General features: G+C 32.8%; 11 protein-coding genes across 19 annotated transcripts; 7 read left to right on the forward strand and 4 right to left on the reverse strand.

Moving 5' to 3' along the window:
• Positions 1-1,893: 1,893 nt before the first annotated feature.
• LOC110992521 lies at positions 1,894-23,521 on the forward strand. The gene is made up of 19 exons (XM_045633290.1): positions 1,894-1,986; positions 3,487-9,094; positions 10,217-10,226; positions 11,348-11,508; positions 11,697-11,972; positions 14,094-14,127; positions 14,338-14,484; positions 15,310-15,411; positions 16,119-16,258; positions 16,694-16,745; positions 17,192-17,349; positions 17,447-17,805; positions 18,404-18,554; positions 20,272-20,364; positions 20,605-20,716; positions 21,513-21,685; positions 21,850-22,005; positions 22,162-22,265; positions 22,573-23,521. Exons 1-19 carry the CDS (start codon positions 1,970-1,972, stop codon positions 22,745-22,747), a joined length of 8,028 nt encoding a protein of 2,675 aa, XP_045489246.1. The 5' UTR covers positions 1,894-1,969; the 3' UTR covers positions 22,748-23,521.
• A 508-nt stretch (positions 23,522-24,029) lies between these two features.
• LOC110992524 (zinc finger protein 724) lies at positions 24,030-28,820 on the reverse strand. The gene is made up of 9 exons (XM_045633189.1): positions 28,566-28,820; positions 28,257-28,370; positions 27,951-28,093; positions 27,352-27,535; positions 26,787-26,995; positions 25,865-25,978; positions 25,592-25,789; positions 24,683-24,788; positions 24,030-24,167 (listed from the first exon to the last, which is right to left on the reverse strand). Exons 1-9 carry the CDS (start codon positions 28,662-28,664, stop codon positions 24,111-24,113), a joined length of 1,224 nt encoding a protein of 407 aa, XP_045489145.1. The 5' UTR covers positions 28,665-28,820; the 3' UTR covers positions 24,030-24,110.
• Positions 28,821-28,901: 81 nt separating this feature from the next.
• LOC110992527 lies at positions 28,902-34,565 on the forward strand. Of its 2 annotated transcripts, none has more exons than XM_022258393.2 (5): positions 28,902-28,997; positions 29,770-29,839; positions 33,068-33,248; positions 33,779-33,981; positions 34,326-34,565. In XM_022258393.2, exons 2-5 carry the CDS (start codon positions 29,775-29,777, stop codon positions 34,522-34,524), a joined length of 648 nt encoding a protein of 215 aa, XP_022114085.2. In that variant the 5' UTR covers positions 28,902-28,997; positions 29,770-29,774; the 3' UTR covers positions 34,525-34,565. The 2 variants fall into 2 exon arrangements, with proteins under 2 accessions (XP_022114085.2, XP_022114084.2); XM_022258392.2 differs by lacking the exon at positions 28,902-28,997 and adding an exon at positions 29,022-29,083.
• Positions 34,566-35,089: 524 nt separating this feature from the next.
• On the reverse strand, positions 35,090-52,633 carry LOC110992552 (dynamin-1-like protein). 8 transcript variants are annotated; one of them, XM_045633059.1, is made up of 16 exons: positions 52,367-52,632; positions 51,951-52,095; positions 51,194-51,265; positions 50,759-50,967; positions 50,317-50,527; positions 49,860-49,969; positions 49,353-49,490; positions 48,350-48,590; positions 47,180-47,325; positions 45,996-46,139; positions 44,717-44,866; positions 42,235-42,306; positions 41,209-41,332; positions 39,970-40,056; positions 37,010-37,221; positions 35,090-36,447 (listed from the first exon to the last, which is right to left on the reverse strand). In XM_045633059.1, the coding sequence occupies exons 1-16, from the start codon at positions 52,466-52,468 to the stop codon at positions 36,391-36,393; spliced, it is 2,220 nt and encodes a 739-aa protein (XP_045489015.1). In that variant the 5' UTR covers positions 52,469-52,632; the 3' UTR covers positions 35,090-36,390. The 8 variants fall into 8 exon arrangements, with proteins under 8 accessions (XP_045489015.1, XP_045489014.1, XP_045489019.1 ...); XM_045633058.1 differs by having other exon boundaries at positions 44,699-44,866; XM_045633063.1 differs by lacking the exon at positions 42,235-42,306 and having other exon boundaries at positions 52,367-52,633.
• Positions 52,634-55,049: 2,416 nt separating this feature from the next.
• Positions 55,050-58,011, forward strand: LOC110992536 (TIP41-like protein). The gene is made up of 6 exons (XM_022258403.2): positions 55,050-55,239; positions 55,321-55,478; positions 55,584-55,763; positions 56,276-56,489; positions 57,026-57,184; positions 57,365-58,011. Exons 1-6 carry the CDS (start codon positions 55,207-55,209, stop codon positions 57,461-57,463), a joined length of 843 nt encoding a protein of 280 aa, XP_022114095.2. The 5' UTR covers positions 55,050-55,206; the 3' UTR covers positions 57,464-58,011.
• Positions 58,012-59,850: 1,839 nt separating this feature from the next.
• Positions 59,851-72,345, forward strand: LOC110992528. Its single transcript, XM_022258394.2, has 10 exons — positions 59,851-59,945; positions 60,202-60,412; positions 62,165-62,295; positions 63,254-63,508; positions 64,278-64,437; positions 64,764-64,936; positions 66,652-66,823; positions 67,871-68,179; positions 71,072-71,244; positions 71,948-72,345. The coding sequence occupies exons 1-10, from the start codon at positions 59,918-59,920 to the stop codon at positions 72,187-72,189; spliced, it is 1,854 nt and encodes a 617-aa protein (XP_022114086.2). The 5' UTR covers positions 59,851-59,917; the 3' UTR covers positions 72,190-72,345.
• A 633-nt stretch (positions 72,346-72,978) lies between these two features.
• On the reverse strand, positions 72,979-86,649 carry LOC110992529 (circadian clock-controlled protein daywake). The gene is made up of 5 exons (XM_022258395.2): positions 86,472-86,649; positions 77,485-77,713; positions 76,191-76,327; positions 75,497-75,646; positions 72,979-73,780 (listed from the first exon to the last, which is right to left on the reverse strand). Exons 1-5 carry the CDS (start codon positions 86,533-86,535, stop codon positions 73,620-73,622), a joined length of 741 nt encoding a protein of 246 aa, XP_022114087.1. The 5' UTR covers positions 86,536-86,649; the 3' UTR covers positions 72,979-73,619.
• Positions 86,650-104,157: 17,508 nt separating this feature from the next.
• On the forward strand, positions 104,158-125,216 carry LOC110992557 (TWiK family of potassium channels protein 9). The gene is made up of 8 exons (XM_022258428.2): positions 104,158-104,291; positions 106,194-106,386; positions 113,628-113,801; positions 115,508-115,631; positions 116,124-116,282; positions 117,521-117,721; positions 119,008-119,225; positions 124,909-125,216. Exons 2-8 carry the CDS (start codon positions 106,240-106,242, stop codon positions 125,071-125,073), a joined length of 1,188 nt encoding a protein of 395 aa, XP_022114120.2. The 5' UTR covers positions 104,158-104,291; positions 106,194-106,239; the 3' UTR covers positions 125,074-125,216.
• LOC110992558 (cAMP-dependent protein kinase catalytic subunit alpha-like) lies at positions 108,601-109,920 on the reverse strand. Its single transcript, XM_022258429.2, has one exon. The coding sequence runs from the start codon at positions 109,802-109,804 to the stop codon at positions 108,722-108,724; it is 1,083 nt and encodes a 360-aa protein (XP_022114121.1). The 5' UTR covers positions 109,805-109,920; the 3' UTR covers positions 108,601-108,721.
• Positions 110,166-111,339, forward strand: LOC110992559 (cAMP-dependent protein kinase catalytic subunit 1-like). The gene has a single exon (XM_022258431.2). It carries the CDS (start codon positions 110,263-110,265, stop codon positions 111,325-111,327), a length of 1,065 nt encoding a protein of 354 aa, XP_022114123.1. The 5' UTR covers positions 110,166-110,262; the 3' UTR covers positions 111,328-111,339.
• LOC110992560 (cAMP-dependent protein kinase catalytic subunit beta-like) lies at positions 111,514-112,663 on the forward strand. Its single transcript, XM_022258432.2, has one exon. It carries the CDS (start codon positions 111,602-111,604, stop codon positions 112,661-112,663), a length of 1,062 nt encoding a protein of 353 aa, XP_022114124.2. The 5' UTR covers positions 111,514-111,601.
• Positions 125,217-144,179: the final 18,963 nt, after the last annotated feature.

Genomic DNA, 144,179 nt, shown 5'->3' on the forward strand with positions numbered 1-144,179 from the left:
TGAGCTGGTTCGGAAGTATTTCAGTTCCATCGGTGAGCACCAGGCCAGCAGCAGCCAGCTGAAGCAAAAGCTGCCTTCAATCCTGTGAATACGTGTTGTCGTCAATGTTCGTGAAATCGTGTAATCTCTTTGCTCTTTACACTCATATTTGATAATAAATATAAACCAAATAAAGTAAATAAAACCGTACAAATAATTTAAAAATGTACATATACATGTAAATAAAAATATACATGTCTATGTTAAAAACATAATAGGATAATAGCACCGTTGAATTGTCATTTTCATACAAAGGTCTATCCACATACACCGATATCGACAGATGGCTATTTCAATCCGTCGATTGGTCATTGACACACCCTTATCAATATTTGGATTAATATGTCTTTCTCAGATGGATTGAGTATTGGGTTTGGGCGTGATACGAATCGTCATAATTGACCCATAATTGTTGTACCGCTATTAAATTAAACAAACAAATCAACTATTATTTAAATAAGATTTTTTCTAAGTTAGCTGCGAACTTTTCAGACCACCTAATTAGGTAATATTCATTATTACTATTGTGAGACTTCCTTCAAACAAGTATTAATAAACCAAAAGTTATGGTGAAAGAATCTTATAATCTCAGGAGAATCAAATAGGTATATTTCGATTATAAATAGATGTATATAATTGTATTTAGTTCAATGTAAATGTCGTGACAGTGAGGTGAGTTAACAAGACAGTGAGTGCCAATATAAAATAATTGATCGATGCACTGCCAATATTGTACGGCTAAGTGTGAAACGTTAGATAAACTATTTGGTTTCGTTTTGTGTTTAACGTGAAACGCGCGTTTTGTAGATTATATATTATATGTTTATTACTTAATATTAAGAAAAAAGACAAAAATATATCAGTTGTCCTCATGAGCGGTTTCGTTGGTAATGTTTCTTTCAAAGTTACCTGGATGGCCAGCTGCAGTATATGTCGATGTTTGGATTACTGACATGCCAGGTCCCAGTATGGAAAGAACATTGGAGCACGGACTGGTTTTAAACTGCGCTTGGTAATGAAAATTATCTTAACCACTATCCATTTTCACCTCCGGCCTAGGACGTCATAAAACATACGTTTTATGATTCATAAATCACAATCATTTATTCATAGGTATGTATGTACACTTATGAACGTCAAAAATAAATTAGAGGCATTTAATTTTATAATATATAATATAATATAAATTTTACATGTCAGGTCCCAAATCTAAGACACAGATCGGAAGGGAAGAACTAGCAATTAACTCTCCGTCATTATTTTTAAGTAGAGTCCTACCCAAGGCGAGAACAAATATCCAATTGGGACTTGTACCCCTAATAATGTACACATATGATCAAGCAATAGACGAATTGCTGTGTTTGTAAACTATAAAGTTTTGAGCGTTTTAGGCAGTTTTTGGCGCGTACCATTATAAGTACCTGGATGGCCGAGCTTTGCTCGGTATTTTTATTTTTTTATAAATTGTGTTTTTGAAAATTATATATATATAAGTACGAATTACATACTAATAAAATTATGAAATATGAACAATATAGATTATATATGCTGGAATAGCTTTAGTGTTGTTTTGTCGTTAAAGCAATTTGAAAAAAATATTATTATTATAATACCGCGTACAACGTCTTAAAATACTATAAACTTACGTACCTTCTGTCAGTATGTGTCCATGGGCATTTAATACCTGTTCTATAAAGAAAAGTGTTAGTGCCATGAGAGCCATTACAACTTTTAATGCAAATAAATTATTGAGCGTTTTTATTACTTGTGGCGATGAAAACATAACTCGAGAAACAGTCGAGTTGAAGTGAAACTCCCAAAGTGGATCCCTAAAACTGATTCATCCCGGAAATTTTCCAATAAATCACACTGCCTCCCACTACAATTAAATATCATTCCCTCATAGTTTGCCCGGTGAAAAAAACGTACCATGAAATTTCAACCTGTGTATGTATTTGTGATTTTTTGTAATATTTCATTTGTGTGTTGTGTCAAACAGGAGCTGCTATGTGTGTGTGTTCAGTGGATTTATGAGTATGATTGGGTTGTACATGAAAGAGTGGTGATAATTAATCCATGTTATTTATTGAACATCTCATATATTTTAATTGAAATTTGAATTGTATGTTCCCAAAGCAATCGTAATAAGTGAACATTTTATAGCTTTTGCGGATTAAATTAATTGATTTAACACAATTTAACAATTGTGGATGCTAGCTAGTGCATTTAACGCCCAAACCCAATGACCTATCTTAATCATTTTTTATTCAATCTGAGATAGTCATCTCAATCCAAATATTGAAAAAACTGTCCCAATAACCAATCGATGGGTTGTAATAGCCATCTACCGATACAAGCTATCCATGGTAGGTCGAATCTGTGTATGTGGATAGACCTTTGTATGAAATTGACAGAACAGCTGTGGCAATATCCTATCTTAAGATTTTAACTTACACTTTTTACACTTACAGTTTTTTAAAATAATTAAAAAGCTATTTGATATGTTTTAAATACAGACATCTTAATATATATATTTCTTGTGTGCGTGTGTATGTGACTGAACTCCTCCTAAACGACTGGACCGATTTAGACGAAATTTTTTGTGTGTGTTCAAGGGGATCTGGGAATGGTTTAGATTCACAATTTTGTCCGCTGAACAATGTTTTTTTAATTAATTTTCAATTTATTAGTTGTTGTTGATTTTGGAATGTTTTACATTGGATCCGACAGACGGCGCTACCATCGCAGTGTCAAATTTTAAATAATATTCGAATTTTAATTTTAGTCTGTCCCGAAATTTAAAAAAAGTTTTGTTATCATTGTGTTATATCGTGTGTGACCATGTGCTGGATCGTTAGATATTGTCATAACATTTGAATAATAATTTTCATTAAAATGGCTTATTAAAAATTGAAATTTTGAAATTAAAGACGTGTAGACAGGACAACGTCTGTCGGATCCGCTAGTATTTATATATATTCGAATATTAATTGAACGATATTATTTACTTTATTTGCTTTATATTGATTATAAAATATTAGTGTAAAGAGCGAAGAGATTGCATGCTATCCGTCACCAAAAATGGATAGTCTTTCTAGGGTTTGGTTATTGGGATGCAGATTGAAAACAATCTGAGATTGTAGATTAATTATTGGGTTCGGGCGTAAGACAGATATTGCAAATTGTTATTATTATGAAACTTATTTTTATGCGTTATTTGACATTAAATTATCATATCTCAAATAAAACTAAATAAAACTTTTTAAAATATTTTTTGATATGATTACCGGTCGCTATAAGACTTCTCATCATTTTTGTTTTGTCGTTATTTTTGTACTAGGACGATATCTTGTTAGTATACATATTATTAACACAGCCTGGAAGGAACTGGTTGATAATAAAGTTAAATATTGTTAATTCTGATTTATACTTTAAATGTTTTTCCAGAATTCCTGTCCCGGGAAACTACGAGGGAATCTATACTCGTAGAATCGATGAAACTTCAAGTCGAGTATCAAGAGATGTTCAAAATTTATTTACACATCAAACAGTATTTGCCATCCCGAATAAAACTTATAAACCGTTCAGTAATACTTTTAAAGTTCCGCCTATTGAGAACCCAATAATTTTAAATCCAAATTACAAAGGTATATTACCGAATAGTAAAATAAACCAAGATGATTCAGAATTAAGAAGAAAAGAACATGCAGTAAGAATTATCGTTGAAAGACTTAAATATGTACAATCACTTACAAAAGATAATAAGAATGATTTTGTACAAAGCAATTTTACACACGAAAATGAAACAAAAGGGCATAAAATGCAAAATGTAGAAAATAATGGAACCCGGGAGAACAATATTTTTAAATGGGAGAATAACAGAGACAGTAAAAGGGATTTGCAGTCTATAAAAATGACAGCGTTTAATATTATTGATGAAAATATTAAAAAAGCTGTCTCAGTAGCTGAACAGATTAAGCAAGAAATAGACGTTGAGATGGCAGGAAAACATCACGAAGGAAGAGAAATAAAAGAAAAAAATGATTCCTATAAGAAAATTAGCAATACTAAAGAATATATTCTAAAATCAGTGAAAAAACTTGCTTTTTATTTAGGTTTACAAACAATACCTTACATGAAAACTTACATGCAATCCAATAATTTTAATCGTGTGCTTATTAAGAGGATTTTTTCACAACTAACGAACTTAACGGTCTGTTTATCTAGACATTTTTCGAGGACTTCAAATATATCGCGGAACAGTCAGAAGTTAAACAATTTTAACTCTTCATTTAATAGTAAACTAGAAGACTTTGTTAACGAAGGTGAATACTACGAAGAGATGATTTTGTCGGGTGCTGAAATGTCGAGAAAGTTTGGAAAGACTCCGCTAGAATTTACTAAAAGGATGGATACAGTTATAACGGAGTTTGAAAAAAGGAGTGGTATTGAACGAACAACGACTAGGAGAAGCAGATCAAGAAGTCGTAGTGCTGCAAAAGAAAAATTAATAAACGGTGATTACATGAATAATATCAGTTCAGACGTTGAAGGCAAAAATATTTACAGAGCATTCGTAACAGAAGAATGGAGTGAATATTATGATATCGGACAACCTGCCATCAGTAAAAGTCTAAAATCAGAAAAATATATGGAGTCTAAAACAATTAAAAAAGAAACAATAGAAAAGCTAGTTGAAGAAAGAATTCATAAGGAATGTCCTCTCACCTACATAGCAATTGTACAATCTCATGTTTTCACAAACCAAGACGCAATATTTCGGGATACCCAAGAAGAAAAATATGAGGAAAAAAAAGAAATGTACGGGGAATTCGATTCTAAAAGGCAAAGTATAATGGAAGCAAAAGAGCAGCTTGCTGTTTGTACTCAGCTTGAACACCAAACAATAAGAATAAATAAAGAAAAACCTATAGAAAAAGTTGTTGTGGTTGAATCAATAGAGGATATAACGCCAGTGGAAGAATACAAAAGTTTTCCAGCAATAGAACAAGTGAAAACTGGTATTGCTGTTCAAAAGACAACAGAAGTATTAGAGCCCGTAATTGAGATGCAAGTAGATAAGCTAACGGCTGCTAAGCTGGCTTGTCATGCAACACATCCATCGAGTATTTCAATAGCTAGTATTAAACCTGTAGTGCTTCAAGAAGAAAAAGAAGATTCCTTTATATTACCTGAAATTAAGTACAGGAAAACAGTAACTTTAATTGAACCACCTTTAAAATCAATTGCTGAAACAACTAAAATTGATACAGGGGAGCCAAGAATAGAAATATTAGATATGACCGAAAAAGCACTCAGCAAACCAGTTCCTTTAATTGAGGAACCAGTTAAATCAATCGCTCAAGTGTCACAAGTAGAAGTAAATGAACCCCAATCAAAGCCTTTAGAGTTAGAAATACCCATTGAAGTAAGATCCAAAGAATTAATACAAACTCCTGTGCAATCTGTTGCCGTAAATATGAAAACTTTCACTGATGATTCAAACATAGAGTTTATTGATACATCACAAATTAAACAAGAAACATCCCAACTAAAACTGGAACCTTTTTCAACTACAGTTGCTAAGAAAAGTGAAGTTTTTATTGATGAAACAACCGTAACCTTCGAGAAAAAGGAGCTGGATCTAGAACACCTAAAACAAAGTATCGAATCTCCTTTGCAATTAGTAGCACAAAAATCCGAAACGAATTATGATGAATCATGTGCTGACGTATCAACAGCAAACATTCAAACCGAGTTTATCCGAGAATCATTTGAACAACCTATTAAAGCTGTAGCACAAACTTTTGAAACTTCTACTGATGTAGCAAATCTTAGTATATTTGAAAGGGATGCTCTGCTTAACGAAAATATAAAAACTTGTGTTGAAGCACCATATCAAACTGTGGCTCAGGTCGGAGAGGTATATTCCGAAACGGTTGAGGGTTTGTATAAAACGCAAAAAATAAATGAAGAAAAAATTAAAATGACTATAGAAATACCGCACAAAACTATAGCACAGAAGATTGAGACGTGTGCAGAAGAAACAACAAATATAAATAATGATTTAATGCAAGCTAGGAGCCAAACCCACATTTCAACTATGGAATCAGCTACAAAAGCTGTTGCTGAAATAAATCAGACAATTCTCAGTGAAAAAAGTATAGACTTTAAATCCATTTTAGAAAGTAAAGGAAATATTAAAGAATCCTTGGAACCTATGAAAAGTGTGGCCGAAAATTTTGAAATGTACGTGAATGATATTGGTGAAGAATTTAACAAATTTAAGGTCAAAGGCACCGAACCCGAAATTGCAGTAGAGCTACCATTTAGAGTTACAGCTGAAACTAACGAAACCTTAACAGATGAAGCTATTGGGTTTGTTGATAAAACAAAATTGCCTACAGAAATAATACACCCGCTCTTAGTACCGGAATCTAAACGAGTAGCAGAAGTGTCTATAACTTTAATTGATGAACCCAAGCCAGATAATTTGGAAAATGACACCTTCAATATAATAGCACCTAAAGTACTAATGGAAGATTCATTAAGATTTATACCTGAGACAGTAGTTTCAATACCAGAAGGGCCTAAATTGGAGTTATTTGACTTACCAACAGTTCACAAAGTAGAAGCGAAAACATCTGTTGATAAAATAGAACCAACTGTTATTACACAAGTGCTCTTAGCTGAACCCCATCAGATACCCTTCGACGTACCACAAGTTAAAGTAAAGGAACCGCGATCTTTATTAGAAGAACCACTACTGATAGTGCCTGACACTTCGATACCATTACTAGAGGGACCAAAAGATGGCGTTCTCGTCGTCTCAAACAGTTCAAAAAAATATGCAAACTTGAATTTGAAAACCTCTGACGCAACTAGTGTCACTGAAATAGCTATTTTAGAACCTCAATGCGAATTACTTAAAATTCCTGAAATTAAAGAGCGGAAACATCATACATTAATGGAGGACATAAATATGAGTGTCTCCCATATTCAACAAAATGTTATATTAGGTCCTAAAGACGACAATCTCTTTACACCTTTAATAGTTAAGGCAAATGCGTCTTTGAAAGTCAACGAACAAAGAGCTGTAGAAGGATCACTTCTTATTTCAGAAGAAGCAATTCAGAATTCTGATCAACCTAAAATTGAAGTTAGACAACCCAAAAGTTTGTTAGAAGAAAGTACTAAAGTAGTAGCTGAAAACGTGCAAATAAGATTAGCAGAATCAGAAAAATCGTTTTCTGTTTTAAATGAAGCTATTGGAAAAGTGGCTAACCTTGCTGTACAACCAATGGCATCTCTTTCCCAAACTGCAACTATACCCCTTGAAGAAGTGAGCATAGGAGCAAAATCCTCCGAAATATTAAAGAACCAAGCTAAAGTTCTTGTGCAAGAGTTATCAGCAGCAAATATTGGTCACACAATCGCTTTATCTTCAGTTAAAGATGAAAACTTTCATACGTTTAAAGATATTAAGAAAATGTATGGCAAAGCTGAATCTGTTGAAATATTAAAAGCAACGATCAATGAAGTTGATGTAAAAAAGTCAAAAGTAGAAATAACTGAAGTGCTGGATGATCAAAGTGAACAAGAAGCTACGGATTACAAAGTAGAATTTGCTAAAGACGATACAAAGAAAATATTAACAGTAAAAAATAAAAAAGCTGAAGAAATACTGGAGTTAGATACAGAGTTCATTAAAAAAGATATGGAGTACATGGAAAATGGTATGGCTTCTATTATTCAGTCCGTAGATGCAGATCTCAAGTCTAAGTCCCATAAATCTATAGTAGCCATTTCGGAAGTAAAGTTTAGCGAGAGTGACAGTAGCAAGAGCCCATCTCCCACATCGCCGGTAAATGATGTTTATTTGTTTAGTGTTGCAACTCCGTACGCAAGAAATGAACCTGAAGCTGAAACTCCTATAGTAGAATTGGACTACCGGTCTACTAGAAAAAGGCGATATACACAAGCCGAAATTTCTGTTGCACAGTCGATTGGCATTGAATATCAAATATCTGATTCCGAAGATGAAGTAGAATCGATTGAAGTTGAATATGAATATGAAAAGCGACAATATGAGTCCGACATCAACATGGGCGTAACTCAGCGTATGATCGAAACTCGAATGGAAGAACAGGTTTCGGAATATGCCATGGATAAAACGGAACAAGTACACAGTCAACTTAATAAAGCCTTACATTTGAACAATCAGTCAGATACAATCGGCACAGGGAGTCTAATAGAAATGACCTCAAAATCAGAGACGTCACAACTTGACACGAGACAAGGCGTTCTGGGGGTTATTGAGCAAGAAATAGATATATCATCAAGCAAACGAAAATCAACAAAATTATCCAAATCAAAGAAGCAGACTTCAAAATCTTTCCAACACACAGAAGGAACTATACAGACAGAAAGACAAGGAGAAAGCAAAGAAAACAGTGGGTTTTATCAAAGTCAAGTTGTTTCTCAATCTGAAATCCAATCTTTGGAACTGAATAGACAAGCCATACAACAAGATATCAAAGTTGTTGAAAAAGATATTGAATCAAGGCATGCGTTATTATCTGAGCACGATGACACTTGCAAAACAATAGTAAGTAATGAAATGGCTGTGTCACAAGCCAAAATATTGTCAAAGAAGATTGAAATTACGGAAAAACAAATGGAAGGTGCATTTACCGAAAAAACTAGTGCTTACAGCCAAGGATTAAAAAGTCCGCCTGAAGAACCTGCAACACCTTTAACAGATGAATACGTATTCCGCCTCACGGCACCATTACCAAGTAGAGAAGGTACTCCAGTACCTCGAGATTGTACTTCTAGCTCCAGTTCTGAGTCAGAAGAAGAAATAAGAAAGAAACTTATTCCCCACATAGAATTATCAATCGAACAGAGAATATTCGATCCGCCATTAGCGACCCCACCTACTTCACCGCCCGTGACGTCACCTGCTATTTCTATGTCATCATCCTCAAGAACTAAACCATTTTATTCAAAGCCAGGATTGAGAGGAGGTGGTGACACATTCGATTTAACCAAGGTACATAGTATTTGTTAAATTATTTCAGTAGAAAAAGACTCAAGTTAATTAACATCGCTAGATAATTCAAATTTCTGTATAACCAAGTATATTATAGGCCAAGTATCTTTTTCTCTCCATAGAAATCCTTTCGCAGGGTTTAAGGATTAAATAAAAAAAATAAAGGAATTAATTAAACAGTTTTCGAGTTTTGCGCTTAGCAACATTTTTGGGATTTAATTCTGTTTATATAGATTAATTTTTTTTTGTTAATTGCAGTACTACCTACTCTACCGCAGTACTATATACTCTACCCTCTGTTGGTGTTTCTTTTTCTTTGTTTCACATTAGGGTTGCCTGGAAGAAATCGCTTGTAAGCGATAAGGCCGCCCGTTGCCTAATAACTTTTGTAACATGTTTTTTTTGTTATGTGTATGTTTTTGAATGAGGTAATAAAGTATAAATAAATAAATATAAACAAACAAGCAAAGCCGCAACCAATCTCTAGTACATACATATGAAATACGTCTATAAATATATCTGGCGTCTTTGAAAGTCATGCGCAGTTATAAAAGGTGTTTTAAAACACAAAGCGAGGTACTGAGTTTTTCTGTATTGAAGGCAGCTTTTTTAATATTTACCCATTTTAAACAAACTTTAGACAAATACACTGCTTAAAGACTTATCGCCCGTGTGGTACAAATGGATTTAGGCATAAAGGAAGTTTTTATTTAATTTAAACTACGTTAGATTACAAATAAAAACAAGTAACATAGAGTTTGTTTAGGAATGCAATGCCAGCTAACAATAACTTATCGCTAACTTTGCTTCTTAGCTTTTTTTTATAAAACAGACTACCTAAAAATATGATATCGACACTTACATTGCTGAATGCTCGCAGGTGCATTGACCGCCGAGTTGGTACTCTCTTTTCTTGACCCTAGTCGAATTAGTACTTCATGGTTCATAGTAGTGGTGCCCGGCAAAAACTACCTTAAAACAACTGCCTTATCATGCCTAAAAATGTTTAAAATATTATTTAATTTCTAATTAGTAGTTATTTGATCCATACTGTATATTTAAACTATAGGTTATTATCTAACACTACATCTATTCATTGACAACATTTATTGACCGGCGATCTTTGGCAGAGGTAAGTTCTTTCTGTGCAGCCATTATTTCTTTACATATACACATAACATTCCTTTACAGTTTGCTACATACATTCTATTATACCTCTGACTTTAAAATTGTTTTTAATCAAATTAAAAAAATGAGGTTGATAGCTTGTGTTTTTATCGTAATAAGAAAAGACAGTAAAAAAAGCCGCGATTCCCATAATAAGCGTTGACAAAATGGTTATTGAATTATTTATGTCCCTCATCATTTAATTTATAAATTTATTTATATAAGGCGCATAACAGTGTTTTATAAATCGCTGCCAAAGCCATCCAAAACTAAACCTTATATACCAACTAAATTATTGTCGTACCACTTCATCAAGTTATGTATAAAAAATGAATTATTCATTTATATTAAGCCTTATATACAAAGGAAAGGAGCATCAGATCGTTGGATCATATTTCGAACTTACCGAAATGGGTGAACGCTGGAGTTCCATGAGTGATGAGGCCCGTTTTCGATTCTTTTTCTTCTGCATATTAATTATATATTGCAAGTTAGCCAGTGGACGACAAATTCCCTAGTGCTGTTGTCCACTGGCCGTGTAGGTGTTTCTCGGGAAGTTGTCGATCAGTACGAGAACAAACTTGTGTCGGAAGTCGAAACTCTGCGACCTGGAGTCTCGAATTGGGGTCGACTAAATCTAGTCCAATTGAAGAAAACACAAGATTGCGAGTTTTCCGTCACTCCCTTTGTCACTCCTATTTTCGAAGACACCCTCTTTAAAGCCTCTGAAGATTGAACGTTGACATATCGTATGATATTCAGTATCGCGATCATTTGGAAGGGAAGACTAAGTTGGCTTCTGTACTCCAGTCCACCACTTGCAACTCTATAAAGCGCAAATTCAGCTCCACATGGAGTGCTGTTCCCGTCTATGGGTGGGAGCTGTACCAGCTCCTTCTGCTGCCATTCCAGTCGTTCAGAGTTGTTTGGTTGAACCTGCAGTTGAGTTTCATTATCGGACGTCAAGGAAAATACAAAATAACATCCGTATCACCTTGACGTCCGACGTTCCATAATTAAGCGAATCTGAAGGCAGTTTTTGCCGCGCACCAGCACCATGTGAAACCTTCTCCTTACTTCTTCAAGTGCCTCTTCATTACTGGAGGTTGGCCGTCAGTTTCCTGAAACGCGTCTCGTCTTGCGCCAGTAGCTATGTGGAACCAGCTACACTTGCTGAGGCTGGCAACGCACTCGCGAGTCCTCTGCCATTGAGAGTATCCATGAGCGGTTGTGTCTCTTATTATCCGGTGAGCTTCCTGCACGTTTTCCGCCTGTTATATAATAAAAAGGCTTAAAAGGATTTAAAAATTGTAATGAGTATAAAGTACTCATAACAAACACAGTAATCTGTCTATATTTATTAAGTCAAAAAAGATAAAACTTACAGTTATTATGAATAAAACAGTTAATTTTAAAGATTTTACTTCTCTTTAAGGAAGAAGTATTAGAAATCGGGAGACAGTCAAACCTCCTCGCATCAGCAATAGACAAGACAATAAAAAAGATAGAGGAATACAAATCCAAAGCAGGCATAATGGAATTCTCCAGTTCTGAAGTATCTAGTTCGGAATCCAGAACAGTCAACGAATACCGAAGTGAGGATAATAAGGTTGAAGTTTTAATAGACAAAATGGTTAAAACCTCAAGACGGTTCTCGGATGAGGGTGAGGAGTGCGGAAATAGCAGGGAGTTTGTCGTTCCCATTGTTCAGGTAAGTACAACGGAATAAGACATTAATTATGGTTATTTTATAGTGATAATGATTTGTCAATTGCCAATGACAGCTCAAAAGCAACAATTTTCCTTACAGTTTCTGTAGTTTGCTCGAGTCTGTGCGGATAGAATAAACATCTATTAACACGAACAGTAATTATCACATTTAAAAATGTATGTTTAATTCATTTGGCCTCACTCAGTACGGGGATACTTGGGCAAGCCTTGTGGCCAAAACATTCATTTTCATTAGGGCATGGAGGATATATGGATAGGAAAGTTTAAGGAATATGCAAATAAAGCAATATTCACTAATATAATATATGCTTTCTGGCCAATTTGTCTTCATATCATTACTGTCTAACACGTGTAAGTTTTATCAACTTAGAAAGGATAATTTCACAGTGCAGCTACAAAACCAACGACGTTCTTATTTCCGCACACAGTGTACATTCTCAGAGATAGTCTTCTGAGGCTCTACTTTATTTCTTGCTTATATGCGTCTATTGACTAAGGGTCATTATAGACTAGCATATTTTTAAGCTCGCTTGGAAAGACGAGCTTATATGCGCGTAAAACACGCTAGTCTGTAACCGCCGTAACACACATCGTCAAAATTGGGCATTGCACATATTTTCATCATTCATTCATTTCATATTTTGTCTATAGAAGAAATTATGGGTACCCAACCGAGGTGTGATTCGAGGGACACGTGTTAAACCTATCGTAACCAATATTAAAACAAATTAAAAACCAATTAATTTCTATTGACTTGTATTCTTTGGCGTAGAGTCAATTCACCGTTTTGGCACGACTTTGATAATTCAGTTTTAAATATATTGAAGTGTTGAGAGGTGTTGTGGACAATACAATCGAGGTATTTTGCTATTTATAATGTTAACTAAAGATCCATTGCAGTTTTGCTTGCAATCGTTACACAGTATTTCGAAAAAAATACAATTATTTTTCTTGGCACGTTAAGTCAAGAATATAAATATAGTTACATTTAATTAGTCTCAGTCTGGTTTTAATTACACCCACATGGCCCGGTAATTCTGAGTTCAATTCCTGACGAAAGTTATTTTATGGTGAAATATAGTAAATTATAGAAAAACCAAGCAGCGTCCTTCTGACGGTAGCTAAATTATATCGAAACTACATGTTTCCTGTTTTATACAAACATACAAATATTAAGGAAACACATATAAACAGTGCCATACTTTTACTGTGATCTGTCTCATGTATGTTTGCCTAGACGCGGTTTTAGCTATAAAAGGCATCCTTGCAGCATTTCATCGTGCTTGCATCGTGTTAGGTATAGCACCAAAATGATAGCTAGAATATGTTCATCGCATAGAACACGCAAATCTTTCATCGCTGGTGGTCCATTCCCCAATATAGAAGTCTTTTAGTTTTGTGAACTAACCGATACTAACAAAGCAAAACCAATTTCTTACCATTATATTATTATATAATAGTGAGTTGTACCAATGCTTTTTTTATTATTAATAAAAGCTTGCCAACTTTCGGCACACTGATACTTTGATAAAAGAACGACAATATGTTATATTTTTTAATATAGCAAACATGATATACACGAAGAGTTCATACAAATATTATTTTTAATTTTATGTAACATTAAAATGTGTTGTAAGGTTTAATAGTCATAAGATTTATAGAGGTCGCTCTTCGGTAATGTTTATTATAGAATATATTAAAATGGATTGAACATTAATTTGGCACCTTTTTGTGCCGCGTGATTAAATAATCAAGTAGTGTCAACAACGCGACGTCATGGGTTTTCGTAGAAAGTTCCACGAATGTTCTAAGTTTATTTAATAACATATCTAAGAATGTATTTAATTCTGTATAGAAAAATAAGGCCTGATCGATCGCTTCGCATTGGAGGCGATTCCTAATTAAATAAACATTAAAAAATGACAATCTGTATGTAATATTAAAGAAAATTGAGACTATTTCAACTGATTTTTTTTTATGTCAACATGAATCCTATCTTCATGTTGACTTCTTCTCCTTCTTCAGATAGGAAGAATTTTATATTCTATCTCGCTATTCGATATCATACACACATTAAAACGTAATTGTTTGTTAATTACAGGAGTACACGACGGAAGAAATACACAAAACACCTGGTAAGTATATATCTAGTTTAAAATAGACAATAAAAGTTAATAAATACTAAAATTAACTCTAATAGAATGTTACCAGTTAAATCTATAAGTAACACAAACGTTAATTAGTATTTTCAAGCTTTAATTAAAATTTATTTCTCGGCCTACAAACATAAATGGATATTTACAATAATGTTAACATTCTTGGCAAAGTAACGTATTTTCAATAAGAAAATTTAAAATTACTTTCGATTTCGTTTAGTCTGAAAACAAACGTCGGTGAAGAGAGAATTTTTTGTATCTGTGTCTTAAATACCATGAGTTTATTTTCTTCGTATATAATATCTCAGCACTACCCATACTGTCATGGGTTGACAGGTAAACTTTCCCGCCAATTTATTTTCTACATCTATGTCGTATGATATAGTCATTTTTCTTTTGGAAATTAAGTAAAATTATAACGTATTTTTAAATATTTAATATTTCAAAGTCGAATTAATTTTTTTTTAAATTATACTTCTTTTGCCGCGATGGAGAAAAATGATAAAAGTGAATTTTTACGACGCGCGCGCACGCCAACACCTCACTTCGACATCGTAAAGTTAGGTGGCAAGGAAATCGATAATTATGTTCACGTTGTACATTCTAGTATTTTTATATTTAGAACAAGTGTTTCGTACCAGTACAATTAAACAGTGTGAATAAATAAATATTATTTTGGTGTTTTTAAATCGATTTCATATACGACGGTGATAGTATTTACTAAGTAATAATTTATTTATTTAAGTATTTTCTATACGCCAAAGAAGTATAACTTCTAACGCGTGTACACACACTCTTTTATATTAAAATATATCAATAAATGAATTTCACAAGTCTTTTGGTCCAGACCCAATGAGGGATGGTCAGAGGCAAGATATAAGTTAAGAAAAAGTTATGTGGCCCATTTAAAGTCAAAGTTTAATACTTAGAAATACATATAGATAAATTCGCAGTGGCAGTATACCTTTCTCCTTGTATTATATGCTTATTCATTAAGTGGAAAAGCACTAACTCTGGCGTCACCTGCTGGTTAGTGTTACTTAATATCTGCATATGATTCATATCTGTCATCATGAATTCTACATAATGTACACAATTTTCAATACAACGTATATTATCGATTAATAATTATGTTTAATCTATAATTAAACGTTATTTCAGACTTGTCCACAAATTACTCGTCCATGGAGGTGAAGCAAGAAAGAAAAATGGAGTCAACAAAGCTGTCTGATCAAATACTTAATTGCGTCCAAAGTATGGTTGGTAAGTGAGGTCTTCGCAACTAGCGTAGCTTTCCATTATAACGCTTGAAACTGTACAATCCCAAAATTTATATGTCTGTAACTATTGAACGGTCAATAGTCCCAGCACTGGCACTATGTATCCGACTTTAATCTTGATTTTGAAGTAAAACTTCTTTAGGCGCATGAGGGTAAATTTTTTACAAATAATAATAATGATAAAAAAAGATGTGCAGCATTTTTGTCGAAGAAAAGGGAGAGAGCGATTGAGATTGATCAACTGTATAATAACACTCTAAACTGTCTCTAAACTGACGCTCGCACGGATCCGAGTGGGCGGCACCGCTACTAATCCCACACCACTTGGACCCGAGAAAAGAGCATTTAAAGTGTTAATCATCGCCTATTGACTTGAACCCCACGGGCCCATTACTCCAAAGGGAATAAAAACAAAGTTGGAGGAAAACTCCTATAAGTGTTTCAGTTGAGCCGTTTATTACATATTTTCCATTTCTGCGGCCGCGCTAGATGCTGTGAGGATGGAGTGTGGGTGCTTTTGTATACAAAAATAATATATTCAAATGAGAAATGCAACTTCCCAGTATCATTCAAATCGCCTTCATAATAATCTCAATCTCTCAATTCTCAATAGCTGCAGCTCTAGATTGGAACTCTTTTGACACCAATTCTTGTTTTATTACAAGAATTCTAAAGGATTTTCTCTTACAGACCCAAAGGCATCTCTAGAAGAGCGACTGACGCAGATGCAGGCCCAGATTGCTGAGTTATCAAAACTACCAGACTTCATTCGTCAAACCCTTGATGACGTCAAAGTACAGTTCGAACAGCTTAATTATGAAGTACAGCAGGTAACGAAAATAACTTTTAAAATTAAAAGTACTCTTTTGTCTCTTTTTATCACACTATGTAAAGGAAAGAGTCAGTAGAGTACGAAAAATCCTTAATAGGATTTAGTTACTTTTTTATGAATAAATAAACTACACCTGCTGGAAAAATAGGGTTTTAGATTTAGGTTAGGTTGGAAGAGTTTTACCTTTGCCAGTCACCAATCTGTCTTTTTATAAAGATATAAAAAAAAATATCTTTTTTTTGTTATTTTGTGTGTTTATTTGTGCGTGTTTTTGTTTGTAATATGAGTTGTCTATGTCTATTTATAGTTAAAATATATGATCTATTGTTTAAAACATGCCCATGATCAATATAATTCACTTTGAAACCAGGTACGAATGTTGCAAATTTTATATTTGTAAACCTCTATATTTACTACTATTCTCTTTTTGCAGAAATCAATTGAAATACAGACAAGTCAATATAAGAACAGCGAGCAAGTACAAAGTACGTATTTTAATACACTATACAAGATATGACTCGATCTACTAAACTGAATAAACAACATGTTTTACAAACGCAGCGGCTGAATATTTAAATTATTTCAGGCCGCTAACTAGCGGCCTGAAATAATTTAACGTTATAATAATTTAACGTTGAAGTAATTTAATGTTTTAACTAAACAATGCCGTTTAACTAAACGGCATTGTTTAGTTAAAAGGCTAGGCTCTTAATTGAACGGCTAATTAAGTTACTTGGCTACGACATACTGTATATAGCGCATTTTGATTTAATTTTCCACCTATGAATTTTGACGTTTCGTTAAAATTCTTAGGTGGAAAATTATATAAATAAACTTTTTACCGTGTCATATTTTTACTAGTAAAGTTACAACATTCGTGTATTCTTTGCATTTTTACAGAAAATAAACCATCATTATTTGGTTTTTTCAGTTTCAGAAAAGCCTATGGAAACACCTCAAGAACAACCAGCCATCGAAGTAACTGCGTCAGAAGATGTAAAGGAGATAGAAGTGATACCGGAACACGATATAGAAATACAGAGTATCATAGACAAGAGAAGATTGGAGGCTGAGAACAAAACAAACGATGTCAGTCATACTTATTCTTTTATAGACTTTTTAAAGTGAATATCAAAAATCAAAATGTCGAAGTAAAATTATATAATATATTATTAAATCTTTTTAGGAAATAATGAAAGAAAGACTTAGCCAAGAGCTCCGATTCGCGGCGGAGAGGTTATCACCTAAATTAGGTTTTGACGAAAGACCTAAAATGCCAGAGGACAGACCATTTATGGGCTTTTCTCCATTACCTAAAACGACGCCATCCGAAATAGGCGTATCTCCAGTATTATCGCTGCCAACGGGAGTTCCCCCAAAACCGAGCGTGCCTCAAGACTCAACAATGGCGGGCCCCGCATATGGAGAAACGATTAAACCGGGAAAACCTTGGAAGAAATTAGAATATGACGATGCTAATTTAGAACAAATGCTATCAGAGACAATGGCTGCTCAGGCGGAAGTTATTAAAGGAAATGCGATTGGGTAAGTGTAACCAGTTTTTCATATAATCAATATTTAATGAGTAATTAGTATTGATTAAGACTATTTTATCTACCTATTATATCTACATAATATAGTTAAGATTCGGTTATAAAATTACAAGTAGCTGATTAAAATCAATGTATTTAATCCTCATAATGTATTTGTCTAATTTTAATTCATTGATTTTACTGCGAAAAATTAATTTGAATGTTTGTTAATAATTTATTTAGACTATTCTTTTTACTATATATATTAACTAGAATAATTAAATAAAAATAAAAAATTGTATTGCATTCGCTTACGATTTGTCACGTGGTACTTATACAAATTCGTTTGGCTTTAGTGGGTCACGCCGGTTGCAATGAGAATTTGTCTAAAGCCCTTGTTTATTTTTAAAAACAAGGGCTTTAGACAAATTCTCGGCATAATAAAATAAAAATTTTATGCCTTATAAAGCGAGCCGCAACGTTTTTTAGACGGATTCGTCTCTTTTCATTACAGCATAAACACAATTTGACAAAAAGAGACGAAAGAACATCTTTCATTTTATTATTCATTATACCAACTATGTACTAGGTTAATTACTTTTTATCCATAGAGTAAACTTCATGAAGTACGAAAAACCACCACCACAATTGGACCACCTTCAGCACTCGGAGGTGTATAAAGCCATCCATGAGATGGACCAGAAGCCCTTAAAGAAGGTAGAGATGCTGAAGCCGGCTATTGCAGCATCAGATTATGTTGAGGTAGGCACAAGCACCTATCCATATGTTTTTTGGCTTCGAAATAATTTGAAAATTCGAACTCTATGAACGTACTTTATTAGTATCACTATAGGTATTTTTAATAATGGCTATGTTTTAGCTATAGAATGCACTATTTGAACAAATTATATTTTACAAGTCGAATTATGGCTTTTTATAGGGCAAGACAAGTCTTAAAAAACGACACCTGTGCATTACGATTCTTGATAAACTTGCTATAATTATAGGAACTATGCACGCGTCTGTTTATATATCGTTATTTTTTTTCATCCCATATTAAAACAGTTTTATTATTGACAAAATGTTGAGTATGTCCCCATTAAATGGAAACATACCCCCCCAACCTACAACAAACCCCCGTAGGAGACAAGCTGATTAATAATATAATAAACAGATAATTAAAAATGCTCATTTTTACAGAGGCTGCGTTCCGTGTCACCAACACCCGCCAAAACTTTAATCGAAGATTGTGAAGTTTGATATTAATTTAGATATTTAGTATATTTCGAATTTATTAATTTGTATACGTATTTAATAAATTATTTGTTAAAACTGCTTTTTTATTCAGAGGTAAAGCTTTAACTGTACAAACGTCCAACAAATCCAATGATATGATTGTCTATGATTTTCAATTTTGTATAAGAATTTTAATAGAAATATTTCCGACATGAATACACCAAAACAACAATGGCGAAGAGTTACATATACATATTTAATGCAATCAACGACTTAATCAATAGTCTGTGTTTTTGTTTTTGAAATAAGATATTTATTTATTGGTTATACATTATACATATAAGTATTATGTATTACCAATAAATAAAAATCCGCAAAAAGACATTAGAAAGGCGAAAAGTTTACAATCGCGATTAAATTGCATGAAATATGTTAATAACGCTAGAAGGCTATGTAAACATATTATACGTACATACACTATCTCAATACACAAAAACGGGAGGACTTTTTAGCGCTCTAATGTGGAAAACGGAAAAAAATGCTTTTTTGAATTGTGCAGCTTGTTGAGCTTTCTTGGAAGAGAGTTGGCAACACTGGTCAATGTCAAAACTTGAAATATAAACAAGAATCAAGAGTACAATTAGTGTGTTTTGAGTTTTCCTTAGTGATTTTAATAGAAGTGTAATATTTAATTTTAATGAGGAAATTGAAAAACAATTGATTGAAAAACTTTAAGATCGCTATAATATTAATATTTAGCCATTTCCTACAAAATTAACAATGCTAACTTCAAAAGTAAGTACAATTTAATACACATAAAATCATATTTTAATTTACAAGAACAGGTATTTATCATTTACGTAATTAATTTATTTAATTGACCTTCAAGAATGACGTAGCAATAATTTAGAATACCTACTTACCTATATTTTAAGTTAAAGGTTAAAAAACAACTGATTAAGTGTAATAATAAAATCTTAGCCTAAATTGAAATATTTATTCCAAAATATTATAACCAAGGTCTTTTTACACTGGCATGTTGCCTTTCTTCTACTAAAGAGTTTTATTCTTCTTGTAAATGTTTCTTAAAATAAGTTTTATATACTTTTTTATTTACTTAAGCTTGTCTCTAGACAAAATATTATTTAAATCTTGATGACTAAAATCTTTTTAATTAAGCTATTCTGATTAATATTTGCTTTATGATTTATTAACTTATTTGAAGTTCATATAATAATTTCAGCTGGAAGTGCTGCTAGAGTTAGGACCGAAGCCTGATGAAAAAGCTATAGAAAAAACTTTAAAAGAGCTAAAATCACTAGATGGCGTCCAAGAGGTAAGAACTTTAAAGAAGACTGATACAATACATTTTCATACAGGCTACATTAGTTGCCTTGTTTCTTGTATATCAAAGATTAATACACTGTGCCTTAATTACCAACTCTGCAACTAAGCTGGTAGATTCTTTTTATTTGTTTATATCCAGCTTAAAAAAATATACATGCGGTTGTGTCAAAATGTGCCCAAAGCTTGTTCTGTGGTACAGACATGTTAAATCATGAAATATAATTTTCAGGCGATTTTCAAAGATGGTGCCGTTATGGTAGAGACTGTGTTACCAAGTGCAATAATAGTTGATATTGTATCTAAGACATATGGCAAACGGGCTGTATTACAGGGCTTTGGAGGTATGTTAAGAATCAGTCATTAAATTTACAGATACCAACACAAATTTTTGCTATATCTATTCATATATTCATTGTGGCTTCACGAATATCAGTGCAATTAAAATTTTGTACAAAGCGCTAATGTGAAGTCACTTGGTGTGCAGAACAATGGTGTGGACCCCATATGACTAATTACAGTCTCATGTAAGAGTGAGTACAAAATAAATTCACTTGCTGCCTCTACAAGAGACTGTATGGAGTGTATCTCTTGTACCCGCATATGTACCCAACCCTGTTTGTTTTCGGTATGGTGAGTTACGACCAGCTACACCTCATAAGAAAGCTAGCTGTGTCAGTGTATTTATTAAAGATAGTTACGGGTCGGGTTTACAATCTGGATATAATGGAGAGACTGGGTCTACAGGTACCAAGTAGAAACGTGAGGCTTACGTCTAAACAGATGTACCGCGCGCACATTCAAACTTGGTTAGCAAAGCGCCACTCACACCACCAATGCAAATAATTTACGAAATTTTTGTTAAAGTAGACGTATTTGTTTGTACACTGGCTGAAGTCACAAGAGTTATAAGATTTAGTCATATAAATATAATTTTTTAATGATTTTTATGTAGATAATTGGTGTGGGTCGGCGTTCTATTGAATCAGGAGTAACTGTTTTTTTAATAATATTAAACTCAATAAATAAATAAATATAAAAATCATGCTGTTTTAGGTTAGTTCTTTAAAACATCTTAAATTTTCTAGAACTTCTTGTGTATTTACCTAATCTTAAACTAAGATAAAAAAAATCTTTTAGAAACTCAGTCAGCTGTTGCCATGGTATCAAATCAATGCGGGGGATCCAAAGTGATGGGTGTAGTAAGGTTTCAGCAGACAGACCAGGGACCTTTGGTAGCTGATGGAAGTATTGATGGTCTTTCACCTGGCCAACATGGTCTTCATGTTCATGATATGGGGGACCTCAGTGAGGTATATACTAGACTAATAGTCCTGAGACCCCAAATGGGGCATGACAATGCTACGTCAATTCCATTGATTATTATTCACTTAAACACTTAGTCTCTGTGGTAGGTTATTGAAAATAAAATACTTTATTATTAAAAATATTAAATTAATTGTTCTATTTTACACAGGGTTGCAAATCTATTGGGGTTCATTTTAATCCCCACAAAGCTAGTCATGGGAGTCCTTTAGACCCTCCGGATAGACGACATGCTGGTGATTTAGGAAATATAGTAGCCGATGAGAATGGCCGAGCAACTTTTAGGATATTGGATAATGTATTAAAGGTAAGAACTCGATATAATTACCTAGTGTTGAGAAATGTTTGTATTTGAGAAACAATAAAAAAAATTATTATTATTATAGTGTTATTTCATTAAATGAATAATAACTCTGAGATTGATTTATTATAATTATTTTATTAAATAATATTTTACTTGCAGGTATGGGATATAGTGGGTAGATCGATAGCTGTGACGTCACAGCCGGATGACTTGGGGCGTGGTTCCAGTCCGCTGTCAAAAGAGAACGGAAACAGTGGGGAACCGTAAGTTTAATTAGAGTTGCTTGCTATATTGTTAGTTATCCATAGATAGATTTAGGAATATAAGTTTAATTTTTTAATGTTTTTATCTAGAATAGTTTGTGTAGGAGTTATTTTGGTATTCTATCGTATTAGTAATTACTGTTTAGATAGAACAATGTAGTGAAAATAAATAAATAAAAAATTCTTATATTTTATAACGAAGGTATGAAAAGCATATGCAGAGTAGAAACCATACAAATTGTATGAATAAATGAATATTGAAAATCGTATTGATTTATATATATGTATTAATAATTTTAAATTTCAGAATAGCCTGTGGAATTATCGCGCGTTCAGCGGGAATATTCCAGAATCCAAAAAGGATATGCGCATGCGACGGTGTAGTCGTATGGGACGAGAGAGATAGACCACTCGCGGGAAAGGGAAGGCGATGTTGTGAGAATCACGAGAATAAACAAAAAAAACAATGCTGCAAAGTTTAATTAATGGCGTATTAACAAACATAGTCAGGCATTCTACCTAGGTCTTGGGTTTACGCGGCATAAAAAACATCGATAAATTTGACGAATCACGGTTTCAGCTTAAAACAGTCGCAATTTATTTTCTATTGTTCTTTACAATTTGTATGTAGTACCCCACTTCAAAAAAAAACAAAGTTATGTTAAGAAGGAAGGTTTTAGACCCCTTAAAAATATTATATATCTGATACTACATGCTTGATGTAAATGATATTGTCTCAGTTACCAGTGCGTCCCAGCGAATAAATTTAGGTTAAGGTTTTTTTTTAATGTTATTTTATTTAAGTGGCGTTGGTCAGGTTAGTTTAACGCCAAAATTAAACAAAAAACCTTTCATTAATTCCACATATCATGATTTAATTAATTTCTATGGCGTCAAATGTATGAATGCGTCCATACATTATTGCACACACATTTCCGAGTACATAATTAAAATATGTACGAAAAATATTTGCTGGTGTGTTAAGGTGAAGCCGTGGTTCGACAAATTTATCAAAAACTAAGAGAAACTCGCATTAATTATTTAGAAAATCCTTCGATTGCGAACGATTGGGAGAACTTAATTAAGTTAAGAAGTCTTATTTAATTGCGAAAATGTTTTGTCCTTATCACTCTCACGTAAATGAGACTAAATATTCTTAAGTTATTATTATTGAAAAGAGTGTGATAAAGCTTTAATTATACCAAATTTGTTTTTTGTTGTATCTTTTGGGAAATAAAGGTAGTTTTTTTATGTTATTTTTCTTTTTATTTCATAGTGGTGTAACAATGTAGTATGTGGACCACTAAACTTTTGGACTAAAAACTTCACAAACTCTTTGCGGGTATTAACAGAAAAAATGCGTTAAGTATTTAGTTATATATATTTATTAATATATATAACTCACCTCCACCGAGAGAAACCTTAATTAAAATATGAAATAGTATTTCTGGTTAACATGAAATTATATATAGTCAAGCGATATATTTTTTATTTTTATTAATATTTATAACCTAAATAATTTTAATTAAAGGTAGGTTCAGCCCCAGCTGTGTACTTAATAATAATGTACATTCTAAATTCGCATTTAATATTCGCTCGTACGTTTAAGGAAAATATAGTCACAAAAAGTCGACGGCGTGTGATATTTTCTGTTGTCTGATGTTTTTTATAATTTTTATCCATCTGCAATCAGCTTCTTGGCTTTTATCAGATTTAATTTAAGAACGAAGTAAAATGGAAAAAGAAAAAAAACGTTTCTGTAATAATATTTATTATATTATTATTATTTATTTATTTGGAAACAAAACATATATGACTTCAAATACATATATCCCTTCAGAACCATTATGTTTGGCAGTGAATCTTGAGATGTTTTTTCAAATTCGACTTGTTTGAGAATATCTGAAATTTTAAAACCTAATTAATGGCTTTATCATAAACATAAAAAATATTTTCTAAAAGGACAAAGTTCAAAAAGATATGTGTGCGTGTCTAGTGTACACACATAAGAAGTGAATCGTCTTTGACCTTATTTTCGAAAAATGATCTACTATATGCAACTTTACAGTAATTGGTTAAATAAAGTTATGTTAGATAAAGTTAAGATATGAATACAAATAAATTAATTATTTAATTTTAGCTTATTACTACAAAGATTATTACAGAATTTCATTAATTGCATAGAATTATTACTATCATTATCGTTATTATATTTTTTTGTTATTAATGGCTTATGTTAACTGAAATATGAAATATATTGTTTAAGATCGCGCATAACGGAAAAATGTGGCGGTAATTTTTTTTCCAATGGCGAAAAAGAAGTTTCACTTCAAAACTTAATAGTTGCATGGGTCACCTATACTTAACATACATTGGTCTAAATTATGATACAATTAAAAACATTTAAATAAAGTTACCTTATCGCATATAAAACATTTACTTGTGGATAAATGTGTGCTTCGCCTATGCGACGACAAAGACATAGCTGACGTAAATAATTTCATACAGTCTGCGCACGAGTACCTAAAATACAAATGAGACGTATATATCTGTCTCTTTCCTTAGGAGTCTCAAAATTTAAGAAACATTGAAGTATAGGAAATTTTTTTACAATTATTTTGCATCAATTTTATTAAATTGAAATGCGATTTCATAAAAGTTGAAACAAAAGAATTTCGATATTAATACTGTTAGCACACCACGGCGAAATCGCAAGAGTTCCGCTGTGCGTTATAAGTTATTTGGCGGCGGAACATGAGCGAAATACCGCACTCTGACATACTGACTCTGAAAACTGACTAAGATGTTGTCTCTTTCTACCGTGATTTCCCCCGCTACCGTTGACCGCCATTTTGTGGCGATTCTGCGTGTGGGTAGGACGCGTCTGTAGCAATCGACAGTTTATAGAGAAACAAGAAAAACGGACTTGGAATTTACTGAAAGACATAATATATATAACAAGCAGTCGGAGAACTTGCAAGAAAAACATTTTATTTATTAGCCAGACCAATTTGGATAAATTTAATTAAGTATATGTATTTAAAACTAGTATTAGTTTTTATTATCGTCGTAGATGAGAACAAAAGTTATTCAAAAATTCAGAATCTTGGGACACGTTAATTTCGAGAAATATTTTTATTGTTTAAATTTTTTCTAGAATTTTCTGACAAGAGGTCACCGGTCACCTGCCGTTATGTGATCCCGCCGCAAAGTGCTTGCGAGTGCGTTGCCGGCCTTTTAAGAATTAGTACGCTCTTATTTTTGAAGGACTCTAAGTCGACCTCGAATCTACCTTCCTACTTTTATGTGCCCCTTTTCTCACTTACATTTTCTCATCAACATGCTTAGACGTGGTTGCAAAGTGCCTCTTCAAACTTTTCTCAGATTTAAAACTCTTATTACACTCCACACAGTAGTACATCTTCTCATCAGAATGCACCACTTTGTGCGTCTTCAAATTGGAGTTAGTCGAGAAAGATTTATCGCACTTCGTACATTTGAAGGGCTTCACACCTGTATGCATCCTAAAAATTATAATATTTTGACAAATATAGGCTAATTGAGCAGTGTTGGCCTTGTGGCTTCAGTAGAATACGAACCTCAAATGAATGATGAGATGCTGTTTCGTTCCAAAACACTTGGCACATTCGTCGCAAATATATTTTTCTTTACGTGAATGTATTTTCTTATGAATGTCCAGAGCGTATTGATTGCTTAAACGAAATTTAATTTCCATTATGGAGGGCAACAGAAGTAGAATACAGGAGTGCCGTCCCCATAATAAAGTCTTTGCTGAATATTTATTAAAAGTATATTCATTAGCAAATTGTAAAGTTTTTAATTTATAAAAAAACTTATGTAGGTAGTTGAATGATTTTTGGAAGTACCCACACTTCCAAAATTTAAAAATCTATTTCTGAATTTGCAACTCCTCCTGCGAGGTATACGTAGAATGCTATCTTACAAATGCATTTACATTTACTTATAATTTCAGAAGTGTCCAAAATGAAAAAAAAATTAAGAATAAAATAAACAGAAATATTATTACATTTTTAAATGACAAAATAAATGATTTCAAATGCCAGTTGAAAGTAGTAAAATTATTAACATTAAAATAGTTTTATAGAAATTAAACATTCTAGTTATGGACCCTTTCAACTGATTGAAATTACTGGTTAAAGTATTTGATAGCAGGCAATCCTAGCATAGCTCGGTTGTATCAATGGCCAAATTAAGTGTAGACATCAAATAGCTTCACATTGTTGTTAAAATAAAAATTAAATACGTTTATTTTGGAACATAAGATCATCAAGGTATCACTTTTTCCACCTTATTAAATTCCAATCTGTAGGCTTCCCTACTCATCGGCAAAGACAGAGGCTGTAGGGCGAGAGAAAAAGCCGGCGTAAAAAACTCTCGGTACTCTTTTAAAAAAAGCAAATCATCAAACAATAATACAATATTTAACACAAATAGCCACTTATAAACTTATGAAATCAATTTACTAAAAACATCACTCACTCGAATATCTTCTGGCACTGATCACACTTTGTTAGACTAGGCTCACTCCCACAATGGAATCGGTGACCCACAGCATGGGCCCACCGCTTAAAAGTTACTCCACACAGCATACATTTAAATCGCCTCTTATGTGATAATTTGTGTTGGGACAGCACCAAGTGAGATTTGAAATGCAAGTGGCATATGGGACAAATGTGTATCGCTGTATCCTAGAAGCATTACAGAACATGTAACGACACCTGCAATGCAATAATTGCAACTGCAATGTTGAGTTGTTGTAGTGCCTTTGTAACCTTGTGATTGTGTGGCATAAAAACTTTAAGACCCTATCACTATAGGATTAGATCCAATGCAGAAGAATGAACAACTAATTTAATTTTAAAATAATTCTATACAACTAAAACAACAGGTTGGCCTAGTGGCTTAAATGACTCTCAAAAATGCAAGTAGCACACTGTAAGATCTGTATATGGTGAACATGGTTGTTGGCCCGACTTTTTATTTGATTCTGGATTTGAGATTAAAAAAATCGAGCAATAATATTTAAATGGTAAAATAAACTCACATTATCATGTCTCAAATTATGATCCTTGTATGCTTCATGTGACACAAAACCAATTCCGCATTTTTCACATTTATACAACATGTTTTTAAATTTGACTGATTTCTTTTTGAATAATATTTCATTTTTCTGGTCATCTAGTGACAGGTATGTTACCTCAAAGTTCATGTTGTATGCGTTAGTTTCACTAAAATAAAATAAATACTATAATTGTAATTTAACAATTTTAATTCATTTTTGTTATTCTTTCATAAGCAAGAATAACAAAAAAAAGGCAATTTATTTAACTAGAATTGTTCAAATGAATGTGACCATTAGGTATATCATTTGTACAAAAATTTAAGTTTTATTCAATAATAATATGGTTGGTTTATATAATGAGCTAAACAGCTAGTATGTTAGTATAGAAGCAATCAATACACTACTTGACTAAATGACAAAAGTTATAAGTGATGTACACTTCACACTAGAAAATTATTTACAATAATTTTATTAATTTGCAACAATATTTATATAGGCTAGATGGTAATTTTATTATACATATCTGATATTTGTAAAAAAATACAAAAACATCAACAGTAAAGATGATGTAGTATGCTTACCTTATATTCTCAACAACATTTTCTTCTGAATAGTCTAAATCATCAATTCCAATATTATCAACATTATTTTCATAAGTTTCTTCTTTAATGTATATTTCACTGATTGTAGGTGGTATATTAATGGAATCCAATTTCTGAATATTCTGGAAACAGTATTAAGTACTTCAATTTTAAATGTTTATGTAGTGGAAAGTACTGCGTAAGATAATATTTTTTAATAAAATATTTTATGTGGGGCACCTGATAATTGAAACTGCCATTCAAAGGATGACAAATGATCCTTTATAAGTAAAAAGTTTTACCTACCAATTCTGGATCCATATGTATCTCCCGCTCTTTGGGATGCAGCAAAAGCAATATAAACCTTTCCATCTTCAAAAGGGTATGATAACACCATTTACATAAAAATATATTGTTCTCCTAAAATTTAAATAATATGATACTGAATATTTGAGTAATTTTCAAAATAAAAATGGGAATATTATAAATAAAATCAGGATTAAAAAAAAAAAATAGAAGTCGGTAGTATTCTCGTTCTTTAATTAAGATACGTTTTTTATTATTTACGGTTTGTAAGTGAGCTCGTAGCAGTAAAAGAAATGAAGTAAAAATTACCTGAATACCAAATTTTTCCAAAAATTTCATCCATTTTAAACCCAATGGTGAACCCAGTCTTTGTAAACATATATTACAAGGCTGGTCTTCTTTATCCATATTTAAATGATTAATTAATGAAATATATGTTTAAAGTTTAAATACGTCTTTACAATAGAAAAATTAAAATAATATTTTTATTATCTCCGATATTCAAATATACACACAGGGCACAGACTAAAATAGCCGAATTCGAGTAGTGTGTTCACTGTTCAGTGTTGATTGTTCTGTCTGTGCTTCAAGCACATCAAAACGTAATGCCATTATCATACCTTACCTTCCTCGTGAGTCATGACTGCCTCGTATTTTAAATTTTAGGCTATGAGGCATGAGCTATCAAATAACAAATTGTCATCCATGAATATGATCCATTAATTTATCATATTTTTAGTGGTTGGTCTTTAATTGTTTCTATATATTTTTTTGTAATTGAATTCACATTATTTTACTAGTTTTATATTAAAACATTACGATTTAAGGTTAGTTCTGTATTTATACATGGTTACATTTTCAATAATCCAGTTTCAGCTTAATTTTCACTTACAAATTAAATTACTTTTACTATTTGCATTTTTATGTATGCGAAATATGATGCTAGCAGTTTTATAAACTTGGAAAGTTTTTATAGATATATTAAGTCTTAGTAATTATAGCGCTGTTAGCTGTATATTAACAGCCTATACCTAGTCCTGAAACTTTTTATGAGTTTATTGGTTAATAGGGAAATAATATATTGTCTATTTATATAGATAATTTATAACGTAAGTTTTCCTAACGATCTATGCTTTCTACTCCTGCGTTAGTCCAGTACATATGTATGGACCTAACCTATTACCTACTACATATTACCTATCATTAAAGTAAATAATACTGCTAGTGCAGATTTTTGCATATATTGCAGCCTTAACCATAATCTAAGGGACAACAGGAAGTTGGTACCCACGAAAATACCCAACAAAAAAACCTAATATATTTTTAATACATATTGAAAACAAAATAAACAAAAGCATTAAAACCTGTATGTATAAAAATGTGTATATTAAATACATATGCCCATTTTCACAATTTTTTGTGAGAGGCTACTATAATACTTGAAGAACACTCTAGTAACACAGGTAACTGTAGAAATGATTGCTGGATATTTTAAAAGATCCAATTATTTTAGGAACAATGGCTTTCTCCGTTAGTCCCATAACTGAAAACGATGTAGAGGCTGTGCTGAAATTCATGAAACGGTATAATTATATTACAGGGAAAACTTATGCTTTGCTTTATTTAAATCAAATAACCAAAGCGTACAATTCATTTTAAATATTCGTGTTATAGTTTTCATACGCCTCATATTGCTAGGGAGCTGGCGAGCATTTAGCTTGATTTGCTCGTATTTCCGATTATCCCAACTTTAATTCCTATCAATACGTTGAATTAGTCGTATGTTGTCAGTTGTTAAGTTACAATCGTTTACTCGTCTGCCTTTGGACTTGATGAAAATCTATAAAGGGCCTTTCAAGTATTACGTAAGCACTATAGAGGGAGGGGAGAGTCTATGGTTTTCTTATTTGGTGATTACGTCAACAGTAATTATTTACTTTTTTACACATATTGTCTATGCTTGAAAACGAAATGCATTTTCGAGGATTCCTACAAACAATTAATACTAGCCCAGTCATATTAGGTAAGAAAAGGGGTCAACCTCGGAATGAAAGATAATAAGCTGCAAATTGGTATGAACCTTTGTTTTGTCATTCTAAATGTTGTCTCAAAAGTCACAATCGTTATCGTGTCCGCGTCTTAAGATATTCAAGGTCAAAGGTCACAAAAATCGGTTTTTCGCGAATATCTGGCTTCCTATCGGTTAAATGAGATTTGCATTTTTAATAAAAGTTGTAGGCTATAAAATTCCCTACAACTTTTGTTTAAACTTTTTTTTCATACGACCAACCGTTTTGAAGGTAGAGCGCGAAGTGCACATCGTACAGTCATATACGGCCTAATGCAAGGTCAAGCGTAAGATATGGTTATCAGTACGTTATAAAGTCAATTATTTACTTGGAAATTATAATTATTAAACAATGCCTATTATTTATGTACTAACTATTAATTATTTATATTTAATTAAAGTAAGTAACTTGATTATTTATATATAATTATTCATATTTAACTATTTAAGTATAAAATATTATTAATTCTGGATTATATATTATTTTATGTTACTAGAGCATTGGAAAAAATTCCTGATTTAGATAAACTGGTGGAAGTATTTCAACAAGAAAACTGCCCAAAACAAACATTATTAGAAAATGGAGTGCGCATCTTGTTGGCATTATATAATGCTCCAAAATCTGAGGACAACATTGATCATTTCCGCTACACGCAATTCATCAAATTTACAAAACTAAATAAACCTGTACAACTGTCAACACTTCCACCAACAAGTGTAGCAGCTCATCAACACATAAAACGTGTCTACTACCAGATTCAAACGTGGTTAGGGAAGGACTTAGAACCTCAAGAATGGGGCTGGATGCTTGAAAATGAAATTCTGGAGCCCATACGAACGTTATTACCTCCAGCACCAGCCGAACTACTAAACGTAATATTTTGCAATTGCAAAAATGGTTGTGGTTCCCGCTGTGGATGCAGAAAATCAGGGCTACAATGTTCTTTAGCTTGCGGCCAGTGCAACGGACAAGCTTGCCTCAACGCTTCACTGTATCCAAGTAATCCCGATGAAGAAAATACATATGATCCCGATATTCTGGAAGGTTTGGAGATGAACATGACAGATAATGAGGATCATGACAATGAATCGAACATTTTTGAGCGACAAGAAGAAGAAGAAGACGAAGAAGAAGAAGATAATTAGCTTCCATTTCCAATTTCATTACAATTAAAATCAACAAAGATACTTTTGATATTTGAACTCACATTTTGATAAATGTATATTATGCCGTATTTAATAATAAATAAAAATATGTGTAAAATATATACTCTTACTATCATTTTAACTTAAAATAAAACTAAAATATATAATCCAGAATTATTAATATTTTATACTTAAATAGTTAAATATGAATAATTATATATAAATAATCAAGTTACTTACTTTAATTAAATATAAATAATTAATAGTTAGTACATAAATAATAGGCATTGTTTAATAATTATAATTTCCAAGTAAATAATTGACTTTATAACGTACTGATAACCATATCTTACGCTTGACCTTGCATTAGGCCGTATATGACTGTACGATGTGCACTTCGCGCTCTACCTTCAAAACGGTTGGTCGTATGAAAAAAAAGTTTAAACAAAAGTTGTAGGGAATTTTATAGCCTACAACTTTTATAAAAAATGCAAATCTCATTTAACCGATAGGAAGCCAGATATTCGCGAAAAACCGATTTTTGTGACCTTTGACCTTGAATATCTTAAGACGCGGACACGATAACGATTGTGACTTTTGAGACAACATTTAGAATGACAAAACAAAGGTTCATACCAATTTGCAGCTTATTATCTTTCATTCCGAGGTGAAAGCCCTAATATGACTGGGCTATACGTTTATTTAAAATTAACGAGTTTTGCTGACAAGGGGGGGGGGGGGGGGATAAATTGCAGTAGGTAAATCAGCCTACGTTATACTTGAAAGGACCCTAAGGCTAACATCAACGTCTCATTATCACAGGAGGTAGATGTAAAAATGCAACGCATTGCACGGAGCTGTAATATAAAATATATAGATATTTTGGTCGTCTATCAGCTCCCTACCTAAGAAGTCACAAGCCAACATATAAAAAAGTTCTGAAATTTGGTACATTTTGTCTTTTGCTCTCTGCGCTTACATCGTTCTACTACTACTACCCAACATAGCTACATAACATATAACTAACTATTTAAATCGCTTAAAAGCTTATACGTTAAAGAGTATTTTCATAGTGAATGTTTGTCTTAAATAATCCAGTGTTGTCTAGATATCATTGGCGTCACAAATTCCTTGTGAATGGGTCATTATTTCGCTACAGTTTATAGTCTGTCTTGTCTGCTTTTAATCAATAAATTCAGCGGTAAGGAAGGTTACAGGCATGCAGTTCGTCGTCATTACTTCTAGTAAATTAATGATTCGCTTTTGTTTTCTTTCTTATTGCAGCTAAAATATGTACTAATCTTCAAAGATATATTTAAACATCTTAGCTTTTAACAGTCCCAAGTAGTAGTTGAATATTTAACAGCAAAGATTTAACGTTTTATTAAGAAGGTAGGCTATTATTTAAAGACTAACTCAACATTTGAAAATCAAATTTTAAATTGTGGATTTGTGTCGGTATGACTAATTTCACTACAAATCGCTTAAATTCTAATCTTGCTCTCTAAAGTCCGCATTAAAAACCTAACCTTCTAATAAAGGCCTGATGAAATCATGAGAAGTTCTAGCTATTAGTTGAACTATATATGTATTTCAGGACATTCTATGTTGATGAGCCGATTTACAAGGCTGTAGGGTACTGCACGTCGGAGAACGATGACACATTTGATTCAGACGAATATTGCAGGCACATTTTACCAGGAGTGTCCTTTCAAGCAAAGGATAGCGATGGCAACATTATCGGTGCACTTTTATGCGACATTTGTCCGGTTGCAAATGTGAGTTGTATGAAATTGATTTATGTATTTGAAACAGTTCTTTTATATATTATAAAAATCAGCGTTACAGCCGTTTTTAAGTACTTCAGATGTCTGTATCTGTTTTAGGATCAGTTTTCAATTCAATAGTCAAGTCGGTGATCAGCCACACGCTGACACATGCTTGAATCTAAGGCATGTCGGTTTCCTTACGGTGTTCTCTATCATTAAAAATGTTAAATGTGGTGAGAAAGTCCATTGGTGCACAGGGGATCGAACCTACGATCTCAGAAATGAGATTCGCACGGTGAAGCTACAACGCTAACACTGCTCATATTATTATGTATTTGAAATATCAGTGCAAATTTTTAATAATATTGTATTTGTATTTAAATATATTTTAAACACAATAGATGTTGAGTTAACACAATAATCTCATATTCGTCAAAACACGAAATGTATTTTCATTTATTTATTTATTTAATAATAAGTACCTAATAATTTGTTTTCTCTCAGTATGCAATGACAATATAAACACATATATATTTCAGCCGACAATCTATACACACGCCCTAAGAGATTGCCGATCTCCAAGATATAAAACAATCATTCAAATGTGTATAGTTCGTGAAATGCTAACAGAAATATGGAGCAAGTTTCCAAATGACGTGAACTTGATTGAAGTCAAGATGGCGTCTACTGACGCACAATGGCGGAATAAAGGAGTCATGAATCGGTTAATGATTGAAGTTGAGTAAGTAATATATAATATTAAGCTTGTGATAATGTCCTCAAATATCCAATATTCCTTGTATATATATGTAAATATAAATAGAATGTTCGTTCCTATACTTCTCCGAAACGTTTTCGTTAACGGTAATTTTCACCCCTCTGCAATCAAACGCTATTTTTTGATTTGTTAGTTAAAATCTTACGTCTTCAACTATGAGGTTTATATACATACCTATGTAGAGAAAAATTCACAGAAAAACCTTAAAAACATTTATTACTTACATATTGCTGCATCGTTTGTTCCCACTTCAATAGCTTACCTATTAGACATTAAGTTTCTGCTAACTGAAGTATATTTCCTTGCAGGAATGCAGCAAAGGAAAATAATATCAGATTACTCCGGATGGAAACCTCCAGTGCGTACTCTGCCAAATCGGCAGAGAGGCGTGGATTTAAGTGTATTTTCAAACGGCTTTATACGGATTTCCAGCTAGACGGAAAACCATTCATTGTAACCGAACCACCACATCTTGACGACCGTGTATACGTTAAGGAAATGTATTAATTCCTTGTTGTAGTACTAAAGAAATAAATACTCGTTTTATAGAATTTTCTATTATTTAAAGCTATTAAATTAATACTTAAAGTATGTAGTTTTTGAAGTTTTATTTTGGCGTGTTAAAGAAAATGATGAGGGTAAATTTTGACGATACAACACGGCGAAGAAAAAAATCGACACAGAAGTTATAGTCAACATTTTAGTTTTTGAAGTGGCCCGTTAGGGAAAACGATGAGAGTTAATTTGTACGATGCGCGCGCACACCGTCACAAAAATCCGACACCCTGAAGTTAGGTATAGTCAACACTTTCGTTTTTAAAGTTACACTTTTAGCGCGCGTATGAGAGTAAGTACGTAGTTAGTGTCGTTTTTTTACAAAGGTAGAATAATTTTTTGAAAAAAAAAAAACTTGTTACACCAAAGAAGTATAAGTACACGTTATTAATTTGAAAGATCTGCCGTTGCCAAGTAAAAAATGACATCATTGAAATGTCCATAAATAAATCATTATTATTTAAAATAGCCATGTTATGGGGGGTTTACGTTTTTGAAGAAAATAAAAGTCAAAAAATGGTGATAATATTATATTAACAGACTTTTAAATACAATCTTATTGCGTAACATTCAATTGTTCATAAGCACACGGAACAACTTTGGAATACTTTACCAACACATGCAAAAGCTGATTTAGACAAACCACTATTCTATAGCCCTGTTAAATAAATTCAATGATTAACTAACTTTGGAAACACAAAATATCACTTTTCACTTCATATAGAAATGGTAACTGAAATAAAAGACTGATTTTATTCATTTGTGGTATTGTTAATATTACAAATTGCATTTGATTTTAGAGTTCTAGAAACCAATATATCGAAAAAAAATTTTTTTTTAAAGTTCGTTTAAAAAAAATTTAGGTTACTTTAATTAAACTAATCGTTTATATCTGTGAAGTTTGTCGAATTAAAAGAAAAAATACTATATGATAATTTTTTTATATGAAAAATGACCAAATCAATAATGCAATTATAATAGTAGTAATATATTTCATTAATAATCAGGCAGTGAGTATTCCCTAATTATCACACTATAAAAACATTCAACTAATAAGTGTTCATAATTAATAATTTAATCTACAAAAAAAATATGATCCTAATAACAGCCACCGCACTAGATGGCGCTACGCACCACATTTCAAATAATAAGCATAACATAAGTAGAAATTATCATGTATAGAAAGTATTTGAAACCTATTAGTAATACTAGCCATCGCAGTTTTTATTGACTTTACTGTTCGATGACCTTTAAGTAAGGTCTTTTAACAGCCTTTAAACTTAGTAAGCATTATAACTTAAATCCATTTCTAATTTGGTTTTCTTAACTAGTTTCCAATATACTAACTGTCATGTAGCAATAGACAATGCGCATACAAACTTACGACTTTATAATGGTCGATTTACGATGTCTTTCTTTGTGAACACAGCCGGGGTTCGAACACACGACCTAAAGGGTGATATTCGAGCGCGCTGAAACGACTCTAACACAAATTAGTTAATCTCTCTTTCATAAGTTAACATCCTTTGTCCATTCAAAATTATTTGGTTTTAATATAATACTAATAAATTTTCATGTTTGTATGCGCCATGAAATAGTAAGGGGGCACTCAAAATGCTAAAATAATTCATGGGCCTATGATCATTTTAATGCCATTTGTTATTAAATATTCAGCAAGAATTAATTTTTTATTGCTCTTGGAAAACTTTTCCAAAGATAACAGAGATGTTAAAATGACAGTAAGCCTAATTCAGTGCGCCCTTAGCTCAGTATGCTATGTACAGAACAAATTAACTAATTCACAGACTAGATGGCGCTTTACCACATGTGCGTTTCACGAATCTCGCTGATAATTTGACCAGCGCGTTGTAGAGCCTGAAAGAAAGTGCAGCGTATAGAATTCGTCAGGACTTGACAATTAAATGTCAAGTGTCAACTGTCATAATTGACATATAAAGATATAAAGTCTCTTTAATAGATAAATCAATTTATGGTATTATATATTTTTAAATATTAACTCAACATCTACCAACAATTACTGACAAAGAAATACTTATTATGATAATTTTCATATCTCTGTCAGCTGTGTTGTGTTGAATATTCTGTGCTTTGATCACAGAACACATTATTTTAGTGGGGTACAAAAATTAAATGGAAGGTATTTCCTTTATTGATATAGTTACTATTCTTCTTCAAGTATTAAGTAAGCACTATAGAGGAAGGGGAGGGTGTTTGATTTTGCTTATTTGGTGATTACGTCAACAGTAATTATTTACGTTTTTACACACATTGTCTATACTTGAAAACGTAATGCATTTTCGAGGATTCCTAAACTATTATTTACTTTTGCTGACTGGAGGGGGGGGGGGGGGGGTGTTTAATCGCAGTAAATCTGCTCACGTAATACCTGAACCCTTTAATAGTAAATATAACTTACCTTAAGCATGTCGGCAGCCTCCTTCCTCCTCTGAGCGATATGTTCAGACTCGTTGAGGAGGCTCTCGGCCTGGTCCGACTTGTAAAGGTGGGTCACCAACTCCGACTGTAGATTATCCTTCACGTAGTTAACCAAGAAATGCATCACCGCTTTGGGCACAGAGTCCTGAATCGACTTCCGAACGATGTAGAAATACGATTTAATGAGTCGTTCTGAAATATTAATATTTTTTTATATTTACCTATTTTATTTGTAAACGTACTATAAACTTCCAGTAGTTAGTAGTAGTAGTAGCTAGCTAGTAGCCTTTCGTGTCTCAATATAAACGAATATTAGTATTATATTAAAATTGTCAAAACCAAAAAGTCTATCATAATATGTTCAAATAAAATAAATCAGTGGCGCTACAGCATATATAGGTGTACCGGCAACGCACTCGCCCTCTGGCATTGAGTGTCCATGGGCGGCGGTATCACTGAACATCAGCCTCCTACCAGTTTACTCCCTGTTCTATAAAAAAAATGTAATTTGTCAATCTAATAGGCGTATGTAGCTGATCAAACACGCCCTCGAATTTCTTCGGTCTATGACAGTTTCCTGACGATGTTGTCCTTCAACGTTCGAGCGAATATTAAATCCACACACAGATAGTCTATGGGTGCAAGGCCGGGATTGAACCTAGAACCTTACACCTTCATCAGATGTAAGCCACAGGCCAACACTGATTTTTCTGCTCTCTTTCTGTTTATATATGAAATAAACGGGTCGTCACATTACGTAATATTATTTATATTATTACATTTATTAATTTTGCATACAATTAAGAAAATAAACTTTATGTGTGTATCTGATTATTTAACTACATATTTGAGGTTTAATATATGTTTATGAGTAGGCATTTTATACACTGTAAGCATGCAGACACAACATTCGTTAAACTATTGTATTTATCATTAAAGATCAAAACACCAACTTTAAAATTATTTCCAAATCAGTGATATTCTGCTAAATTTCTTAGACAATTTTATTTGAGTCCAGAATTGATTTGCAATATTTTTAAAGCCGGCGTCCCAGAATATTGTAACATGTCATACATATTTAGTGTGTGAGGGTGCAGGTGTGAAAATTCGCGTGATTGTAATGTGTGTAAGAATTCCTGCCTGCAAAGCGTGGACTAAATTTGGATCATGATTGAACATATTATTATCGTTAACATTATTCTAAATGCATGTAAATTTTGTGATTTGTGGGTATAGAACACGTACTAAAATATGGACAGAGTGTCCTTATCGGTAATTCGTTTAAATTTGGCTAGTAACGATTACAAAGTGTTAGGCAACAAAGACAAATAATAAATCGCAATCGCATAAAATTCCCTAAACTGTATGAAGTTGAATCACTGTGTTGTAATACAAAATTGTTTTCCAATATATCGTAATAATCATGTGCTATTCGTGCATGCATATGCATGGCGCTACAAACTACTGCGCTTCTAACACCATCTTTAATCTGTTTTATTTAAGTAGATCAGCCTTCTGTGTTTGACATGATGCAATTTTTCATACGATGTTTGCCTTCATCATAAAAATGAAATTCCATTAGTTCACAGCAATGATTCGATTGCACGAGCAAGCCAACACTGCTTTACACTCTAGAAATATAATTCTTAAATTTGTTTTTTTTTATTTTCTTATAAAATTAAGTGAAGTTTCTTAGGTTTTGTAATATGACAGCCGCTGTATTTTTACATAGGTAATAATAGCCTAGGTAACCCTAACAGACAGATTTGTGACTTAGAGGCTAGTAGGAATGTGTGAAATCACCCCACCCCTTTCCTAAAAATAACTTTTCTTAAACTCTTCCTGAGACTCTTCCTCTTCCTAAGACCTATGATGTGTGAAGATTAGATGTTGAATGAAAAAAATATTGGATATAAATTTGAATAATACATACACAAGACATCACAAGTACGAACACAATAACATCCAAAAACATAACATAACATTGAAATTATTAAATCGGTCTAAATACTAAACAAAACAAAGATTGAACACGCTAATCTATGCACGGTATGACACGAGTCTATGGTTCAATGTCAAAAAATATCTATGAACTCTAAGCAAGGTTTAATAGGCCAATATCAGAATTAATAAATGTTTTTTTATTCATAAGAATTATCTAAATTAAAGGCGAAAAGACGTCGTAGAATAGGATTGGACCAAGAGCGACACAAAATCGGCGCAAACGACCTATGATTATGGGCAGAAATTATTAACAGTCACACAAGAATTTATTTCCTGCTAGTGGTGTTTGTGACTGTATCTTTGTTCATGAAATTATTACTTATAACATAGTTTTAAAAACCTCTCAATAATTTCAACACTAATGATATGAAAATAATAGTTACATCCACGAAGATGTATTGCGTTTAAAGGCGCATTTTTCGCTCGCTTTTAAAACTTTGTATTATATACATATGAATACAAATCAAACAGTGGAAGTTGGTAATCATGACTATTACGTTTACAAAGACGGAAAACACCTATCAAATTCAAGATTATTGTTTATTACAAATTTTTAATATTACTATAGTAATTCGAAATCCTTGAATAGATTTGTAAAAACTTCATTGGTTGATTAACGAAAGTAAAAAAGGGAATTCTAACGAAATTATGTTTGCAATAGAGAAATTTGGATAAAAATATTTCTTGGTTTTCGCCAAGCAGCACAACTATGCGTACCACAAGCTACCCATTAAAGTATTCAAAGTCGATTTCTAGTTAAAAAGAAGCAAGCAGAACCTAATTCTATCATCATCGAGAAGTATCAAGAATATTTACACGAGGTGCAACCAAGCCATATATCTTCGTGAATGCAACTATAACCAGAAATAATTTGTACAAGCGACAAGCAGATGAGAGGTGGTCGGAAACCAAAAAAGCATTGCCTATAATCCTCACCGACTAAATCACCCATATGGTTCAAATGCATCATACTGATGCCGTCTACTGTCATACGATTTTGAGGGGATAACTCGCTCCGTCCACCTAACATTACAAAATTATTAAACGTCATGGAGTATTATTAGTAACAATGGTTAATGGAAAGAAACGGGCGAACATAAAACATCGTTTAAATCTAAAAATCAGAGATTTTGTGGTACCGACGCGAACTTTATTTGCTCGAATGTTCTTTACAAATGCGGAAACAGGTAAAAATAAATAGGTGATGTATCCTTTGTACCAGTTCGATGCAAAAATCAGCGCAAACATTAACTATAACGTGATTTTTGTATGTAGATTAAGGGCCTGTTTCACAATGTCCGTATAAGTTCCAAATAAGCTATTTATTACTCATTGGTAGGATAAACAGTATTTTTGCGTTTCACGAGTGTCAGATAGCGCTATTCGTCATGAAACGCGAAGTATCTTATTCGGAATTTTTATCTTTCGAATAATTTATGTGTTGCATAGCTATTTGGTACTTTATCCATACATTGTGAAAGGCCCTAAGTCAGATACTTTACGTTTAGTATGTGGAACTAGACAATTATCCGTGGTCACTACTAATTTTAAAAAACCAAAATCAATTCTTTTTTACAGCAGCCTGATAGCAAGCACTAATAAAATCAAATATTATTTGTATATGTATAAATCTGTTTGTATATCATGAATAAATACGTATACGAATACGTACCTACGTATAACGTATACCTGACCAAGAAGTTTGTAATAAGGAAAGGATTCACTGAAAATGATGATGACGCTTTTCACTATGTGAGTCGTAGAGATAAATCTTGACTCTCAAGGATTCAGTAACTGATAACTGACAAACTTGGAACTAAGTCTGACTCTGTTTTGAATCTGACATACTTTTTCTAAAACTGACTCATACAATAAGGGAGCGTTCTAGTATTATGTAACGAATTTTAGGGGGGGGGATTCAATTACGCGTTATTATTAATGTAATCTTAGATTTTCCGGTACTTTACCACTTAAGGGTAACTTTTAGGTACAAAGAGTCACTGGGTGATTAAGAAACGTTACCGCGCGTTAAATGGGGGGGGGATGTCAGGAATCTCCAAAAATTGCGTGACATAGTACTTGAACGCACCCTAAGTTACAAAGTTCGCGTCGTTACACCATTAAATTAAACCACTCTTACAATCTCAAAAATTTCAAGTATTTAAAAAACCTTACCAATAACATCACAGTCATGTTGTTCTCTATCCGAGAGCTTTCTCGATGTGTGACTCGGTACTTCCGGTAGAAGGTTCACAGGCTTTTGCGGAGTCATCGATCTATTTTCTGGACTGCCATTCATCTATAAAGATAAACATTTATTTCAACATTCAGCAAATTAAAAAAAAAAGTGTTATATTTAGAAATCACTTCCAGACCGCAAAAGAAAACAATGTTAGCGGGCGAAACCAATTTTATACTTATAAAAAACTAAGATCCATATCCAATCAGTATCTTAGGTCAAAATATATAATAATAGTGTCAAAAATGATACTGAACAAAATGGTTTGACAGCTTTTGAAACTAAATTATTTTTTTTTTATAGAACAGGGGCAAACGGGCAGGAGGCTCACCTGATGTTAAGTGATACCGCCGCCCATGGACACGAAGTCTAAATTATGACAATACTTAAGCGAGAATAGCGTGGGCGTCTCAAAATTGAGGTCATAGGTTCAAACCCCAGCTGAATACCAATGGGCCTTTCAGTCTTTGTGCGGATTTAGTATTCGCGTGAACGAATACGTCTTGAGGAATGCCTTAAACCCAAAAACTCCACGTCATTTGTCTTGCAGACAAGGATATCACTTACTTATTCAGAAAATGATTACAGATACACAGATCTGAGTCCAAGAACCACCAAAAACCACTAGTGGCCTGTATTATTTTTATTATTAATTAATTAATAATTATATTTTTTTTTAATTATTAAGCGGGGCACGTTATAAAATCCTGTACATTTTTCTCACACGGCATTCAAAAATTAAACAACTGTATTCCAATACAGCATGGCCATAGAACGAAAGATCATATTATTTCTCGAGCACAAATGATAAAAATAATGAATTTTCACACAAAAAGACCTAATTCGTTTTACAATTCCTTCCCTTAAATTTTATGGTTCAGATAGAATTATTTTACACCGTATATCGAAATCGAGATGCCGAATAGCAATTTTAATTTAATGAATGTGAATAAAGCTATTACCTGTGGAGTCTGTGGCGATTCGCTATTCTGTGAGGGCAATCTGTCATGTCCGTCAGTAATGGCCGGTACTTGCTGTAATATGCATTTATGAATGATTTTATAATGTCAAATACTATAGAACCTCCAAAAGTCGCCAAAGAATTTAATATATATTAATGTATTATTATTAAAAAATACTACCAAGACCGACTTCTACTAAGAAAATCAACATGAAACTCTTGCAGCGTATACGGTGGTATACGCAACCCTACGATATTTTACATACGCCGCCAACGTATTGTACGTATCATACTATACTTTTGACTCAAACCAACGATAGGCAAATTGTTGTTTGAAATCAAGAAACCTGAGTAATTTCACACCATAGTCAACTTAGAGGTTCTACGATATCTGTTACAAGCTAAATTAATATGAGGTGTTAGGATAACTAGCCGAGGTAAGAAAACTTATGTACACGCGTTAGAAATTATACTTATTTGGCGTAACAATATAAAAATATTTCCAAACATTTCTAGAGAAATTGTATTTAATGCATTGAAAGTTTTACTATAGCCCATTATCAAGATTTTGCTTAACGTTCATCTATTATTTTCGTTAATTGGCTAAGGAAAGGCATACTAGCTTACAATGGTTATGGCGCCTTTCAAGTATCACGTCAGCAGATTTACTGCAATATATCCCCCCCCCCTTCTTGTCAGCAAAAGTAAGCAAAGCTCCCAAAAATAATAGTATATTATATTGATTCCTACAAAAAAACACTACGATAACAGTATATATGATATTGATTTTATGTTGGAATCCTCGGAATTGCATATCATTTTTACGCATGCCTATGTGTGGGTAATATTTGTAATACTATAAAATAATTACTATTGACCTAATCACCAAATAAGAAAATCAAATCCCCCTCCCCTCTCTCCTATATTGCTTGCTTTGTGGAACCTGCCTACTGAAGTATTTCCGAACCAATTCGACTTAGTGTCCTTCAAGAAAAGAGCGTACCAATTCTTAAAAGACCAGTAACGCACTCGCGGTAGTGTCCATGGGCGGCGGTATCACTTAACATCAGGTGATCCTCCTGCCACTTTGCCCTTTGTTCTGTACTTTCACCAACTATTGCATGACGTCGATATCGTTCGATACGATAGTGTTGTTCCTGTCAGTGACAACATTTTAACAACCGTATTTAAGCCTTACACTCTTAAAGTCCTAATCAACTTTGCTAGTTTTTAAAATTATAAATTTATTTAATTTTTTGTATGTTATTTTGTCTGAGTTTAAATACGATAGTGCCGTGTGAAACTCAGTTATTGCATTGCAAACCAAAATCATGCATCAATTCAACCATGATTGTGAAAATTATGTCAACGTGGATTTCCCAATTATTCTATTACGAATAACTGAACCTAAATTTTTTTCAAAAATCTAAAAGTGGCAACCCTAAGTTTAAAATATTAGTAATAAAACGTTCCGTTACTCGTAATGCGAAAGAGAGCCCACTTCAAAAAGCACATGTGGATGATATGACGTTACCTGAACATCCCAAACATTAGCTAGAAACGCCAAAGTGGACCCCCTTTCACCCATTTGCCGGAGCAATTGGCGAAGAAATAACTATACAAAAGAAATCCTATTAAAATAACTAGCCACTTAATTGTCTATGGATACATGACCGATTTCTTTTGTTTTTTGTAACCATAATGTTAAGACACTCCTTAATCATATATATTTTTTGCAATTTTAATCAATATAACTTATTATCCAAAAAAGTTAATTGTAATTAAGCGATTAAGTTAATTTTGTTAGGATTGTTAGATATTCATAGGTATATCGCAATAAAGCAGTTAAATCAGAGAGAGTTCATTCAATCTCTAGAATGTTAATTAAAGATCGATATTCAATCAAGTCGCTAGAATATTGATTTAAATAAAGCGGCCGAAAACGTTTAACTTAACTTAAACAGTCTGACCGAAAGCAAGTGTTGATTAATAATGTATAACAAGATGGTAAAACAAGGCTCCGCCATGATTATTTCATTTGTTATTGTTATTTCGGTGATCGGGAAGTAGTGAGAGCTTGGAAATTCCGTGTTTTGTTTTATTGTAAATAGTTAGGTTATTCTTGTTGCCTAGAAACGTTTAGGAAACTCATTAAGCGTTTCGTTCAATCACTTGTCTGAATGAACTTTAGCGACTTAATTGAATACCGAAACTCAATTGAATTACTAATTTACTGCGACAGATATATCATAAAAAAAATTGTCACGGCAACTTAATTTCAAAGCTGTATCAAAGTAATTAAAAAACTGAATCACGTGTATTTAATAATTAGTAAGTAATTTATCTTTTTTGCCTCAGGGTAACATACTGAATTAGTCATAAGTTAGTTTCTTCATATTAATATTACCTGTTAGTGGCATTATATTATATGTTAGTGGCACCCTGAAATAATTTGAAAAATTTACTTTAATTGTATTATGTACCGGCGATGGGGCTGGCCGATTGGGTTTGGTCCGAAATTCTTCAAACCCATCCGTGCTTTTCAGTAAACCAGAGACCAGAGCTGCCTCGCGGTGGAAATCTGGATGCTTCGTGTTTATGTAAGCCAGTTCGATAGCCACTAGGTTTTCCACCTGGAAAAAAATTATACATTGCATACAAATATAAAAAAAATCCCTCGAATTAGTGCTTATGTGTGTTTCAGTGAGATCTTTTGGAATTTTGTAGTAACTTCTTATTCCACACTTGCTCTCTCTCTCTCTCTTGACTCTTCACCAAAGAGATGAATGAAACGTAGGGAGGGAGTATATTTGAAAATGTACTCAGAGACGATTAATGGTACAATTAAAGGTTTAATTTTATATTTCTTATTAAATATCATCGTTTATATTAATTTATTTAAGTTTTTTTATTATTATTTTTAATTTTGCTGTAAATAAATAATCTTTATATTTCCTTTGTATACAGATAATTTGTATCAGAGTAAAAACTTTGAATATTATAATCAAATTCTATTTTTAGCTGAATAACTATTCCCAACCATGGACTGAGATATAAATTGAAATTAACATAATATGTATTTTAAGAGGCTTCCGTGTGACGTCATCGACATATTGAACAGAATTATTTTAAAACTTAAGTAATTTTTTTAACCAAGCTGCCATATGTACAGTTATATATTTTCAATTAAAATTTATCTTAACCGCTCTACGCCCTTGACTAGCGAACTGGTTGTAAATGTAAATGTACGATTAATTTAATTTGTTTTTCTTGACGTTCATAAGTGTACAACTTTACCTACATGAATAAAGATCCCGAAATAAGAGTCCCGACCTACCAACTACTTAATGTCCCCCAGTATGTGACAGATCGTAGTGAACAAAAAGACAAAAAAAAAATTAATAAAGGGGCCGTTCATAAAATACGTCACACTGAAATCAGCTTTTTTTGACCCCCTCCCCCCCCCCATTGTCACGCTGTGTCACACATTTTGTGACCCCCCCTAGAAATATTTCGTCACAAAAACTAAGACGGGGGGTCTTATGCCCCCCTGCTGAGTATGATAAATTCTAGAGAAATAGTATTTTCATTTGTTACTGAATCGAGAGCGCAGGGTACGTGGAAACGTTACTCTATCCCCCCCCCCCTTGTCACATCTTGTCACACTCGGCCAGACCCCTCCCCCCCCCCACCCTTGTATGCGAACGTAGTTTATGAACGGCCCCAAAGATATTTTGATTTGATTATACAAGTATTGCTTACCATAGCATTGGTGGCAGGAAGCCGTGTCCTCAACAGCTGGGTAACGACGTCAACGATGCGCTGATGCAGCCGAGGGAACCTCAACAGCTCTTGCTGCACTTCGGTGCCACAATGCTGCACTATTCGCTGCATCTCTTCATGGACCTTTATTTTTTTTATATTATTAACCAGTGGTCTAAATTATTAAAAGTGGTAAGGGGTTGAAAGGGTTGGAGGATCTACAAACAAAGAGTGTTTTTAATGATTTTCGATAAAAAATTTATTAATAAATGAAATCGATTTATGTTCCATGACATCCACTGATATATTCTCATCGAACTACATAAGAAACATATATAGTTAAATATTATACTATTTTTTAAGGTTATATATATATAACGAGTAAACATATATGATAATCTCAACATTTTTAGAATTCTACATTATCACTGAGTATCATTACAGTAATCCCCTTACAACGCGTTTTCCATCCCCTATATAACCCGGAAGATTTCTCAAGTTATATATCTGTAGTGTACTGTATTTTAATAATGTGTAATTATTGATTTGTCATATATATAAAATACTCGTGTCGCGGTGTTTGTGGTTAAACTCCTCCGAAACGGCTTTCCCGATTCTCATGAAATTCTATGTGCATATTGGGTAGGTCTGAGAATCGGACAACATCTATTTTTCATCCCCCTAAATCTTAAGGGTAATCCACCCCTTTTATTTATTTTTTAGACAAAATTTTTCGTTTTTATTTTTTCACGATACTTTTTCACCCCTCTACGATCAACCCTTATTTTTTATTTGTTAATAAAAAAATAATTCATGTGTCTCTTAATTTTCACTCTTATACGATCAACCCCTATTTTTACAACCCGATTTTTATTTTTTTAAATCTATCCACAGATCTGCAATGAGGTTGCAAGATGGCAATCAAATATTATAATTGTAGTAAAATTAAAAATATGTTTCTTAGAAATAACCTTCATGACAAAACAACGTTTGCCGGGTCAGCTAGTATATATATATATATTTAATGATTTATCCATAATTAGTTCCTTTGCATATGTTTAAATTGTTGTAGATAAAAAACAGTTTTTGAATTATTAAAAAAAAAACTAAATTAAGAGAACTCTCCTACCGTGTTATTATAGATTTCTGTATTTACAAAATATGTTAAAATAAAATAGACTTACAAGTTCTACACATCTCTGCGAGGGATCTTCAAGTCTTCTTATCTGCCTTTTAACGAGCAACTCAAATGACACCTCAGGAACAAATAAAGCAGGCCTAGGCCCTGTTGCATTGCGGATTGCAGTTAATATGTCCATACGGGTTAAACCTGAAAACATTGGTTAATGTTTAAGCAACTTCATGTCTTATTACAGATGTATTTTTTTTACACAATAAACTTAATATATACAAAAAAATATCTCTAAGTGTACTTTATTACCTATATATTTTATAACATATAGGTAACAAAGTACACTTATGAACGTCATAAAATTACATCAATTGTGATTTTACATTTACTGCCAGTTCTCAAATCAAGGGCGTAGAATGGAAGAGAAGAACTGGCAATAAACTCTTCGCCACACTTTTTAATTGCCAAGTTTTTTTTACACAATTTGTAAGAAGCTGCAACCATTACACCATGTTCCATATGACATCTTAAGTAATAAAGAATAATAAAATTAAATTAAAACAAAGATTTGTTCTCCATCAGCAGGAGGCATGGCGAAATAAAGTGTCCATGGGCGGCTGTATCACTTAACATCAGGTGAGCCTCCTGCCCGTTTGCCCCCTGTTCTATAAAAAAAAAATAGGAGTACGCACTTACATACTCGTGGGAACAACAATACATTAAATAATCCTATTAAATATTTTAACGCAAATTCAGAATCATAAATATACAATCTGCAGTCTAAAATATATAGTGCAGTGATAATTAAGAGGATTTTATAACATTAAACTTCAATCTAGTTTCGGGAGCTGTCATACCATTTTTACTGTTTCAAGTTTGACATGTGACAACTCCTAATGTGATTTGAGATACATAGTACCTTTGAGTCATAAAGTCAAGAACATTATTGCTTTTGACAAATGAGTCACGTGACTAACTCAAAGCGTCCCGTATGTCAATTCGACTTAGGGTCCTTCAAGAAAAGAGCGTAAGAATTCTTAAAAACACACTCGAGCCCTCTGGCATTGAGTGTCCATGGGCGGCTGTATCACTTAACATCAGGTGAGCCTCCTGCCCGTTTGGCCCCTGTTCTATAAAATAAAAAAAATGTCAAAATCGAATAACTACTTGCATATGTAAAAAAAATATTTTGACATATGCAAGTAAAGCGTAAAGCACTCACCGACTAAAGGATGTATGGAATCCAGAGTACGACCAAAGGTCTCATGGAAGATATAGCATATCCTCGCTCCACCACAGAGCTCGGTAGTCTCAATATTGCGTGCAGTGCCCTCTATCGTCGAACAGTACGCACTGGCGAACTTTGTTATAATCTGTAGCAATGTCTGCGATTTGTCAGACACATCCTCGCCGTACGAGTTGAGGAGGGATTGGAATTGGGATATCATTACATTTACTCGAACCTGAAATTTAAATCAACATTTACACTACAATTATTACATGTTCCGTTGCTGATTAAAATCTCCTACTTCTCTTCTTTTATCTTCTTTCATAATCAATAATAATATTAAGTTTAAATATGTAAATACAGTCAAAACCGTTTACGACGACATCGTTTAGAACAACATACCGGTTATATTGACCAAAACCAAACGTCCCAGCTGGTTCAGGTTCTGAATGACGTCATCGGCTGTTACGACTATCGGTTTTTACGACCATATATGAGTAGTCCCTTTGATGTCGTTCTAACAGATTTTGACTGTATTATGTTTTTAACTAATCCCTGTGTTTCCTTTTGATACGTTTCTATATTTTTTCTCGCGTGTATTTCCCGACCTATTACTTGAAACTGGCATAGAGTTATATCTATTGCATTAAATTAAAAAAAAAACATCATTAAGAAGGTTAATGTGTGACTGTAGGAGTCATACATTTTCTGGCTTAAGACCAAATATTGCCATTAAATAAAAGACCTAATATATACCAAACATTAGCGCTAAAAAAAATTGTGTCTCCGATTTCTGTGTTTCCTGATATTTTTGATAATCAGTTTTTTGTTGCTGACACATGTAGACATTTTTAAAACTTGTGTTAAGAGTACACACTGAATATCCATTAGGGTTCAAACCTATGTACGTCATAAGAGTCACACGCTAAAACCCCTGGTCAACACCATATAAAAAAAAACAAAAAAAAATTTAGTATTACTAATTGCAGTTTTTTACCTTAAGTTCTGGTAAGCAGTCTCTAATATGGTGCATAAGTAGTCTATTAAGTGTCTTGGCTAAGTGTGGAGTACCATTTCGAGTTGCAATCGTTGGATATTTTCTTTGAAGGTACGTCGCTTCGTCTTTTAGCGCATCCTAGAAGTTTAATACCAATATTATTTTTAAATATTACACTGGAGTTTAAAAAACGACAACAGATAGTTATTTAATTAAATTTAGAGTTTGCAGAAAAAATATATTTCAATAAAATTAAATACTATCTTAAAAAAGGATTCTGAATTTAAATTAACTGTCAGTTCTCAAATCTAGTAGAACTGGCAATCTATCAGTTACTAGATCTATAACCAAAAAAATTAAGCGTACTAAGACTGTACATTGTAATAGTAATTATTATCAGATATGATATTTTAAATAATTAAGAAGATGAGAGAAATGTGCCTGAACGGGGTTTCAAAAAGAAGTACTATAGATAGTAAGTGAAAAATTTAGTTATAAAAATTATACCGCAATAGTTTTCTTATCGATAATGTCTTGCTGCGATCTGTTGACGACACCAATGATTCCAAGTTTAACTGGAATCACGCGTCCACACAATATATCTATCGCATCAGTTCCTGAAATAAAAACAGAACTATTAATAGTCTAAAACATGGCGTATGAAGTTTGTTTTAATTTTCTAAAATTTAAAATCATATTTTACAATCTTGCCAGTACATCAAAATATATGAATCATAAATAGCTAGGTTTAAATTGTTCCTTCTACGCAACGCCAAACGATCAAGCCGCTCGGAGAGAGATTAGTCGTCGACGATTCGAACCGGTCTATGTAATCGTCATATGTAATCTCTTTGCAGTCAGCCTTTTTATTGGTTGCTGAACTCTATGGTTTGCAAATGTGTGAATAAATAAATAAATATTGATGTCCTCATAACTTTAAGAAAATATAAATTAATTTTTTTACCTGCATCCATCAAGTCAAGTTTGGTAACAACGGCTAGAGTTCTTCTGCCATCAGGGTCCACGTCTTTAGCCATTTTGATAGCCTCACTAGTCGCCATATCTGTGTTAGCAGCCGTTACAGCCAATATTATTGAGTTTGGATTGGCAATGTGTTTGTAAATGAGGTTTCTTATTTGATTTTCAATATCTTCCGGTTGATCACCTATTGGCACCTGTAATGATACCCTTTGTTATTCTAACCAACTTAAATTGATTTGATAAGACTCGAAATATTTGATTGTTCAAATGGATATACCATGTGTTTTAATATTAAAATGTTACAGGTGTTCAGATTAATATATAAGAAATGAATTATGTGCCGACATCACTCTAATTTTATGTATAAAACAATATATAACAAGTATCATATACATAAGGAAATCATGATCAAAAAAACAAGTTACCTTGGTAATACCAGGAAGATCCACAAGTGTAAGATTTACAACTTTGGTTGAGTAAATCTTTAAATTTATTGGTTCTGGACAAATGCCTTTATTGTTTCCCGCCATTCTATCTGTTTCCCTGTCAATCTCTTCCCGTATCTGGTCGAAATCTGTGTAAATCTTTTCTTTTGTATGCAGAAACTTGCCCCATTCTTCCAAATTTACTGTACCTGAAAATAAAGATTAAATCATTATTCTGCTTTCACCGGTTATTTTATTATAGATTAGTTTGTCAACTTAGTGAATTAAGGTAATTAAATTTTACCCTTTGAACTAAATTTTAAGTACAAAACAAAACAATTTTTTTTCTACTAGTATGAAGCCAGTTGTCAGCTAGTAATGATTGACTGTGAATTTAACATAACACAATTGAATAGGACATTTATCTACACTAACCTGACGTAAATGATTTAGATAGCTGAGAAAGGGGATTCCATGACTCAGTCCCAGCCAGCTGGCTTCTAATTACTGAAGTTATTATTATTATTACAAATAAATTAAAATACATCTCTACAACCTATTACAACATAAGTATTATATTTAAATATATAATATTCTTGACTAGAATAATACTAAATATCAAACTAAATGTTACTGCCTGTAATGAGATATTTTATGATCAAGTATTGTTCTAATATATTTATGATAAGAAAGACTATTAAACCCAAGTCTACTGGTTAGTAAAGAATTAAAAAGAACCCCCAAGCATTAGTTTTAAAAATAAAATCCCTATTTCAATTATATTATCATCATAAGAGATTTTTTTTAACAGCAGCAATTAAATAAGCCAGATTAATTAAATATAAGGAAGTTCTTTGCATGTTATTAAATCATGCAATATTCCAATGAATAAGGATGTTGTTATTATTGGTCTAGTTAACACAACAGTGTGGGATTAAATATAATTATCATTGTGTGCATGACATTGAGACTACATACAATACATAATAAGTATTGCTTCTGAATAAAGACTGCATTTTCTTGATAAAAAATGTAAACAATCATGATTCAATGAACTTATAATGAAACCATTTCATAGAACAAAGGAATATATGAATAGCGGTATATAACATTTGATTGTGAAGTTAGGATGTTTAGGCATTCTTTAAGACTTTATCATAATATATCTTTAAACATTGAGGGTTTGTTTTACCTTCTTCGGCAGATCTGTGTTCTTTGCTGTCTTTAGGGCTGTAAACTAATTGAAGAATGAGCGGTCGACGTGTCACAATTCCAGGACCCCGTGGTAGGAAAGAACGTCCAACGAGACTTTCGATAACTGAACTTTTTCCAGAGCTCTAAACATAACAATTGGTTAAAATTCGGTATTATATATTATTTTAATTGAACTTAAATTATGGAATATGATAGAATGTGAATGATTTCTTTATTTCATAGATAAATATCAGTTACAGTTATTTTCATGAATAAGTGAATGGGGACAATGATCAGAGATGACATACATATTTACATAACCATTGTTCTTGTTTTTATCGATTGAAAATGAAAGTCTTTTACTAGCTTTATTAAAGGAATAAAAAGAATTTAAATAAGAAAAAGCATGTGAACCTGAGTTCCCAAGACGACAATCTGAGGTAATTGGATGGCATCAGCTCCAACAGTGTTAAAGACGTCTTGCAATTTATTAATAACTGGTATAAGGGCTTCCATGTTTGATTATATTATTATAATATTTTCAATTAAAATAAACGTTTTAAAGACACGCGCTATTTAAGTTATCTTTATAAAGATGATTTCACTTTTTTATTGTATCTATCAAAACACAAAAACTGACCGGTAAAAATCGGCCATATTGCAATAAATCTAGAATCAAGCACAGACTAGAACAAATTATGTAGATGTACATAGTACTAGGGGGTCTAGTCAAGATGGCTTAACAGTAGTGTATGTAGAAAGTCGAAAACCAAATTTCTATGAAACTGACAGCTCATGTCGATAGTTGTTTGCCTAGGCCCAAAAGGCGTTAGTCGGGATACAATAAGCGACACCATGACAGTACTACAATATAACTGTTATAGATACTTTAAAATATATTTTCGTTTATTGTTGAGTTGGTCAATGTTTAACGTGTATCCGAAAAGGAAATTTATCTTAAAATTTGTGTATTTGCATTATTCGCGTCGAGTTTGAAATATTTTATTTTTCATTAATCCGAAATGAAAATATAAATTACTGCAAAAATTTATAGATTTTTTTATATTGCTAGAAGACTACATAATATATATAAATGTGTGTGTGTGTGAACGCTACAGTAATAAACTGATTTGATAAAATTACGGATTTGTTGATTACTATTTATTTCCTTACTTTTAGTCGAAACTAAAAAAACCTTTATTTTTATTTATTTATTCACACTTCATTGCTAGAATGAAACACAAATAACACAATACATAAAAATTACACGGGATGCAACGGGCGGCCTTATCGCTAACAAGCGATCTCTTCTTGGCAACCCTAGTATAAAAAGAAAACAGTAAATAAAAATGATGAGTACAAGAAGTGCTTAACCAGAAGATATAAAAAAATACTTTACTTTCAAATAAAGATGTACATATTAATTTGAATTTCAACGTGACAACAACAACATTGAAGCTGTCAGAAGGTTAGGAAAGAAAGGTGAAGAGTCAAAACTGGTTGTTAAAATGTCAATACCATGAGTTTCAAGTTAGACATTCAGAAATATTTTTGACTAGAAATTACCTAGTACTACATTTAGAAGGATAATCGGAATGAATTAATTAACAGGCAGAAAAAACTACAAGTTCAGTTACAGAAAAAAAGGAGGAGGGCTATACTACTTTTATTAGATACGACAAACTAATAGTATTGAATGGTAACCAGCACACTTCACATTTCCCCCGATTTCTTGAAACCACTTAAATAAAATAATATTGTCAGGAGCACCAGAGTTAATACATCCTAGTAGCGCAAAAGATGAACACGCGACAAGACAGCCATCGAAGAAAAACAAAGTATCTTAAAAATAATACATTATCCAAAAACAAAGCTTGAAATAAAAAATGATACGCTAAACGTTCTTTCAATACCAAGATTCTCACAGTTTCGAATAAAAATCACCCTCCGCATCTCCCATTATGGCCGGTTACCGTGGAAGAGATCGACCAAGATTATGGCGATGGTGGCGGAAATCTGATTGACCAAGTTCATACAGAAGGAATATAAATAAATATTTTTAAGAAACACGTATATTAAAATTATTCTACCTTAAATGCTCGAAGTTGTACAAAGAAAGTTTGATGAACTTAAATGTATCCTAAAAACATTTTGAAACATTTTGTAGTAACAGAAACATGGTTTGAAATGTGAAGAACAAACAAACATACTTATTTTACCTGTATGTACATCAATATAACTATAAGGATTTTTATACATAAAAATCTAAGCCACAGTATAATAGAGGTCTGGAGGTTGCATTGGGAATATACACAACATAATATGGGTACATATCAATAAATTTAATCTGGCTATGAGACTGGTCTGTAAAACTGATCGCTTAAAAATTAATCAATTCCTCCCGTTATTAAGCCACTTACGAACGGGGTTATTATGGGGTTATGCTGCTGACGTCGAAACTATTGTCATGCTGTACTAAAGAGCTATCGTGCAATATATACTTTAAAATGAAGGGAATCTCTGAGAGATAAATTCGAGTAAATTAATATTAAAGTGGAATAAGTGATACTAATGTAATGATAATATAATTTAGTCTTATATTCCATACTAAACATATTTCAAGGCCCACAAAACATATTTAAAAAATTGCCAGTTTTAAATAAATAAAACCTATTTACGAAATCCACACATTTTTATGTCTATAAAAATCGTAAAAGTTTTTTTTAGATTAGCATTAGCACTAGCATTTATTTATAACCGTGAACCAGTGTATTCTAAAATTTCTTACTAATAAGTGAACATACAAATTTAGTTTTCAATTTTTTACACACACTACTGCTAAAAAATCTTGACTAAGCCCCTGTTTAACACAAACTGTCATTTCCATACAAATTTATCAAATTTTTACAAACATTGTTAATTGAATTTAAATTAGTCGTCTTGTCTTCGCGCCTTAATGATGCTTATTTTTTATTGTCAGGATTCTCATTTTTCTCTGTATGTATTATGTGTAAATACTACGACCGATGACGCTTGGCTCTACTTAATCTGTGTATTAGCGAGAGCTGTGACCTTTTAGTTTGACGTTTAGATTTAATTTGTGATTTTATTGTTTGGTTTGTACTTTGTAGTTGATTCCATTCTGATTTGTGGTTCATGTCTAATGATTTAATCAATGAAATAAGTATTACATTTCTTTAAAAGATATTAATGTTATTTGTTTCACATGTAAATTAGCCTGTTATACCATTGAAATGAGTAGACTTTTTCCGAATTTGTTGACTGAGGTAATTTAGAAATAAAAATGAAATATTCTCTGTTTTTTCGATGGATATTTGATGATAATTTTATTTTATTCTGATAAACAGAACAATCAAGTTGATCCGAGAGGATACACTTCAAACTCGAAGTCAATAGAGTTTGGACCATGGCATATATCATTTGATGTCAGTTGTATTCTACCAAGTATGTGTTCAACCAAAATTGTTTGTGAACGAAATGATGATCAGTTCTGCCAGTTTTGTATGTAAGTTACATTTTGTTACAATAAAAAGTATTACTATTAATCAAAAGATTTATGCACTAAATAATCTACAGTTGTAAATAGAATTCTTAAATAATTCAATTTCAGATACAGCAGAGAATTAAGCATACCACATTTTCCTGATATGATATTTCCAAAAAATATTCTCACCTTACAGCATACTAATGGTGCTAAAATAGAATTTAATCCTCTTGATGCATTAAAAAGAGTGGCGGTTAGAACTGAGGCTATTGAAGTATCCTGCGCAGAAGAATGGCTAGAAAGCAGGTAAGATTTTATTATTAATTTGGTGCATTCTATAATTACTACATTTAAAAAAAAACATATGTGCAATTCACACATGGTAGAAGTGAAACCTTCAAAAACATTTTTTTTATTATTAATCATATATAAATTAATCATTTTCCATTATCTAAATGTGTGTGTTCTTTTAAAACAGTATATTTTAATGATAAATTTTAATTTATAAGTTTAATATAAATTTTTAATTTGGGAAAAACTAAAACATCGAAAGTTTGAAATTCGATCAAATGAAAAAGCGGCAGTAAAGAGAGGCTGTATAATGCCTGCTATCTCATTTTCTCCCACGTTAAATCATATGATGAATTGATGTTTCTGTCTCTCTTTACCGCTGCATCCGGTTTGAAATCACGACGATTCTAAAGAAGTTTCACTTCAATAAATAATAGTCATTATTTTAATTCTTATACTTAAATAATTTGAAGTAGTAAAACATTTATTACTTAAAATATTAATTTGTATTATACCATACTTTTCAGGCCAGGAGCAACAAAAAAAAAGCAACCTTTTGATTGGACCTTCTCAACAGATTACAAAGGAACACTGTCTGGCAATCTAACCGTTCAAGATTCTCAAGAGACAATAGACTTTGAACTGCTAAAAAAGAAAGAACAAATATTATTCTATCATGATCTTACATTATTTGAAGATGAATTACATGATCATGGGATTTCAAAGCTCTCAGTAAAAATTGTAAGTGTAGACTTTGGAGGAAATGTATGAATAAAGGAACAATGTATTTTAACTTAAACATAGTATGCTGTTTGTAATATTGTGACATATATTTTTTTTGACAGGAGTAAATTTTTGTGTTTTTGTTAAATACGTTTTTCAAAGGAAATTCTTTAAAAAAAAATATTTGTAAGACTTGTACAATGTCCATAACTAGTCATACAATAATATAAAAAAACACTAACATAAATTCAACTATTTATTAAATGTAACATTGAAATTCAATATATACTGTCTTAAACCTAATGTAGGCTTAATGGCATTGTTCTAAATTTTATTTTTCTTTAAAAAAACTTAGTTTCTTTACTTTTTAATTTTTTTTATTTCATAGATAAAATTCCCTATATATATCTCCTGAATTTCATTCTTACATTTAATCAAAAGTCAAATTTATCATATTGTGTATTGTATCACCAAATTAAATTATTGTATAACTATTAATACATAGAGAAGGGTTTATTAATAATATAATAACAATAATATGTAATCATTTTCAGAGAGTGATGCCAACATATTGGTATGTGCTGTTGAGATATTTCTTAAGAGTAGATGATGTCCTTGTTCGTTCCTTTGAGACCAGAATGTTTCATATAATTAATACAGATTATGTATTAAGGGAGTTTACTGCCAAAGAAGCAAAGGCGCAGGATTTGAATGTAAGTTGTTTATTTTTAAATGTTGTTTTTTTTTATGCCATAAACATACTGATTTTTGTATTTGCCTCCTTGATGATGGCATTTTTTTGTTATATAAAGTGACCTTATGTACTATACTTACTTCTTACTATAAACTATGGTTTGTAGTAACTTTACTCATAACACTAAATCTTGTTTCAGATGCCCACAGCACTCATGAAGGATGCAGATGATGTTATACCTCATTTGCCTGTGAAAGAAAAAGTAACAGATAAACTGGTTGTGAATATAAATAATTAAAATTATAGATCTCAAAGTAATTTAAGTTGTATGTTGTAAATGTATTCTGAGCTCTACATTAAAAGTTTTAATGAAAGTTGTTTTTAAATTATGTATATTATTTCTATAATTATTGGCTTCTTTGCTTTGGAAAGAGATTAAGAGTTACTGTATCAAAACAATTATACTTTCGAAAATATAAAGGGTGTTCCAGGATAGAGTATCAAGTGGTGGTGCAGAGATAGAGCAACCTTAGAGGGACCCAAAAAATATTCATGTATTTTTAGTAGTTTAGAAGTTAGTTTGGGAATTTTTCGGTGTATATTTTAAAATAATCTAGTCTATTTGACATGATAACAAAAAAATACATATTATAGAAGAAATTGTATACTCAAAAGAATCAAGAAATGCAAAGAGAAATAATTGAAGCCAAAAGAACAATTAAAGACCACAGACAAGCTTGTAGAACGCTTCAAGCAACCTTTTAAGGCAAATCCTCATTTGTCAGAATGATGGTCGTCATTCAGAAAATTTCATGTAATTTTATTTTAATAAATTGATTGCAAATATTTTTGCTATTTTTATTTATTACCAACATTTTATTTTTATATAAGCCAAAAGCTTCTTTCGGCTCTGCAATGATGCTTCGTTGGTCTGTTTTGGGCTGCCTTGGCGATTCCAGTATACTATTAGCACCTGATGGCATGATTGACATTGTTGTTGATTAGAGGCCTGATTCTCTCAGACCACATATATAATACTAGCTGACCTGGCAAACGTCGTCTTGCCAAACTACTACCTTTAACTCAGCGCCATCTGTTAGAATTATATCAAATAATAAACAAATGTTAATGTTATCGTAATTTTAGTAAGGATGCCTATTTTTTTGAAAATGAAATATAGCCTATGTCACTCAGGAATGATGTAGCTTTCCAACAGTGAAAGAATTTTTCAAATCTGCCAAGTAGTTTCGGAGCCTATTCAATTCATACAAACAAACAAACAAAAAATCAAACCTTTCCTCTTTATAATATTAGTATAGATAACCTTCCTAATCCTTATGCAATATGTTATATAGAAAGTAAATCAAACGCACATATTATTGAATTTGATTCACATCAGGATTCGATCAGTGAAAACATTAATGTTTAACTGTTGTAATCGGATATCACGCGAACAACTACGCGGATCCTGGTGAGTATCTACATCGTAACCATTCAGGTAAATCAAAATACCGTATAGACTCTGTCTTTAACATAGCCCCACAAAAAATAATCCAGTGGTGTTAAATCACACCATCTGGCTGGCCACTTAACAGATGAATTTCGCGAAATTATGCGCTCGGGAAATTATCGCGAGATGTTAACCACTAAATTTTGGCCTATTATTGATGACATGGATATCACTGAAATGTGGTTTCAACAGGACGGTGCCACATGTCACACAGCCAATGAAACGATCAATTTATTGCAAACCAAATTTCCCGAGCTTAGTATGGAGCTCCAGGTCGTAGTGGAAATTGACGTTTCTCACATAGAAGGGTGCACCGGTCGCGATTCTCATACAACGCGACTGTAGCACCTGTAGCCGGTGGATATGCGTGGGACACAGTGCGCGAAGACTACGCTAGCGTAGATCAAGCACGGTCGGAAGCACTATTAATTTCTGTTCCCCTTTGAATAATTTAATATAAAGGCTTATTATTTCTAGACTCAAATTGTCTACAGTTTCACGCCTATTTAAGTAAGGTCGGAACCAAAATCTCTTCTTTTTCTGTTCTTTTTAAAACAATATAAGCTGCTGCGACAAGTGTGATTTCGTCATCCATTGTTGCCGGTATGTGTGGCCCGTTTAGGAGTCTGCATCGTGGGCCATACTATTGCAGACATATTGCTACACATGGCCCGGCCATAGATTGCTCGACCATCAGCTGCATTAAAATATTTTTGTGATGGCCGGGCAATTACTTCCCAAATGGTGCAGCCATCAATTGCAGAAAAACATGGCCCGTTTAGAAGCCCCATAATGGCTTGCCAATGATAACGATTCAGGACAAAGTAAGTGATTTGTTAGCGATATCCATAGAAGCGAGCCATGTTCGGGGAATCTATTCACAGATTTTCGTTCGATTTGAATTTAGGCGCCATTTCATATTAAATTGATTTAGTTAAAAATCAAATAGATACCATGTGAACTTTAATATTGAAGATTTGAAAAGATGTACGTCGAGATTATTTATGTTAAATGCATTTTTTGATTAATTACCTGATATGCGATCATTATCTAAATATTGAACTTACAAAGTCAATGGACTTTTTTTATCGGAATTATTCGGATCCTAATAGCAATTAACTTTTTTATTATTGATAATATTTATCTTTATTATATGACATATACATTTAAGTATATTTAATAATCATTATTACCTGTTGGGTGTAATGAAATGGACTTAACTGCAAGTATTTAAGTGTGACAATGTTTTCTTTACGTACTGTTATAAATGGTGAGCCAAAATTAAAATCTATGTATAGCCATTAGAACTTTAATTTAAGCAAAACTAAAAACAATAATTTTTGTCTTTGGTTTTCGTGTTACTATTAAAACTTCTTTAATGTACATAAACGTGATTTTTTAAACTGTATTATTATATGAAAAAATGCTTTTTTAAGTTCATTTTTTTCGGAGCACAAATGCACAAATGCATTATCGAATAAATTATTTATTATATTCGACGTGTAATTGCTAAATTGTGTTTGCAGTTGCTTTCCTTACATGCGTGACAGCTGTTTCATTGAAGTTTAACGATCCATTAATTGCTCAAGAAGGTTTGGGATGGCCCCAAAGCCTTCAAGTTGCTGCAGGTCATGAAGCTTTGATGAAATTGGCTGTGACCTTAGAGAATCAGGAGTCGTGTCAAGTAACAACTCCAGGTGGTGTTATTTTTGACATTGACTCGCCGCCAAGCAACAGGTAATTTTTTAACTGTTTATATGAACTGTATATCTAATGACATAGCTAATAGCATAACCTCGCTTTTATTGTTGTAATTCATAGTAAAGATTTAGATTTTTTAGTTAAATTTTGCTTCATTTGTGACAGGTCTGAATCTAAGGCTAAGTATGGCGAAACCTCTTATAGGATATTAAAATTGTCGTCTTTTATTCACGGCCTAGGTCTCAATTCCTTCTGCCGAAACCAACCTAAGAGTTCAAGTTCAATTCTTCGCGATTAAAACGGATTGATTGTCCGGTCAAATTAGACCAAAAAATAAGAATGAAGCTAGGTACATAAATTTCCACCAAGCTGAAAATCGGTAAGATTTTCTTTTGAAGTGGCCTACTCATGCATATTATGACGATTTCAACTTTATGAATCGTTATATCTCAAAAACGGTCTCTCGTAGGAAAAAAAGTATAGATACATTTTTTGTAGATAATTTTATGATCTACAATGTGTTTGAAGTGTTTCTATGACCGTGATAAATTCCCACTTATGTAGCTTCGAATGTCTAAATTGACCGGACTATGTATCTAGATCATAAGTTTAACACCAATTCTAATTAACTTAACTTTCCTATTATTACGGCATAATGTTAATGCTTCTATTATGACATAATCAAATTAATTACATTTGCATGCCGATTTATATATGGCGGATTGTGCGGCTTTTTATAATAATTGTATCTAATTGTACCACTATCTTAACAAATAAACGATTTCATTTCATTTCATATGAACACAGCTCATCCGGAGTTGAATATATTCCGTAGTGGGCTGATCTGTTTTAGAGAACGTATTGTTGGGTGCCTTTCTCGAGCCTAGTTCGCTGTTTTGCTGATGATTATTATTTTCTTCTTTAAGTAATAAAATCTTCTGGTAATTTTATATTATTTTATTGTGGGCTTATCTAATCTAATAATTTTAATTTCTATTTTTTTTTTAAACTTATGTTCACTCTAATTCTCATTTACACATTTTAGATGGAAGATTTTGTAAAATAATCAGTAGAGTTACGCCCAACCCCAATAACCTATCTTAAACCATTTCTGACCATCTGGGATAGACATCTTAATAAATAAGTATTGATAAAAGTGTGCTAATAACCAATCGACGAATTGTAATAGCCATCTGTCGATACAAGCTATCCACGGTAGTTTGGATCGGTGTATGTGGATTGATCTCTGTATTAAAATGACAGTTTAACTGTGCCAATATCCTATCTTAATTTTTTTAACTTACGTCAGTTTTAAAATAATTAAAAAGCTATTTGAAATGTTTTAAACATAGACATGTATATTTTAATACTATTTCTTCGGTTTTATTTACTTTATTTGGTTTATATTGATTATCAAATATGAGTGTAAAGAGCGAAGAGATTTCATTCTATCCGTCGCCAAAAATGGTTTGTCTTCGTAGGGTTTGGTTATTGCGATGCAGGTAGGAGATCGCTAGACTGTCACGGTCTGATCTCAAATTGTTTTCAATATGAGATTATGGATTAATTATTGGGTTCGGGCGTTAGTGTCTGTAATGTATAATGACATATACTTAATAAAAAAATAATGAACCTTATTAATAAACTAGTTAAGATATGTTACGCTTTAGTAAATTACAATAAAATGTATGAAATAATTAAAATAGTGTATTAAATTATAAAAATATTACATTATTATTACTTAACTTGCTGTTGGTCCAAACATTTATATTTTTAAAATGCTTTAAGGTTTTCGCGATGGGAGGAAACTTGTAGTTTAAAATTGAAAGAAGTCAGAGAAGACGATACAGGAAGATGGCGGCTTACTGCCACTGGTGGCAACACCACCGTCATGGGGTGGACGGAAGTTCATGTAATAGGTATGCCATTTCAAGCATAAAAGGCTTAAATTACTGTACCAGATGGAAACGCGTTTCTTTCGCAATTTAATTTGAAATTAAATATTCGGGCATCATATTTTATATGCTTATCGAACACGAATTGCTTTAATTTCAAGCTATATATCTTTTTTTTTAATTTGCTCGAACGGTGAAGGAAAACATCGTGAGGAAACCGACATGTCTTAGACCCAAAAAGTCGATGAAGTGTGTCGGGCACCGGACGATGATCACTTACTTGCTTATTAGATTTAAAAATGATCATGAAACTGATTCAGAAATCTGAGGCCAAGAACTAAGAAGGTTGTAGCGCCACTGATTTACTATTTTATATATTTTTTATAAGGGTATTATTCAGAGTCAAGACTTAGTGCGAATTATGACTCCTATATGTCAGAGTTCAATATATTTTTGACTGAAAATGATTAATATTACGCTGTTTCATTTAAAATACTATGTTACTTAAGAAGACTTATTAGTTTTTGGTCGATCTTTCGATTAGCATCTTCAAAAGTAGGGGTGTTCATTTAAGTCGGTTCGATTCCCAGACGAGGCAAGAAAGTAATTTTTAGAAGCCGAATTACTAACTTATAAAAATAACATAAAGTCATCTTTCAGTAAAATACCGTATCTGCGATATTTATGTTCTTTTCCACCGTGTCTAATAACTTTGGGACGCCCTGTATACTCAGTACACCCCTAAGTTCTGTTATAAATGAAAATGCATTTTTCCAACATTTTGATTATTTTGAATTTGAAACACGTATATTTTGTCATTTTACATATTTACGCCATTTTACATATTTTTTCATGTTCAGTATTAAATAAAACTATGGAATGAGGTGTTTAAGAAATCGCATTGCACAAATCTTAAAAACAGAACTTATGGCCAGATAGTTATATCTGATATTTTATTTACATCCAGCGAATATTTTTTCAGACCACAAACCCGCGACAACAGCTCCACCAATAATCCTACAGGATGGCAAAAGTATGGTGCAAATTGATTTATCAACTGAATACAATTCATACTGTTTAGTCGCGAAACCATTTTCTGACAGTGCTCTAGTACCAGGTCATTGTTCAGTAACCCTAGATAAAACAACTAGAGCTGTACAGGGAACCTGGTATGTCTTATTGGGAGCCCCGGGTAGAATGGCAGAGGTACCAATGAGGAGAGAGGTTGTAGTTGAAGGTATATTGTTTTAATGTCATTAATTTTGTGATTATCCGATGCCACGCGAACAAAGACGCGCGGGAGACACGCTAAATCACGATCTCATTTTAAGACTTAAATTATTATACCGAAACGTTAAAAAAAGTAGATTAAAAAAAACGAGAACATTTTCTTTACCAACTTTTCCACCACTTCAAATAATTTTATCGCGAATAATGCTATCAGTTGAAGGTAATAACGATTTTATCGTAATATAAGATTTACAATATATGTAATAATTACGCCATATTTTTACATTGGTAACAAATTGAGAGTGGTAGAATCCAGCAAAATCTATTCCAAGTTAATGTTAAACTAGAGTATCGAATTCATTTTTCTATTCTATATTTATTTGTACGCCTTTTTGCAAGGGGTACTGTAATAATGATGGTTCTGACTTCTGACATAGCTCTGTAGAGTCTTCATTCACCTTCACTTCCTTCTTTCCTTTTCAAGTTACAAGCCCAAACCATTATCATCAAATTTATTTGGATAAAATAAATATAGTTCAAATGAAATACTTAAATAAATGAAGTTTCTTAAAAGACGCTTCAATCGTAACATATAAGTTTTAATTTATAAATTAGGTGAGATTTTCTGGGCTCTATGATAATTAAAAAGTTGTATTTTTATCTAAATATTATAATTGAAGTCTGCTTAAAACAGTTGTCATAAAAATAAGTCTACAATATTCGAATTAGTGCACAAAATAGCACAGATTATTTAAATGCACTTATAACGTTTTTAGCGGAACGCTTGGACGTTGGTTATATCCATGATAATAATAAGCTGCATTTATATTGCAATATTTTGCACACGGAGAAAAATATCACTTTCTGTCGATTTCAAAGAACATCTAAATTAATTGGATATCACGTAGTGGATGGATTAAGCGATGGTAAACACAGGCAAGTTAATCAGTCATGATTCGAAATAATTATTGTTTCCGCGGAAATCGAACTCCAAGTGATTCAAACACGTTTAACCTGTCTCATCGAGATGAACTTCAAACCCATTTATTGAATTTCTGTTATTGGAATGTTTCTGTAAATGTAATTTAAGTAGTAAATAGAGACTAGACTTTTTTTATGAAAACTACTGATCAGCCTCTTTTGTCTATCATTCAAATATTATTTTGCTAGGAATCGAAACTTGAACCTATACTTTAACCTACAGGCTATAGTTGCGGATCGTAATAAGATCTTAGGTAATTTTGTTAAATATGTATTCACAGTTATTATGGGAAAGGCTTCCTAAGAAAAGAGTGCGGTATCACGATCCAGAATCCCATAGAGGATGATTACGGGTCGTGGCGATGTACCCTTGGTGTCAACATGTGGGAGGACAAAGTAGTTAAAGAACAACTACCTATGCAGGCCTTAATAAGCGTTGCTCCTAAATTTAGAGGTATGTTATTTAAAAACAGAAAAAATTACACGTCGATATGCTATTAGTCAAGATTTTAAAAACAATTTCAGATAATTCTTAATCAACCAAAAAACTTATGCTAATTGTTATTTTTGGTTCTGTTAGTTTTTAATTTAATAAATAAAATAAATTATTCATAATTTTAATCCGCAAAAACGTTCGGTGCAAGATGGCGTCGTGCCATTTTCTCTGACATAACGTGCTTGTAAACAACAATATTGTAAACAAACGTCAAGTTTTATATATTTCTAATGAATACTTGACGATTTGTGTGAAACTTTAACTGATTTATGTGAAAAATGAGTTACAAATGGTGTGCAGTGCCAAAATGTACAAATACGTCAATTAAAACCCCGGAAAAGCTATTTATATGTGTCCCAAGGAATGTCAAAATGCGTCGAAAGTGGTTAGAGCTTTCTCGGAGAAATTGTAATGAAATAATGCCGAGTTCAAATATATATTTTTGTGAAGACCACTTCAATGTAAGTAAAGTTATCTACCATTAGTAACTTAATCATATTAATAGAATGATTCTTGTCCCCCGACTTTTAAATAAATCTTTTTTTACGTTTTCAATGAGTTTTTAAATAGATGATCTTACGCTGCTTGTTATCCTGAACTAAGTTGCTTGTTACAGTTGCAACAAGACATGGCAAATTATTGTGAGTATAAAATGGGGTTCAGCCAGAGGATAATTATGGTGGATAAAGTTTTACCTTCTAAATTTAGTTGTCAGTCAGACTGCAATAGAAGAATTAGTGATGCTGGAACTTCTCGTAAAGCATTTGTCAAGAGGCAAAGAAAGCGACTCATTCAGGAATGTGAAGACACCTTACAACAACCAATAATCACCAAGCACCAGCCTTCTGATGTTATAGAACCAACTTTACTCAAATACCTCCCCACTGATACTGTAGTACCAACAATAAACAACAATCAGCCTGTTGATGAACAATATATATTGGGATTATAGGGTATGTAAACTTAGATTCTTAATTCTTTACCTTGTTTTTTGTAGAATGTCCTAGTATCATAGTCATATCTTGCATTTTTTATAACTTTATATTTAACTTTTCAGGATTATTGAAATTTCGTGATAAAGCACATAAACAGCTTCTATAAGCATGTTAGCCATGTGGCATACAATAATCAAAGATTCTAAGAAGTGATGTAGTGTTCCTTCACGTATGAAATGAATTACATTGCAGGATGCAAAGTGATATGCAACAGGGTTGTTAATTTTAAGAAGAGAATTCTGAATGAAGATCAATAATAAAGCGATGCATTTTAATATATCACATGCAGTTACAATGCATGGTCATCAAAAGCATCTAAAAGAAGTGCTTATAACTGTTAAAAATAAAATTTTATGTGGTTTCTTATGTCTTTTATCCTCTTCTCATGGTGTTGATTTTTAACAGGTTGTAAAATATTCATTATTTAAAAAAATATAAACATAGTTAATTAAATTTTAATTACAATTCAAATTACACTTTAATAAATAGTAGCAAATTTATTATCTTATAAAATAGCTTGACTTTCTGTGATTGCAGTTCACACATTTAACATTTTGTAAACATAAACAATAAAGTTATTGTCTTTAATAAATCAAGATTATTACTGAATTCAAAATGATATAGAGTATATAATTTTGTCTATGAATAGTAAGTACATTATGTAAAACCCTTTCTCAGGATCTTCCCGCCAACCACGCGATATCGAAGATACAACAATATTCGTTCAAGAAGATAGCCCATTACTTGTGTCTTGTCATGCAGATTTTTCACTTAAATATTGTTGGTTCCAACATCCAAATGGGTCTCAATTTACACCTGTACGACTTGTCAATGAAGATCAACCGTATTGGTAGGTATTACCAGTTGCAAAATTGTTCCGTTTTCAGAAAGCGCGCGAAAATTTGAAGTAGAATTAAAAAAAAACGTGCCAATATTTGTATTCTTATTTGAAACTGTCACCATCTATATTAAAACAATTTTTTTTCTCCTGATAAATATAAGTACCCGTTTTGGACTCTTGAGTCTTGACCAATGTCCCGTTTTGGGTCAAAGAATAAATGGCCACTTTAGGCACGCCGCATAAAGCAGACTCCTGACTTCTTCATAAATGTATCTTATATCTTTAAACGAGCAATTCTTGTATATATATAATTGGAATCTCGGGATCGGCTCCAACGATTTTCATGAAATTTAGTATACAGGGGGGTTTCGGGGGCGATAAATCGATCTTGCTAGGAATAAATGATAGGAAATAACAAAAAGGTGGTGTTTGAGTAGTCCCAATTTAAACTGAAAAATGTATCTTCCTGACATCTATCGGCGAATAATAATACTAGAGTAGTCCCAATTTAAACTGAAAAATGAATCTTCCTGACATCTATCGGCGAATAAGAATACTATTTTTTTTAAATTGCTTTAACGACACAACAACACTAAAGCTATTCCAGCATATATAATCTATATTGTTCATATTTCATCATTATATTAGTATGTAATTCGTACTTATATATAATTTCCAAAAACACAATTTATAAAAAAATAAAAATACCGAGCAAAGCTCGGCCATCCAGGTACTATTTAATTAAGTTATCAGTTACAATCTTTTGTTTAGTATGCTAAACCATATTTAAATAGGAATCATAGAGATTTAGTTACTAACATAAATAATGAGAATATATATAGTATAGAACACGGTAATATTCATAGTTGCAACTCTCATTTACCAAAAACCAATGAATCATTCATTGATACTTTTGCTTATTCTCAACTCTATTTCATCCAGTTCACTCTGAATCTTACCCAACAATTTGTAAACAATGATACGTTTATTAATACTTTATGAAACACAAGTTAGATATCTCAATATCGCAGTACTACAGTATATGAACTTCTCTAGGTACACGGGTGAAGGCTTAGCCGTTGGGCAATGTGGAATTACGTTTAAACATGTTACAAAACAGGATTCTGGTATTTGGCATTGTCATATGGGCCCTAAACGTCAAGCTGGTATAGAAACCACAGACAATATTGAAGTGAGAGTCACAGGACCTTTAGCTGCTAATAAGAGGGAAATTCAGGCTAGGATCGGGGAGTCAATCACTTTGTTCTGTCATACAGCTAATGGAAATCGCCCGTTGGATTATTGCCGATTCCTCTCGCCTTCGTTTGTTGGATTTAACATCGATTCATCGGTGACTAAGGCTGAGTAAGTAAGCATTTGTGATACTATAATAATAAAGTATTGATATCTGAGGTTTTAGCGAACTTAGTGTTTTTTGCGATATCGTATTGATTTACGCTCGAAGCCAATAATTCAGGATTTCAGAGTGAAAACAATCTGAGGTCAGACCGTGACAGTCGATCGATCTCCTATTTGCATCCCAATAAAATCCTACGAAGGCAATCCATTTTTGGCCACGAATAGAATGCTATCTCTTCGCTCTTTACACTCATATGTGATAATCAATATAAACCAAATAAAGTATATAAAACCGTACAAATAATATTAAAATATACATGTCTATGTATAAAACATATCAAATACCTTTAAATAATTTTAAAAACTGGTGTAAGTTAAAATCTTGTGATAAGATATTGGCTCAGTATCCATATACCTACACCGATCCGGATAGCTTGTATCGACAAATCGCTATTACAATCCGTCGATTGGTTATTGGTACACTTTTATCAATATTTAGATTCATAAAAGTGTGTGATTAACATGTTGGTATCAGATGGTCAAAAATGGATTGAGATGGGTTATTGGGTTTGGGATTTAGGGAGTAGGACAAACAAATATTGTGTCATTTGTATCACAACAATCAAAATTATTCTGTAGAAATTATTTTAATATTACTAGCAGATTGTTTACGAATTATTTTCAAAGCGACGGTTGATAATAAAAATTCTATCACTATTATTAAATTATACAATAGGAATTATATATATTATTGATTAACTTTATGTAACAAGCGTACCTACCCGTGCTAGTGACGGAAAAGTTATCACGTTACAAGATAATAATTCAATCTAGATTGATTGTAATTTGCTATTATTAACACTTAGGTTATATAATTGCTCTATTATTACCTAGTAGCAAAACTATAATGCTGAATTTTCTCGGAACTTATTCCGGAAAAAGGCACCTTCAACTAAGGATACAGGGCAGTCGCAAATAGTAGGGTACTTGGCCGCAGACAAACAAACAAACAAAACTAAAATATCTTTATTCATATAGGTAAACAAGTACAGTTATGAACGTCAAAAAAATTCAATTAATTGTGAACTTACATTTACTGCCAGTTCCCAAATCATGGGCGTAGAAAGAGAACTGGCTATAAACTCTCCGCCACTCTTTTAACGCGCACGTCTTGGTAGAAGAATTTTAGACCATGGTTTGGTCAACATCATATCATTGTCCCGAATCGCAACCTTCGAACCAAACAGTCTTAGGGCCAGTAAAATTTGAGGTTATTTTTCCTTTTCTCTCTGTTACTTACGGAACTCCTAATAGCAATAAAATATTTTGCTGTGCAAATTGCTAGCGCTTCCGATATGAAACAACTATATCGAACTTGCATACAAACCGGGGCTGTTCTCTGTATGTGTTATTACAAAGACATATAGAAATATACTTATCAAGAAACGCTGTAGTATATATGTACCCACTTCGCAGTATGACCGAATAAGCGCGGATGGAATCGCGGAACATAGCTAATCAAATATCTGTGTTAAAAACTTTCAATGAATTCATTAAATTGATTGACGACATTTCCATTATTATTCGAAGTAATTTTGCCATTACGGGGCGTTGATAATCAACAGCGCATATGGTTTTTCCGGGTGATGACAGTTGACATTTGACACTTGAGGTTACAAGAGGTTATAATTATTGTCTACGGTAAAAACTTGCTTTGAATATATTTATCTATTACGGTTTTTTCTCACAATTATACAAGAATACCGCAATTAATAACAAGAACTCTGTCAACGAGTTATATCGGGCAGTTTATTAATATAGGTGTGATTAAAGTATTAAATAATAACTATTTGTTTTATATATTGCTTACCTAGTTCAGCAAATATTAATAATATTTTGATATTTTACATACAAATTTAAAAGTTGATCAAATAATGGCATAATATATATGTCGCAGCCAATGAGGTTAGTCAGCCGTTCAATTAACAGTAACCATTTAACTAACGGCCTGTGGTGTTCAGCCAGTTGATCAAAAAGATAGGCAAATGACTTGGATCGATGACGTTACTTGCCTAGCCTGTTGAGTGTTGACTGCTAAACATAATTAGAAACTGTTCAATCTGACAAAATGGCGTCGGCTAACCAAAACTATACCTAATAGTGTTTTCCAAACTTTCATGAAAAACAAGTACAATAGACGTGTGTAGTTACAATAATAAGGATAATTATAACTCCACCTATTTAATTTTAAAACGAATATTTTTGTATATCATATGTTTCATCTTTTTTACTTCTGCCAAATAATTGCTCTATCATACGAAGGGCCTAAACATTAGCCAGCCAGTTTATTATATGTTGTAACAAACGCTACGGCTGAATATCTTTCAGGCCTTTAGTTAAACAGCTAGGCTGTTAATTGAACCGCTGATAAGCTAGTTGGCTGCAACATATACATTCGCCACGTACGTGCAACCATTCTAGATATTGACGATAATGCAATGAATCCGTGTGATTTGTTTTTGAGTTTATGGCGAACACACTGATAAATAGATGCGGCGGAGGACTAAGATTCCATTTGTAAATGCTATATTGATCTTTAGGCCACGTAACTTTCAATAGCGATTTTTCATTAATGATAATGACAATGCTTGTGGTGGCATCCATGCGTAGGGTGAGCAAAGAGATTTCATTCTATCCGTCGCCAAAAAATGGATTGTCTTCGTAGGGTTTGGTTATTGGGATGCAGATAGGAGATCGATCGACTGTCACGGTGTGATGTTAGATTATTTTCAATCTGAGATTGTGGATTTATTATTGGGTCTTGGCGTATATGAATAAAGTTATTTAGATTATGAAATTTTGATTTGATGCCCATAAAACTGTGTTCTTACACTCTAGTGCCATCTTGGATCGCTTCTATTTTACGCCCGGACGTAACATAACAGTGGGTGACTGTTCTCTAACAATAAGCTCGGTACGTGAAGATGACATTGGTAACTGGACTTGCGCGGCCATTGTCAACGATGACGTCATGGAATCCAGCGATGTGATACGAGTTTTCACCGTAACAGGTAATATTCAAAACTATGCTATTTCTGCTATTTCTGTCCGCGATATAAGACAATTTCAAAACCTTATACATAAAAAAGTGCGTGCGTACAAAGTACACATGTCAGAAGTTCTTTGTAAATTAAAATTACTAAAAGCCTCATAGATCATGTACCACTGTATGATCACTTCATGTATTTATATATCTATAATCAGACTGTTTACACACTGTATACGTGCTCATGATAAAATTAATATAAAATCTACGTTTACTACATAAGATGTTATGCGTCAGAATTGATATCTAAAGTTCAATTATTTAACTACTAAACGAATACATCAACCCATAGCGTGTCTTTTTTCTCGCTCTACCTTTCTCGCTCTCCCTTTCTCACTCTCAATCGGCCTCAATCGCTCTTCCTTTTCTTCGACAAAAACGCTGCACACCATCGTGACGTTTCATCCGTAAAAATTTCACCTAAGCCTAAAGAAGTTTCACATAAAAATATTATAATAAGTACGTTATACATAAAAATCTTAAATAGTCTAATAACACAGTATAAACAATAGTACTTCATCTCTTTTATCGCAGCGTAAATCACATTTCACTGAAAGAGACAAAGATAAAACAGATGCTACAGTTGAGTTCTAATATAGGCGTTTTCTGTATTGTCCGTTACAATAGTGACCAGTTCTTTACATAGACTTACGTAACTGAATTTTCAGAATCTCGATACCAAGCTGGTGTAATTGGTGGCAGTATTGGGGCGGCACTACTTGTTCTAGTGCTCATGGGCTACGTGTTTTATAAACGGGGATCGACAATTTTATCCCTGTTTAAAAGGCAGAACCCACCTTCATTAGATGGAGTCTCTCTGCAAAGAATGTCGGGAACCACTGGTGTCGCCTCAAGATGCAGTCATAGCAGTAATGAATCGGAAAGGGATATGGGAATACGACAAAACTGAATTGAACAAGAATCGAAGTTTAAAAACGCCGCCATACAGCGGCATACCTTCGATTCCATACGACTTAATGCCTATCTTAATATATATATTTCTTGTGTGCGTGTGTATGTGACTGAACTCCTCCTAAACGACTGGACCGATTTAGACGAAATTTTTTGTGTGTGTTCAAGGGGATCTGGGAATGGTTTAGGTCACAATTTTGTCCGCTGGACAATGTTTTTTTAATTAATTTTCAATTTATTAGTTGTTGTTGATTTTGGAATGTTTTACATTGGATTCGACAGACGGCGCTACCATCGCAGTGTCAAATTTTAAATAATATTCGAATTTTAATTTTAGTCTGTCCCGAAATTTAAAAAAGTTTTGTTATCATTGTGTTATATCGTGTGTGACCATGTGCTGGATCGTTAGATATTGTCATAACATTTGAATAATAATTTTCATCAAAATGGCTTATTAAAAATTAAAATTTTGAAATTAAAGACGTGTAGACAGGACAACGTCTGTCGGATCCACTAGTCTCCTTATAAATATCTTCTTAAAAGTCTACAGAAACACATGCGAACCATACCCTCTGATTAATCTTGACTTTTGTAATACATTTATATTGCATTTTAAATTGTGATTCGTGAACTAAAAAGCTTTTAATTTTAGATTTTATTTTGGTAATTAGTAAAGTGAGCTTTGGGTGAATCATGCCTCCCATGACCCTCTGGATCCGCCGTTGTCCGTTATTTTATTATAATTGATATTTTAATTTATTTATGTGATATGAAATAAATCAGGGAATATAAAAATACATTTTATTTTACTTAATTTCACCGTAATCACACATATAAATATTTTGGATATTTCAATATAGCAAGCGACATTTCCGTGTGACATTTTAAAACTTGAACCGAAGTTACTGGAAACTTGCTGTGAGAAATTAAATCGGTTGATCTATATTAATAATACTGCTAAGCTGGTTTTACCACAATATTTTTTTAAAGGAAATGTTGCTTGTAATTGTACAATTACCTGACAAGATCATTGACAACAATCGAAACGTCAGACTGGTATTCGTCAGAAAATTATACTTTATCTATATTCATTTAAGTATCATTCTATAAATTACCTACGCTTACTTAAAATACGATATGAATCGTCCTCGGAAAGGTATTTTTAAAAAGCTCTATACATCTTTAAGAGCGAAGGTAAAATACAATTTATATGTACCAGACTTTAGGAGTAATAAATGTATTGTAGTTTTATTTAAATAATAACAAAGACGTTAGTCATAAACCTGGTTTTTGCGAACTTAGAGACTCTTACAAATGCGGCTATTGGGCTGACTTTTATATACGATACAGTTCGAGAGAAAAATCAAATTGTATTGTATATACAACGCAGTCCAAGTATGATCTATAGAAAGTATACCAATACATTAATTACAGGTTATAGCCTTTGATAATAGTGGTAATTTGAACCTTGGAGAAGAATTTGTTTATATCTTTAACGATGGTTTTAGCTATCTGCTTGATAACCGGTGGTGCGAGGTCATCCATGAGCTGTCGCCAGTTTTCATTCGCAAATTGTAAGGTTGTTTCCGCTGGAATATAAAACATAGTATTTATTGTAAATTTTGTAATCAGACTCAGTAGAATTGATTTAAAATAACCTTACATTTAAATTTAATACAGAAATGTTCTCCTAGCTGATTCGGACACATACTATCTTTGTGCGTATTTCATAATTTTGATTGATGCAGTATATTCGAGAACTTTCGGCAAAAAAAACTAATCTTCGTCCCACCCGGGAATTAAATGTCATCTACAGTTGAACGTACCGATCAATAGTGATTCACTTTTTTTTATAGAACAGGGGGCAAACGGGCAGGAAGGAGGCTCACCTGATGTTAAGTGAAAAATTCATATGAAATATATAAGTAGCAGCTATATATAATAAAAAGAAAAGTCAATTCTAGACAAAATATAGATATAAATATATACCGTATAGGTTTTATAGACTTAAATTATAACAAAACGTCCAATTAAACTATTAATTGAAACGGGTTTTAAAAGATCAGATCAATACGTCGTTAAGAACCTGAAATTTTAAAATTACTGAATCAATGGTTCCGAACACAACCCTGGCACTTTAGCCAAATAGAAAGAATATTAATGGAATTTTCCATTGATAAAAAATAATCATTCAGTGGCGTTCAACCTTTTATAAGTCTCGGCCGCAGATTGTAATCGTACTTCGATCATTTTTATTTTATAGACAAGTGGTGATAGTGATCAGTCTTCTGTGATGTAGATTTTTGGATTTGAGACATGCCATTATCCACTAATAAAGAATAATAATACAGTGATGAGTCTCGGCCACAGATTGCATTTGTTACTTCGATCATTTTTATTTCATAGACAAGTGGTGATAGTTATCAGTCTATGCTAACTTTTCCTTCATCGTATGAACGAGTGTTAGATGCGCATATAGAGAGAAAGTCCACTAGTGCACGGAATCGAACCTACGAACTCAGGGATGAGTCTTATGTTGAAGCCAAGACTGCTTCCATGATATATATACAAAAACATAACAGAGACGCTAATTTATAACATTATTTACATAACTCGATCTTTTTAGTGCTTTTCGTTTTGATTCAAGAACGTGTAAAAAATCGTTATAAAACTGGAAACATAATTGGAGTTTAAGGTCATTGCCATCTTATCAGCGCTGATTTTCGTTTTGATATCACGCAATTGGCATAAGATAATCGACGAGTTGTCAGTTGTCAGACGGGTTGCCCATGTCATTAAAAGTTTTTCAAGGCATATCCTGTCGTTTTTTTCTTAATTTATTTACTTCAGAGAATAATACAATATATTTTTAAACCATCGTGAACATGGTATAAAAATAATTCTTCAACTATATTTGTCTAAACTATTTAATAATAGACCGGGTAGTCTATTATACGCAGTGGTGGTTCAACGTTCTCTCGCCATAGACTACAGCTCGGGTCTGTTTCATCTCTTAATAAGTGACATTGACAAGTGTCTCTAGAATTTCCCGGGGCATCTGAGGTCGGATCAATAGTTTTATGCCAACCAGTCCTTCGTCTATACCATAATTCGATTCTTCGAGAAGATGTATAGCTAGAATTAAATTCAGAGTGACCGAAAAAATAAATAACAAGCATTATTATTATAACATTAAAAGTGTAAATCTTGACGCGTGGATTTATTTCTTTCGACAGTATTTATAAAACGATTTGTAGTCATTACGACTGGTTATATAAACAGAGTTAGTCAACGTGACATCTTACCAAGTTGTTTGTTTCCATTGAACAGGTTTTTTAAGTCGAAAGTAGTTGATTCGATATCATATTTGTAATGCGGCGTCGCCAACTTAAAATGTTCTCCCTTGCTATCATTGATATGCAACAACTTGCTGTTAATCTCCACTTCCACGTTTCCTGTGAATGGGAATTATTTGTTTAACAAAAGTGAAATATATTATAATTTACAATTAACTGTCGATTTGAATAGCTCTCGTAATGCTTAGTATCCCCGAAACGAACCCGGAAGTTAGTAAAACAACACGCAAATCGATTACGTATTTCGTCTTATTGTGATTGGTCATTCGTGATGCACAGACACAAAAAACTTTAAAACCTTGAGTCTAAAAATAAAATCATTCTATTTTTAAACTCAGATACTGATAAAGCTAAATTTAAAGACGTTTATCTTCATTAATTTCGACCTTTATTTAACATTAATAAGAACATCAGTTGGGGGCGTGGATTTTGTTAAAACGATACGTGGGTTCTTGTCGTCTAATTGTGATTAGTTTACTCGCATAGCGGTTGTTCGTTTTTTAAAATTGTGGCATGTCTATGACTAGACACTGTTAACCAATCACAAATTAAGATCGTCATCAAATCGTCTTTTGTTTTAAATTATCAACACCATGTTAGTTTAGGCAAACCTTCCTAGTGTTTAGTAAAAAGTAGTACTTACGACATTCAATAAATGCGTCGCCATCTCCTTTAATAGGTAAGATTAAAATTTTACCATCGGCGTTGTAAGTCGAAGTCATACTCAAGTTGCCTTTCAAACTAAGCGTAAATTTTTCTTCCTTTTCGCCGATGTCGATGCTAAAACGAAATCTTTATTGAAACAATGGGCATTGTTCACTAAATAGGGTGCGATTCTTTTGTTTTACGAATGACGCGTTTAAAGGAAAAAAATTGTCACAGACTATATATAATTATCCATGTTTTTTTTGTTAAGTATAAAAACGACGATTTATGCACTAGTACAAATGTCATAGGCATTTCGTCTTAAAGTAAAAGGTCAAAGGTAACTTGTACGCGTAAGTTTGATATTTTAATTGTTTTTTAACAAACTTTAAGGTTAAAATTTTGCAAATGAAGTTTTCCAAAGGCCAAATAGATCAGTCTTATTAAAGAACGGGTCTTATCGGATATAAGTTATGTACTTATACGAATACTTTTTCCCATATTGTATTAACCATTAAGGTTGAGTTAACACGTCTACTAGGGATGATTTTTAGAATTCACCACGAAAAGAAGTGCTTGTCAAAAGGACTCGCGTAGTCGCGGTAAAAAGATATTGTTTACGTACCTACATAGCATTTTTTTTAACTCCTTCACCATTGTTCACATAATATGCTATCGTATTTGCGTATTTACAATGAGTCAATGTAAGCAATTGAACAATTTCATATGGAAAAATTTACAATAAGTATGGGAATTTATGAATCATTTGCGTCGTCGTATATTTAATAGATTTGTTTAAGTACATCACATGCATTGTACCTTACAAGCTATCGATTCTAAAACACATGACAAGTATGGTGAACATAAAAAAAAAACAAAAGAAAAATATTAATTAAGTCTCATTTAAATTTCCTGATGTATATGAATAAAGTCGCTGATGGTACGGGTACCTATATTATATGCAAGACGTCGAGTAAATGATGTTTCTATATTTTCTATGCGTTGCAAATGGATCTCATATAATGAATATTAATTCTGCATTCACACCTATTGTGTCGTACTGTGGAGGAAATAAATAAGTAAGGCAGTTTTTGCGAACTATGGCTGCAGCGTACTAAAGTATTTCCGAACCGGATTTAAGTAGATTTCTTCAAGAGAAGAGCGTACCAGTTCTTAAAAAGCCGACAAAGCAGTTACGAGCCCTTTGGCAGTGTGAGTGTCGGTATTACTTAACACGATGAACCTTCTGCCCATTCGATCCCTGTTCTATAAAAAAAAATATTTTGACTTACATCAAATCCTTCAGGGAGACCTTTGAGAGGCCGTGCATTTTTGCATTTGTGAAGGTTAATTTTAAACCATTTCCATCAATATGTATATCGTTCAAGTCCACTGGATCTATAGACGGCACTCCGAGTTCTGGTATTCCTTTCGCAAATAGCGGCAGACTTTTTTCCAATTGATCTCGCACACATTTTTTGAAATCACTCTTTTTTAGGTCGCATGGTGTGATGTAGGACGCTGAAAAATAAATATTTTAAAAATCAACATCAACAGTCTTATTGCTACCTATTTTATTTTAAATGGTTGAGTAGAGAATAAAATTTATTTGTGCTTTTTTTAATTTTGGTTCTGAAAGTACAACAGTGCCCTATGGAAGGTAGGACAGCAGGACTTATATAGGCACCAGCCTCTCAGAAAGATGTCAAAAATCTGTTGTGATTGTGATCGTAAAATGTGATTTGTCAAAAATGCAAATCTCATCTAAAGATTGCATATTTCCTAGGTAGTTTACCTCATTACTTCTTTCTTTCTTCTTTCTAATAATAAGTTGTTATTATTTATCCGAAAAATCACAAAACATGAACTCTAAAACGAATTACGTCGAGTAACGTAGAGTATGAACGTATGTATTGAGCAAAATATTAATTCATAAAATTGTTCAATACGAAATAGAATTACGAAAAATAACCAAAGTACATATCACCGTTCGCGTAACGCTAGTAAACTCGCAAACGAACTACTGACTGAAATATATATATGAATAATATATAACCATTACACCACTTTGATTTCAGTAGACTTGTAATAGAATGGTGGCTTTCTATGACTAAAACCTCCTTGTATACCTGTAACAGTAAAAAGCCACAAACCCTAAACTTCATAATATTGAAGGTCTATGGTCAATTTGAGTTCTGTACAATGCGCCTAACGCGCGTAAGTGACAAAAATCTTTATCAGGCGTGATATTGCAATAACGAGTATCGCAATCGTTTGACACTCTTATCATGAGACACACGTATAATTTCAATACAAAATCGATTGACATTAGCCGTTCAAAGCGATAGAAATTTTCTAAGGCCTCGATCCCTTAATAATACTATTTATTTCGTAAACCTAGGGTACATAAAGGATATATAACAAAAACAATTATACTAAAGATAGCTAAAGATGGATGATATATTGATTATTTTATGAAAGTTACTTCGTGTAAAATATTAAAAAAAAATTCCTAACTAATTCGCCTGTGTTGTGTGATGGTATGAATGTGAACTGTACTCATGATGTACTCCTTTTAAGCAGATCTCTGTGATAAATTAAACAAGATGTCAAGACTTAGTGGTCGTTGTTGTGTAAAGAATACATTGATATTAAAGAAAAAAGAAAATTGACATTTAAATGTGACAGTTGACAGTTAGAACAAAACATTTTTGCAATCGTTCTTATTACAAAAGTTTTACACGGGATGTATTAAACTGTATTTAACCAAACGTTATTATTAAAATACTTAAGTATAATCCGTAGGATTTGTAATTTATTTATTTATTAATCAATCCTTATAATTATAAAAAAAAAAAAAAAATGTGTTTATTTATTATACAACAATTCATTAAAATGTAAGATTGTTGGGTAGGATAACAGTCAAGTCACTACAGGATAAGGAACTGTCAAACAATATTTCTATATTTCAGGTATACAAGGGGGAACTGTGACGTATTATTATTATGAACTGAAATTAAAAAAAATATTTTAAAACTGAATACTTCAAAAAACCTTTTTCCTTGCTAAACAAATGAGTCTCTAGTCGAACTTTAATTATGATTTATTAATTGGTATGTACCTAAGAGTAACCCACCAGGCAAAGAAGGAGACCTACGCTCGGTGGGATGATGACAGACATGCCTTGCAGGAGGCCTTTACCGCAGAGGGTTCCCGATATATACTAACTATTTATTTATTTATTTAATTATATGTAATCTAACATCTTATACATATTACAATACAAAACACTAAGACAATAAAGAAAGCCAAAACAGATTACATAGATAAACAATTGATGTATATAAAAAAGAAAACAAGCAAGTGCATTAATAGATAAAGATATATTAAAAAACTAAGTTAACTGAAATTTGAAATTTAAAACAACAAATAATACTTAGAATTTAAAACGACTAATATATATATCCTCCCCGGCTGATACTTCTTACCTCTCCTACCCGGGGTACAAATTGGAACATTCATTTGTGCCGCGGGCGGGAGTTTGCGTGTACGTCAGAGAGGATATCTGTTCTCGTCGCCTTGGGACGCTTGAAGGAAGGGACCTATCTAACCTCTGGCTCCGCATAGACTGCGATGACCATCCGCGATTCTATGCGTGCCTGTATAGGTCCCATAGCGGAAATGACGAAACTGACCGACTCATCGAGCACATCCAAATGGCTACAGATTCCCTGCTTGAAAGGGTTCCTACCGCCGAAATCGTGATACTTGGCGATTTTAACGCCCACCATGCCGATTGGCTCGGCTCTGAAACCACCGATCACGCGGGAAGATCCTTTCACGACTTTGCTTTAGCCTACGACCTGACACAAATGGTCCCTGCGATTACGCGAATACCAGATGTGGACGGTCATAAACCCTCTTTGTTGGACCTTCTGCTGACTTCGCATCCGGAGAACTATCAAGTCTCCGTTGACCCGCCATTGGGTTCATCGGATCATTGTGTGGTCCGGAGTACTGTGCCATCTACGCGCCCTTCGCGGTCGCGCTTTTTGGGTTTTCGCCGTATTTGGCACTACAAGTCAGCAGATTGGGACGGGATGCGGTCTTTCTTTGCGTCCTACCCTTGGGGGCCTATTTGCTTTTCGTCTGAAGCTCCAGATTCCGTCGCTGCCTCTGTCGCCGAAGTGGTTCTGCAGGGAATGGAACTCTTTATTCCTTTTTCTGCGGTGCCGATCGGTGGCAAGTCTCAGCCCTGGTTTAAGCATTCTTGCAAGACTGCCTCGCGTCGAAAGCGAGAATGCTTTAAGGCATGGGCAGAAGCGGCGAAATCTCGTGATGCTAATACCAGCGAACTCAAAAAAGCATATAACTCAGCCTCCAGGTCCTTCAAACGGGAAATCACTAAAGCAAAGTCAGAGCACATTGCCAGATTTGGCGAGAGATTGGCCCAACTCCCTTCGGGGACTCGAGCCTTCTGGTCTCTAGCCAAAGCTGTCCAAGGGAATTTTTGTCAGCCCTCCATTCCACCATTGCACAGGGAGGATGACTCGCTGGCCCACACTGCGAAGGAGAAGGCCGACCTTTTAGGCTGTCTCTTCGCGTCCAACTCGACTTTGGATGACCGAGGGAGATCACCACCGAGCGTTTCACGGTGTGATTCTTCGATGCCGGAAGTTACATTCCGGCAACGTGCTGTCCGTAAAGCATTATCTTCCTTGGACATACATAAGTCGAGCGGGCCGGATGGTATTCCTCCAATTGTGCTGCGTACTTGTGCTCCTGAGTTGGCTCCGGTCTTAACGCGCCTTTTCCGGTACCTGTACTCGCTTGGCACTGTCCCGGAGTGCTGGAAGATCGCATCGATACATCCGATCCCTAAAAAAGGCGATCGCTCCGATCCGTCCAACTATCGCCCAATAGCGATAACCTCCTTGTTCTCCAAAATAATGGAATCCATTATTAATTGCCAGCTCCTGGAGTATCTGGAGGGCCACCAGCTGATAAGTGACTCTCAGTACGGCTTTCGTCGTGGTCGTTCGGCTGGTGACCTTCTTGTATACCTTACGCATAGATGGGCGGAGGCAATTGAGTCCAAGGGGGAGGCTCTAGCGGTTAGTTTGGACATAGCGAAAGCCTTCGATCGGGTGTGGCACAGAGCACTGCTCTCGAAGCTTCCAGCCTATGGGCTTCCCGAGAAATTATGCGATTGGATCTCCAGCTTTCTGGCCGATCGGAGCATCAAGGTCGTCATCGACGGAGCATGTTCCGACCTTAAACCCGTGAACGCTGGGGTCCCACAAGGCTGTGTTTTATCCCCGACCCTGTTTCTTCTGCATATCAATGATATGTTGCAACTTAGCAACATTCACTGCTATGCGGATGACAGCACTGGGGACACTCTTTACACTGGCCGGGCAAGTATTTCTCGGGCAGATGTCGATGAGTACCGGAACAAACTTGTGTCTGAAGTAGAAACCCTACTACGTGGAGTCTCTGACTGGGGCAGACTAAACCTAGTCCAATTTAACCCCAAAAAGACACAAGTTTGCGCGTTTTCCGCTAAAAAAACACCCTTTGTCGCTACTCCTCTTTTCGAAAACACTCTCCTTAAAGCCACAGCCAGCATTGGAATACTTGGCGTTGACATATCGAACGACGTTCAGTTTCGCGGTCACTTGGAGGGAAAGGCAAAATTAGCCTCCAAAAAGCTCGGTGTGCTCAGCAGGGCGAGACGGTACTTCACTCCGGGCCACCGCTTGCAACTATATAAAGCGCAAATTCGGCCCCACATGGAGTACTGTTCCCACCTTTGGGCGGGTGCTCCCCAGTACCAGCTTCTTCCACTTGACCGTATTCAACGAAGAGCGGTTCGAATCGTTGACGACCAAAATCTCTCCAAGCGGCTTGATCCTTTGGCGTTGCGTAGAGATGTGGGGTCTCTCTGCATCTTCTACCGCATTTACCATGGAGAGTGTTCAGAGGAGTTGTTCGGATTAATACCTGCAGCTGAGTTTCATCATCGGACGTCGAGGCAGAATACGAAATTCCACCCGTATCACCTCGACGTCCGCCGTTCCACAACTGCGCGTTTTTCCAGGCAGTTTTTGCCGCGCACCACCACTCTGTGGAACCAGCTGCCAACTGAAGTATTTCCGAACCAATTCGACTTAGGGTCCTTCAAGAAAAGAGCGTACCAATTCTTAAAAGGCCGGCAACGCACTCGCGAGCCCTCTGGCATTGAGGGTGTCCATGGGCGGCGGTATCACTTAACATCAGGTGAGCCTCCTGCCCGTTTGCCCCCTGTTCTATAAAAAAAAAAAAAAAAAAAAAAAATATAACTAAATAGTATAAGAATTATATCAGGAAATACATAAAGGCTTTTAAATAATACAGCTTTCAAATCAATTCAATCATAAATCAGATTTCAAAGAATCTTTTATACATATAAAAGATTCCTATGAAAGCAATCTAGTTGTACATATGTGTATATTAAGTTTTTAAAGGCTGCGTCGCTTAAGTAATTGCGAATCAGAATGGAACCTTCGGAAAATTAATTACACGCCTTAAAAATGTTCTTGTTGACAAGGATTCATTTATGAAGCAAAGGTCATTGCTTTGTTTAAGTATTTACTTATTAATATTTCATTCGGGTACTATTGATTATATTTTCTAAGTGATTATGAAATATTTATCTATTATCATTAACGAACATTTATATTTTGTATATTCATTATTGGATCATGTTACGATGTTTTTACATTAAATTAAAAGGATATTGAGAATGTTTTAAATATAAATTAAATTGAGAGGAAGCCTGTCTAGGCAATGTATATTTAAGAAATGCTATATGTATATTTAAGAAATATAATAAATCATTTTATAGTAATAATTATTTGTTTTATTTTTTATTTTCTTAGACAATGCTTTTAACCACGCAGAAATAAATGTATCAAAAGTATAAATGTGGCAACCTATATAACTATACCCTGCTTTAAGTTGGTATTATCTTAATATATGTATATAAATCACGTGTCACGTTGTTTGTCTGCTATGGACTCCTAAACTACCGAACCGATATCAATCAAATTTTCACCCCATGTGCATTTCGATATAACTTAAAAGATATGATAGCTTACATCTCAATGTATGCCCGCAATATTATTGTATAGCAAATATTTGTTTATTATTTGATACAATTCTAACAGATGGCGCTGTGTTAAAAGTACCAACTATTCACATAAGTTCTCCTACCGTTTCCCTTGAATAGTTTACTACTATGTAATATAACAATAACCTTAGCCACAGCAACGCTTGGCCGAGTCTGCTAGTATTATTGTATATTGAATCACAGTTCTGCCACAGTCACTTTTCATTATGAGATTTAAAAACTCAGGTTCCTTGTTTGATTTCATACAATTTTCTTGTCAATAACAAGAATCTATTGAAGTCTTTCCGGTTCAAAAATTCTGCTTCTGGATTATATTTCTGTAGAAAACGATAAGTTTTTTAATAGACGTGTGTGATGTTCTGTGCTGGACTCCATCGATGATTTGGGTCAGTTATGCCGGTTTCCTCACGATCTTTTTTCACTTCAATAGGCAGTCGGCATATAGGCAGTCAGGGATCGAACGTCTACGAGGTACGAGAAGGCAATGGAGTCACTAGATTAACACAACTCTTCGAATTTATATGAATGCTTATGATGTTTTCTTCGGAGTTACACCAGTTTGATTCACATATGAGCTTTTTTTTTAAATTCTCTATTTTTCTATTTGTCATTAAACACAGATAGTACCTACACAACTATTCTTAAGGAAAATGTAATTTAAAAATTCTTTAAGGGCAGTTTCTTTGAAGAACCTTACATGTACAGATTATGCGAACGCGACATTTTGACACAAAATAGTAATTAAGCTAATGGTATAATCATGTTTGTCTACTTTATTTAAATAATTTACACGGTTCAAAATGTTTATTAACATTCCATAAGATATCGAGTTTTATAAATTACGTTGTTTTGTAAAACACACAGATGTTAGGCAGGAACTGTGCATTGGTTAAAGAGTTGAAATAAATGTAAAAACAACAGATACAGTGTGCGAAAAAATTGTCTTTATCGCTATTAAATGATTTGTTCTCATCAATATAGTTTTTTACAATTATAAATATTGTAGCATATTATGTAACATACTACTTATTTATATTTAATATACGATACTTATTTATGACTAAGTATCGCAATACAGCGAAGAAATGCTGCCAGCTTTCAAAAATGCCACATGGACCAAACTTTTAAAATTTGTTAAAATTTTATATTTTTAATTTTAATTATTATAACTATGTATGTTAAAATATTGTACACATTGTATTTTTGTGTTTTGGAAATAAGTACAGCTATTCGTTACAATAATATATAGGAATTAATGATAAAACAAGCACAGAACAACAAAAAATACAGCATAAAATTCGTACATAATATAAAGCCTATTTTTTTAAATTCTCGCACGTATATTTCCGGTTAGAAAAATAATTCCGTGTTTTGGATACGGAAGTAAATGACTCAATATTGTGACATTTACATTTAAAACAATTATTTTTACTATTAATATTATAGTTTTAGTATTATTTTTAAGCCATTAAGAAAATATTAGAAGCCCCAAGAGCTAGAAATATTGCTTCAAAAAAAGTTAAGAACTATGTAAACGATTACCTGCAAAATGCATCGAGACTTGTGGAGGATATTAAAACGCCACCTATGAAGGCTACAACGCCACTGGATAACATATAAACACTTACACATTATGTACCTACAGGTAGGCCTGGGTAAAGTTAGTCAATAATTAAATATTTAATTATAATTTATATAAATCTCAATAAATTATTTTAATTTAAGGACTAGGAAGGAATAATGTATAGAAGTTAAGTTTCTTGTTTTATTTTAAATCTTGACCTTTTAAGTGCAAAACAAGGATGTTTTTTACTTATATGTATAAAACAAAATAATAAAATATTTTTAATTTAAAAAATATACCAAACTAGAATTTTGATTATTTTTTATAGAACAGGGTCAAACGGGCAGAAGGCTCACTTGATCTTAAGTGACGCCCATCGACACTCTCAATGCCAGAGGGCTCGCGAGTGCTTTGCCGGCCTTTTAAGAATTGGTACGCTCTTTCCTTGGAGGACCCTAAGTCTAAATGGTTCAGAAATACAGTCAGTAACTGGTTCAACATAGGGTGGTATCTATTTAGATGTTAGTTTAATTTAGAAATATCGTAATGTATAAATAGACAGCAACAAGGCTGTCTACTCATAAGTATGAAGCGAAAACCCATCTAGAATTGAATAACTCATGTAAGTGTATTCCGGTAAATCTATATTGAACTCTTAGCACAATATACCTAATTGATCGTTGTTTTACCTAAGCAAACAGTAATAAAACCTATTGTTTATATAACACTACCGTTGTAAATATTCTATTGATTGCAATGTCTATTATTGCAATTAATAATTTCTTAAAACAGTTTTATTGTTTTTTTTTAATTTGCATTATTAACATACATTAAATAGCCTTCCTGGCTTGGTTTAATTATTATTGGTTTACTTAACACAATATCTGCAAAAATGCGCAATTACAGGAATAATTATATGTGTATAATTAAAAACATAAATAAGTTTTATTTATTTCTCAATTAAGTTTATAAGTCCATTGGAAAAAATACGTTATACTTACTTTATATAATAATTATTAAATTTTAATTCATTAAAAAAAAACAATTCATAATAATAACACTTTAAGAAAATTAAATGAAACACGCAATATTTTTGTAATTTCAAGTACAAAATTAGTAATTGTACAATTTCTTTAGTTATATATTATGAATCTGTCGTTTGAAATATAAAATAATTGTATAAGTATAATTAGTTAAAATTGTGGCATTTGTTATTAATATATATAGGTATAACCAAATTCTAACTTACTAAAAAGCCTCTATAGAATTTATGTTACAAATAGTCAACCAAATTGTGAAAATTGAAAAATTGAAAAAAACAAGGACGATACAATTTAAAGAATGCCTTCTATTTCCCGTGTTCCCATAACATGCTAAGCCTGAAAGGTTTACCATGGAATACAAATAACTAAATCCATCTTCAAACAGTGGAAAAAATAAAAAAAAACTAAAAAAATCGAGAATATTTTAGAATTTATTTATTTCTATATTCTGAACGTAAATTATACCCTCACAATCGACTTTTATTATTAAATAAAACTTACGTAAAAATTCCTCCGAGTTCGCGAAATAAGCCGCTGTGAGGAACACAAAAATCGACAGTTTCATTTCGAAGCTTTAATAAGTTTATGCCAAGAGTCAAGCAATCACTGTTTGTTCTCAGACACTGTGCTATATTTATGTAGTCGCCGTATGACGTATCACTTGTAAAAATCACACAACTTTAAATATTTGAATGTAGCATCATTTTTTTTGATTTTTAAAGTCACTTTGAATTTATTTTTAAATATCTATGTCCATTCAATAGAGGGCTTTCTGTTAAAATAGTTCGGAGTAGTCAGCATGTCATAATGATTGACAATCGAACCACGTAATAGCTCTGTATGAATTATTCATACATTAATCATCACAAATGAATAAATACATGATAGATTCTGCACTCTTTAGTTTTATTACTCCCTTATAAAACTAATCAGTTTAATATACTTGTATTTAATCATTTTTATTGATTTTTTCCTTTTGTTAATATTTTGCGTATACATAAAGTTGAATTCCATCTTTGGAGTATATAGAATATAGATTTATTAAAATAAATATGATTACGAAGTTAATAAATATAATTTGACAGAAACAATTATTACCTCCTTTAGTTATAAGAATAATAGTTTGAACTAAGTTAAATAGAAAAGTATGAGCAGTAGCCTTGTGGCTTCAGCGTGCGACTCTCATACCTGAGGTCGTAGGTTCGATCCCCGGCTGTGCACCAATGGAGTTTCTTTCTATTTGCGCATTTAACATTTGCTCGAACGGTGAAGGAAAACATCGTGAGGAAACCGACATGTCTTAGACCCAAAAGTCGACGACGTGTGTCAGGCACTGGACGCTGATCCTGTGCCTACTTGCCTATTAGATTTAAAAATGATCATGAAACAGATTCAGAAATCTGAGGCCAAGACCTAAAGAGGTTGTAGCGCCACTGATTTTTTAATAGAATAGGATAACTGAAAATATATGTTTAGGAAAGTTTTAATTCCCTTTGCTAGGGGTCAGTTTTTATACCCAAGTGTATTTACTGAATGTATATTTTATGTTAAAATTTGATCGGACAATATTTTACATATTTTTCCTTAACGACACTTATACAACTTTTTGTTTTGTTTGTTTCTTTTAATTAAATGCATATTTAACGATTGTCTATATTTAGGTGTCGAAAAGTAGCTGGAAATCTCGTGATCTTAACAAGGATCGTATTATACACGGTGTCTCAAAAGACAGTTCATATTTAGTTGATTAATTCAAAACAATTAAGTCGTGTATGAAAATAGTGTTTATCCATTATTAAAGTACATATTTTGGGAATTTATTTTTTGAAAATAATAATTAATCGAACAATAAAATTACTTATGACGGCTCAGACGCTCGACTCAGTGATGGCTGCCATTTCGGAACGGGTATTTTCTGTCAATTAAAATACAAAATTTGAAAAATCATTTATTCATGTAGGTAACATAATGTACACTTATGAAGGCAAAAAAGAAATATAATATATTAAATGCTTGTAATAGTACATTTACTGCCAGTTCTCAAATCAAGGGCGTAGAACGGAAGAGAAGAACTGGCAATTAACTCTCCGCCACTCTATTGCGCCAGAGGACTAGATTTATTGGCGTAGAACTTAGATTTAAGATAACCACATAAGAAAAAAGCCGTAGGGGTTAAATCAGGACTGCGTGGAGGCCAATTTATGTCATCTCTTCTGGAGATCAATTTGCCTGAGGAAATTTCACGAACTGGCAGTTCCGTTTGGGACGGGTATGACGTGTTCCGTCCTGTTGGAACCAGGCTCTTTGGTTATAGCTAGGAATGTTTTGAAGTTTACGCACCAAGAAGTCGTCTAACAATTCCACATAACGTTATGAAACTAAATGTAATTTTTTTTTTCAGAAAAAAATAAATAAAAAGCCTGTTTAATTTATTATACATATTTATGACTATATAAGGAGAATATTAAATTGCATATTTTACATAAATTACTTTACGGTAATGTGTCCCAGCTTCTTTTCTGTCTCACCTTAGCCTTACTAAAATTCTTATGCCCCTATTTGACATACATAACTTTAAAATTAAAAAAAAAACTCGTTAAATTGAAGAAACATAAATGATACCTATCATATTCTTCCTTTTTAGTAATTTACTAGGAAATTTCTAACGATACATGAGCGAAACAATGAAATAAAAATTCTAATTACAAAAAAAAAAATAAAAAAAAAATATCGAATTGCCACATTTAACAATGAAATTCCCCTCTGCACTCTTAGGTGAACTGAGGTTTGTATATTAAATATATATGTGAATATAGATTACCATAGACAGGTAACATATAAGAGAAATATATGTCTAGTTGACGAATTTCGTGTGACAATATTCAATATGTTTCTACGCTGTATGCCCTAAGCCGCATGGGTCTTAGCTAAGTATGCCATCTCTTCCCACAGAGCTACTGTCTATTGCGACATAATTCTACACTTATTCATATATATGTACATCTAATTTAACAGCCTACATTAGTGTATATTGTACGTGACTATTGTATGACTGGGGCACGTCATTCAACAGACCTTTTAGGGTCCCCTCAAGGCCTAACCTAAAGGGGATGTCATGTACCAAAGTTTTACTTAAGTAAACAAAATTATTCTTTGAAATTACTTATCGCAAGTAGTATTTAATTATGTTAAGGCTAGAGTTATGTTACCTAACCTTAGTTAAAAAAAATAGAAAAATACGTTTATTTTGAAACATAAGATTATCAAGGTATCAAATACTACGTCATTAAATTCGAGCCTGTAGGCATCCTTACTCATCGGCAAAGAAGACAGAGGGTGTAGGCCGAGAGAAAAGACCGGCGTAAAAAACTATCGGTACTCTTTTAAAAAAGCAAATTATTATCAAACAATACTTATTTTAAAACAAAAACATATAGCAAATTAATTAGAAGTAGCCTGCCCAGCACTAATCCCAGGTCCTTTTATCAACTAGATAATCGCTAACTTTATAGTAAGCTTTTTTACACAGCTTTTTTTTAATACATTTCTTAAATTTATTAAAAGGCAGAGATGATAGACCCTCTGGGATTTTATTAAAGAAGAGTATCCCTTTCTAGCACGGGAAAATTGCAGCTGCGTTTGTTCCGAGTATTGACATTGTGCGTATGTTCTATTTTAGTAAACATATCACTATTTTAACACATTAACTACTCTTTTCTCGGAAACCCCTCGGGTCCATGATAGCGTCCCGTTCAATTTTTTAAATCGTTGCCATCCCTAGCCTCACATCAATGTGTTGTACGCCGACCACTCGGATCCGAAAAATGTTGCGTGATGTGAGGCTAGGGATGTGTTTTCAATACTTAGTACATTATTTTGATAAAACTCGTAGGGTTCAGCCTGCGTTTGCAATGTAAGCGGAAAAAATGTAATTATTTACGACATCACATTAGAAACCTCAAAAATAACAGTACTTTTCCACTATTTAATGGATGTTATTATACAAATAAATTCCTTCCTCTTGAATTAACAACCACTCTATCTATTAAAAAAAACCGCATCAAAATCCGTTGCGTAGTTTCAAAGATTTAAGCATACAAAGGGACATAGGGACAGAGAAAGCGACTTTGTTTTATACTATGTAGTGATAAATACACTGTAATTATATTATAAATTATATAATATACTATGTATAAGTAAACTTTCGAATATAACTTCAAAATAACAATCAAGAAACTAAAGTGGAAATGGGTGGGACACATCGCAAGAGGTACAGAAAAGTGGAGCAAAAAACTGCTTAACTGGTGCCCAAGGCAACAGCAACGCAAAAGAGGGAGACAACAGAAACAGCAGGTGGTACATGGCAGATAATGGCACAGTGCAGAGAGGAATGGCGGGATTTGGAGGAGGCCTTTGGCAAAAAAGGGCACACAGATGCACCAGAAATGGATTAAAATGGAAATTTGTTTAAATGTGTATAAAAAATATAAATAAAATATTTACCTAAAGGGACTCCTTTTAATAATATTTTTGAATTATTAAATTTTAAGGTTAGTTATTAGTTATATTTTTATCTATTATGTAAAATGTATCTAAATAAAGGCTATTATTATTATAAGTAAACTTTCTAATAGATGAGATCTATAAATTTTTATACCTATAGCAACAATACTTCGTTAAATTTTTTCCTTACCCTATTTAAACCCTTAAAGTCAGCTATTACACTCAACAAAGTGTTTGAACACATCCATACAACCTCCAACAAACTTAATTTGGGGTAATATAAGAAACAAAACAATTTGAAATACCTCTCTATATTACATCAAAACTAACTAGGGTGAAAAATTCAAAAATTCGACGATTTTATTGCATTATATAGAAATCAAAACAATTACATTTACATTTACTTTTTTACCATGAACTGATACGACAAAATTATAATTAACACCTTAATACAGGTATACAATGTAGTAATAAAGCAATCTTGCTACAGTTATTTCATAATCCAATAATAAATACACAACAATTTATTCATTGTTATGTTTTAATAGTTCAATAATTATCTGAATAATGCAACGTAGATTGCCCATTTACAAGTTTTCTATTCCCAGTACATAGCCACCCTTTGTCAAAAAAAGTAATGTATTTGGATATACAGAGTCATAGTTTGTGGTGGATCCCATTTCTGAATCTCATCCCAAAGCTTGCCTGTATGTTATATGTTTTTCGGTAGCATGTATAATGTTTTTCAGTACGGGCAAAATTGCGCTAAGAATAATCAATGATTGCATTGTCTTGAACCTACATTCAGCGGCACATGCGTGCACCATAAGCCTTTATATAAAAACTAGCAGACTCGGCCAAGCGTTGCTGTGGCTAAGGTTTTTGTTATATTACATAGTAGTAAATTAATCAAGGGAAACCGTAGGAGAACTTATGTGAAACGTTGGTACCACGACACGGACCTAAACTAAACTACCTTTAACTCAGCGCCATCTGTTAGAATTGTATCAAATAATAAACAAATGTTAATGTTATCGTAATTTTAGTAAGGATGCCTATTTTTTTTGAAAATGAAATATAGCCTATGTCACTCAGGAATGATGTAGCTTTCCAACAGTGAAAGAATTTTTCAAATCTGCCAAGTAGTTTCGGAGCCTATTCAATTCATACAAACAAACAAAAAATCAAACCTTTCCTCTTTATAATATTAGTATAGACTATACAAAAAAACAAGCTCAAAATATGAGCAACATTTGACGAAATATGGTATTTTTAGACTAAAACAAACACTTTTTTCAATCGTTCATTGTATATTTCAGATGCAAAAAACCACTTCATATCTCAGTAAACATTGTACTTATGTAAAGGGGCATCTACACAGGCTACACTTTCAATTAAATATGTGGTTACATCGCCGACTATATCCCGGAAAAAAAAATTATTTAGCATATGCTAAATATATCTCGGCAATATGTCATTTTCATTCATAGTTGGTTGGGTTGCGTAAAGCCCTGGTTAATTTAGCCAGCCTAGCTCCTTCTAGAAGCACAGAAGTCTCCTGGGCACTTCACCGGCTTCACGAGGCTTCAGGCCTCAGTGTTCCGAGGATTTTTGTATGTTGTTTAGCCACAGCCTCGCAATTTAATTTGACGTAAAAAATCAAGTTCACTGCCGATTTTAATTCACATGAGATGGCAAATGGTATTATCAGAATGCCAAATACGAAGACTTTTTCAGAATTGTTATTATTATTATAGATAAATTATTTTTTATCAGAATACCAAATTGTAACCTGACACCTTCACGAGTGATTTGAGAGCGGAGTCCGCTGTGAGAAATTGTAAAGTGAGTTACAGAATCGACAGGCAGGTCTACATGAGTTATACATACCTAAATATATACATAGCTTGGCTGGTACCAATGTCTCCAAAGGCGGATAAACTCATACGCGTTGCAGCACCACATATTGTTTGAAAAGCAAAGACAAAACAAAAAAACAAAGAAAATTTTGGATTCGATATTATCTCAAAAGGCGGGACACATTCGATATTTAAATCTGATGTTAAGACTCGAACAATTTTTATATGTATGTCAAATAGTGCCTTTGTTGACATTATCCATGATTGGACCAATGATACAAATAAATGATACTAATATTACAAATGCACTTAGCAATATTTCTCAGAGATATTAATGTTACGGTAATGTGGCTGAGAAATATTATAGTATTTTCTATTGCGAAGCGATCGACACCAAACAATCATCGGTCATACAAAAAAAAATTGGTAATATATCCACCTGCAGCATTTCGTGAATAAATGGCCCGTCTAGGAGTCCTTTGAAGATATTCATTTGTTTGTACATAAGTTATCAACCCTACAGAATTTTTTGTTCATATTTTATCTTTTTATCGAATTCAGATAAACATAGACATTATTAAAATATAATTTGTTTGTAAGCTGTGTAAACAAATCGACCATTACCCGGTTTTTGTACCTCTTATAGTACAGTATGAATATGATTTACATATTAGATATGATACAGCATGCTTTCAGAAATTTTCCATAATTTTATATGGATTTGATCCGTTCTTAGTCAATTGGTGCTGAACCAAAAAGTCAAATCTCAACTAACTAAGACACCACAAGACTGTCAAGTGAGAGTATCAAACTTCTACCATTACCGATAAGTTGGTAATGGTATATGTGTGATGAGAAGTCGGGGTTGATGGAATATTTTAAAGAGAAAAATGTCCAATGAAAAATGTTTTAAAGGGGTAATCTCATATTATCCCTGATGGACATAGGGGACACATAGGAACATTTATATTAACAAAAAATCAATATAAAACTGTATCGCGTCAGTTTCAGAAAATATTAATAATAATGTTACATTTTAAAGAAGACAACAATATCATAAATAAAGCCTATGAAATCATATGTCTAATTATGCATTTATCTAAACAAAAATTAATCGCAAAATATGTTGCTAAGCGCAAAACTCGAAGAAGGCTAAACCAATTCAAGTTCTGTATTTATTCCTTGAACTCTGAGTAAGGTTTTTTATAATGATAAACTATAGAACATTAAAAAATATTATACTTAGATTTTTATTCCGGAAAATCGAAGAGTCTATGGGGTAGCAAAATGTTCCATATGCTGATATGTACTAAAAAGGTAGGCTAAGTTATAATATAAGGTTATTCAAGCAATGTGAATGGGGGCTGGTCGTTAAATAAAAATTCGTCTTAATTTAGTTCTGCACCTCGATTTACATCGAAATTTGTAACCCCTATACACTAGAAAAAACTATTCAATCATTAATTTATTCGCCAAAATTTAAATAAATGAATTATTCGTAGTTGTCAACTTCCTACATTGACCCAGGCATACGGAAAATCCACAAGTCATTGACATTTTCATAAAGCCGTTTATTTCCTACATTTCGGAAACATTGTAAAATAACTTTGGGGATATTATCTTTTATTAACGTATTCGTTAATGTTAAATTAAACTGAGTATGAAATGAAGGTGAAATGAATGTTTAATGCGAATGTATTAGGGTTTCGTTTTTTATATGCTTTATTATGTATACATAGAATTAATAACGTCATACTAATTAAAAGATTGAGGGTTTCCATGTCCATATCACTTCAGAGAGAGCCTCCGGCCCGTTTGCTCCCTAAAAAATTTAATCAAATAATGTCACCGCAATGGTTGTACTTGCTTGGGGTGCTGTTTTCTCTTCCCAGCTTGTGAGACCAGGAGGAAAGGATCCTTTGACGGCTTTGCTGATCCTTTCCTCCTGGTCACGCATCTTTATGCGTGACATGCGCAAGTGCAACTGGGAAGCCTGAGAACTCATGCTTACTCAATGGTTGAGTAAAACGATGGCCGGTTCACTCGTCATGCTTGTGAACAGGTGCCGCTTTTGCCATAGTCATTTTGTATTATTTGATATTTTAGAGAGTTTTTTACGCTTTTATCTCTCGACCACCAGCCTCTGTCTTCTATGCCGATGAGTAGGAATGTCTTCCGATACAAATTTGATGACATGGAATAAGTGATACCTGTATTCCAAAATAAACACATTTTTTATTTATGGGCACAACTATACTCTAAGGACATCATCATTCGAAAACAGACTATCACACCTCAACCACAGAGATTAATTGCTTGGAGCATTAATGAGCTTGAAGCATGCCATAAGACGCCACTGACAGCGACAAAATTAGAATTTGGTGGTTCCCTTTTTCTTAGGTCTCAAGACGGGTCTCAGGACTATTTAATGGCTGTATGCCGTGCAGTTTTTAATCAAATTAAAGTTGAAACTAATCGCTAATTGCTAAGTATTAAGTTCATCAATATTTCAGCTTCTTACAAGTCAAAGTGAAACTAAAATCATTTATTCCAATTAGACCACCTAAAATGGCACTTTTGAACGTTAAATAAAATATAAAGATACTTCGAGTGGCCCCTTCCAGAAGGTTACGTGTGGAAGAGAATTGGCAAGAAACTCCACACTTACTGTTTTAAAAAAGGATTTACAATATTTGTATACATTAAGTAAATATGTGAAGACAATGTACTCCTAGAATAAACGATTCTATTGACATCACGTCATAAATTGTATTTAATAAATTCCTTCTTGAGTATTTATCTTGTTATAGTGCCATCTTCTTTCGAAGGTTGGCGACCATATGGGTACTTTTATTTTGGATGCCGCACTTTTAAACAGACCATGTAAGATTCTTCAACCAAGACGTGCGTCGGGTCTTCTTCTTCCCTTGTATGATGAGTTGAAGCTCGGATGGCGATACGAAGACGTGTCCGATATATGCAAGTTTCCTTTTCTTAATCGTCTTTATTTTTCTTCTTCATTCAGACCAACACAATTGTTTGACAGACCGTATAAGAAATATACGGGTATATAGTATAGGTACGATCTGTCAAAGATATTTTAAGGACATTGACACAGATTTGGAATGCTTCGAGTATATTTAAAGTATTTATTAATATAGAACGCCAAATAAACTCAGCAACAATGAGTTCGTTTCTATTTTTATGGTGCATTAGAAGCCATCAATTGTAGAGGAATTTGAAACCATTGTTTCATGCAACAAATGAAATTACTGCATAGCAAACTAAAACTTTCCGGGAAGTTATTACTGGGTCACAACTTAGCAATTCTTTTGATAAATGGACTATGCAATGCTAAAAGTATTTAAATTCGAACCTCTAATTAATTTACTAGTTGTAACATTTTTTGTCTCTATTAATTCTGCCTTTTAATAACTTTAAGAAATGCCTTTTTATAGAACAGGTGGCAAGCGGGCAGGAGGCTCACTTGATGTTAAGTGATACCGCCGCCCATGGACACTCTCAATGCCAGAGGGCTCGCGAATGAATTGCTGGCCATAAAACGCTGTGTAAAAAGGCTTACTATAAAGTTAGTGATTATCTAGTTGATAAAAGGGCCTGGGACTAGTGCTGGGCAGGCTACTTCTAATTAATTTGCTATATTTGTTTTAAAATATGTGTTGTTTGATGATTCGCTTTTTTAAAAGAGTACCGAGAGTTTTTTAAGCCGGCTTTTTCTCTCGGCCTACACCCTCTTCTTTGCCGATGAGTAGGGATGCCTACAGGTTCAAATTTAATGAAGCGGAATAAGTGATACCTGTATATGTTATATTCCATGATAAACGTATTTTTTTTAAAGAAACTCACATATATACCAATGTATTTAATTTTTCTTTTAATTCTCTTCTTCTTTGCGTATTTCATAAAATTACATTTATTCGTACAGATAAGATAAAGGAGTTCGCAAAATAAAGAAAAGTATACAACCACTGTAAATAAAAATAATGATATGACATTTGTATGTAAATGTTAGCGATATATTATATTAAAAAAGGTTTTATATTAATTAATTTTAAATGTAGTCAATTAAAAGAGTTGTAATCTGATGTATTTTTTATAAAAAGTTTTTTTTATCCATTAATACAAAATCTGTTCACTTCCTGTTAAGATATTTTAAATTATTCTTTGCAGACCAACAATTCATTATAATCAAATGGATGCGTAACAATTCTGATAAAAGTTTCTTAATATCATGTACAGATAATTGGTTACAACTTGCTACAGCACTTAACGCATAAAAACAAAACACGACCGAAATGGGCAGGCAAAAGACAAGCGCCAAATAGTCGAATTTCAATATGAATCAAGCTTTGCAAAAGCCATGACCTTACGAAGCTCACCTGTCCACTAGGTCAAGGAAGTGATAACGACCGGTGTAATGATTAAAAATTCAATCTGCACATTATAATGTAATCAGTAAACCGAAGTTTCAAGGATTTGCGTCATCCATGGATTTGCATTTTCTTCAAGGTGTTTTTTCTGTTTATATTATGTATGTGTGTTCATTAAGACACAAACTACTGTCATTCGAAACGTTCATACAGTTCTTTTTTTTGCGACTGAAAACTAGCTGATGTGCTCTCTGGCAGGATGACCAGTGCTGTGGAACATTCTGCTCCTCAGCATGATGCTGAGCCATTTACAGCAACAGCACACACGCATTACATGCTTGAGACGAACCGAATGGGAAATGGAAAAAAATATATATATATATCTCTCTCCTTTCATTATATATTTTATTTAAGTAATTTTCTCTTTGATTATTGCTATTTTGTGAGTTTATGTGTGTGTGTTTTGTTTTAATAAATAATATATCTATGTCTATAGCTTTTTTAATTGAACTATTAATTACGCTCTGAATAAATTTATTTTATTTTATTAAAGTGTTCGTACAGATACTCATTAAACAATATTCAAACAAGTATATCATACAAAAAGCTAAAAAGGAAATACACATTAAAACTTATATGCATATAGCACAGTTTTACCACAAAAATATAACAAAGTATAAATTCTTTAAAAATATTAAGTTTTAAGATCATTATAATAAATATTAAATATAAAGGAAGAATAACAAAGCCATTATTAATAAAAGATACCAGAGTTTTTAAAATAATTTATGAAGTATTTTCAGTCACATTAAATATATCTAATTTCTGGTAATTTGTCTGGTTCGCGACGGGTGATATTACCAAAGTAAGTTATAACTATACCAAGTTATTCAGTCTTGTACGAGCGTTGAATTCCTTTGTTTCTTTTAGTGGTTCATTGTATGTGGAACACCTCCCTCTAAATAATCTCCGATTCTTAGAAGATTATAGAGAAAACAAACTCGCCTCTTCGTTACAACTAAGTTCAGTGAAACTTTGGAAACTTCTTATCTTGCTAGATGCGTGTTTAATTAATATTAATTTTGATTAAGAGACACAAATGGCTGAAAAATAAGAGACTCTGAATCCATCATGACCCAAAATTTAGACCCAACAAACTATTAGTAATTGCTCAAGACTTAAATAATGAAATAGAGATGGGTGAGACATGAATATGACAACGACAGATTGTAAATTATAATAACGAGAGACACAAAAGATAGAATAGACACAATATAGACACACATATAGTCCAGGGTAGAGTATAAAGTGATGTAATTTTATAAGAAGCCTACTTGTTGACAATACGCAATGACTTATATATTTCTTAGTAGTAAGTGAATCAATAGGAAATACTTCTCGCTATATGTAATGAATAAAAATTGAGAATTTATTACTTGAAGGCCCTAGCCGTTTCGAATACGATATAATAATGCTACGTGATTATTATAAATTACTTTTAATTCATTCGATTGAAACAAAAGCTAACGTTCTCTAAACAGCGTGCAAAGCATGCTTATGTAAACATAATTAATAATACAAATGTAAATGTTTGAATGCAGTGTTGGCTTAGTGGCTTCAGCCTGCGACTCTCATACCTGAGGTCGTAGGTTCGATCCCGGCTGTGCGCCAATGGACTTTCTAAGTGCGCATTTAACATTTGCTCAAACGGTGAAGGAAAACATCATGAGGAAACCGAAATGTCTTAGACCCAAAAAGTCGACGTGTGTCAGGCACTGGAGGCTGATCACCTACTTGCCTATAAGATTGACAAATGGTCATGAAATATATACAGACATCTCCTGAAAGCTCTACTGATTTATTTTGCCTTTTATTTTTTTATTATTAACTAGCAGACTCGGCCAAGCGTTGTTGTGGCTAAGGTTTTTGTTATATTACATAGTAGTAAATTAATCAAGGGAAACCGTAGGAGAACTTATGTGAAACGTTGGTACCACGACACGGACCTAAACTAAACTACCTTTAACTCAGCGCCATCTGTTAGAATTGTATCAAATAATAAACAAATGTTAATGTTATCGTAATTTTAGTAAGGATGCCTATTTTTTTTTGAAAATGAAATATAGCCTATGTCACTCAGGAATGATGTAGCTTTCCAACAGTGAAAGAATTTTTCAAATCTGCCAAGTAGTTTCGGAGCCTATTCAATTCATACAAACAAACAAAAAATCAAACCTTTCCTCTTTATAATATTAGTATAGATGACACACTAGACTAAAGCATATATTCTTAACATCGTGGGATCTGTCATTGTTTTTTTTAATAAAGGTTGTATATCACTTTAAATGTCAACATTTATTCAGCCATTTAAACGATACAAAATATTGAATTAATATTATAAACATCTGATGCATCTTTTATTATGTTTATTCAATCATTCTTCTTCCTTTAATTTTATTAATGGACGACTGAAAATGCTAATAATACTATACGTTGCATATATTTTATTAATCATAAATCATAATCATAAAATTTCGGTTGACAAAAAACCGATGGTAATATAAAACTATGACAGACAAAAAATATCTTAACATATATAAATCTTTGCTTTCGTCCATCCATTTCTCACCATCGTTTTTGTGGTCTCTCGGTATCTCCACGTTTCTGTTGGGTTTAAGAGATGACCTAGACGTCCGTAGTTCCACAACTGAGTTATTTTCAAGGCAGCTTTTGTCGCGCACCACCACTTTATGGAACCAGCTGCCCACTGAAGTATATCCGAACTAATTCGACTTCGGGTAGTTCAAGAAAAGAGTACCAATTCTTAAAAGGCCGGCAATGAGCGAGCCCTCTGTCATAGTGTTCCATGGGTGGCGCTATCAATGAACAGGTGATCCTTCTGCCCGTTTGTTTGTTCTATATAAAAAAAGTATCCTAACAATATTCCTTCAACATTCGAGCGAATGCACGCACATAGCAGTCCATTGGTGCACAGCCGGAGATCGAACCTACGAGCTCAGAGATGAGAGTTACTGAAAACTGCTGTGACGATAACTTAAAACAAAGTAATAAAAGCTCAAGGGTTATATCATTGTTAACGCAAATTCGGTGGTTCTAAGACTCCGCTGTTACTGCATCCCGCATAAGGCGATTGTTGGAGTCACCTTGGGGTTTTAGTGGGTATGTACAATGGCGAGTCCCACATAACCCTTCTGCACCCCCATTTCCCCAAGTAAAAAAAAAAAAAAATTCGGTGGTTCCCATCATACTTCGTTCAATGACAAAACAACGTTCTGAAAAGGGCAATGATAAATATAGTAGTTAAACAACATTTATGTTAAAAGGTCTTTCGGTCATTACCCTCAAACTTATTGTTGAACTTGAAACTAAGATACTTAATTATAATATTTATGATTTAACAAAAAATACTTATTTTTCTATAATAAAATGCGTGTTACATTATGATTTTTGTACAAATATGTATATAAAAGTGATTTTATACAGAGCATTGGAAACGAGACGGCTAAGTATCTGTATGTCAAATGGATATGGATTTTGACAAAGGAGTACGTTAGTACCAGTACCAACTCCTTCCACTTGACCGTATTCAACGAAGAGCGGTTCGAATCGTCCAAGACCAAACTCTCTCCGATCGGCTTGATCCTTTGGCTTTGCGTAGAGATGTGGGGTCACTCTGCATCTTCTACCGCATTTACCATGGAGAGTGTTCAGAGGAGTTTTTCGGATTAATACCCGCAGCTGAGTTTTATGAACGGACGTCGAGGCAGAATACGAAATCCACCCATACCACCTGGACGTCCGCTGTTGCACAGCTGGGCCTTTTTCAAGGCATTATTTTCCGCGCACCATCACTTTGTGGAACCAGCTGCCCTCTGAAGTATTTCCAGACCAATCCGACTTAGGGTCCTTCAAGAAAAGAGCGTACAAATTCTTTAAAGGCCGGCAACGCACTCGAGAGCCCTCTGGCATTGAGAGTATAAAAAAAATACCTCTTAAAAGAAGGCAACCCCAACTATTTCGAATTCTTCGGTCTAATATAATCTATTTAAAACTGATTATAACTCAAGTTTCAAGCAAAAATATAAATCTAAAAAATCTTTAAAAACTCTGGTATCCTTTATTAGATATAATTGCTTTGTTAATTTTTTGTTATATTAAATATAGCATAAATCATTGAGATCAATGCATATTACAATTTATTATAAACATGTATAGATTTTTTTGTTGTATAAAAAGGTAATTTATTGCCAACAACAACGGAATATACATTCAACGTTTATGTTTGTATATATATTCCGTTTTTGTGTATAATGTACTTTTTCAAAAAAGTAGCTGTAGTAATACTGATAAGCAAGTAGATAAATAGAAACTTTGATCACGAAGATGGCGTGATCTGTATTCCACTAATTTCCGATTCTAGAGAAACATTTTCACAAGGAAATAATTTTAGATATTTTTTTTTGGTTAGATGGAGTTTCTAAAGACGGGATTGAGACAATACACATTACTACAGACGTGACCTAAAACGCTATTTTATTTATGTAATTACTGTCTCGCCCAATTTTCCAAAAAAATACAGAACTGATATAGATTCCGTGTATGCACAACGTTTCCTGGGGAATATTGATATAAATAAGTGCAAATCCCATGTAACGTACAGACTGGATCTTTTTGTGAAGATGGTATTACAAGGGAATAGTCATGTAACCAAGCGACAGCTAATGCATTATTAAGTTTATTTTTTGGAATTTGTTGAAAATGTTTGTCTATGTTTAGAAAATAAAAAATAAATAAAAAAATAGTTAGTATTTTTTTTGTTTCTAACGAAATATTCTGGTATTTTTTATATTATACAATCAAAGTCTTTTAGTAAGTCACACCGATGATATCAAAATCAAAGAAAAAAAAAGAAAAACAAAGAAAGAAGAATTCTATTGTATTAGGGATTTAATAACAACATTATCGGCTGTAACGACTATCGGTTTCTACGACCATATGAGTAGTCTCTCAATGTTATAATAGATTTTGACTGAATTTTAATTCTATTTTTCTGTAGCACTTATGTTAAACTAAATTTTCATACGTTTTAGATAAATTGTTTGTAACATATACCAAAGATTTAGTAATACGTGCTTAACTTTAATAAATAAATGCCAAAGTGTTATTGACACTACTAAGAGTTAAGCATGTACATTGATAAATTAAACTGATATTTTTTTATGAAACCGAAGGCAAACGGTGGTGTTAAGTTATACCAGTGCCCGTGGGCATATTGTCAGAAGGCTCGTCGGCTTTTTGAGAATTGGTACTCTCTTTTCTTGAAGGACCCTAAGTTGAATTATTTTTATATAGACTATAGAGTATAGCTATACAATAGAGCCAAGATAATTAAAAACTTAATTTGGGCACGTCTATTATAATGACGCCTGTCGAAGGCAGGCATTTTAACAACGTATAGTTAATCACAAAGAACGATCAGGCGTTTGCGTGTTCTAATGAAATAACCTGCAAACCTTGTATATGGCGTCAACTGTATATTGGTTATTTACCCTGAATTATATCGGTTCTAGGTATTCGAAATCTCAACATGAATGTGCCAATAAGGTAATTGAGTATTAGATGCTACGGGGACGATCCTCCCAAAAGGCTTTTTATGAGTACATGAAAACTGTGTATATAGAATTATATATTGTATATATAATTCTTGCCACAGGCTTTAAAGAAATTCCTCCGTAATGGCTTTTTATGAGTACATGAAAACTGTCAGATGGCTCGTAAATGCGTGGCCAGCCTATTAAAATGGGCGTGTTCTCCGTATCCGAATTCTTATGGAAATATCTTGATCCATATAACAGTGGAGAGCGATAAATGTCATTCCAAATACATCTACTGAGCACTTTTTAAGTTTTTTGTACAAAAATCTATCTGTCGATTTGAATGTAATAGAATACTGTTCTATTTCAACATATCAAAACAAATTTAGCTAATTTCCAACCCTCTTGTGTGTTTTACCGCCAGTTCTTAAATCAAAGGCAAAAAGATAAAAAGAGTTGTTTTCTTTGTTGGCAAGAAACTCTTCATCACTCTTTTTAACTGCCAAGTACTTTGTTTTGCAATCATTACCCTTTGTTCCACATGACCTAGAAAGTTCGTTATAGATTACATAAGATTTTATGAATAATCGAATTTATTTCTACAAATATTTACGTTTACACATATATAATTCTTAGTAAAAATCAGGTTGTTAAAATTCAGCTAAAACAACTTTATAATACCATAAAATTTATAATAGTTTTAAATATTTGGAACAGAAAAACAAATATCTATAAAACTGTCATAATATTAAAAAAATATTGTGTATAACGAATACCAAGCACCAAAAGTTTTGTTCCTGTATACGCAATCAATACTCGGATATCATAATCATAAGGAAGCCGACGAGACTAACCAAAACTTCTGGAACTGTCAGGCAACAAAAGCTTTAATGACAAATTCAAAAACTATTTACTCCAAATCATATGTTGTGGCTTTATATATAATTTAATTTATACAAACTTTTCGTCGTTACTTCAAAATATTTGTGGAATTTTTAATGAAAAAACATTGAATTTAATCGTTGTCTGTTCAAATAGATTTATAACTTGTGTTTTGTTATTATTGGTATTGTATCAAATTATTAATGGTTCCACATTTTCTGTGTCTTTTATTTTTAATTCTGTTTTAAGCCCATGTTTAAACGTTGCCAGGTTTAAAATTGTCTTTAGTAGAAAAAGTAATTTTCGTGATTGGTTTATGAGAGATCCTAAGCTATTTTTATATTTCCGAAATACTAAAATATATAGCATTGACATCGGTCCAGTCGCTGTTAAATTTGAAAAAAAAAACCATTTACTTATAAGAATATAAAATATGTAGAGTTGATAGCTACTTTGCATAACATGAATGTGACAAAGCAGACGTTGATTTTTATGTTTTAATGTTTCTTTTGTCGATAATAGCTATTTCTGTGTATTATTTTTATATAGTAACTGTTGTGTCTGAAATATTGTGAACTGAAAATCAGTATTGCCGACGCAATCAAACGACTTGGGTCTTTAGTTAAAATTCCGATAATAATTATCCTTTCTAATAAATTAGAAAGGATAATTATCGGAATTTTAATAAATAATTATTTATTTATTCAGAAGATACACAGTACAAAACAGACATAGATGTATATTGTATATAGAACATTGTGGGCCAATTACAAATCTCTCAATCACAAATAGTTTTTTTTTAATTATTGTTAACTAAACTATTTTTTTAATATATGAGATTTTAATTTTAATTTTAATTATGATAATCCATTAACCCAGTGAAATATGTTGAAAGATTTGATTCAGCTTAGTAAAAGGCTTATGCAAAGCTTTCGTTGCCTGAAACACTTTCAGTACAGCGCTTTCCGCAGGCGAGATTGGATGTTCCCATTTCGGTGACCGATTTGTTCGTTCGTGACACGGGTTTTTAAAATTGTGTTTATAGTGAAGTGAAGTGATTTACCTGCTACGGTAAGAGATTAAATCACGTTCAAATATTTTTACCAATTATTGCTTTTTTATTTTCTATAGGTTTATATATATGATAGGTTTATGTATATCTTTTCAAAATTCTATTTATCTTTCGAGTTACAACAACAATAACGATCATCAAAATAATGTTAATAACATTTTACAAAAATAAAAAAATATACAAATACTTTGATAAAATCACTATTTAATGTGTAACACAAAAAAATATACTTATACTGAATATTTTGTAAAATGTTATTGATATTATTGTATTTTTTTTTTGTAAAACGTTATTTACATTATTTTGATGACCGTTATTGCTGTTGTAACTCGTTTATGGATTGGCGTTTACGATAACAAATAGGGTTCCAATAAAAATCTCTACACCAATAATTTATTGATATATTGATTTTCAATAGGCACTAAAAATACTTTTGGCAAAATTTTTCAATTTATAAACGCCTATCCATGTACCAGTTACAACAGCAATATCCAACATCAGGAGAATTTTAATAACACTTTGTAAAAAAATATATACTTTGATAAAATATATAAGTATACCCAAAGAGTTATAGTCACCACATTTATTAAGTGTGGGCCTAGTGCCTTCAGTTCCCTCTTGGGGACTGTCATCCTGTGGTCGTATGTTTCGAAACCCCGGACCAACCAACTGTGCACCAACGGAATTTATATGTATGCACTCGCTCGTTGAAGAATAACATCGTAAGAAAACCGGCATGTCTAAGATCCCAGTAGAGAGCGTGTCAGGCACAGAAGACTGAACACTTAGAAACATACCAATGATCACGGAGCATTCAGAAATCTGAGGCTCAGACCTCAAAGTAATGTTTTTTATATGAATAAATGGAAAATAAAACGTTTATAAGATTTTTATCTTTGACAATATTGGAGATTATCTATACGGAAGAGAACCTAATAAATAATAGAAATATTAGCAGGATTATTGTACGAAAATGTTATGGTGGTACAATCGAGGGTTGCATATTCTACCACACATAATGGCGTGCAAATTTGTCTTAAAAAGAAAAGAAAGAAGTTACACTATGAGTCTTATCATTATAGTCAATTCTTATATTATTTGTAGCGATAAAATTTCACGTATAAAAATATATTATTACGTTCTCAAATAAATTATAATGCTTCACGGAAATGATTATTGAGAATAATAGTTTTTCCAAAAGACATGGTCGATTTTCGAAAACTTTAATGTTTTTGGTAAATTATTATAAACCTTGTTTGCCATACAAAAGGTGCTTTTTCTATACAATTCCGGATTTTTTTTTTGGCACAGGCAGGTTCTCCCCTTGTCTATTTCGACAGATGTCTATTCCCATTGACTTAGAGAGACGATACTTAGATTAAGATTTTTAAAGACAAAAAACATCTTCAGAGAACTTTTTCAATAATGCTTACGGCATTGCAGATGTATTAAAATATAACCTACTTTTGTTATATAAACAATGAATTTCTAAGCTTAAACAAAGAATGTAGGTCATTCGTTCACCCTCAAATATACAATTAATTACTCTAAAGATAAATATTTATTGCATAATAACAAAACATTTATTTAAAAATCGTATATATGTCGGAGCAATGGCGCTGTCAATTTTACTTTGACGTTATTAAATGATAATGACAGCTGACACCATTGCTTCAACATAAATATTAAATAGTAGAAATTACTACAGACTTTCAAATAGTCGTTAATTTTGTGTCATGATCTTTTTTTTAATAATTATTAAGTATTTTATTTTATCATTATATACACTCACGAAATTAATCTGAATCATCATACATAAATATTATCCAATACTAATATCACATACAGGTTAAACTAGTACCCTAATTTTTTAAAGTTAAATTCCCAAATATTTGTTTCAGGTATGGGTTTGATACAATAGGAAATGAAGGATTTTGAACTGTAACGATGTGTAAGAAGGTTAGTTGGGAGACGGAGACTTTGATGGGGACAGCACCGCCTACGTCACGATGGGAAAGATATATACCGCGAGCTGCTATACCACACGTAGGTCTGTTTGTTGCCCTGATGCTTTATACTGCTGGTGGTGGGTTGGTGAGTAATCTACATTACAATTTATAAAAAACGCTAAAGACATTACAACCTTTGGCTTGTGTCTCTGCTACGCTCAGCCTTCTGTGCCTGACAAACGTCGGCGACTATTGGTTTCTTCACGATGCTATGCTTCACCATACGAGGGATCATAAATTGCCGCCATAAAAGACTTGTATGTACAGCTGGCACCTTCCAGGGTAAGAGGCACTCCAAGCCAGCTGCTTTGCTATATATTTTTATCATAAAGATGAAAGATTAGGTACAAAGTTAAAAATGTGAGCCGTCACGAGACGCCTGGCAGATGTGAAACATCGACATTATTTTGTAAAAGTAATATGCAGAAAAGAACAGATTGTGATAGGAACTAAATAATGATAAAATTGAATAAAAATTTATTTTCATTAAATATTTTTAATGTGAAATTTACTACTGCATATAGACTGTATATAGGTATGTAATATGTAACTACTTTTGCATGCATTTGTCGCGCTCATAAACAAGACTGCTATGGTTACAATTAATACAAAACACAGCGGTTTTATAATGTAACATATTGTGATATATGTATTATTATATTATTCTGTAATAATAATACCATCAAATAGCGCGTCGACGCGTCGCCACAGCATGCGTCGCCACGGCAGAAATCGGTTTTACGTGCGGCTATAGATGTTCCACATCAAAAATAATTCCACCATTCCAATATTATTTTGCCTTTTTTTAATGAAGTGAATATGCGCCTACGCATGCCCGAGCCATAGATACGTAGCTTGACGCGGGAACTGTGGGCCTGTGTCTACACTCAAACCCCACTGCTATTCAGAGCGAGACCTCACCCACTACAACCAACTCAGCTCTTCACGAGCCCTTAAGTTGGACCCTCGCGGTTCGGCAGACATTCTATCCAAGAAACCCGGGCTTATATCCGACATAGAGAGCTTCAACAAGACATGCGGTTCCAGGCCACTCGATGCCGCGAAATCTTATTATCCTCGAGTAACAGAGGCTGGCTATATTTATTTCGACAGGTCCATAAATTATCTGTATCCATTTTTAAATAGACAATCTTGGAAATAGACTCACACAAAGCTTTTGTTTTGACACAGTATTCTATTTTTATCATTCAATAGTCATTTGGTGTAGACTCTCTTACCCTTATAGACGTAATCAGAGTTGATTATTTAAATTAACTTAATTAAGCGAATAAGTATAGAATTTTTTTTAAATAAATTTTTTCTAGATAATTCCCCGACTATGTAGTCGTTGGAGGTATTAAATAGCTTACATGAATGGTATTGGTAACTCGAATGATAAAACACTACTACCTATTTCTTTTAATTACTTTTTGTATGACCTTTACAGCAAATCCCAAAAAGATGCCTGTGAATTTAATGTTGAACATCCTTTAAATAGATATAAGTTAAGATTACCTTGAATCCGATAGAACGATTTGGACTTTGAATTGGATAAAACTATAAAAAATGCTAGTAAATGCTTGATGTTTTATGTATATCCTTTTCTCATAAATTGAGTTATTGGAATTGTATATTACAAAATGATGTCAGCTAATGTATAGCGTCATTGTCTTTTAAATAATTGATGTATTGCCAATTGGCTTAAACAATTTCTGAGAAATAATTTTCATATGTTCACATTGTCGTATTGTTCAGTGGTCGTTTGTCTTTACTTCGGATACACATGATTAAAAAAGTGTCAGCAGAGATTGTTACCATTGCAAGAACGAAGCATACATTTTCATCAAACACAAATTTCGACGGCTAGACTGAAACGATTATTACGTATATATGTTATTATTTTATTAGATATTTCTCTTCAAGCGTATAAAATTACGCAAAAATATTCTATGAGGTGATAAGGGGCCCTTCAAGTATTACGTAGGCATCAAAGGGGGGGGGGGTGTTATCTTTGATTTTCTTATTTAGGGATTACGTCAATAACATATATTACCCACACATTGTCTATACTTGAAAACGCGTGCATTTTCGCGGATTTCTACAAAACATTAATAAATGAGAGCTTTGCTATCTTTTGCTAAGAAGAGAAAAGGGGGGGATTGTAATACTTGTACGGCCCCTAAATTATGAGTTTCTAGCAAAATAGGAACGATAACTTTATTCATAAAAACAGTGCCGTGGGACGCAATGTTGATAAATGTTTTGTTGTAATATTTATTTATTGTAAACATGACAACAGTACGGCTTTTTATGCACTTTAACATTAGCCTAAAGTAACCTTATTTTTGTTATAAGTGCTTGCTTAAACTAAACTTCTTCTTTAAGTAAATCAAATCTTTAACTTCATAAAACGTTTGTCGTTAAAAGTCGGCAAACTCCTCTTCGTATAAGCACACGGGGCTTTCTTTAACTTTCTCGTCATCGTAATTTTCAAAGTATGACGTGTCTCCGGGTGATCTTATCTTGGGCACAAACGGTGCTTGAAGTCGGTTGTTTAGCAAACTATCCCAATCAATATCTCTAAACCACTTATGATTCTTAAAATCAAGAGCCCCATCCTTCAGGTTTCCATACCGCTTCGTTATATCCACCTGCAGTATATGAGAGAGAATATCTTTTAGATCGGGCGTAAAATGGCTAGGACACCGGTATTTACCAGCTACAATCTTCTCATAAATCCTCATAGGATCGGATGCATAGAACGGCGGGTATCCAGCACTCATTTCAAACAGCAAAATACCGAGTGACCACCAATCAACGGACATACCATACCCTTTACTTAGAATTACCTCTGGTGCGAGGTACTCCGGCGTTCCGCAAAGAGTCCATGTTCTGCCCCGCACCAGCTTGCAAAATCCGAAATCAGTTATTTTAATATAACCTGTTCGTTCGATGAGAATGTTTTCTGGTTTCAAATCACGATAAACTAGTTCGCAAGAGTGCAAATACTCCAAAGCTAATACCACCTGTGCGCCGTAAAATTTGGAAGTTGTTTCGTCAAACTTACCCAATTTGCGTAAGTGGGAGAACATCTCGCCACCAGCTACAAATGGTAATACATAGTAGAGATAAACATTGTCTTTGAAAAAATATTTCATATATACAACAAATGGGAAATTGAGTCCGCACAGAATCTTCTTTTCATAGTAGCTATGTTCTATTTGTTTCATTTTGACAATTTTCTCTTTTTCCATAACCTTCATTGCGTAGTATTTACCCGTTTTGGTATATTTCGAGAGATATACCACGCCGAAAGCACCGGTGCCTAGAACTTTTATCTTTTCAAAGTCGCCTAAACTTGCGTTGCATTCGATTTTTTCGTTCCACGAGTCTATGAAATTATGTTGCAATTTTCGGAGATACTGTTTGTACTGCTCTTGACGAGCCTGCGAGTAACCTTCTGGATGCGGCGAATAAATATGTCTTTTGGCATCATCCGCCATTTTTTCTATTTCCGCTATTGAAATCAGTTTGAACAATTCTCCTTAAGTTAGTGAGATTAATTTGGATACACTTTTTCTTTTTATTTATGACATAATCAGGACATAGCTCACTTCAAACATCCTTCAATCTACTAAGTATATTTTTTTCTAAAGGCGACTATTCACAATTGTAACTGACATTAAAACATATGAATTGTATATTCAATATATTATGTTCAATATATGTTGTTTATATTTTCCTAAATTATATTTTTTAAGTGAAGTCAATATTGTTCCTATAAAGAAACTCATTAAAATAATATCTCTGTTCAAATTTGTATTATCTGTGTCTTCTAATAAAATAAATTGCCAATGTCTATTTTGTGACACAATGATTTATATGTATTTATATTTTGATGATTTTAACTTTTCGCAAATATTGTTATTAATTATGTAGGTGTAGTAATACTATTTAGAGTATGCAAGGTCGCAATACATACTGTCCGGGATATACAGAACAAAACCACAAGGACCATCTAAGATACTTAGATATGTTGCGTGAAGAATTTACAAAGAGGTACGGAGACCCACCGGCTCACGAAAAAAACTGTGACGATTTCGATAACGTTAAAGCTATTGGAAACGGAGCTTATGGTGAAGTGTTCTTAGTCCGAGATAAAGGAACGTTCACATATCATGCGATGAAAGTAGTTGATAAGAAAGTTGTCGTTGAAAGGAGGCACGTAAAACATTTAATACTGGAAAAGAAAATATTGGATAGTGTTCATTTTCCCTTCGTTATATCATTGGATGCTGCATTCAAAGATAATGTCTACCTATATTTTATACTTCCCTATATTGCTGGAGGCGAACTTTTTACATATATCCAAAAATATGGTGGATTTTCTGAAGTTCTCGCAAAGTTCTATGCCAGCCAGGTGACACTAGCCTTGGAGTATATGCATCATTGTGGTATTGTACACAGGGATATTAAGCCTGAAAACATTCTAGTAGACACTAATGGTTATATTAAGTTATGTGACTATGGATTCTGCAAAGTTTTGAAAAAGAAAACATGGACTTTATGTGGCACTCCCGAGTATTTGGCTCCAGAAGTCATATTGTCCAAAGGATATTCATACGGTGTTGACTGGTGGGCTCTTGGTGTATTAGTTTTTGAGATGGGTTCTGGTCATCCACCATTTTTTGCTTCAGAACCGAGTAAGTTATATGAAAAAATATTAGATGGTCAATATAAATGTCCAGACTGTTTAGCGCCGGACTGTAAAAACTTAGTAAAAGGCTTATTACAAGTCGATCCCACGAAGAGATTAGGCGGCCTTAAGAATGGGGTGTTTGACATTAAAAACCATCCATGGTTTTTCGATATCTGCTGGCAGTCGATACTTCACCAAAGATTGCCGGCGCCATTCGTTCCGATTTGTCCTTCACCTGGCGACACGAGCAACTTTCCTGAAATGGAGCATACAAAATTAAAAAGATGTTCCAAGTGTTTATATGAAAAAGAGTTTGAAGACTTCTAATAAAATTTGCGTTAAGTAAAACTATTTATTTGTAGCGTCTTTGTATACGTAATAGAATAAAAATTATGGATTTATAAAACTATATTCTGTATGTGGAACATAATGACACAATACGACTTAAAATCTGTCATACTTGGCACATGCAATCTGAAAGATTTATGTCACTTTTCAATTGCACATTTGTAATTTATTGAAGAGTAAACACAATACTACATATACACCATTTTATTGATATGAATATGTTGCATCGTAGAAATACTATTAGCGTAAAGCGATGATATTTGCTCACCACGAAGATAAAGTCGTTCCATATAGTCATGAACACCAGTTTAGTCATAAAAGATATTTAGATCTATTAAAGCAAGATTTTTTGCAACGTTATGCAAACCCACCAGTGCGAGAGCCGAAGACTGTGGATGATTTTGATCCAGTTGCAACATTAGGTTTTGGTGCATTTGGTACCGTTTTATTAGTTCGTGATAAATCCACTTTCGAGTATTACGCAATGAAGGCTTTAGAAAAGGCTAACGTAGTTAAGAAGAAGAACGTAAAGCAGCTTTTACAGGAAAAGAAGATATTAGAAAGTGTCTCGTTCCCGTTCGTTCTTAATTTAGAGCATAGTTTCAAGGACAACGTTTACGTCTTTCTCATAACGCCCCATATAGCTGGCGGGGAGATGTTCAGTTTATTAAAGAAGCTGGGTAACTTATCAGAGCCCTTAGCACAATTTTATACTGCACAAATGGTACTAGCGTTGGAGTATTTACATCACTGCAGTATTGTACATAGGGATATAAAGCCAGAGAACATATTTCTAAACGAATCGGGTTATATTATACTAGGCGATTTTGGTTTCTGCAAAATAATACGTAGTAGAACGTGGACGATTTGTGGTACGCCCGAATATATTGCTCCCGAAATAATTTTATCAAAAGGCTATACATTCTCCGTGGATTGGTGGTCTTTAGGCATACTTATATATGAAATGATCGCCGGTTATCCGCCATTTTATAGCTCAAATACGATGAAAATGTATGAGAAAATCTTGGGTGGGTCGTTCAAGTCACCCGAATGTATGACGCCAACTTGCAAGTCATTAGTGAAGAGTCTTTTGGACGTAGATCCAATGAAACGATACGGGTCTCTGAAAGCTGGTGTATACGATATAAAGAAGCATGCATGGTTTACAGATATCGATTGGCATACAGTACTGCATCAGAAAATGTTTCCACCGTTTATTCCTGTGAAAAAAAGTTTTAGTGATTCAGGCTTGAGTGACGTTAAGCTTAAGAAATCGCCAGACTGCTTATTTGCGAGAGAATTTTCAAATTTTTAAGTTCGATTGTATTTTACATTATACGTATATACTATACACAACAATATTTGACCTTGTATTAATAAATAGTTTTAAGGATGAGGTAATTAAGACATATTTTAATTAATTCTGTAAACCTTAATAATCCGGCATAGAATTTATTTCTATAACTGGGTACAAACGGGCAGCAGGTCAGGCCAACTCTCAATGCCAGGAGGCTCGCATGTGCGTTGGTGGCCTTTAAACTTTTATAATACTTCTTCTGACAAGTCCTGATGAGAAAAAAACGTCCCTACGCTGACTTCTCTTTATATATATATGATAAGTAAAATATACAGCAGTGGTGGCCTAGTGGCCGGTCGTTAGTTCGATTCCCGGCTGTACCAATGAATGTGAGGAAACCGGCTTTCCTTACTCCCAAAAATTTGACGGCGTGTGTCAGGCACAGGAGGCTGATCATCTACTTGCCTATAAGATTATTAAATGATCTTGAAACAAATACCTGGATCTGAGGCCCAGATCTAAAAAAGGTCGTAGTGGAACTTATTTATTTTAATACATTAAGTGCCATTTCCTCGGATCCGAATGGAGCGGAGTCATGGGAGTGGTGCTGCACACTCGGATCCGTGCGAGAGTCCTGTATTTTTTTAAAACAATTGCCATCTGGTCTATGCCGACCACTCAGATCCGAAAAATATTTTTTTTTCAATAAAAATAATAATAATTCATACATATTTTGAGATATTCGTATTTACTATCAAAATTCGCCATAAAAAGTTTTGGTTATCGGCTATTACTTTGTATCCATTGTTTAAGCATTCAATGTGTTAATATATAGGTACGTAGTCGAAAATAAAAAAGTATTTTTATCAATTACTTATAATAAATTCCGTCCAATGTATTCCACTATTGATGTTGAAATAGCACAGATCTTGTTACGTATACCTTCAAGGATAAAGCAATTCCATATATTTTTACTCACTAGGTATTTCGGGCGCTGGAATATCCAGCTGAGATGGCGAAACAAGAGTATCTAAGAGACCGTTTGCTCACTCAACGGTGGAATTTGATACGAGTAGTGTCAGATTACAATTTTAATGGCACTGAAGTTGTAAGCATGGAGAAATTGCTCAGCGACCAGCTATCTATCTACGAAAAAGTACGTATGAATGTGTAATTTTATTCTCAATGTGTGTCAACCCTTTTAAAATCGTTAAGTTATACATAAATAAATAAAAATAGCCTTAATTCGAGTACAGTACAAGGATTATATAAAGTTTATCAAAATCAAAATTTATTTATTCAGTTTAGGCATGCTTATGAATGTCAAAAACGTTTACAAAATTCGCGAAAGAGCAAAAATACGCCATCCGTTCGCAAGACTACCAGGAGGTCTTGTTCCGAGAAGAACAGGCAAGAAACTCAGTTATATCCTCCCTTTACATACAATAATTCAAATGAAAATGTCATAAACTAAACTAAACTAAACATTATGTTTTGATATTGTTATAAAATATAATACAATTGACATAATTGAATATAAAGGCAGCTTTCGAGCGAGCTCTTCCAGGCAAGAATGGTGAGAAACAAATCATTTTAGATTTTTTTTTATAGAACCGGGGGCAAACGGGCAATTAAGGTAGCAATAGGTACAAAAATACAAATGACATATTGTTTTTTAGACAAAATGTATGGAACAGAACAAAGCAATTAAAACTTATATAACAGTTAAAAAATATGTGAAAATCACGATAATTTCAGATCTATTATAAGGAAAGTTAGGAATACAATGTAGAGGTAATGCAGTACAATAGAGTTTTGGCTAGGTTTGGTTTTTTTTTCTATCGTGCGAAGTTATTTAAATAGTGTATTTTTCAAAATGGATACATATACTGCTCAAGCCCACTATATATTTTTTTGTATTCTCCCTACAAGAGACGATGAAGAAAAATGGAAAAAAAATCTTTTTTTCAGTTTTGCGACGATATCGGTCTTTAAATATAGAGAAGGTACCGGATAGGGATGGTTAGTGAATTCCATAGCCTCACTGCAGATACCATAAAGTATCCGCCAAGAATTTCTCCTCTAAATCAAAACAATAAAAAACTAAATTACACTAAAATTACAATAAAACACTAAAAATCAGGCGGCAAGGAGGCTCACCTGATTTTTAGTGTTAAAAGACACTCACATTGCCAGAAAGCTTGCAAGTGGGTTGCCTTAAAGTTTACTTAATTTTGCGTAGTAATCATTCGTGAGTAGCCGGTACCCTGTAACAGTTTTGCAATACAAACAAACAAACAAAAATCATTTAATCATATAGGTAACATAATACATTCATGAAGGTCAAAGAAAAGAAATATTCATTAAATAATGCTAATTTTACAATTACTGCCAGATCTCAAATCAAGGGCGTAGAAAGGAAGAGAAGAACTGGCAATAAACTCTCCGCCACTCTTTTTAATCGCCAAATTTTTTTTACATAATGTTTGTAAGGAGCTGCAACCATTACACCATGTTCCATATGACATCTTGAGTAATAAAGTATAATAAAATAAAATAAATACATATAAAAATACGAGATATCATAGTATAAATATAATAACAATATTGAAGTCTGGGTTGAATACGCAAGCCCCGGTGTTGGCAATTTCAGTGATAAGTAGAATTGACGATAAACTAAACTTTAAACTATTTTGTAGATAAATATTTAGTATTCCATCTCTGGCTATAATATTTGTTAACCGTGGGATTACGAAGTGAATAAATTACAGTACATAAATATATCCGAGATATCTTTAAGCCCCAATTCAAAATAAATAATTCTACGAAGTATTTTATATTGAAGAATGATTTCTCTAACAGGTTTTAGAGGAAGCGTCCGGTAGTGGCCTGTCGTTGGAAATTGAAAATAATTTCCCACCCTTAGAGGAGAAATGGAGTATTCTTCAAGCTGTTTTCTTTGCCTCTACTGTGCTCACCACAATAGGTGTGTAATACATGTAAGCATACTGTGATTATGTTATCAATATTTATATCATTATCTGTTGAGAGAACTGTCAAAAGTTCTGTTATTTGTCTAGTACCTATAATAGTTTAATTTCATGTATTTTTTATTATGCAATTTTGTTTTTCCTAATTAATTTAGTTTGTTTGTTTATTTGTTTCATTTGTAAATTTTAATCACTCATCGTATACTCTTGTCAATTTAGAGTCGCCTGTTAGGGCAGGAGTATTTATAAATAAATTTAAAAAAAAATATATAGTCCACAATACAGTTGTATGGAAGCATTATGCGATGTTTATGTTTAGAGAGATGACTAAAATGAATACTGTAGCATTTGCTTTTCACAATTGAAATTTATAATCTATAAGGATGAATTTAAAATATTTTACATACATTTTAGTTTTTACAACATAATAACTATACAATGATATATAAATTTACTTACCTGGAGGTTAAATTGGTAAATCATTTCAGGTTATGGCAACATTGTACCAGAAACATTCTGGGGGAGGTTGTTCTGTATCATTTATGCACTAGTTGGTATTCCCTTAACGCTAACCGTTATTGCTGATTTGGGCAGAGTGTTCGCAACATGCGTGTCCGTTATAGCAAAACACTTACCAGAGATGCCAAGTAAGTATGGGAAATGTGAGATATACGAAACTGAAACTCAATGTACACTTTGAACGTCAATAAAGAAATACATAGCAAATAATTTTACATTTAATTTATAAGTGTGTCATAATGAATAAAACCAATGAATAAACAAAGGTAGAAAATAAGAACATGAATAGAAGTACATACTTGTCTGACAGGATAATAAATGTATTTATATAAATAAATAAATAAAATATAAGATGACATTTGCATGCCTATTTATATGTGGCGGATTTTTGTAATTTATATAACTAATTGTAACAAAATTCTAGCAAATAAACGATTTGATTTGATTTGAAAATTGCGTTCTCAAATCAAGGGTGTAGAACGGACGAGAAGAGCTGGCAATAAACTCTCCGCCACTCTTTTTGTTTTACAAAATGTTGTATAATGAGCTGTAATGCTTACACATAAAAATCAAAGATTTGTCCTCTATTAGCAGTTGACACATAAAATTTTTATGAAAATGTGCCTTTAACTAATCAGTTAATCTTAATCAAATCACTTAATCAATCAATGTATAAACTTTGGATACTTGAAGTTAGAAGACGATCAAACGGCTATTAATAACACGAATTAAAAGCTGAAATTAGCGTGAGTGCTCTCTTACTTACTGTAGTAATATTCTTTTCTATTAGTATACTATTGTGTTCGCCAAAATTGCTACACATTCCGTATTTTTTTATTCGAAAACACTTTATTGCATATACAAACAGATACTACCAAGCGAAATTAGAGAATTATCACTAAATAAATTCAAAACCTTCGACAAAAGTTAATTAATTAATAAAGTTTTTTATAAATGTGACGAATACTTAAATGATCCTTATCCTTGGGATTGATTTGCTCCGGTTCAAACAATTTGTATTAAAAACTTGGCGATTGAAAAGAGTGGCGGAAAGTTTCTTGCCAGTTCTTCTTGTCCGATCAACGCCTTTGACTGGTAGTAAATGTAAATTTACAATTAATTTAAATTTTTTTGACGTTCATAAGTGTACTTATATGAATAAAGATATTTTGAGTTTGATAACGTAAATTATTAAGAAGACATCGGGCGGCGTTATCTCAAACAATCGAGCTCTTTCTGGCAACCCTATTTAGGATAGTAAAATTACTAAAAATAATTTTTACCTCTGACTTAAAAAAAATATCTCTGTAATATAATTATTACCAAGAGTGTGAGTAATAGTTTAAATTACCATATTCCATTCCAGAATGGTGTAGCCGCGTATCTGAAGCTAATCCAGCAGGCCAAAAATCTCTATACGCCTTCTGGGCTGTAGGATTCCTATTTGTTTATCTTTCCGCCGGTGCTGGGTTATTCAAGATGTGGGAGGACGATTGGACGTTTTACGACGGATTTTATTTCTGTTTTATTACTATGACAACAATTGGTTTTGGCGATCTTGTTCCAAGTAAGATGTTAATGATATTTGTTGAATGTACATAGTAATAATAAAATTAAACAAATTTAAAAAGTTTGCTATATTGCGATATATTTCCTTGCTGTATTGCAATACTTTTATTTTTATTTTTATAGAACAGGGGGCAAACGGGCAGGAGGTTCACCTGATGTTAAGTGATACCGCCGCCCATGGACACTCTCAATGCCAGAGGGCTCGCGAGTGCGTTGCCGGCCTTTTAAGAATTGATACGCTCTTTTCTTGAAAGACCCTTTTTACTTTTTCGTTGAGGAATGCATTAGCTGGGGTCACCGATACTATCTACAAATCGCCAACTGAAATCTTTAATTAGAGCCTTGATCCCTAGAGTCCTTCGAAAGGAACTAAATATCAACTTAAATATATTATTATTGTTTATTAAATTTAATTTAAAAAAAACACTTTTAATGGATTGAAGTTATGTGTTATTGTAAACTTATAATTATTTAAACATATTTTTATATTTATCCGACGTTTCTTTAAATGTGTAAAAGTTATGTTAATAAAAGACAATACTATTAAATTTAATATTAAGTAAAAAAAAGCATGACTTAAAAACAGATTTGTTCTACTACAACAAAGAACGCGGGTATATATGGAAGTCATTACGATGCTAAAACTCGCTCAAATAGTGCGCAAATTTCTAACGTAAAATTTATGTTTTGTTTGATCGAAATAATGTAAATATTTATATATATTTTTTTTATATATATATATATATATATATATATATATATATATAAAAAATATATATAAATATATAAAAAAAATATATGTGCAATTCACACGTGGTAGAAGTGAAACCTTCAAAAACAAAGTTTTATTATTAATAATTTTTCACATCTAATTCTAAATGTATTAAACTTTTTCTTTAAAAACAGTTTCTTTTAATGAAACATTTTAATTTATTAGTTTAATATAAATCTTTAAATTGACAAAAACTAAAACAACGAAAGTTTGAAATTCGATGAAATGAAAAAGCGCCAGTAAAAAGAGGCTGTATTCTATCTCATTTTCTCCCACGTTAAATCTTACGAATTTATATTTCTGTCTCTTTTTACTGTCGCTTTTTCCGTTCCATCCGGTTTGAAATCACAACGATTCTAAAAAAGTTTCACTTAAAAAAAAGTTTTAAAAATCGCTGATATAAACCTACTTCAAATGCAAGATCCAGATATACAAGTTACTTTGTACCTAAATAAGCAGATGTCACCGACGTTATGATTCCTACGAATATGAAAATAGGGATTCTTTTTCAGAAAGGCCAAAATACATGTTGCTATGCACGTTGTATATATTAATCGGTCTGGCGCTAACGTCTACTATTATCGAGCTGGTCCGTAGACAATACGCCCGCTCCTGGCAGCAACTGCGGGCTCTCTCAGGTCCTTTGGCAGACACATTGCGAAGACTTGGCGACGCCGGTCGCGGAGTCGACGTGTCTGCATTACACGACCTACGGAAAGTGCTAACAGTTGTGAGTAGCAAAAACTAATTTAGTGACACAACGTGACGCCAAACATTACGAGAGGTTGTCTAAGTTTTATCGTGTTTAGATGACATTTTTTCTTTGAGTTTATCTTATTTGTTTTACGTGTTACGTAATATAAAATGTTGCAAATTTCGATGACACTAAAATTACGCCAACATTACGAGATTAGTTGTCTAAGTTTTATCGTGTTTAGATGACATTTTTTCTTTGAGTTTAACTTATTTGTTTTACGTGTTACGTAATATAAATTGTTGCAAATTTCGATGACACTATTATTACGCCAACATTACGAGATGTTGTCTAAGTTTTATTGTGTTTAGATGACATTTTTTCTTTGAGTATAACTTATTTCGTTTACGTGTTACGTAATAATATAAAATGTTGCTTTCGATGACATTATTATTATTAAATCTTTATTAATTCATACCACAATTGGTTAGTTTACATTCCATAATATTAGTATTAGTTAAGTTAGTATAATGTCAATAAATAAATATTATTTTAAATCAATTTCATTTACGACGATAGTGTTAACTAATAATTTATTATTTAAATAAAATCTTTTTGATTAATTTCAATATTTATCGTTAATCACTAATGCCTTCTAGGTTTTTTTTCCAAACACCAAAGAAGTATAACTTCTAACGCCTGTACATAAGTACACACAAACCCTTCCCTGTTAGTTCTATAATGTCATCTGTTCCTGTTTTCTTTTGTCGTCCTATAAATCTCTTTCCAGTAGGTCTAGTCCATTTCTTTATTTCTAGTGTTCATCTTTTATCCCGTTCTAGCAATATGACCTGCCCAAATCCATTTAAACCTCAGAGCGTGTTCAAGTGCATCTGTAAGTTTTGTTTTTTTACGGATGTCAACGTTTCTTGTTTTGTTTATTCTCCTCAACATAAAGATGCTTTCCATTGCATGCTGGCAAGACAGGATTTTTCTAGTGGTTTTCCTACTGAAATTCAATGACATTATTTGAATTCTATGTTTACTCACAAAATGTTCATTAGATACAGGGATTAATTTTTTAGATATTCAGTCTAGAATGATTAATTATGTCCTTGGTTGGACACTATTCAAGAGTAACTGGCCATTCCTCTTGAATACTAAATGTGAAGTTTCCAGATATTTATAATTAATTTCCGTTCGATGCAATATACTCAAGAGATATAAAATCACAAGTTCTCAGCAACTCATGTTTTATTCACAACATCAGAGCTACCAAATGTGGAGTTCAAAGAAGCGTCTGATTAATCAAGATAAGTCTGGCGGACAGATCATCGATTGATCTCTTGCAATATAAAGCTCTTTGAACATTATATTCATGTTATTACGATATGATGTATATTAATATCGCTCTATATTTAGCACTACGGTGCAATAAGCTTTTGGCAAAGGGTTAAGTTTGGGGTCTATGTATTATTCTATTAGAAAATATATCTAAGAAAACGTGTGTGTAATAATTATGACAGGTTAGAAGTTATACTTTGGCATAACAGGAGAAAAATATTTTCAAAAATTTTGTCTCTCGACTTATTCTACGTTTGTAGAAAAAACGACACTAACAATAGAAAAAACTAAAATATTGACTATAGCTAACTTCAGGGTGTCGGTTTTTAGTGACATTTTTTTTATAGAACAGTGGGCAAACGGTCAGGCAACATTGTGCGCGCATTCTAAAAATTTACTCCCATCATATTTCCCTTATAACCTCAAAAAAAACAGTGTACAGTTATAAGTAAAATTTTATAAATATTATAGATATCCCACGTCCCGTACATGTATGCTGAACTATGATCTTTAATATATTATGGAACAAATCTAAATAGTTGAAGCAATCGATTTTTGGATGTCGCAACACCGTTTTAGTTTTATTATCCCATAAATCCGCTCTTTCAACACACGGAATGTTTATAGGCTTATTTTCAGACTGTAATTATCACTGATAGATTTTTCCAAACATTTGTCCAACGTACACAGATGGATATTTTTATATGTTTCCGATCCGGCATCGTAAAAAAGTGCGTCAGTCTTATGACCTTCAGTTCGAACGTACGTAGATTATAGTATAAGTAAGTATAAATCTATCAGGTTTCACATACGTTTAATTTAATTCTTAGAGGCTCCTTGAAACAAAGTATTTTTTTTATTCTTATCTAAATAACATAACATGTGTATCGTTATCGAATCTTTTTTTTCTGCAATTAAAATAATATTTTATCGTCTAATTTAAGGACAAAGGTTTTGTTAGATTTAACATTGAACTATATCGTTTAAAATCATTTCGAAGATCAGGAACCTTTTTCCGTTGAAGGCGGTGTATAACCTAATCTGAATTTACTTAGCTATCCGCGCGGCAAATATGCAACGGACCAGCGACATCTTTTTGCACTGTGTGACTATCCCTCTAACGCAAAGGTATAGGATAGCATGGCAATACTTAGAACGTTGAACCGAGATAGTAGGTTACCTCCATTTACTCCCAAAAGGCGTTGTTCCACTAAAATGGGTGGCCATGGGCGACGTCTTTTCGGGCGTCCAAAAGGTTCGTTTGTGACATATTTTACGGAGTAAATATAAATATTTTGAGTCTACGATGAATTTTCATGTTTTTCTTTGTTCATATTATTTGGTCGTTTTTAATATACTTACTAATTATTAACCTTTTTTTGTCCATATTACCCGTGTCAAACGCGATAAAATATTCAGCAAAGCGTAACAAAGTTTGTATAAAGCCGTAATTCACAGTAATTTAAGGATTAGTAGCGGAGCGGTTTTAATTGAATTTACCGAAGCGAAATTAGAATAAATCACACAACCTAGATTAAGCTTCTAGAAGATTTCAACTCGGCTTTAATGTGATTTTATTACTAAGCTTTATTTTAATAGGCCTGTGACATGCATTGTTTAACTACGGTTGCTTAGCAACTAAAATATCAGGTCAATTTCTTCCCGCAAGCGATAAAAGGCGGTACCGCAAAACCGCACATTTGAAAACCCCAAATCGTTAGGAAGTTTTAGAAAAATATTTCGCGTTATTTATTTATTTAGTACTCCTACAGATAACATAAATTATATATAGTTACAAAGAAATACACTGAGAATAAAGCCAAAGATGAAATACATGATACATTTTACAACAAAAAGATTTATAAAAGGTAATAAAACAAACAAAAAGTATTTAATACATTTGACTAATTGTGATTTAATTTATTTAAATATTTTATTATATTTAAATTTATCTTTTTTTCTTAATATGTATTTAAACAGATTTTTTGTGTTTACCATAATTGTCGTGTATTTTTATCTTAATTAATTAATACTATTTCATCTAAATCTAATTACCCAAATCAGTAAAATCAAGTGCTATCAGACCCTCATTATATAGTTTGTTGCTAACTGATTCGACCATTTCTATGGCTTTTCTTTGAACCCTTTCTAACATTTTAATATCTGCAATTAATAAAAGGTTTTGTATCAAATTGCTTAATATCACACTTCAGCCGCAATGCGGCCTACACATTACATGTCTTATAATATGAGTTTGTGTAACATAAGGCATCGCGTTATGGGTAATTGATTTCCCAAACGACTTCCGAATATGGCTATATAATATATGTATCTGTAGACACTATTGGTTAATCATCAATTTTTGTTTGAGTTATACGTTTTTGACTGAATTTACAACCACAGAACATAATTCAAATTCTCTGACGTTTTTTTTTAATAAATTTAAATTGTTTTATGTAGCACCCAAAATACGTTTTGGAGAAAGATTCTGGTGTTTCAAATTTTGTAATGAATAAATGTATGTTGCGTTTGCAATACTCGAAAACGGCTGGTCAAATTCGAGTATTTTTTATATTTATTCGTTGAACTCTGAGGAAGGTTTTTATGGAGAGCAAAATTTAAAAATATTTTTTTTTATCAGTATTTAGGTTTATTCCGGAACAGCGAACTCGTTAGTAAATATTTAATATGTTGGTATGTTATTTCAGCTATTAAAAGGTTAAGCATAAAAATCATATTAAGGCGAAGCGAAGCGAAGTTAGCGGTGTCAGCAGTAATTAATAAAATAAAACTAATAACATCTTTATTACTTTGTCGCTGTTCCAAAAAGGGTTTTAAATATAACTTTAACAAAGTTAATATTCACGTGCCTGCGGTTAATTATGAATAATTATTCTCTTTTGTCCCCAAAATTAAAAATAATCAAGGATTGATAATCAAGGGATTATCTGTAAAGTTATATTAACGCATAAAACTCTCTGAAATTTGTATAACGTCAATGTTATCTCCATGAAAATAAGGAAGTTGTTTCGAAAACCAAAAGGTTTTGTTTTTCAGTCATTGAGTAAACATCTAAGAAATTTTTTTTTACGCGCGAAATATAACTCGTTTATTTTGCTTTACTTAGTACTCACTGTATCTTTTCATTATTGCGTAAAAACTAAAAAATTTGACAGTAAGTGACTAGGTAAAAGATAATAAAAATAAGTTTTTATGGTTAAATCTGTAGAATTGGCATTAAGTCATCACTATAAATTTTCAGATAAAAAACAAAGAGAAAATTCAAATACCAATCCACAGAATAGGGTTAGAATCATTCAAATGAAAGTGAAAAAAAAACAAATGATTTCTTTTTGTGGCCAGTAACAATTGCAATCATCGTGAAGGTTTTATCGGAGTCCTATAAAATAAATAAAAATAAAATAAATTTTGGAACATAACATCATCAAGATATCACTTATTCCACGTCATTAAATTCGAACCTGTAGGCATCCCTACTCATCGGCAAAGAAGACAGAGGGCGTATGCCGAGAGAAAAAGCCGGCGTATAAAACTTTCGATACTCTTTTAAAAAAAGCAAATCATCAAACAATACTACAATATTTAAAACAAATATAGCAAATTAATTAGAAGTAGCCTGCAAATAATCCAGCAGTGGTATAATCATAGACATTGTATATTTAATTTAATTTAAATAAAATATGTAACAGTGTAGCATTTACAAAAAAGGCTGTAATTTCCTCCTAAAATGAACATGTGCAATTATTTTTATAGAAACAATAATAAAGTAAATTGATATATAAAATAGTTATCTATCTATGTTTGCTGCTCTCTATTATTGATATTGATTCGCTCTACGTGACCCTAATTCTCTCACGTAACATTGGACGCCTTGTAATGTATTTGATTACCTCGAAGTCTAGTCACGATGATCTATTCTGACAATTACTAAGGGTTTTGTTGAATTGATTTCTCTTACATACTTGCTTTCAAGAAGATCAAGAAAAATAAACATAGTTTTTTTTACACAGTATAATACTACAATGTATAAATTATTTAGAAGTATCATTAACATGTCAAAAGGTAGGACTAGCTGCTGACGACACAAGAATTGTAGTGCGGGGGCTAGAGTACTTTCTTTTTACGTTAATATGTAAATAAAGGCTTTCTTTATTCCTTTTTTTTTAAATTACATAACTTAGTTAATACACCTGACAGCCTTCTAATTTATTCCGTACATATTTATGCCTTTTTAGGCAGACCCCGTACAATGTTTACCTTAACAGTACGACTATGGGTAATTGCATCCAGGATTTGAACCTAAGACTTAATCATGTCTTAAGCCACTACTGCACTACTTCTTTTTTCTTTACAGGTAACAATGCCACGAATGGGTGGGGGTCGAAATTCCCTCTCTGATAAGCGACAGTTGGAATGGGAGGCTGCACTGGAGGCTGTCATACGAAACATAAATAGCCCATCACCAACTCAGCAGAAACCGCCAATAGTTCAAATAGTTATATATGAGTCTTCCGTATAGTTTTCATTTCCTGTTTCGAAGATTTAAGCTTTTTAAGCTTAAAGATCTTGCTATTAAACCAAAGTTTAGAATTCGCGTACGATGAAGCATTTGCACATAGGTTAAGTTGCTAATATTTTGTAAATAAATAAATACAATGTGAATCTGTTTTTTAATTATCTTATACATAACAAATCTAAACGTACGACCAACCAGGCTCCAGAAGATAAACCACTCTTTATATGGAAATGTGTTCGTTTTTGCAACAAACTCTCAATCGAAATAAGAGAATTTTTACTGAATAAATTTAAAACTCTCGCTTAACGTAAATTAATCAATAAAGCTTTTTTTATAAATGTGACGATTATTTAAATGATCCAAATCCTTAGGATTTTTTTGCTCCAGTTGGAAAAAAAAATTGTGACTCATATTTGGGGATTAAAAAGAGTAGCATAGAGTTTCTTGCCCGCTCTACGCCTTTGACTTGGGAACTAGTAGTAAAAGTAAATTAAGAATCAATTTATCATCTTATCTGTTGACTAGTGATCAGTGTCGCTGGTTACCTATATCAATAAAGTAATTTTGAGTTTGGGCCTCTAAGTTATGTTGGCTAAATTAAGGTCTTTAAAATATTGTTTTTTTTTTAATATTCTGTAAAAAAATAATCTTAGTTTAGTTTAACTAATTTGACTTATGATTCTCAATAAAAGAAGAATTGTATATAAACTCGAAGCTACATTACATAGTAGGAAGTTGTAGACATTTGCAAATAATCACCTTCAGGAAATGTTGTTGTGTATAGGAATAATAAAATACGCTTCCATGAAATAAAAGCACTATATATTCGTAACGTGATTTATGTGATCTTAACTATTTTATTGTGCTGTTCTCTTAAATCTCAACCTTCAAAACACTTACCAACATAGTAACGAGTTATAAATACACACACAAAGCTGTGCCGTATTCCAATAGCGATAACAGACCCAACAATTGACGAGTATGCAGCGTTTTTTTACAGATTGCAAACGGGTTGGTGTCTCACCTGATGATAAGTGATACCCATGGACACTCGCACTGCAAGATGGCGAACAAGCGCGTTGCCGGCCTTTTAAGAATTAGTACGCTTTTTTCTTGAAGGCAAACTAAACAAATTAAATGTAAACTTTCTTTTGAAACACCTTTTATATAAAACTATGTGGCCAATCCAATTTTTATTTAGGAAAATTAATTACAGTTGATGTTTTTTCGGCTCCACCGAAGACTTTCTAAGTGCGCATTTACTATTTGCACGTACAGTGAAGGAAAACAACGTAATGACACATTATAGCAAAAACTCGATGTGTGATGTACCTACTTGCCTATTAGATTGATAAATGATCATGAAACAGAAATCTGTGGCCCACAACAAAAAAGTTGTAAATGACATTTTATCTAGTCAAAATGTTGTTCAACATATAATCATACATTTTAAAATAACAAACACATCTTTATCTTCATTAAACGAAAGCAAATGGCTGCGGTGTGAAACGCGGTATTCGAATTTTATGACGCAATAAAATATATTTCAATGTTTGTGTAATATCGGTAATTTATAGTCCAAACATTGCTTCGATGTGAAGTGGTATATATATATATATATATGAATACGTAAGTGTTCATTTGGAAACTAAAAACCTTCAAATGCAATTTAGCTGTTTATAGCTGCACTATATTTACACAAAATAAGGTCGCACGTGTGGTCAAGATAATACATACAAAATAATATCTCAAATGGTTTTTCCTTATCAGCCTGCTAGGCCCCAGGCGATTATGGGTGGCTTGGATAACCTTGACGTTGACGTGGTGCCTTTGTTCGTGAGCTGCAGCATCTTGGTATGATATGGTTGGTGGACTCATTTTCCGCACTGAAACTCATATTTGGTCCGTTTTGCGTTAAGTCCTGGCTAATTTAGCCAGCCTAGCTCCTTCTAAAAGCACAGAAAACTCCCAAGCACCTCAAAGTTGCAAGGAATTTTGTATGTTAATTAACCACAGCCTCGCATTCCAGGACTACATGGGTGACTGATTCCTCTGCGCTGAAACAGCGTCTGCACATGGGGTTGTCTAGGAATTGCCCTTATTTGTTTTGAGATTGGTTCTATTTAAGCTTAGAAGTCGCTTTGTTAGTTGCGGGTTCACTGCTGGCAGAGCCATTAATTGTAAGGAAAAATCTCGCTGTTGGCCTTTAGGGCTTTTACAGCCTAGCTCGGCCTGAATGGGCGGTTTTCTTGCGAAGGGCTTCTCCTGTGAGACTAGAACCTCAGCTTGAATCGTCGCGGGGTGAGTGCGTTTAAAGAATTGATATGCTCTTTCCTTGAAGTACCCTAAGTCGCAAGACGGCGAGAATAAATATCCTCCCTGATGCGAACTCCTGCCCGCGACACAAATGAATGTTCTAATTTGTTCCCCGGATAGGAGAGATAGGAAGTATCGGCCGGATATTAGAGACTCGGTAAGAAAGAAAAGTTAAAATAAGGCCGGTTGTAGCAGTCTCATTCTCATCGCTGTAAGCACTCGAATCATAGTAAAAAAGACCATAAATTCATTCAAAAATTTAAATGAAGTCAACTGTTTAAGTCAAATTTATTTGTATACACATTCTAGCGGGACATTGTCTATGCTTGAAAACGAAATGCATTTTTCAGTTAATCCTATTATTTATTATTATATTATATTACAAATTAACCTTAAAATACATACAATTTTATTGAAGATTAATGTAATATATCTTTATCTAATATTTTTTCAGCATTACCACAATTCGTAGAGTGGAGTGCAGGGTCAACATTTATTAGGCTTATAAAAGAAGCAATAAAGAATTATTTGCTACGGTTAATGGAATCCTAGACGATCTGTCGCTGACTTTACGACTGTTTTCCCGACGCGACGAGCGTAACGTACACAAAGTAACGTACACCTTTAATCTAATATAATGTCGGTATGTATATAGTGGTATTAAATAGAAATAAATAATTACAATATTCTGAATAATATTTTTTGATAAATTTAAAAAACATTCAAAAAGTTTGGTGCTAAATTAATATGTTATATTATATATATAATAATAATAGTAATAATAGTATATCTATACAATATAATAGAACACGCGGAGACCCCATGCTTGCCAAAAAGTTTTTCCAAAATTTTCCTAAAAGAATAGATCTATTGGAAACCGCGGAGTTATGTCCGTATACTTTTTTTAGTTAATGAATGCTTTTTTTTAGTTTTCACTTTCCCTTATTTTTTTATTAAAGCTTATTATTTTAGCATTAAAAAGGGAAAGTAATATATTAAAATAATATGTGTGGTTTTATTATTCGAAATCCATAAGAAATGCTCTGTTGTGTGCTTCTCAGTATACGCTTTAAAAAAATCAATTTCTGGACATAAATGTCTATCTAAATATATGTCTATGTCAAAATAACACTTTCTAAATACTATCAGGAACTCATTTTGCTATGCTCTGCTGGTGAGTGCTTTGCTAACTTCATCATGTGCTTGTTGGTATTATAATTAACAGTGTAACACGAGGTTATATTTTACGGTGCTTTTAGAAATTTAATAGTTAGTCAAACACGTGTTTATTTTGACGTAAAATACATTTGGAGTAAAGGCGAGATTTAGGAGGCTTAAGGTGAAGTCAAAAATGCATTGGATTTTGACGACGTCGCGTCTATAAGGAACTGCGGTAAGGTAATCGTTCTGTTGTCCATTATACACGAGTCTTTACCCCTCTTTGTCATGACTGTGAGGGATATTAATGACTAAGATGATTAATTATGTGCACAGTGAGTTGCGTTATTGGCAAGCTATAGTTTGTCAGTTTTTGTAGTGTTTACCTATTTTCATACTCATTATTTTTAATACTCATCAACGTAAGAATAATAATTTATTATGGAGGATAAGGAACAAAAATATTATCGTGATACAATCAAAAGTTCACATATTCTGTATTACATCGCCATTCGTGTATCTGTGTATAGCTTTTTAGTTTTTAGTTTGTCTTATTATTATTTTTTGTATTACTTTAGATTAAGGTTATATATATTTTTTTCATATATCATTATGTTATGCACTTCTTCAGTTTACTTATCATACTTCTTTCTAGGGTTGCCAGGAAAAGATAGTTTGTTAGCGAAAAGGCCGCCCGTTGCATCCTTTATAATTTTTATGTTTGCGTTATTTTTGTTTTTCTTTAATGCAACGAAGTCTGAATAAATAAATAAGGGCGTGCAGATTTGTCTGAAAAAGAATTAAATTTTACATTATTAGTCATATCAATCAATCAGTCCTTTTATTATCACGTTATCAAAATATATTTCATTAATAACGTTTCACGCAAATAATAATTTATAGAATAATAAATGTTTTCCAAATGTTTAAGTCATTTAAAACATTCATGAAGTCGATTTTGAAAAACTCCTGTCTATTAAAGTAATGCCAGCTGTTGACTGTATATATAGTCTAATAAAGACAATACAACAAGATTTTTAAGGGGCATGGTCCCTAATGTTTCCATAAAATCGCGTTTGATGCATTTAGCCATCAAAAAATCAATATTATCTTTACAAATTAACCTCACTCTCAAAACCACAACAAAACAAAAAACGAGCAGAGATTTCCAAATTTTAAGAATTTCTATATTTAGACGGATGTCATGAGGTGAACGCATGGCCGACATGTCTTAAATATCAAAGAACATTTATAAATACTTAAAATAATGTTTTCCTTAACAAAAATAACCTTGTGTCATTGTACGACAGCATCTTGTACCAAAAATCTTGTAAACATGCAAACATTGCTAATAAGGGAAAACAAAGTAATACATTTCTGTTCTATTATAAAAATAAATATTAGTGCGTTAAAAATTGTTTCATGATCATTTGTTAATTTAATGGGCAAGTAAGTGATCCGCCTCCTATGCCTGACCACCCATCGTGGACTTTAGGCAAACCGGATTTCTCACTGTCACTACTGTTAAAAGCGCAGCCAAAAATTATTTGTAGGGTATTAGGTCGAATCAGTGTAAGGAATTTTTAAACGGTTTTTTTTAGCTTAACCTGAATAAAATCTAGTAACTTACGTTTGACCTCCTTCTTGTAGACTGATTCATCTACCTTTTACCTTTAGCTCTGATGACAATATAATGTAATTATCAAAAAGGTTAGTCGACATCACAGGAGAACGAAGAGCTGGCAGCTACCTCGCACAAAGAAGTAGTCTAGCTATTCAAAGGGGGAACGCTGCCAGTATCTTCGGAACCTTGCCTAAAGGGACTCCTTTTAATAATACTTTTTAATAATTAAATTTTAAGGTTAGCTATTAGATATATTTTTATGTATTATGTTATTTGTTTTTCAATTTGTATCTATATTAGTTTCGTCATGTAATTTGTATAATGAATGTCTTCCATTATGCTAACATAAATTATACGCAATATATCTGTCGATAACATTGTAAATCCAAGATGGCCGCTACAGAGCGGATTTTGTGTTAATTATTACTAAAATTTTATTCATTCTATTTATACTTACTGTGTGAACCGGAAAGTCCACTGCTTTCGACGACATGAGAGGCATCTACTTATCTATTGATTATCAAGAAGATATAAACGAATAAAAAAACATGAGGCATTATTTTTTATTGAAACGCTCGACATTCCTTAATATGATCCATTTATTTTCCTGATGATATGTACTATATACGGCTAATGTAGCTAAATCACATTTACAATGAGGAAAGGGTGCGACGAAACGATTAATCAAAGGCATTTCAATTATCCTAGGTGTGGCGCTAATGTGCTCCCGTCCCAAAGCCAATAGCCCACGAAATTCACACACATTCCATTTGCCAGGTGAAACGTCATTGGAACCCGTATATGTAAGTGTAACTTGAAATTTATATTAGGAACTTTTTTTGTTGTTGGAGGATTTATAAATGTGACGAATAAAACTTAAACGATCCTAATCCTTGGGATTGATTTGTTCCAGTTCAAACAATTTGTATTAAAAACTTGGCGATTGAAAAGAGTGACGGAAAGTTTCAACAAGCTATGGGCTTATAACTAACAGAGACGAATTTAAAGGAAATATTCTATAAAGTTCAGAGGCATCATTTTGGGATTTGCTGCAAAAGTCATTTAAAAGTTGTTTAAAGAAATATGCAGTACTGTTTAATCATCGGGGTTACCAATACCATTTACCTAAGGTATACAAAAATCTTGAAGCATTTGATATGTGGAGGAGAATCAGTGTACAAAATACAAATTTTATCACGCATACAACGATGGTTGTTATATTATGTAATAAGGCATATGTATGATCTCTATTATGCGCCTAGAGGGGTGGAAACTGATGAGGGTTTCTTATTTTACGTGTGATAAAACCCTAATAAGAACGAGATAACATTTTTCCACGTTATATTAAAGACATTTTGAATATAAACAGTGCGCTAGTCTGTTATTATTTGTAAGAAACCAAAAAGATTTCTATTACTTAAAGAAACTAATCTAAACTAATATTGTCTTTTAGCAACTAGTGATTAATCTTTTCATTTTTAAATTTAGAATTACGAAATTCTCATTTCTATTAACCGAGAGAGGAGATTAGCATTCCTTGTGCCTTCAGCGAGTGAATCTCAGCCCTGAGGTTATGAGTTCGGCCCCCAACTGTGCACCAATAGACCTCCTCGAATAGATTTCCTCGAACTATGAAGGAAAACATGTGAATAAATTGGCTGGCATTAGAATCAAAAAGTCGAAGCGTTTATCAGGCACAGGCGGCTACCTACTTATTAGAATGATAAATGATTATGAAACAGATACAGAAATATGAGGGCATTATAAGGTTGTGGCGCCACTGATTTAAGTATTTATTTTTTTTGATTATCTTGAGATTTTTGATATAAGGGTATTTATGGGAGTCGATGACGCGTGTCAAATTTAACGAAGTAGAATTTTAATACTTCAGAATGGTCATCAATTGATTACATTTAGGTTTCCGATTGTAGTCTTTATTATAAAACACTCTTTGATTTTTGGATTTCAATTAAAGAATTATAGTAGCATCACATCCGGCATCCCGTATGATAAAATTTGCGTCGTTGCCGTTTGCACGCATCCGTTTAGAAAGATTGGCAACCTCGCCCGGTGTCACAGTGCAGGAAGGATTCTTAAAGCGATATCTGACAAATTTTAATAATTGTTTACAATTTGTTACAGCTACAGTAACGTCCATAGCAGTGATGTTTCTTTTGTATTTTTTTTTAAATAGAACAGGGGGCAAACGGGCAGGAGGCTCACCTGATGTTAAGTGATACCGCCGCCCATGGACACTGTCAATGCCAGAGAGCTCGCGAGTGCGTTGCCGGCCTTTGAAGAATTGGTACGCTAATAATTAAATAAGAACATAAATTACAGAAGATACGTTCATTTAATATTGAATAATTATTCAATATTAATTTTATTGTCTATACTAGTCCAACTAGTTTAATATGCCGTTTAATCAACAGCCTAGATTTATAAATAGCGCTTTTGAGGCTGAAAGATATTCAGCGTAGGGTTTGTTACATTTAATAAACTGGTCTGCTAATGCCTAGGCCATTGGTACGATAGAGAGATCATGTGGCAGAAATAAGCGATGAAACATCTGACATAAAAAATATCTAAGTATTTTAATAATAAATTGCTTGAGATAGTCACAGCCAAATTCAAATTCAAAAATTATTTATTCATGTAGGTAACATAAAGTATACTTATGAACGTTATTATTGTTGCTACACTCTTCCATTTTTCTTGATGTTTTTATATAAAACTTTGGAAAATATTGACAGTTTGAATAGTTTTGTTTCGATTTTGAGAGTGGCAGAAAGTGGAACTAAATTTAATTATCAGTCAATACGCTTGGCAAATAATGAAACGTCATCGATCCAAATAATTTGCCTAGCTGTTATGATCTAGCTGAATAATTTTCAGGCCATTAGTTAACCGTCGCTATTTAGTTGAGATGCTCGGCTAATGATTAAACGGCTAATGAAACTAGTTGACTACGACATTTCCTATTTTACAACACTATCTGCTACACTGTAATAGCGTTACGGAATACATTTGTAGAGTGATTCCGGGCTATGAGATTTAAAGGTATCCTATACTGCGTGCCAAATAGTAGGAATTCCCGAGGGATCATTCATCTCAAATGTATGTCGGCCACAGACAATAATAAAATTAACTCGAATGACCATTCTTAAGCGATAAAGTTCACAATTTATTACCATTGCTTACAACTTATTCATTGTAATGACTATGAGACTTTCCGCATTTTGTCACTTGAATGTATAGAAACTGAGTCGTCGGGCAATAATTAATGTCACTGCCAGTGCACACAATACAATATTTTATCTGCGTATATGCTTAGCTACCTGCGTTCGCAATTTATAGTAACTCAACAATAATAAATATAGTTTCTCTATATTTATTTCACTAAATACAAAAGATATTTTAAATTAGAAAAAACGGAAATTCAGAAACATCCAATTGGAAGGTTGAAATCCTGAGATCAATCAACTCCTGCGCAGGGAATTCCCCGTCGCTTCGCTTTTATTCGCGTGTGCGGATGTGGGAAATCCCCCGTAATAGCCCAGAGCCAAATACATGGTCCGCCATGGATACGGGGCTTCATGAATATAGGCTATTATACAAGATTTTGAAAAACCATTTCAGATTTTTATTAGGGATTATAAAACCTATACAAATTGTTGTTTTAAAACTGTTAAGTATTGGTTTTATAATTCGAATTAACATTTGTAATTTCAAAAACCCGCCAAAAATCGTTTCCCTAGGCAAGATGGCGTCGCATTAGTATTATACGGGCCAAGTCTGTATATTTCGCTCACTCAGGCTTTCTTAGTTTTATAAGCCTGGTAATTACCTAAATCTTAAAAGTTACGACCAGTGTATAGCTAGACGTAGGCACTCTCTTTGCATTGAATTCATTAATTACATAACAAATTATCCTTTATATTCTATTGTTGTACGCAAGTTAATTTAGAGTAAAACTAAAATCCTCTATTGTTAAAAGCACCCAGGAAATGTACAAATACCATCCTTGTAAACATGCAAACAAACATCACGATTATTCGTGATTATGTTATGAGTATTAGGTATATAATAATTTTTAAAATCGATTAAAAAATAAATTTGTACTATAATTATAACGTTTTTAACTCTAAAGTAAATCCCGCCGAATAATTACAGATATTTCATTTCTTAAAATTTTGCCTAACTTCTTGACATTAACACATGATTGATGTTTGTTCAGTATACATGTTTATATATATCTATATATTATATAGTAGAGAGTAAATTGTGTATACCGATAAAAATGGAAACGTTTACAAAACTAGAAACGCAGTAAAAACAAGTGTTATATATTTTTTTAAGTAATAAACAACTTCGTACAATATGTTTTATCAAAAAAACATGCAGTGGCGGATTCATCAGCAGCCTGAAGATTGAAGCCTAGGGCGGCACAATTTTGGGGCAATGTCAACGAAATTATTGGATTGTAAAATATGGTTCGATATGGGAATTGTAGAGGCATAGGAGGCAAAAATTTCACAGCCTTGAAAATATGTTAAAAACAAGACAAGATGTTTTTCATCATAAAACAAAGTTTAAAAGAAAAATCCGTTTGTAGCAAAAGAGATAAGCAAGCAACTCCAAAGTTCATAAAATTAACATTGGAGTTGCGTACTTGTACGTAAGTTATTTTGCTGGCTTATAAATAATAGGTTTTTAATATTTAGTAAAGTGAATGGTGTATAGGTTACACCGGTACTAATGGAAATGGGTTGATTAATTGGGAGTGTCAGGGAGTCTGATTTATTGATTACCGTATTAAATGACGCGTTAAGTTAATTTGGTTACCTTTACCTGTACTTTTAGATTATAGTACTACATCACATACTTTTCTTGGCCGGCGTTAGCGACGCTTTCAAGGATATTAGTATTGCCAGTATTTAAAATTTAACCTTTATAAGCGGGGTTATTTAAAATTTTTGAATGTCTTGATAAAACAATGTATACTATTATCTAGAAAATTTAGTTTTAGGCTTAAATAATTGCGATAAAAACTTAAAAACACCTGATAATATAGTTTTTTTACTTGTACAATTGAAATAAAATATTTTATTAATTTATTTATTATACAAATACATACATTATTCCTGTGGTCCTTCAAGTAAAGAGCGTACAAATTCTAAAAAGGCTGGCAACACACTTGTGACCTAATCAGGGGCGTAGCTACCGCCGTATTTGCCGTATCAATTATACGGGGCCCCCGGGCCACGGGGGCCCCCAAAGTGTGTAAGGAAAAAGAATAAAAACTTTCTAATTTTTCGAAATATTACAACCGGAGAAACTCCTATCTTCTTCAAGCGAAGAGATATTAAACGCTTCCGGAAAACTGTCTGCTAAATACAGTAAAGACATCTCACTTAATCTTTGTGACCAATTAAAGGCTCTAACAACATGCTTAAATTCTGAAATTAAAAAAAAAATATTCCATTAAAGAACTCATTGAATTATTGCTAGTAAAATTCAATAGTCTTGCATCCAGTTTTCCCGAGGTAATCACAGCATGATTTTTAATCTTGACCCCTCCAGTTACAACCGCAACGGCAGGAAGAAGTTAACTTAAGTTAACTTCGATGGGACAAGAACGGCTGTCAGACACCTCACTATTGTTCATAGAGGCAGAAACTTTAGAAAAACTAAAATCATCATCAGCCATAAATTATTTAATAAATCAGTTTGCCGATAAAAAGGCAAGGAGAGTGATCATTTAAAATTCGTTTTTTATTTGTAAAATGGGTAAATTATGTGATAAATAAATATTACTTCTCACAATATTTTTTTCTTTTGTGAAAAATCTTAACCTCCATATAAGGGCCTCCAAAAAAAATTTTATACGGGGCCCCGACAAGGCACGCTACGCCACTGGACCTAATGTCTATAGGCGGCGGTATCACTTAATACAGATGAGCTTCTTGTCCATTTGCCTGCTATTTCATAAAAAAAAGAAACTCACACACTACCTATTTATAATATTAGTATATACATATACAGAACTCGCTTCGTAATGCCAGAGCAGGTTAAATAATATGTCGATATACTGTTCAATATCATTCAAATGCTATAAACAGTGCTGTCTTCAGATGCTTTTGATAATATAAACATTTGCACATGCCAATAAATAGCTAAAATACATTCAATATAACGCAGTTATCATACTATGTTATATGTTATTTATACATAATTAAAGCAACACGTTGAATGTAGAATTAGGCAGGTGACCAGGTTTTCACCTCACCTTCATCACCCCAACATGGGATACCGGCTGCCCACGAATAAAGAAACGTACCAATTCTTAAAACTCCGGCAACGCACTCGCGAGCTCCTTGGCAGTGTCTATCAGGGGTTGCCACCAGATGCCACTTGTTAAAAAAAAAATTTTTTTTTCAGTACTTTACTAACTCTATAAAGCGGAGATATGGCCCGCCCATTACCTGTTGACCGCCTTGGTCTTTCTAATCGGCTAGAATCTTTGGAATTGCATAAAAATGTACGCTGCCACTGCATCTTTTATTGCTTTATCTCTCTAATAGCTATAGTAAATAAGTATGAAGACTGTCTTAAAAAAGTGCGTGCGTCAGTACACATGTCAGAAATGAAACTTCTTTGTAAATTAATAATTACTAAGGAAAAAACCCCAATGGATGATCACGTACCAGTATATTATGATCACTCCATGTATTTGTATATCTATATTTACACTGTTTACACACTGTATACATGCTAAAGATAGTATAAATAAATAATAAAATCTGCGTGAATTAAGCACAGACGTTGTGCGACAAAATTGCCTTCTAAAGTTCTAATATGTAATACATCAACCAATATTGCTGAAGCGTGTATTTTTTCTCGATCTCCCTTACTCTCTCTCTCAATCTTTCTCTCCCATCTCTTGCTCCACTGTGCGTGATGCCACATTCACTCTATTTCTCTCTCTATTTTGCTTACTCCTATTCTTGCTCCATAGCTATTTGCTTCATGCTTACGTTAGCCCTTTCTCACTCTCTCTCAATCGGTCTCATTCGCTCTCTCCCTTTTCGTCGACAAAAACGCTGCACATCTTCGTGACGCAAATATATAATTTTTATCCCATTTCAACCTTAAAAATTTTTGAACTTTCACTTCAAAAATAATATATTTTCAAATTTATTTCGCTGCTCATTTATTTTTCACTGAACAGTTTAGATTGTTGTTTTATTTAGTATTTACATACGCGACTTAGTTTGATTCGATGTATAGGAGATCTATTTATATAAAAGTAAGACATATTGAAGACACGTGCGAAAAGTTTTATTAACCATAATATTAAATACTTTTAGTAGAAAACAATACTTTTATATTGCCTGCGGGTTATTAATAGCAATAATGTTATCACACGATATAATCAAGATTCGAAAGCAAGGAAATATATCGAACATTTATATATATTTTCTACTTGTAAGCGATTAATCATTAGCGTCTTGTTTCCGACTTGACGTGAAAAAAATTATATAATAAACTAGCTGCCCCGGCGAACTTCGTTTCTCCTTCGTTTCACAAAATAAATTTAATTTATACTTTAGAGTTTAGCCTCAATAACACGTGGTAATCATGATATTGAATTGTAGCTTATATGACACGTTTGTCGGTTTACCATAGCAGTGCCATCTATTGATTACTTACATTGAGTAAGTAATCAATAGATGGCAAGTTGAAATGTATCGACATCCGTTAGAATCTTTTGGAGTTAACAGATAGTTGTGACATAGACAAAGAATTTGCAATAAAATAAAATTGCGACTATAATTAAAGATCTAAGCTATCATATCTCTTAAGTTGGACCAGACTGCTCACGGTGTGCCAATTTAATTTAAAATCGGTTATTTAGTTTAGGAGTCCATCGCGGACCAACATCTTGACAGGAGATTTATATATATTAAGATAATAATATAATTTCGCGATCGAAACTATTTGTATACCTTGAGACTTCCAAGTAATTAAAATAAAAAACGTGTATTTTCTTTTTAAAAAAAAATGATTTTTTTTTTAATCTTTCCCCTTATTCTACGTTTGTATAAAAACCGACACTAACAATAGAAACAAACTAAAAACACTCTTGTTAACTTCAGGGTGTCAGTTTATTGAAAAAGTAACCAATTTCTGTAAAGTTGCATATAGTAGAACCTTTTTTCTTAATATAAGATTCTTCTTATATTACTCGTTACTCGTTATTCTTAATATAAGAAGTTTCACTTCTTACGTGTGTATGTGTACACTCACATATTTATTTACTTCAGATACGGTGGTTAAAATAATGACGTCAATGGTTTGTCATCCAGAGTTTCACTTTGTGCCTAATAATTTTCAAGAGCTTCCTTCATTTCTCCAGGGATTTGTCACATTTGTCAGGGACAACTTAAAAGTGTTTCCAAACAAAAAAAATAATTCTCAAATAGGCTTTCTATTATTTATATTCTCTTTTTGTTCGTTCATAGAGCAAGAATAAAATTTTTCTATTCTAAAATTTCTGCGTGCCGCTCTATAATCATAATAAACTTGATATCTGCTGAATTTCAATTAACTGTCAAACTTCTGAGATATCCCAAGAGTCTTGAAAAGAGACTTTTTAGCTAATGTTCATCCAGAATTGTTGAGCCACACTAAAAGATTAATTAAGAAGTCCAAAAAAAAACAAAGTTTCTGATAAACCCGCAATAGTCAGATATATTAATTATAAAACCTAATTTTTTATGATTTTTTTTTGACAAAAGCTTGCCAACGCTCGGCACATTCATGCATCATTAGAAGGGGGATAGAATTAGAGAAAGTGATGCCAACAGGTTCGAATTTCATGACGTGGAATAAGTGATAAGTAGCATGATGATCTTATGTTCCAAAATAAACATATTTTATATTTATTTTGAAGAACCACAAAATACAATTTTTAATGTGACCAGCACATATTGACCAATATGACATACACGAAGAGATCACAAAATATTAAACAAAACAACTAAAATTACAAAAGCTAAATGAAAATCGATTTTAGATTGTGAAGGAGAGATTTTTCGATTGTGCAGAAATCATGCATTGTCTAAACAAAACTATCAATAATAAAACGTTTGCAGTCTAAAAGGTAGGCACTACTGTTTTCAATGCAGTAGAACATAGCAGTACCTACCTTAAACATTTTAAAATATTGCGTTTATTAACTGGAAAGGGCAAGGTTTTTAATTAAAACAAACTCAACTGTTAAATACTCACGTTCCTAATGTCCTTTGGGAAGCGACATTCGTTTAAACAATTTTCTTTTTCCCTAAAGGAAAATGAAATTTTCTCAAAGTCAAACTTGAATGTTAATTCCTGGGTCAGGAGATGTTCGTAGATTATTTTCTAAGTCTTGAGAATGATAGCGTAACAAAAAACGTCTTTTTTATTTTTGAAATTCTGTTAAAAATTAAATGTAACGAAGTTAATTTAAATAAAATTACTGATTGATTGATTAGATTGTTTAGAAAAGAAATTCAAAATAATTATTCAACATACAACATAAAACAAGCTTTTTAGGTCTTGGCCTCAGATTTATGTATTTGTTTCATGATCATATATAAATCTTATGAGCAAGTAGGCGATCACTGATCAGCCTCCTGTGCCGATTTCTTCAAGATGTTTTCCTTCAGAGTTCCAGCGAATGTTTTTTTATATAAACAGGGATTTTATAATGTGTCACCGAGAAGCTAAGAAGAAAGGGAGTATCGAAACAACCCTTTTCAAGCGAATGTTAAATTCGCACATAGAAATAAAGTTCATGGGTGTACAACCGGGGATCGACCCTAGAATGAGAGTCGGATGCTAAAGCCAGTACGCCACTGCTCTTGCTCAAAACAATATTATTACTAATGATTAAAGTTACTATGAGAGAAAAATCATCAAGTTCATTTATTTCAATTAGACCGCCTAAAATGGCAGTTTTGAACGTTAGGTAAAAGTGAGTAAAGAATTGTAAATTAAAAGTATTTATAAGAAATGATTTTGAAAGTAATTTTGTCTGACACTTATTAACTATTTAATATTTTTGCTATAGTTATTTCAGACAGAAATTGTCTTTTACACAGACAGAAGTAATTACAACTTTTTATGTAGATAAATTTGGAACATGTATGCTGGAGCAATGACGCAGGTATCGAATGTAATAAAAATAAAATATTATAAAATAATATATAAAATATAAAATATATTAAATAACATGCATGTCAAATTAGATCAAAACCGTTTTATGGTTTTCTTAAATTACATATACTCTTGCGAATAATTTTTAATTGTATCAAAACGACATTTTCCGTCACTGGTGTCAAAAGACAAACGCATAGACAACTACAATTATGGTCGATCTGTCAAAATTGCCAAATTTAGTAACAAAGATATTATTACGATATATATTATATTTGTGGGAATAGTTTCCTAAAAAATACCCTACAACAATAAATTAACCACGAAGGTTTCATTCGCCACGCATACCTATATTTTTCATTGTTTTTTACATTACTGTATGCAAGTCCTTCAGTCGGAATAATAGAGTACAAATTTGACTTAAGATTAAAAAAACATATGTGCAATTCACACGTGGTAGAAGTGAAACCTTCAAAAACAAAGTTTTCATAATTAATCATATATAAATCAAACGTTTTTTACTTTCTAAATGTATTAAACTTTTTATTAAAAACAGTATATTTGAATGATAATTTTTAATTTATAGGTTTAATATAAATCTTTAACTTGACAAAAATTAAAACAACGAAAGTTCGAAATTCGATTAAATGAAAAAGCAGCAGTAAAAAGACGCTGTATAATGCCTCCTATCTCATTTTCTCCCACGTTAAATCTTATGAATATATGTTTCTGTCTCTTTTTACTGCCGCTTTTGACATTACATCCGGTTTGAAATTACGATTCTAAAGAAGTTTCTCTATCTATCTCATTTTCTCCCACGTTAAATCTTATGAATATATGTTTCATTATTTCATAAAAATTTAAATTTCTAAATTAAACAATTATTACTGGTAATATCAGCATATACCTAAACATACCCTTATTTTTTCATTTAAATTTCTACAGAGCTAATCCAACCTAAGACCAATCAAATGTAGCATTTAAAAAGTCAACTATGATTTGTTATCTACGGCTCTGGCAAAGCTGTCAGATGCTACAATAAATTTGCAATTTTAAAGGCTTAAAAGTTCTCTTCGGATTTCACCAAGCACATTAAATGCCATTGTCAGCAAAATTTAGACGCGGTTAGTATAATATAATTCAATTTGCTAGCTCATGTCTATAAATAGGTTTCTCACAGGAAATATATTAAATATACATACATTTGAGACTTTATTATATTATGTTAATATTAATAACGGTACCAAACAAACTTACCTCGACCTTTGAGTTTTTACAAGGCTAGCTAGGAAAACATATTTGGATTTTTCCACTATTAATGAACAGAATTAGTCCAGTGTCTCATAGTTAACTGGCATTTTTCAAATGAAGTTATTTATTATATAAGAGTTTAGTTAGCGAGTGCATTTACTTATTTTACATACTTCTTGTTACACTGAGGTTATATATTAAGGGCTTGTTTCACAATGTATGGATAAAGTACCAAATAGCTAACACATAAATTATTCGGAAGATAAAAGTTCCGAAGAAATTTCGCGCTACCTGTCAGTCGTGAAACGCAACAATAGTATTTATCCTACCAATAAATAAATAGCTTATTTGGAAATTATCCGGATATTGTGAAACAGACCCTTAGTATCGCTTTTTTTAATTCAATAGGTAAAATCGTGAATTTATTGCTATAGAAAATTATATCTTTATGTTGACTATCGTTCATAAAGAGTAAATCATATTACTTGTAATGACTCAAGTAAAAAGCAATAAATAGGACATCATTAAAATTCCTATTGTTTTCAATGTTTAAAGAACTTTATTTCTCATTACAAAACAGAAATATTTTATTTACATGAGAAACTTAATATTAATATGTACATATTATATACGAGCGAGATACACGTCGCCATTAGCCGTAACAATTTTAGTCAGCTATGTTCATTCTAACATGCATCTTTAATGCCTTTTTGAATTTGTCAAACACTCCAATATTGCGAATTTGAGATGGTAATTGATTAAATAATTGCACACCCTCATACCTAATAGATTTCTTCAAATAATTTGTACGCGGCTTCGGCAAGATAAGCAAACTCGCTCGACGAGTATTGCGTGTCGTTGTGTATTTGATTTTTTTAAACGACGTTTTCAAAAAGCTTTTACCTTGTTTAAACGTTTAAATACAATATAGGTTTATTTTAAAAAATCTAGCTTTTCTTAAGGTTACGCGTATACCCTAGCATCAATGTAGGCATTAAAATATGCTTACTTACGCCACGTTTTACAGAAATGTTAACAGCAATGAAAACAGCAAAGAAAAAGAAGGAACAAAATGGATCTGATGATACAGAAGAAATTGATAATAATGATATTGTTAGGAACGCATCTATTCTATCAAAACCAGTTGAGTCTGCACAGCCCCTGGCTATAGAAGAAACATCTAACGAAAAGAACATAGAGTCAACAAAAAAGTGATTTATTTTGATGTAATTTGTATGTGTAAATGTAATAGTTATATTGTTGTTGTATTAATGAAGTAAAGTCGTTACCAAACGAAACATTTGTCCGTTTTACTCTTAAAGCCTGTGAACAAAACCTTTTTTTACAAATCTTCATGTTTTAAAGTATTTTTTAAATTTATTTAGTTCTTTCTGAACGCATAAAATGTTCACTCGTTTTATATACATTATATTTTCCTAAATAGGTAAAACGTATTCGCTTCCGCTTGCTTATTCAGGAAGAGGAACGGACGTAGCTTCGGTGGCATCATAATAAATACAGAGAAACAAAATAAATTACAACCACAAACGTAAATATTATCTTTGTAGTCGTATAAAATAAGGGAAATATATGTTTTGTCGTTGTGCCTATACCATACTTGCGATATCGATGTCGTCAGAGGTTCGACCATATTTGTACTGCAGAAGCGGACTATTCGGGGTATTTGTTGTGTTTCCCCAAGGGAGATGGTTCGGAATAAGCTTAGGGAATACAATATTATGACACTATCTGGTTAATATATTCTTGAAGCCTTGTTGTATGTACAAAAAAATATAAACAATTTTAAAACAAATTGTGACTTCCACCAGTATAATAATTAAAACAGAACTAATTAAAGTTTACGACCTACTAGGCTCCAGAAGATAAACCACTCCTTATATGGAAATTGAATTCGTTTTTACAACAAACAAGCGAAATTAGTTATCACTGAATAAATTCAAAGCTCTCGTGAAAAGTAAATTAACCAATAAAGCTTTCAATAATTTTTATTGACGAATATGTTAATGATCCTAATCCTTGGAATTGATTTGTTCATACAATTTGTGCGACTCAAAACTTGCCGATTAAAAAGAGTGGCGGAGAGTTTTTTGCCAGTTCTTCTTTCCCGCTCTATGCCCTTGACTTGCGATCTGGTAAATTTAGAATTAATTGAACTACATTTCTGACTTTAATAAGTGTGTACTTCTATATGAAAAAAGTTATTTTGACTTTTGATACTTGAGCGTAGTATTAATTGTCTCTTTACATCAGAATGTTCAATGACAAAAGTGATTCTGTTATGGTGCGCATGCTTACACCTTAGCAAAACAGAGAAAAGTGTTTGCAAACGTCAACTGATTTACCAATCACGCGATCAACACATCACTTTGGGCCCATACCTAAAAATCGCTTCTGCGCAGGTCAGGACATTAATTGTTCTAGATGTTTGCCGGTATCTGTACTGTTGTTAGCAGAGTGAGCCAGATTTAAAATAATTAAGACGCATTACAAGTAACGTTGGATACGGCATTTATTGCAATTATTATAAACATTTATTTAT

The sequence above is a fragment of the Pieris rapae genome, chromosome 22, assembly GCF_905147795.1.
Source record: "Pieris rapae chromosome 22, ilPieRapa1.1, whole genome shotgun sequence".
NCBI classification, from domain to species: Eukaryota; Metazoa; Arthropoda; class Insecta; order Lepidoptera; family Pieridae; genus Pieris; species Pieris rapae.

Coding starts and splice junctions, on each gene's coding strand:
- LOC110992552 (XM_045633058.1), bottom strand. CDS start 52,468: ATGGAAGCCCTTATACCAGTTATTAATAAATTGCAAGACGTCTTTAAC. Junction 49,970..50,316: donor ACTTGACTTGATGGATGCAG/GTAAAAAAATTA, acceptor TTTTTATTTCAG/GAACTGATGCGATAGATATA. Junction 48,591..49,352: donor ACTGCTTACCAGAACTTAAG/GTAAAAAACTGC, acceptor TTTAAATTTCAG/GTTCGAGTAAATGTAATGAT.
- LOC110992558 (XM_022258429.2), bottom strand. CDS start 109,804: ATGGCGGATGATGCCAAAAGACATATTTATTCGCCGCATCCAGAAGGT.
- LOC110992559 (XM_022258431.2), top strand. CDS start 110,263: ATGCAAGGTCGCAATACATACTGTCCGGGATATACAGAACAAAACCAC.
- LOC110992528 (XM_022258394.2), top strand. CDS start 59,918: ATGTTTTCTTTACGTACTGTTATAAATG. Junction 60,413..62,164: donor GACTCGCCGCCAAGCAACAG/GTAATTTTTTAA, acceptor AAATGCTTTAAG/GTTTTCGCGATGGGAGGAAA. Junction 63,509..64,277: donor GAGAGAGGTTGTAGTTGAAG/GTATATTGTTTT, acceptor TAACGTTTTTAG/CGGAACGCTTGGACGTTGGT.
- LOC110992536 (XM_022258403.2), top strand. CDS start 55,207: ATGAGTAGACTTTTTCCGAATTTGTTGACTGAG. Junction 55,479..55,583: donor CAGTTCTGCCAGTTTTGTAT/GTAAGTTACATT, acceptor ATTCAATTTCAG/ATACAGCAGAGAATTAAGCA. Junction 57,185..57,364: donor CAAAGGCGCAGGATTTGAAT/GTAAGTTGTTTA, acceptor ATCTTGTTTCAG/ATGCCCACAGCACTCATGAA.
- LOC110992524 (XM_045633189.1), bottom strand. CDS start 28,664: ATGGATAAAGAAGACCAGCCTTGTAATATATGTTTACAAAGACTGGGT. Junction 28,094..28,256: donor TACATATGGATCCAGAATTG/GTAGGTAAAACT, acceptor TACTGTTTCCAG/AATATTCAGAAATTGGATTC. Junction 24,789..25,591: donor AAGCATGTTGATGAGAAAAT/GTAAGTGAGAAA, acceptor TTTGTATTTTAG/GTACTCGTGCGCAGACTGTA.
- LOC110992527 (XM_022258393.2), top strand. CDS start 29,775: ATGGCTTTCTCCGTTAGTCCCATAACTGAAAACGATGTAGAGGCTGTG. Junction 33,249..33,778: donor ACATTTGTCCGGTTGCAAAT/GTGAGTTGTATG, acceptor TATATATTTCAG/CCGACAATCTATACACACGC. Junction 33,982..34,325: donor CGGTTAATGATTGAAGTTGA/GTAAGTAATATA, acceptor ATTTCCTTGCAG/GAATGCAGCAAAGGAAAATA.
- LOC110992557 (XM_022258428.2), top strand. CDS start 106,240: ATGTGTAAGAAGGTTAGTTGGGAGACGGAGACTTTGATGGGGACAGCA. Junction 113,802..115,507: donor AGCTATCTATCTACGAAAAA/GTACGTATGAAT, acceptor TTTCTCTAACAG/GTTTTAGAGGAAGCGTCCGG. Junction 115,632..116,123: donor TACTGTGCTCACCACAATAG/GTGTGTAATACA, acceptor AAATCATTTCAG/GTTATGGCAACATTGTACCA.
- LOC110992560 (XM_022258432.2), top strand. CDS start 111,602: ATGATATTTGCTCACCACGAAGATAAAGTCGTTCCATATAGTCATGAA.
- LOC110992529 (XM_022258395.2), bottom strand. CDS start 86,535: ATGAAACTGTCGATTTTTGTGTTCCTCACAGCGGCTTATTTCGCGAAC. Junction 76,328..77,484: donor GTCTCCCTGAAGGATTTGAT/GTAAGTCAAAAT, acceptor ATTTCGTTTTAG/CATCGACATCGGCGAAAAGG. Junction 75,647..76,190: donor CGACGCATTTATTGAATGTC/GTAAGTACTACT, acceptor TCCCATTCACAG/GAAACGTGGAAGTGGAGATT.
- LOC110992521 (XM_045633290.1), top strand. Junction 14,128..14,337: donor AGAAATACACAAAACACCTG/GTAAGTATATAT, acceptor ATTTTCAATAAG/AAAATTTAAAATTACTTTCG. Junction 16,746..17,191: donor GAACAGCGAGCAAGTACAAA/GTACGTATTTTA, acceptor TGGTTTTTTCAG/TTTCAGAAAAGCCTATGGAA.